This window comes from Ambystoma mexicanum, chromosome 1p (assembly GCF_040938575.1).
Source record: "Ambystoma mexicanum isolate Mex_15411 chromosome 1p, UKY_AmexF1_1, whole genome shotgun sequence".
NCBI classification, from domain to species: domain Eukaryota; kingdom Metazoa; phylum Chordata; class Amphibia; order Caudata; family Ambystomatidae; genus Ambystoma; species Ambystoma mexicanum.
In genome coordinates, this window is record NC_090921.1 from 632,555,559 (window position 1) to 632,699,737 (window position 144,179).

The 144,179-nt window shown below is 45.6% G+C and overlaps 1 protein-coding gene and 1 long non-coding RNA gene across 3 annotated transcripts; one reads left to right on the top strand and one right to left on the bottom strand.

Moving 5' to 3' along the window:
- Nucleotides 1–10,832: 10,832 nt before the first annotated feature.
- Nucleotides 10,833–104,071, bottom strand: LOC138577695 (zinc finger protein 180-like). 2 transcript variants are annotated; one of them, XM_069649649.1, is made up of 2 exons: nt 103,844–104,071; nt 10,833–13,189 (listed from the first exon to the last, which is right to left on the bottom strand). In XM_069649649.1, exon 2 carries the CDS (start codon nt 13,170–13,172, stop codon nt 12,159–12,161), a length of 1,014 nt encoding a protein of 337 aa, XP_069505750.1. In that variant the 5' UTR covers nt 13,173–13,189; nt 103,844–104,071; the 3' UTR covers nt 10,833–12,158. The 2 variants fall into 2 exon arrangements, with proteins under 2 accessions (XP_069505750.1, XP_069505751.1); XM_069649650.1 differs by lacking the exon at nt 103,844–104,071 and adding an exon at nt 96,493–96,510.
- On the top strand, nt 104,064–117,051 carry LOC138577748 (uncharacterized). The gene is made up of 2 exons (XR_011303979.1): nt 104,064–104,193; nt 116,326–117,051. It is a non-coding gene; the product is annotated as an uncharacterized lncRNA (long non-coding RNA).
- Nucleotides 117,052–144,179: the final 27,128 nt, after the last annotated feature.

Below are 144,179 nucleotides of genomic sequence, written 5' to 3' on the forward strand. Positions count from 1 at the left end.
GGCCGCTCCAGCAGTTTACCCGGGTTCTCGGACTTCCTCTTCCCCAAACCAGAGCGCTAGCTCATGGTTGAACGTGCCGGGGAAGTCGCGCCCTGCTTGGCAGCCGAAGAGCCCGATCTTTCGGCGCTCCCGGTGCCCACGGACTCGCGGTGCGTGGCCTTCTGTTGGGCCCCCGTCGCCGGGACGCCATCACAGGACTTAGAGGCCCGCTCAGACTTTTTCTTCGCCTTCTCACCTGCTGCGCCCTTCTCCAGCCAGGCGGCGAGGCGAGAAAGACGATCTTGATTGGTCCGTTCCGAAAGGTTCTTGCAGAACGCACAGTCCTTCTCCATGTGCGTCTTGTCCTCATGAAGGCACTAGAGACATCGCAAATGCTCGTCCTCCTTGAAAACGTTTTGTAATCCGCATCCAGGGCAGCACCTGAGCAGCTTGGATCCGGGCGTCGAGCTTCCCTTGTCCTGGGCCATGTCCGTTGAGGTAGGCCGCAGATCTTCCGGAATCCTCCAAGAAGCGTAAACTCAACGAAAACTTCACCCTTGAGGGGCGTAGAAGAATTCCGAGATGGGTCCCCGTTATCGGAAGTAGAAACGGTGGAGCTTGAGGCTCGATTAAACCCAAAAAATGAGAAAATCTCCTGAAAAAGCGTGAAAACGCAGCAAAAACCTGAGAGCTAAAGCACGAGGACTCCCAACACTTGAGCGTGCGGTAAAAATCTGAGGATGGCTGCCAGAGGCGGGGCTTAGGGAGAGGGCAGTCATTGGCTGGGGGCAGTATGACCCAGAGATCAGTGATTGGTTACTGATCAGAAACGAAACTGATACTGATTTTTTCTTTACCGAGGATTCCCAGCCTGACGACGGGGAATAATCATGAGCATGTGAATCCATGCCAGACCCTATGCTGGAGAAATAGTGTATAGATTGCGGGATGCACCAACATATACATATATGCATAAGTGAGTAAAGGATGGATGGTTCCTCTATGCGTTATAGCAGAGCTGGACTAAAAAAGAAAGGCCTCTTTTCCAGTGTGTTGCAGTAAGAAAACAAATGAATTAAAAGTGAAATCTCAGAAAGGCGAGGTTGGATGAGCCATGAAGCGAAGCCAAGCCAAGAAGCCAATGTCTGATCAGGCTGAGGTGAGCTAACATTGGATACATAATCGTGTGAAAGAACAAACCCCTGTTCAGAAGGCATGATCCAAACAAGGAAGACGTCGGAGGCTTATTAGAAAATAGTATTTCGAATATGCGAGAAGCTTGAAATCATGGTCTTCAGTCACGCGGAAGGATGAAGTTGGACGAACAGGACAATCACACCTACTCATGAGGGCAGAGCGTGCCTTCACTCCCCTGAATTCTCCAGAGCTAAGAACACTCAAAAGTACAAGTTCAAAGTCTTAATTGCCAGCAGACCACTGAGGTGATGATAGAAGGATATGCTAATTGGTGCTAAGCTCTGTTCAAGACGAGCTCACCAGCACATGGACGTCCAGTGTGCTTGCTGCTAGAGGTAGGTGGAAAAGTACTGACAAATGTTAGAGTGCCAACCAATTGTAGGGGACCGCGTAATTAAGGGTCCTATAGTTTGTGTAGCCAATGAGACGTTGTGTATTTAGTGATGTTCATAGTGGCCATTTTGAAGGGAGTGCTTCGTTGCCCCACCTGATGTTAAGGAACCAATTACTTTCACTCACTGTCCCATACTAGTATAGAATGTACACTTAGATATTCCCTTATAACCAATCACTTTCTTCAATAGGTTTTTGTAGTTTGCCACATATGATGATGTTAGTAATACGTAGGTTAATGTCACCAATGACAGTTTTTTGTTATAAAAGACTGCTTTTTTTTTGTAATGCATTGAGAGAATTTGCACTGAGACGTCCGTTGATGTCCTTTGCACTCCCTGTTTTAGATCATTGATATTAACCCCTTAAGGGCCAAGGACGAGATAGCTCGTCCATTTTGGCACGTTGTTTTGAGCTCAAAACAGTAATCCAACCCCAGTGCTATGTGAGGGTCCCCCCCTCACTGCCAGGGGGCTGGATTACCTTAAATGTCAGGTTGGCGTGCGTAATGCACGCCGGCGTGAAAGTGAAAGTAATTTTCACCGTGGCAGCCATTTCGGGCTGCCGCATTGAAAATGAAAAGGTGAGTCTCCACCTTTCTCCCCCTCGCTCTGGCTGTATTTCAAGCCGAAGAACAAGGGAGGTGTTGTTGGAAAGGGGAGATTCTCCCCTTTCCAACGACACCTTTTGTGAAAGCATTGCTGGGTGCGGATCAGGCACAGAGCGCTCGATCCGCGGCCGGCAATGCCCACTAGACACCAGGGAACCGTCTGAGAGGTGGGGAGAGGTGGGGGCTGCTTACAGTAAGCAGCCCTCTCCCCCAGCCACCAAAGCATGGGGGCACATATGTACAGAACCCTGGGGGCAAATTGAAGGAAAAAAAGAATAAAATGCAAAGGGGCTGGGGGGCACTAGGCACCAGGGATGTGTTTGCTCATGGAAGGGTGGTGTCCCTCCCCCTCCCACACCAAGTGGAAAGGGGGGCCACCCCTTGTAGCCCTCCCTAGGGGCAGATTGCTGCCCCCAGTCAGGAGTACATGAGGTGGCCCCCCATCCAATTGGAGGGGGGCACCAGGAATAAGTGTGCAGGCCCCCCAAAGGATGGGGCCTGTAGGTTAGGGCCCCCCTGGGGCAGATGGCTGATCATCTGCCCCCAAGGAAAGGGGCAAAATGAAAACAACAAAAAAACAAAAAAGGGATATTTGGGTGGGAGTGGGGGACCACCAGGGATTTATTTTACAGAAAAGGGGGGTGGCCCTCTCCCCATCACCCCAAGGGGAAATGGGCGCACCCCTTGTAGGCCTCCCTGGGAGCAGATATCTGCGCCTAGGAAGGGGCATCTCATTTGGTGTGGGGGGGAAGTCACCCCCCATTACATTAGAAAATTACCTGGCGGTTTAGGGTGCCGCTCAGCACCCCCTAAAGTGCGGCCTGCCATTTTCAATTTTTGTCTTTGTTTACCAAACTTGCCTTGGCACAGAGGGCACATTGGTGTGCCAATCTGGCCCCAGGGTGCCTAAACCTTACTGCCCCGACTGGAGGGCCTGTCCCACAATTTTTGGTCAACCTCTCCCCCGACCCCAAATGGAGGGGGGTGTACCTCACGCAGCCGTTTGTAGGAGGCCCAGGTAGGCCTGCATGAGATGCCCCAGCCACCCATTTGGGGTCACGAGGGAGAGGGTCACCAAAAATTGTAGGACAGGCCCCCCAGTGGGTGGGGCAGTAAGGTTCGGGAACCATGGGGCCAAATTGGCACACCAAGGTGCCCCTCTGCGCCAAGGGGAGTTGGGCTCCCAAAGGAAAAAAGTGAAAATGGTCAACTGCATTTTAGGGGGGTTGTGGGGCACCCCAAACTCATTGGGAATTTTCTAATGGGAAGGGGTGGTGACCCCCACAATGGAGTGGGGGCCATGTCATGCAGCCCTCCCGGGGGCCAGATATCTGCTCCTAGGAAGGGACACCTGAGCCCAGGAAGGAGTGCAGGACAGCCCCCCCTTATTTGCCCCCAGGGAGGGCTACATGAGATGGGCCGCCCCTCCAATTGGGGTGGGGGGGGGTGCACCCCGTTCACATTACAGAATTCCCCCGGCGGTGTAGGGTGCCCCTCAGTCCCCCCCCCCTAAAGTGCAGCCTGCCATTTTCAATTTGTTTACCAAACTTGCCTTGGCACAGAGGGGCACATTGGTGTGCCAATCTGGCCCCAGGGTGCCCAAACCTTACTGCCCCACCACTGGGGGGCCTGTCCCACAATTTCTGGTGGCCCTCTCCCCCCCATCCCAAATGGAGGGAGGGTGTACCTCACGCAGCCGTTTGTAGGAGGCCCAGGGAGGCCTGCATGAGGTGCCCCCACCACCCATTTGGGGTCAGGGGGGAGAGGACCACCAAAAATTGTGGGACAGGCCCCCCAGTGGGTGTGGCAGTAAGGTTTGGGCACCATGGGGCCAGATTGGCATACCAATGTTCCCCTCTGCGCCAAGGGGAATTGGGGTCCTGTCCGATGTTTTGGGGTAGGCTTCTCCCCCCACCCCAAATGGAGTGGGGGGGCACCTCATGCAGTCCTCACTGGGGGCAGATATCTGCCCGTAGGAAGCGGCAAATGGGTTTTCACTGGGGGGTGAGGTTCAGTAGACCATCAGGGATGGCTTGCAAGCGGGGGCATGCTTGGAAAGTATTGATTTGTTTTAACTGGTGTGACCGTAGGGGACATCACCTCCAACCGTCCTGGAGTTGCGGATGGGCTGCATTACAGCTTTTCCCTTCGGGAGGTATTGGCACACTGCCGGGAATCCCTGGTGGGGAGAATCTGTAACGCAGGCCAGCCAGAGCTCCAGCAAAGTCAGCGGTAATATCCCTGGCCTTGGGCACCCTTCTCCCATGTGGGTCTTTGACGGGACTTGTGGGTAATACATTCTGGGGAGATTTGCTCAAATCAGACCTCTGTGCATTCCCAACGGGTGTCCTCTTTTGGGAAATGCATGGGGATCCCCGTTTTCCTTGGTGGCTTGGACACCAGAGGCCCAAATCTGTATGGTGTGCCCGTCTGCAGAAATTGTGAAATTCAGCTGGCTTTCCCCTTGGCGCCCAGGTAGGTGCATCCACACCATTTTCATCAGGACACGTGTGGGAATGCGGGAAGGTATGACATTTGTTGTGTTTGTGTGGTTTTCATAACGTTTCGACCCCTTTGCTAGTGCCTTTTGTCACACAACCCTTTAATTTCCCATATGTGCCCTACATTAAGTCGCTGCTTTAGGCACCATACACTTTTGTAACTTACACAAGTCACCGACCCTTGAAAAGGTCTGCCTGTGCTCTTTAAAAAAATGTATGCTTGCTGTTCCTCACCACATTGGTTTTCCTGATTTACACATGCTAAGTACATCTGTTGAGGCCGAAAGCATAAAACCCCTGTGTACCATGGCTCAGTGTTTGGCTTGTGGTATTGCTTGTTTTGTGAAACACTACAAAAAATGTGTGCTTAACTGCAAGAGTCGGGGGAATGTAGCGGAGCATTGTTTTTCTCAAAATTCATAGAAGCGATTGCCGTACCAAGCCAACCATGTCCACCACATACATTTTTTTCGGTCATTTTCCCCAAATTATGGCATTTTCCCCTGCCTATTTGTTGCCCGACCTGCGCAAATCACCCCTTCTTAGACATGGACTTTTGTCTACTTTTCAGAAATGTATGTCTTTCTGTCCTCCAATTCAGCTTTCCTACCCTTTTCTTTCATTCCGTCCACGCATGTCCAATTGGCAAAAATGGCCAAAATCGCCTACCTCTCACAAAACGGTTGATAACCACATCAAAATAAAAAATAAAAATTCGTTTCCACTCAACTTGTTCTTGAAAGCCAGGAAATTGGGGAATTCTGCACAGCAAACCATTTGTTCCTAGCTCTTACAAGGAAAAAAAACACAGGCTTTTTTGTACATAATTTTATTGTCATTTTTTGAAAAAACAGCACATTTTCACCCTTTTTGGTTATTTTCGCTCACCCCCCTACAGCAACCTAGAATTCCTGGGTGGCGTTACGACCGCCTACATGTGGGAGAAAAAAAGGGGCCAAATTTGGCTGAGATATCTCATGTAACAAAAACGTTACAAGGCATTGAATGGCGACATACCAAAATTACCAAAAAATGCCTTGACACGGGGGGAAAAACCTATGGCACTTAAATGGTTAAAAGAGTTATCCTTTTAGCCAACTGCCAGAGTCCTTTCGATTATTGATGTATGAATAAAGTCTGAATCCCCATCCATCTCAAGGGTATTTCTACTCATCTTAAAGGGCTGGAGATCACCCAGTTCCCTCTCTTTGTGGAAGACGTATTGGCAGGCAGATAGATATGTCCAGAAGGTCCGGGTATCACGTCCTCCTGGCCCAATCCAGGGCAATTAGGATCATGGATTTCCCAAACTTTCTCAGCCTCCTGATCACGTGAGGAATGACAGGGTCTGGAGGAAACACGTACAGGAGTGGAAACTCCCAGTCCACCACAAACTTGTCTCCTAGAGCTCCTCTTGGGGGAAATTCCCTAAAGCACTACAGTTCGCACATCCTGTTGACACTGGTCATGAAAAGATCCACTTGAGGGGTTTCGCATAGGGTGAAAATCTCTTGGACTTCCTGAGCAAGTTCCCAGTTGTGGGAGACTGCTCTGCCTGCTCAGAGTGTCCGCTGCCGTGTTCTTTTCTCCGGCTAGGTGAACTTCCAACAGAAAGATTCCTTCTTGAAGTGCCCAGAACCAGAGCTGCATTGCCTCGCTTGTTGAGGTAGTACATGGCCATTGTGTTGTCTCTCATTAGCAGGACATTCTTTCCCCGAAAAGAGGGCAGAAAAGCCTTCAGCGCAGGTCTGATTGCCCTCATCTCCAAAAGATTGATGTGTAGTTTGGACTAAGATGGAGACCAACGACCGCCGATTGTCAGATCTTTGGCGTGGGCTCCCCACCCCGTGAGTGAGGCGTCCATCACTACTGTCATCTCCGGCCATGGTTGCCAAAAAGGTTCATCCTTCAGAATGTTGTCCTTGCAGGCCTACCACAGGAGATCCTGTGCGACCTTGCTTGGAACCTGAAGTATGTCTGACATGCTGCAGAGAAAGTATACCATTATGTCCCGAGAGCCTTATTGAAGGGATATTCTCAAGCGAGACTCGGCACCACAAAAATGCAGGATGCCGACAGAGCAACCTCAAAAAGTCAAAGGCCGGGAGATGCTGGACACTCTGAAACTTGGTGACCATCTGCAGAATGTCTTGAGCCCTCACCTCGGGTGGCAAGCTCTTTACCAAGGATGTACCCAGTACAGCCCCAATGAACTGGAGCTTTTGAGATGGACTTCTTATAATTGAGGGAGAAGCACAGTTTGTGGAGAGAGTGACAGGTGACGTTGAGATGATCCAGGAGTTGTTCGGGAGAACGCTCCCTGGTCAGCCAATTGTCCAGGTAGGGGTAGATGTGAATCCCCCCCTTTCCTGAGACTCGCTGCCACCACCGGCATCAGTCTGTTGAATAACCTTGGGGCAGAGGTCAGCCCGAAACGCAGGATTCAAAACTTAGAATGAGAACCACCAACGGCGAACCTCAGGTACTTTATATGCTTGAGATGGATTGGCACATGAAAATAAGCATCCTAAAGGTCCAATGACACCATCCAATCCTGGAATTGGAGTACCTGAAGGATCTGACAAAGTGTGAACATCTTGAACTGGTCCTTCCTGAGGAACTTGTTCAAGTATCTCAAGTCCAAAATGGGTCTCAGCCCTCTGTCCTTCTTGGAGATTAGGAAATAAGGAGAATACCATCCTTTGTTCCTATCTTATACAGGTACTGGCTCTATAGCTCACTGATGGATGGTTCTGCGGTCTATGAATGAAGGGGAGGCAGTAACCTTGGGCTATGGTTTGTAGTGTCCGAACATTTGAAGTAATGTTGACAGTCTGCCTCCCACTGGGGTGCTGTGATTCAAGACCTCAGAGAGGTTTTGAGGCGGCTGAAGCAGTGGCTTTTGGTAAAGATGCTGCTGCTTGAGTGGGCTTTGCACCGCTCCCTCATCCACCATGAGGAAATCTTCTTTGGCCTCCTTGACCAGCCATTCCTCTCTCTCTCTTCCAACTGAGGAGTAGTAGCGAAAGGATCTACCCCTCCAAGATGTTCCAATGGAGTGAAAAGGCTCAGGCTGCCCAATAGCAGCACCCAAGGACGTGGCTGCCGCCTTCGAGGTCTGCAGCTTCTCGAGGCTTTCGTCAGCCTTGCTGCCAAAAAGATGAGACCAGTCAAAAGACAAGTTAAGGAGTCTAGACTGCATGTCTGGTGCAAATCCAGATTTCTTTAACCACGCAAATCTGCAAATTATGGTGCTTGCTGCCATGGCTCTGCTGACGCGGTCAGCAGAATCCTGACCCGACTGAAGAGACTCGCACATGACCTCCTTGCCATCCTTCACAATGGCCAAGAAAAGGTCTCTTTCCTCCCCTTCGGGAACATGCTCAGCCGCCATAGAAATGCAGTCCCATAGAGTGTATGTGAACTTTGCCAAGGCACATGTGGAGTTGGCCGATTTAGGAGCCATGCTCCCAGCAGAAAGAATTTCTCTTGTACAAGCATCAGGCATCTACCCTTTTATCATCCCGATCCGGGGGGATGGTCAGATAAGCTGCCTGTTTAGAGGTGGTGGTTGCGCCCTGCGCCCGACTTTCTGGGGTAGGTTGTTTGGACAAGTAACTGGGGTAAATACTTGATGGATGGCATTTCCTTGTTGGCATCTTATTTATTGCCGGACATGACTCCAGTGCTTCCCAATTGTCACTTACTCTTTTCTGAAGAACAATATGAAAGAAAGCCTAAGATAGGATCCCTTTGAGGACCTTTACCCAATATATCTGTATGGTCATCCTGTTCGAAAGGGAGGGCAGGTCTGCCCCTTCCCAGGTAATCAACTACCTTGGTCATCAACATGCTCATCTGACTCAGGCTTTCCAAATTACAATTGCAGTGAATTGTCCACTCCACTGTCCAAATGTTCGTGCAGGTCTTTCAGTCTGGATTCCTCTGATATGAAACTATCAGGGACATTTGCTGTGCCATCCTGCAAACCAAAGGGTGCATCATTATCAGACGGTTCGTTGTCCTCATAAATAGAATTCAGATATTTAAAGAAATCCTTCCTTGGTAAAGGAGTGAAGGTTTTCTGTATCTCAGGTAAAGGCGTCGAAGGCTTTGAAAGTTTCGAGTCAGATGCCCGTGGAGCAGTCAATGTCTTCGATGAAGACGTTTGACATTGATGGAACCAGATGCTTCGATGGCGCTGACGACCTCTACTAGTCTTTCGACTTATGGCTCGAAGGATTCCTCAATGATTTTTCCTTGTGTCGAGGCCTAAACAGCTCTCGATGGGAAACTGGCCTTCGCCCCGGGCTCGAGGGCCTGCAGAATCTGGCTTAAGCCCTTTCCTTAATGGCGTCAGAAGGTGTGGTGGGAGCATGGCCTGCCTGCTTCGAGGGTTTCTGGCTCTCGAATATGATTAGCATTTCTTGCCTGAATGCTTCCCATTCCGCTGGAGTGGAGGCCTTAGTGGGACAGGATATCGTTCTCTCAGGGGAGGAGTCGGTCGAGGACATTGAAGTAGGCAATTTATGATGTTGCTTCTACGACTTCCTTGACGATGATGAGTAGTGGTGGGAGCCACTCCTTGACCCGGACCTTTTTTGCCTTCTTTCGTCAAGGAGAGTCACCTATCGCTTCATCAGAAAAAGGCTTTTTCGGCGGGGTAGTCCACAGGGATTCATTCCTTCGGGAATCTATCTACCGCCAATTTCCCCTTGTGCTCCTTCAGAGCTTTTCCAGGCGATTGACACTTTGAATAGGCTGAGATCTTGTGCTCCACACCGAGACACCACAAGCATACTCAATGCTGATCCATCAGCGACATATTGGCATTGCAGTCGTGACACTTTTTTCGGGGTATTCAATGTTGAAGATATTTTCTGATATTTCGAGGAAACTTTTGAAGCGCGACAAAGTTCTCGAAGTGTAAGCTTACTCAGAAAAACGGAAACGAAGCCAACGGACGCTGCTCATGCTATATATGCCTTCAATGCGTTCAATTTCAGTGAACGGTAAATAGAACTGGACATTGTTTTTGGATGTTTACAAAAAATGTTCTATTAAATGTTTATATCATTTGAAGAAATTATGGCAAATGTACTGTTCTCTACTGATAAGAGATGCACTTGGACAGTATGCAACAATTGTTCATATCGAATGATCGGCATGACCCACAGATACATCTTCTGCAGTAAACTCTCCACTTAGACTGCACGCCTCCAGGTCTCCAAATTCCTCTCTGATGCTCACTGCTCCAAACTCTCTTCTATACCCATCCTTTTGGTCATTTCTGCCGCTTTTGACACTATCGACCTCTCCTCCTCACTCTACAGGGCCTTGGGTTTTGCAAATCTGCGGTCACCGGGATTGCCTCCTACCTGAATGATGCTCCTTTAAACTCTCCAGGATCTCACAAATCTCTAACCCCACCCTCTCCCATAAGGCATCTCTCAAGGATCAGTCCTTGGAACTCTCTTCACCCTCTGTCCCTCTGCCCTATGAAGACTTATTTCACCCTTTACCTTTTTGCTGAAGACTCTCAAATCTTTTTCTCCTTTCCATCCATACCCACAGCCACCTCAGAACAGAATGCCAACAATCTCACTGCCATTGTCACTAGATGTCTCTCCGCTACCTTGTGCTGAACTAAGTACTCATTCTCCCAGCCATCCCTCCCTCCCTCCCTCCCTCCTAACTCCTATCTCAGCCCAGCCTGACCTTGCCCAAGGATCACAATGTTGAGGTCCTCTTTCATAGCAGCCTCTGACTGCAACAAATCATCACTACCAGTGACTCTGCTGCTTGTATTCAAGATCTTCCCTCTCCTCTGCCTATTGACAACATGCTGGTTGGCTCTAATTTTGTATATTTAGACAGTACTTCTTTTCAGTTTGAAGCACCTTCCCCCTACATTAATGTTACCATTGTAAGTCACCAGTTCCTTATAGAATGTCTTCTTTGTTTTGCCCCTGGTTTTTGTCATACTTTGTTCACATCCTCATAAAATAGCTCACCACTTGTTCTAATCTTTGTGCTATTGTACAGGCACCGTTCCAGGAATGCCTATGTCATCTGCAAATGTGTTTTTGAATGTCATTTATGACGGAAATTGATATCCTTTTTCTTCAAATAAATACAAATACATACTATGATGAGCATACGATACACGCATACATTTTTTGATTTATATTACAGCAAATAGTTGTGAGAACATACCTTGTCACATGTAAGCTTAAGGAAATGACTATCACAAAAATCAAAACTGGCCTACAATAATGATGAGCAAGAGCCCTGCAAGAACATACACTGTTTAGCATGTGCACACTATATAAGAACCTCAATTAACTTTGATCTTTAAACAAATGAAAAAACATAACTAATGAAAACCTAGGTGTCATAAATCAAGTCATAAAAAGAACACTAGACCTAATTGCTTTCCCCAAGCAAACTCTCTCACTGGATATGATCACGTTAAGGGAAAGGATAGAAGTCAATGGGACAGGGAAAGACAAATTGAAATATCACGGGGTAAGATGGGGAGGGAAGAGCAATAACACCCTCTTATTTTAGTCTACATGGAAGTTGCTTGTCAATATCTCTTACATCTTCATTGATAAAGGTAAACAAGAAGACAGCAATCAGTGTGGGATCACGGAACAAAGGAACAGTGTGAAAAAAACCAACAGTGCATCAGCTATAACATCTTTAATATCGAAGTTCCCCACAAACAGAAAGAACCAGCGATTGCAACTCCTCCACTCGTCCCTTGTATTGTCTTACCCTTATGTATGGGGTGATAGCCGAATTGGGACAGGAAACCACCATATAAAAGACAGGGAAGGGAATAGAAACACAGGGCCAAAATCTAGAAAATCACAATCGACCAGTGGATGGACGGATAGGCCCCAATGTCAGTAGCTGCCCTTTTACTCGCTGCAACTCCAGAGACTCTCTCCCTCTAAGATGCATCACTGAGTTTAAAACCACTTATTTCTTTTATTTTTATTTTAAGATTGTGGCCTTATAACCAAGCAACTGGATGCTACATGAAGGTGAACCATGAGATCAAGCCAGATAGGTAAACAAATTATAACAGTTCATTAGATGCCCACTCAGGAGCAAAAGCATGCGCTTATAACTCCCTGTGTCTATCCAAGTAACATGAATGTGTCATCAGCCACTCTAACTTCTACATGCAAAAAATACATGCAAAAAAAAAAAAAAAAAAAAAAAAAAAAAAAAACAGGTTCAGTATGGATTCATTGCACAAAAGTGTAGCTCCTTTGTCAAGGTCTATTCTATTTCAGTACTATTGATAAATAGGTTCCAACCTAATGATGGCCTTGCATATTGTGAATATACAATCGTAATCACTGGAAAACGGAGGAGGAAATGTTTTTAGTTGTTATCCTTGTCCATGGATTTTCTACTATAGCCAAAGACCAAAAAATGTATTGTACGGCTTGAATGATTCAGTGTTAGGCAGAATAGGAATGATGACAAATTGTCTGCTTGTGTATTGTTAAGAGATCCAGCTCTCTAAATCTCATTCCACATTCACTACAAGTATTCGGCTTCTCGGCTGCATGTTTTCTCTGGTGAACAATAACACTTGACTGCCGTAGGAAACTCCTCCCACATTCACATCTAAATGGTTTAGGTGTTTTGTGTTTCTTCCGGTGAGCAGACAGGTTTGATTCCCGATTAAATCTCCAACTGCATTCGCCACATGCATATGGTTTCTCTCCTGTATGTATAGTTTGGTGTCTTAGCATGTTTGCATAGCGGCTAAAACTCTTCGCACATTCACTGCAGTAATAGATTTTCACTCTTGTGTGTATGTTCTTGTGCGTAACAAGGTTTGCCAATTGACTAAATCTCTTCCCACATTCGTCACATGTGTACAGTTTTGTTCCTGTGTGTACCGGCCGGTGTTTTATTAAATGTGAGGATTGGCTGAATCTCTTCCCGCAATCATTACACACAAATGGCTTCTCACCTGTGTGTCTTCGTTGGTGAATGATCAGGCTTGAAGAATGGCTAAATCGCTTAAAACATGTAGAACACTCATATGGTTTCTCTCCAGTGTGTATTCTTTGATGAACGCCCAGGCTTGATATTTGTTTAAAACTTTGACCGCATTCAGTACAAACATAAGGTTTCTCATCCGTGTGACATCTTTGGTGGTTTATCATTCTTGATGCTCGGTTGAAGCTCTTTCCACATTCAGAACATATATAGGTTATTTCACTCCCTTGTCTTCTCTTTTCTGAAACAGAGTTAGTTGATGTGTTGACAACAGTGTAACATTGAGGTTTATCTTGTTTTTCACTTGCTCCATTTACTGACGTTTGGGGACTTTTCTCCCTTTTTCTATTTTTGATTTTCTCTGAATAGCGATTAACTTTTTCTTTTGCTTTTCTTAACAACTGTTCACGTAAATCTGTTTTTTCAGTAATTGTGCCTGAATTCCTCTTCTTACACCCCTTCATGATTTCATGTCCTATTACTTTGGAAAAAAAACATAGATGTTTATTCACTTCTAGCGAAACTAAACCGATCAAAGATTTGTCTAAAAGTTGAAGAATCCTTTTACCCAGGATTATCAGATGAAACCTATTAACAACTCACTGCCATCGTTATACTTATCAAATTCATTTTAAAAACCCATTACCCAATACTTTTACATTAACTTTATCTTTATTTAGTTGAAAAACAGATAAAAATAATCCAACATAATAATGCACTTCATTAACATTGAACCCAACATAGATAGTTGGAAACATCAGGCCTGGTTATTAATATTAAAACAATCATTCAACACATACAAAATATTTATTATAAAAAACTTTAAAACCATGGACATCAAACATTTGGCCACTTTAGTTCATGATTTATTGCTCACTCTTAGCTTAATCTTGGTGGCTTATATAAACATTTTCTTTTCCCTTTAAGCAAGCAAACGCATACAAAGTTATTACTAAATCTAATGCTTAACTTTGCTATTTTTTTGACCAATATTCTTTCCCAATGCTCTAGGAATCTCTCTCTCTGAAAAATTCGGATCAAAACATATTCATGATAATATCATATAAATCAGATCCATATAAAATAATGTGGGTTCTGCCACCCTGGTAGGAACATCTCTTGTGTTTTTCTATTTTACCTTTATTTCAGCTGCAAAACCATTTGTTCCTCACTATCTCACAGAATAGCCATAAAGATCTCCGCCACAGATACTTGCCACGGCCTACATGTCAAAGTCATATCAGAATTGCAACTGCAATAGATTTAAGAGATTCCACTTACACCCAAAACATACTTTATGTTGGCAAACTGGATACATTTTGGATCTTAAAATAATCACATCTTTAACTAATAGCATTAGTTATTGAATTATATTTTGATTTGTCAAAATTGCGCCATGCTCAATTTTAAACATGTAATGCATTAGGTCTGAGGAAGAACAAATGACTATTTTGGTTATCTGACATGCAACTGTTTCAGCCTCAACCCTACTGGGCTTTCATCAGTGAGCCTGATACGCGATTTACCTAGCCCCAATCCTGTGGCTTTTCAGAGATGGTCATAGTATGTAACCGATAGTGCTGCTTTCTGGATTGTCAAGAGTCAGTGGATGGACATGTAACAAGAGGTGCTCCAGCCTAACTCCTTTCAGAGCACCTCAGAGGTAGTTATTATTGTTTATGGCTTGGCTTTGCAGAAGGAATGTTGTGATGTCATGTGGAGTGTTTATGCAGGAGTGTTGCAATGCATGTGTGAATGTTCTAACCTGGTCAGCTGGTCAGCCAGAGCCTTGGATGATGGGCCTCAGTGTTACTTTATGTCCTAAATGTAACTTTTATGTAACCTATGAAGCTGGTAATAAACCTAGCGAATCAACCCAAGAAGGCTGGGAGCTGCTTCATTTCATTAGTTATGCTGTAATACCATAATTCAATACTTTATATAACAAGCAAAGACAAACATACTGAAATGGTTCACCCAGGCAGCTCAATACATTAAACACATGCTTTGCAGACACATTCCTGTAGTTTATAGAGACACTTTCGTTGGCAGCATTTTACTCTTCCACTTGCATCTAAGAGGCCATTTTACCCAACACATTCAGGTGTAACTCAACAAACACCAATAGTAGGTTTATTACTTTTGCAAGCAGTGCGACAGCTCACCAGCTTGGCATGTAAGTTACAATTTACACCTATTCGGAAACCTCCTGCTCCTTAATTTAGGGCTGGGTCCTTACTTTGCCTCTGGAAGTAATGTGCTCATCCAGACCTTTTTCTGTTAGAATAAACAGAAGCTAAAGACAGAGCCGGACAAAGTGCATGCTTCTGTGATTGACTGCTAGTCGCTAATCCTCCTTGATTATTCCTACATATAAGAGATGTGTATGATGGCCAAGTAACCTTTAACCTCCAGATGACCACAGAGTGGCTTTGAGGAGCGGAGCAAAGCAAAAGACTTTTCTTTCCTTTGGAGCATTCCAGGCACATATTACCTAGACCTTTCTCTCTCCCATTGTGAATCTCGACAGAGCCTTGGCGAAGGAGTACAGAATTTGGTTGAGGGTGTGGCGGACTGTTAGAAGCGCTTAATTGCACACACCAGATCATACAGAGGATGGTGGAGCATGGTTGAGGGTGTGCAGAGTGACTGTGTTTCAAAGAGTTCACTACTTACATTAAGAAACCATGGTAGGCTCCCATTACAGTCGGCCTCAAAAACGAGTTCGGCGGTAACCGTGCCGGAAATTCCAGCAGGTTACCCCCAGACTCGTATTACCATTCCGCCTCTGTGATTGACGGAATCACTGTGGCATTACAACCCCGGTGACCCGGTAATTCCGGAGGCGGAATTCTGTTAATCCCCATTACCATGGAGTCCCATAAGACTCCATGGGAATGTGGAAGTGGAAACACTGGCACCATGCTGTAATGGTGCCAGTGTTTCCATGTCCGCCTGCAGGCGGGTGGTGTTAAACCCTGGTGATGCCTCCTGCCTGCAGGACTCTTAATCATCAAAGAACGGTGGTGGCAGATTTACCACCACCGTTCTTTCCGGACCGGCTGACTCGCAATGAGGCCTAGTGTCATGGAGGGACATTAATGTTCATGCACTCTCCAACTAATGCATCTACCAGGAGCCCTGCTACTTCTGAGCATAAAGATGAGAATTCCTGTGACTGTTGAGGAGGTAACATTGAAAAACATTTATAGATATACATTATTCACCTGCCCATCAAGACACCATTCAACTAAACTGTAATTCCAAACTTTGATGAAAATAGAGGTTGCAGTGATTTTCCTATTAGAATTTACGCAACCGAGGGAAGGAACATGTAGCCATACAATAGTTTCCAGACCCAATAGCCAAGTCTGAATAAAATGGTCTATAGGACCTCAAACCCCTGCTCAAACAGAACTAAAAGTTATACATGGGCAATTGTGTCATTTTGGCAACCTCAGGTCTCTAAAGTGATGCTACTGACAGGCCCCAACTGTCATTCTGAAATGTATAGGTAGCTTATTAGGGAGGGTTGGGGGGGGGGGCAGAGAAATCAGTCCAATCATAGATAAAATACAACACAAATGTAGGAGTAACAGGATGGCTTCCCCATGATTCTAAATCCCTTGAGTCTCTACAGTGTTGCAGCCCTGGATCCCTTCCTTGTATTTGTCGGTCTTCCTAAGTCACTAACAGTGGGGTGGTGTTTTAAAGTGCCCCTGCACGTCTTTCTTGCCTCCTTGGCCAAAGAGTGAGGTCCTTTGCTTCTAGTCCTTGTCTCAGGAAAACACGCTATGTAGGTCTGCAGGACCTACATGCGCTTGCACACTAGGATTATGTGACTAATCTAGGGAATTCGTCCCCTCTCCCCGAGTGAGAGCCACCCCTTTGCGGATAGGGAGATGAGCCCAATAAAACACTGCCTAGGGGACATGGCAAGGAGGGATCCCACTGGTGTGACCATCCCCTTAGAGGACATGAAATCCCCAGAAAGGGATATAAATTATCCACCCTTATCACAAGATCCCAATATGTTTGTTGGCTACATGGAAGTTAAAATGTATGATAACTTGAAACTTCTTGTGCAAATGGCTGGCATGGTTTCTGACCCTCTGTACTCCCTATTCTCGCCTGGAACGATAGAACAGAAAAAGACCCAATCAGAACTAGAAAGGTGGAGAAGGGAAACCCATGGTGGTGGAGGAGTTGAGAGACCTCCTTTAGGGTGGCATGGTAGGAAAGAAGGAGCATACGCCAGGTGTGGTGGAGCCAGCCACGGCTGATCCTGCAGAATGCTCAAAGCTCCTGCCGAGCCAGGTATCGGAAACGCCTGACCCGAGAAGTGGACAACTGGCATACCAAAGATCTGGTGCCTAAATCCCACCGTAAGCCAGTGGGAAAAGAGGGCCAGCTCCACCGACACAAAACACCACAGTGAAACCAAAGAAGCTGTACTGTGCAAACCAAACTCACAGACTCTCCTGAGGAGCACCACCTGGAGACCAGAGGTAAGCAGTGGCTCCGGGAAACCGGAAGGCGGATGCAGAGGCCCAACAAGACCACAAGGCGGGGTGAGAGAAACCAGAGACCTAGATGGGGCGAGAGAAACCAGACAGCAAGGTGGGGTGAGAAACCAGATACCAAGGCGAGGTGAGAGAAGCAAAACCCTGAGGCGGGGAAAGACCCGGAAATGCCATGGTGGAGAGAACGCCAAGGGTTTCCTTGGTAAAGAACACAAGAATGATCAACAATGGGGACAGGAGGCAGGTGTCCCCAAGTGAGAAATAGGACAAGAGAAATGTTTTGTACTTGCTTGAACTGTGGTGAGGAGAGAATGATTGAAAAGACATTCAGTGTACTTGCATGGACTATTCCTCGGGGCGTGGAGCCCCTATTGATGCAGATACACCAGGGTGGGGGTCGGAAACAAGCTACCGTTATTTTGCTTTGGGCAGGGCTCCAAGTGTACCTAAGTGTTTGTATGCTTTTCTTTTGTAGTGGTAGGGACGGAACTCAGGTGAGCATAGGATTTTGGATAGAGGACTTTTCTTGTTTTGGAAGACATCCTGAGGAGAACTCTTCATGTTTTCCGTTATAGAGTAGGGCAGAGAAACTACGGTTTAGGGACACCTTAGGCCGCTTGATTTATAATAAAGACTCATTCAGAAAAAATTCCACCCTATCCATATCCTAACTCTGATCTACTAGAAGGGGTGTCAGAAGACCGATTCAAACAACTTGATACACGGTTGGGCTCCATGTTAGTGAAACGCCTTACCCCGGAATCTAGGCTCCCAGAAGGTGCTATGCCCCAGTCCATTGTGTTTGACCTATTTAGCCTAACCAAAGATGAAATCCCCAGCCAAGAAAGGAGACTCATCTCTACAGGCCTAATTTTCTTCTCAGCCCAAGGCAGCTACATTAGGCTAGCCACTAAGTCAGGGCTGGTGTAGGAACACTCCTTAGATCTGGCAGATGGTGCCATAGAGACAGACTATTGGGGAGAGGTTAAAGTGATACTACACAATGCTGGACCCCCTAACCATACAGTAAATATTGAGACCCCATATCCCAGGGAATCCTCAAGCAAGTCCCGACTCCACACTCGCCCGAAGCAGAAAATCTTTCAAATACACAAAGAGGTGAACTAGGCTTTGGGCAGGCTAATAAACTTGGCCTGCTTCCCCAGACTGATTGGGACAATAACACCACCCTACCAAATCTAGCCTTTGCCCGAAGAAACAATCAGAATCTGGCAGAAGTGTTTGAATGGACTATCTCTGAAGAAAAGGGCCAGGAGCAAAGCAGACCATTCTTTTTCACAAAAAGGGGCTTACTTTACCAGGGATATGTGGAGAGAAATGGAACCCGGAGGAGCCAACTGGCCATCCCTCAGAGTCACCATAAAATGGTCATGGAATTGGCCCATTCCAACCTAATAGTCGGGCATCGGCGAATAGGGAAAACCCAGCACCAAGACCATAGCAAATTTGTCTGTCGGTGTCTATGTCAATTCTCATGTTGTTACCTGTGAAATTTGTCAGAAGACCTCAACCACCCCGGTACCCAGAGGTGTATTTGATATGTTATGTTGAAAGAAATGTGGCTAGAGAGATGGGAGGCTCTGCTACCTACAGCTCAAGCCGCAGCTAAGTTAAAGTCCCATATTAAGGTGGTTAGAGAGATTGGTAACAGCTACCTCTTCAAAGCTCAAACACCATAAAGAAAACTTTAACCAACAGACAGTGGCTAGGTTCTTTACAGTGGGTTACCAGGTGTTAGTCATACTCCCCACTTCGGAGAATAAGATGATTTCAAAGTGGTATGGAATTTATACAATCTTTGAGCGCAAAGGTCCCCTTAATTATCTGGTCTCCCAACCCGATAGAAGACAAAAGACCCCAAACTATTATGTAAACTTGCTAAAACTCTGATAGAGCAAAGTACAGTAACTATGGCGACGCTCCTGGTTGGGGATGGAGACACGTCCAGCCTAATCCCTGATAACCTTAGCCAGAAACAACAGAGGGACCTCCAAGATTTGCTGCTGCAATTCCCTGGAGACTTCTCAAAAGAACAAGGGAGGGCTAGAAAATGTCTTCCATTAGATAAGAATACCTCATGGGCAATTGTTTACAAAGTCCTATTGAATCCCTGAGGTTCGACGTAAAATTAAATCAAAGGAAATGAAGAAAATGTTTAAACTATGGGTACTAGAACCATCTGAAAAGCTGTGGTCCTCCCATATCGTCCTTGGCACACAAACGGACAGTCTTGTAGATTCTGTTTAGACCTTCAAAGACTAAACTCCATCTCAGTCTTCCATAACTACCCTATGCCCAGAATTGACAAGTTAATGGGGAACGCTAAGTTCAATAACTTCTTGGGAGGAGCTACCTCTGGAAAACCAGGAACTAGTACATAGTGCGCAGCAAATCCAACTTTCCACCAGATGCAAACTCTAACTTTATGTCTATTTTATACTATCCAATATGCCCTCACTGTCCTTTAGGTGTCCTTGTTCTCCTTTTAGATACATTCCCAAACACACAGAATATCACATAGCTAGTTTAGTGTGTCACTACTTGCCACAGGAGTCAAAAGTAACTCCTGGTGGCTGCTAGTTTCAAGCTAGCCAGGCTCTGCTTGGCTATAACCAGGAGCTAAATAGCTCCCAGCTCCTGGCAATTTCAAACCCTGCCTTGGACTTCACGAAAGACTATTGCCAGGTCCCATTAAATCCAGCTGATAAAGAAAACAACACCTTAAGCACACTTCTGGGGCTGTATCAGTTTACAGTTCTTCCATTCGCCTACATGTAGCCACTACCACATTCCATAGACTCACGGATCAGCACTCGGAACCCTATTCAATCGCAGGCCCTATTTAGTGGACATAGTGATCCACGGTGTCAATTGCAAAGAAAATCTACACCATCTCTATGAGGTCACTATGACCGTAAGGAGGACAGGGCTCCAAGCCAACCCACAAAGTGTCACCTAGCCCAAAGTGCTGTGAAATACCTAGGGTATCTTGTGGGTAAAGGTATGATTCAACCCCAAAATGATTAACTGATGGCAGTGGCATTAACTACTGCATCAAAATCCAAGCGGGAGCTTCAAGCCTTCAAATGGACGGCCAGCTATTGCCTGAGGTTAATCCCATGTTTTTCCATCATTGATGTGTATTTAACAGTCAAGGTCAAGAACACGCAGCCCAACAAACTTGTCTAGACTCGGGAGGACCTAAATAGTTTGGATTCCCTGAAGACGGCTCATTGTGATGAGCCCATCCTTAAGATACCGGATTTTTAGCAAGGAGTTAATTCTGTAAAGTGGGCCAAGGAACTGCACTGTCCTCGTTGTTTAACACCCCCTAGAGAGTAGGGAAAGTGGGATGCCACTGGTAGTGAACCCCTCTCCCCTTAGAGGACAGAAAATCCCCAGAAAGCGATCCCTTATCTCAAGATCCTAATATCTTTGGCTATATGAAGTTAAACTTTATAACTTGAAACTTCCTGTGTGAATGGCTGGTATGGTTTCGGACCCTCTGTATTCACTGTGCTCACTTGGAACGAGATAATAGAAGAGGTTTATCAGGAAAAGAGGAAGTGCATGCCAGGTGTGGCAGACTCATCCATGTCCGAGCCCATGGAACCAGAAGCGCCTTGCCCAAAAGAGTATAGTGGAGCGAACAGTGCCCAAGAAGCAGACAAGTGGCGTACTGAGGAGCCGGTGTCGAAGTGAGGGGAAGCACTGCCTGAAGCACAACAATGTGGGGCAGCCAAAGGACTTGTGCCGTGTCGGCCAAATTCACTGATTCCCAAGAAGCATCGCCAGGGGGCTAGAGGTGCACAGTGGATCCAGGGAACCGGGAGGAGTGCGGCAAGGCCCAACAAGACTCCAAGGCAGAGTGAGTGAAGCGAGACACCAAGGTGAGGTGAGCAAAACAAGACCACAAGGCCGGGTGAGATTAATGAGATCCCAAGGCAGGGTGAGAGAAACCAAACCCCTAGACAGGTGTGATAAACCAGACCCCAAGGCTGGGTGAGAGAAACGAAACACCAAGGCGGGGTAAAGACCAGGAACTGCTTAGGTGGCGAGTTAACGCCAAGTGTTTTCTTGCTAGGGAGCACAAGAAGAACACTCAAGAGTGGGGACAGGAGCCAAAGGGACATGTCTTGTACTTGCTTGAACTGTGCCTCAGGGCAAATAGCCCCTATTGACAGAGCCACGAGGGTGGCATTTAGAAACCTTTGTTGAATTTAGGTTTTTCTTTTGTAGTCAAATGGACTCAGGTTAGCATAGTATTATAGACAGAGGGACTTTTCTTGTTTTATAAGACATTCTGACAAGCACCCTTTTAGGTTTTCCTTTATAGAGTAGGGCAGAGAAATGTAGGCTTAGGCACAGTTTATGTTATGTTATACAATTTGTAAAGGGCGTATTCGCCAAAGACATCTTGGCGCTGATAGTACAATCCAATTAGGTCATGCTAATGCAAGTAAAAATAAGAGGGTTTTCAAAGCACGCCTACACTTAAGATGAATTGCTATAATTCATCATCACCTGGCAACGTGTTACACTATCTGGCTGTGACCATTGAGAGAGAAGACAGCTTCACTCCCAAATGCCTGACAAACGTCACAGGAGAGGGAAAGGTTCCCAATGAGAGAGGCCAAAAGGAGGGGGTCCACAGGGAAGCCATAGACGGGGGCCAACCACAAGTACCTCTATCTTGTCCTCGTTATATTTAAGCCAGTTGGAACTCATCCACCGCCCGACGGCCTCCAGGCAACCCCTAAACTGAGATGACATCTCAGAATGCAGACAGTTGAGCTGGACTAAGATCTGTGTCATCTGCATATGAGCAACACCTGGGAGCGGATGAGACCAGCCCGAGATTGCATATAGATCTTAAAATAAGGGGCAGGGCGCAACACCACGAGAGGGAGAGGGAGAGCGAAAGGAGCAAGAGATGGGGTTTGCGCCCTTTCTGACAGGAAAGAGGAAAACCATGTCAGTACTGAGCAGTATCGCTGTTTGATTTATAATAAAGAAATATTCAGCCAAAATGGCACCCTGTCCATCGCTTGATCTACCACAACAGGCAGAAAAATGCCTTGGATTGAACAGCGATTCATGAAACCCCAGAGTGGCCACCAAAAAATAAGCAACCTTATCCTTTCCACAGGCTTGAGTGAGAGGTCCCATTTACAACCTCGGTTTAGGGATCCAGCTCTAGTTCTCCACACCCCATCCATGTCTACCTCCTTATTGTCCTCTACTCTCCACCGTCTCCCGCCTTCACATTCTCCTGTACAAACACCCAAATATGTGCTCATACTTCCACCCTTGCTCGGCGCTCTTCTTTCAGGCTTGGAGCATGCCTATTCACTCACCAGATCTCCTCCATCTTCCGCTCTGCTATGTTTCATCTTTTCTTCCTGTACCTCCATACTGTTCTTCTCCTTCCTCCGGTATCTCCAAACCACCTTCTCTACACTCTGCACCTCCTCTGTATGTCCTCATTCCTCTTCCTCCTCTCACCCCCTCTCTCCACACTATCTCCTGCTCTGCCTCAATCTCTTCCTGCCTTCACATCCAACAGTCTCCAAATCACCTTTCCTGCCTCCAAACAGCTAGACAAACTGGGACATTTGTGAATGTGATAGGAGCTATTGATGGGACACATGGCTGTTCCCCAAATGTACCACAATAGAAAGACGCATTACTCTATGAACGTTCAAGTAGTATGCACATTAGACCTCCTTATTAGACAGTGCGGTGCAAGCTTTCCTGGGTCGGCCAATGACTCCTACATACCAAAAAGTAGCAGAATACCTGCAACAATGGTGTTGCCCCCACAAGAACAGAACTAGCTACTCAATAAATGTAGTACTGTTTTTACAGCAGGAACACCATACTCCCAAATGCAAACATTTGTTTCAAGGTGACAGTGCTTGTCATGTGGTCAATTGGCTGCTCACACCCATGCTACACCCGAAATGCCCTGCTGAGAAAAGATACAATATTGTGCCCAACTGGACTAAAAATAACATTGAATGACTTAAATCTAGTCTAGTTTTAATCTAGATTTAGTTGTTTGCATTTGAGCGATGGGAATCGCCTGTGTTCCCAAAGACTGTCACAACAAACTTAACTGTCACATTTACCCCACCAGCAGGAGCTGAAAGTGGCAGGGCATTTACGCATAGGATACCCATTAGGGATCACTTACAAGGAAAGAAGTGCAGAACCTGTATTAATGGTTACAGGCAACATAGTTAACATGCAAAAGTCTACAAAGCGGTTACTGATTGTTTCTGTAATTTAAAGTACTACTGACAAACAGGATTCATGGGTTTACATGCCAGAATGTGATTGCAACAGCATGTTCAGTTTGGTTGATATTATTAATGATCGTATTACAGCAGTTTTCCGTTAGGATACAAACATTGCTATCAAGTGTAGCAATCCCTTTATTGCCTTTTTTGGCCCATATCACCCCACCTTTGTGACAGGAATAGTCGGGAAACAAGCTGAGAGTATGAAGGAAAGCTACAGATCTCTCAACTCAGTACTGTTGCAATATTGAGAGGGGGGGGTTTGTTGCATACCCACTAATAGGAATAAGTTGCCCATACTATACTTTAGCATTTGACAGGAGGCAATGGTTTATCATATCTTAATGAAATAACTGGTGGCTGGGAAGCCATTATTACCATTTCTTCTTTTTTACTAAAGGTGCTTTGAGGTTGTTAAGCTGACACAGCATAAGTCCACTTTCAGGGTTTCTGAGACTTTATAGTTCAATTTTTGATTTGAACCTATTTTACAAATTGGTGGAGCTATTGCTGCTTGTGAAGAGAGAATATAGAGACGATTCAGGATTACACAATACCAGTGTCCCTAAAATGTCCTCCAACGACAGTGGCACAAGGTGTTGGAACATTCGTTTCTGAAGCCTGTTCACCGCACATCCTCTCTAAACTACCAGTAGGCTCCATGACCGCCACCAAAACTCCCTCCCACATATTAGACCTGCCTAAGGCCTGAACTGACCCTCCGGAAACCCCCTACCTCTAGCTTACTAACCCGTTTCCAGCCCTCCACCTTTTTGATCAATTCGCTGATAAAGTTCCAATCCCTTTCCTCTATTGGTTTCTTTTTCCTCCTCAGCCACTCGTCAACACCTGACCCTTCTTCCTCACTGTCCTTGTCTAAAGACTCATCCCCAGTCTCATCCACAATGTCCTCTCTCACCTACCTCCTACAACGCCTGGTCCTTCACAGTCTCATTACTACCAATGTGGCCTGTTCCTTCCACAACTTCCTTCTCGCAAATGTGCTATCTTTTTCCACCTCTGGTCTGGCCACCTCCTCAACCACCTTCTCCCGTCTCCACCTTCCACTCCATACCCGGTTTTATTTCCTCCCTCTAATCTACATTTCATTTCCTCCCACCTTTCCTTTCTTACCTCCTTCAACTTCACTCCTTTCCTCTGATATACTGCCACTTTTGTAATCTTCTCACTCAACTCAACATTCTTCCCTTTAGATGTCACCTCTTCCTCTCTCCTGCTGCAACCTCTCCGGTTCAACACTCTACAGTCTTAAAGTCTCTTCATCATCTCTCCTCTCCAGCAGTCTCCCGTCTTCCTCAAACAGGAGTCTCCTGCTCCTGTCACCCACAACACCAGGCTGGGCTGACTGGCTTTTATAGGAAAATACCCCCCACCCCCTGTGTGGGGTCAGGGCCTGCGGCTGTGAGCCTAAAGAGTGTGAGGGTTGTGATTGGCAAGGCTGTCCCAATTTCTGATGGTCTGGAGGAGGCTGGCCTAAATCTATCAGAAGCCTATTGGCCATTTGGGTACATTTCTATGTGAACAGAGAGGTTGGGGAAGCCGCTTGTGTAGACAGTATACAGCTGTGCTGTTGTTGAGCAAATATGAGTAAGGGGGTGCTTTAGGGGTGTTAGATCACCCCCATAGTCTTCCTGTCCTTGAATATTTTATATAGGGATATATTTCATTTACCTTATCCATTACGGGTTTTCCCGTTAGGAGAGAAAGATATTGTGCAGGATGTAGTCCATCTGAGGTTGATTTGCCTGCACAGTTTTGGTGGCCAGGCCCTGGGCCATCTTGTCGAGTGTTCACTCTGGTTTAGGGGATCCGATTGATCTTTTACAGGATTTAGTCCCTCACAGATCCCAAATTCCCCTTCGTGGATCCAGTCTGGGTTTCACGTCTGAAAGGGAATTATGGGATATGCAGTTTTTTCCAAATGGCTTCTCGCAAGCTTGCAGTGATCTGTGGCATAGGAGGGATTTTAGAGTCCTGGTTTGGGAGGGGGATCTAGTGGGTTCTGTAAATTAAGTCCATGTTAAGGAAGGCTAGGAACGGTCCTGAACTGTGCGAGAGAGAGACCTCCCAAGCGGCGGAGACCATGCAAGCTCGATCAGGGAATAGTTACCATGCTGCCGCGGGTCCATCATCCAGTGACAATGCTGGGTGCCACGCCCTCTGAGTAGCCCAGCCTATGGTCACCAGAGCCAGATACCAGCTGTATCACAACAGATAATTATATGTTCATGGCTAAGAGAGCATAAGGCATGTCTTGTGCAAAGCCAGACTGGCAGCAGTGATTTTGGCAAATGCATCAGCCGAACAAGTATGGCTGTCAACTGCCTGTGACGTATGTGAAAATTGCTGGCTGTTCCTCCTGCTTTATGTTCCGTTATTTGCTGTTGGCTGAACACTGACAGGTTCAGAGATCTGACCCTGTTAAGAGGGGATGGGCGACCCTCTTAAACTCTTAAACTGGAGAAGTGAGCAACCCAACCTGGAGGGAGCCGGCAAGGAACTGAAAAATTGGGGCGACCTGTACATCAAACCGACAATCCAGATGCTCTGTTTAGTCTTGATACAAATTCTGGAGTTAACTACACCTTTAACGAGCCAACATTATCCAATGTCGGCAAACATACAAACTCTGAAACTGACTAAACTTTTAGTGGGCCACCATTACCAAATGCTGGTGGACCCGCATAAGAAAAGGTGGCATGGCTTAATAAAGCATGTTAGATATGTTTGTATTCCTGTAACCGAGAGCAAGGAAGAAGGAAGCTAGATGTTGGCCAGAGGAACTAGCGGAGGGAGTGAAGCAATGGAAGTGTAAGGCGGAGGATAAAAAGGGGCATGAAAATCAAGGCAGTGTGGATTGCTTGGGTGAGAACAAGAGAGGAGAAGCGGGACAAAACGACCAAGTAGAGGAAGAACGGTGCAGAGGAGCAGGAGGAGGATTGTTTAAAGTGTGTGTAATGTGAGGTATTAGTTGGAGAGAGAAAGGGGTCTTGGGGTGTGAGTGTGTGCACGGTCTGTGAGTGAGACTACCTGTAGGAGATGAAGAGATGAATGAGACTGAATGACAAGGTGACAGGAGAGTGAAAGGAGGGTGATTGAAGAGGATGTGGGTGGAGTGCAGTTTAGTGTGGAGGGGAGAGTTGTAGAGTGAAGAGGGGAGAGTAGTAGAGGTGAGAGGGGACGAGTAGTGGAGTAGAAAGGGTAGAGTAGAAGCAGAGAGCAAAGGAGGGTAGGAGTAGAAAGAAGAACATCAGAGGGGCAGCAAGAGGAAACTAGGGAAAGTAAAAGGAGAGTGGGAGGACGAGAGGGGAGAGAGTAAAGGGAAAGGAAAGATAGGAAAATCAGGGCAAGGAGTAAAGTGTGCAAGGAAAGGACAGAGCAAGACCTGGGGTGATTGGACAGCACATTTTCTTGACAACTATCTTATTGTGAGACCCAGGTTAGAATCCACCTAGATTGTTCCCAGAAAAAGTAAGGTAGAAAAGGTGTTGCCTTTAGGCCACCATGACCAGCTAGTCAGGTACGGATTACCGATTTCTGGTCACCTTAGGATTTTGGGATGCCTGGGCTAGGAAAGGAACTGTCATGGGGAGTTGAGCGAGAGGGAGACAGCCCTTAAGGAGCTCCCACACAATCAGTTCAATAAAAACCCTTGAACTGTTTAAGAGACACAACACAAAGTATGTGTGCGCACATGAAGTTCACCCACTAACGGCACTACTTGGTTCTGAAGACATTGTTACAGGATAATTCGTTTTGGGATCCTACATTATTGTTGAAGTATTCTGCAGATAGCCTGGCTCTACATATGCTACTGGTGCAAAGAATCCTCCCCTGGATAGCAGTCTGGAAAGTCTATTAACGAAGTCTCATTGTCCATAACAGGTAGACAGTATGGTTAGAAGGGGGACCATTATTGACGTCAACTCTTTCCAACCTGTGCACCTTGAGGTGTCACATTTTATACTTTTTCTGCTTTATATGCTGTGGTTGGCGTCACACTTTTGGCCACACCAATATGACCCTGTGGAAAATTATCTGTAAAAACTGTTATAACAAACACTAAAAACTAAGGTACTTTTTTAGTCAAAACACACCACTGCCACAAAAAACTGTGCTGTGACAGTAGAAATACTTACCTTTGATGGATTGCTGTGGTGCAACCTCTTCACTGTGGTTCCTCTGGTGCCATGCCCGTTGATCTCTATTCCTTCAGTGTCCTCCAAGTGCCCAAATCCATACTAGAAAGGACACGTTCTTAGATCTGTGTTAAACTATTATGGCAAGGTTACCCACCACCTATGCCAATGCTGTGTTCACAAAACTCTAGTACTTCTGTAAAGATTTTGCCATCTTGTGTTTTACATTGGTTATGTCACTTTTTGCAGCAGCCACCACCAGGTTGACCCCTTCCTATGTTTTTCCAAATTCCACTAGTCACCTGCATTGGTGTTCAGTGTGCCTTGGAACCAAACAAATGTGCCCCATGTTTCCTCATCTCACAACATGCATCTCTAGCTTATTTTCCCCCAGGCAACATCTTCTCAATTGACGATTAACGCTTCAGTATAGTTCTGGGCAACAACAGAAAGGCCTACAGGTGTGGGTGTCTTCTGGCACCTTACAACAGAATTCACTCTGCATGCTGTACACTTTTTCATGTTCTTGCTTTAAACGCTTTCTCTTGAATTCTGCGTCCTTAATTCCACTCCCTCTCTTCTCTGTTCCGTTCTTTATTAGCGCTTCCCCTGTAACCATGAAACATGTCTTCTTTGGCATCAATGGGTAGATATCTGCTCCGTGGCACGGGAGGAGCCGATCCCTGTAATAAAGACGTCAAATGCGGCCTATGCGCACAGACCAGTTTTCTACAGTCAAGGTCAAGAACACGCAGCCCAACAAACTTGTCTAGACTCGGGAGGACCTAAATAGTTTGGATTCCCTGAAGACGGCTCATTGTGATGAGCCCATCCTTAAGGTACCGGATTTTTAGCAAGGAGTTAATTCTGTAAAGTGAAACATCACGGCATGCATCTGTGTGTGAATCTGCCTAGCAAAACCACTGAAATATCACACCCTGTTCCCAAAGAGAGGTGGTCATTTTGGAGGTTCCATGGGCACCTCCTTTCTCGGTTCAAAATGGTGCCAGGGCAAAGAAATCCACTTTTCAAGTTACTAAAGGCCTAAGGGTCACTCTGCCCATTGCATAAACACCAGTTCTACACACGCAGATAACACTACATGTCTTACTGGTCAAGGGTAAATTATCACTCCCCTTGGCTAGTAGCCAGTGTAAACGTTGGGGCCCGGTGACATCCCAGGTGATGCAGATGCGGAGGTACACCCATGTCCTGAATATCATGCGCAATCCGAGACAATCAAAATCATGTGCACAAGCCATATGGATTCCCTCATCTCTGACTGTCTTTCTGCTATCCAGGAATGGTGTGCTACCAACGACCTCTGCCTTAATGCCAGTAAGACTGAGATTCTACTCATCGGCACACCCACTCCCTCCTTCCCTGCAGCTCTCTGGCCGGCCTCTCTTGGCCCTCTTCCTGCAAGGCAAAAAACCTTGGGGTCATCTTCGACTCCACACTCTCCTTCTCTCCTGACATCTCCGACGTCTCTAAGAAGTCACACTACCAGCTACACCGCCTCAGAGGTATCCTTCCTTTCCTCTCCTTCCCCCAGAAGCTCACTGTCTCTAGAGCCCTGGTTCTCTCGAAGCTGGACTACTGTAACAGCCTCTATCTAAATCTGCCCGCCTCTACTCTCTGCCCTTTGCAACTCCTCCAGAACAGGACTGTGAGACTTGTCCTTGGCCTCAAGCCCAGGGACCGTATCTCTCCAGGACTGAAATCACTACACTGGCTCCCAGTGACTGAGAGGATCAAGTCCAAAACCCTCTGCATTGTCCACAAGGCCGTCTGGGGCCTTGGGCCAAAATACCTTCAACTCTCTCTTCCTAAATATCTTCCTTCTCGAACTCTTCGCTCATCCGCCTCCAACTCCCTCAGGGTCAGCCGATTCTCCAAACAACAAGTTTCGGGCAGATCTCTCTCCGCTGCAGGGGCCTCCCTCTGGAACAGCCTTCCTGCCTCTCTGAAACTTGAGGAGAACCATCTCCGGTTCCGGAAGCACCTCAAAACTTTCCTCTTTGCCTCCGCCTTCTCTCCCCTGCTAATGTTTACTGAAACTACACTGAATCTGCAACTGGGCCACTCACCGTTCTCGGTCCTTGGCCCAGCCACTCTCCCCTGCACTGCCTCCCGGGCATCCCTTGCACTGCGGGACTGTGTCTGTATCCCTACAGCCCCCCTTCCCAGCACTTGACTTCACATACTGCGCACTGGCCACCAGCTGGCCCTTTTATTTATCCTGTATTAACCCTGTACTGCACTCTCCCTTTCTCCCTTTCCCCCTTGCACTTTTCCCTTTCCCCTCTACCCTTGCACTTGCCCGATCTGAATGACACCTGGCCTAGTAGGATCCTTAGTAGGATCCTTGTCTATCTGCCCTTGTCCCCCCCCCCGCCTCGTCGCGCCTTGAAACACTTGTGTATAGGCACGTTACAAATGCCATATCATATCATGGGGCAAGCTCCTCTGCTTATTTAGCAACTCCTTTCAACAGCATTTTGAATCCATATCTCCAGCAGGCGTATATAACTATAAAATAATTATCTTTAAGGTCAAAGAGATTAAATTGGATTAAAGGATTAGTACAGCTAAATCAAACTTGCGTGAGATATTTTCTATCTTACATGAACTGAAAGGTGCAGTAAATGACTCTAAAGTGGTTATTGACAATAATTGGTGTAAAAAAATACATGATGCTTCTCACAGAAAATAAATGTGCACAGACTACGTATTACAGATTGTAAAAATACGCTACCTAAACTAGATATGGGAATTATTAAACCCTGTCTAATGCAGATTCTTGAGGGTGACACATTTTCTTTTAAACACGTTTCAGACGCAGAGGTATTGAAGATTGTGCACAAAATTAAGCCTACTTCATGTAAAGGAGATGTTTGCCCGGCATCGTTTTTTAAAGAGTTTTTGCCATCTTTTGTTCCATGGGTTATCGATTTTATAACCCGCTCCGCCAGGAAGGCTTTGTCCCAGACGACTTTAAAGAGGCAAGAGAATTTTGTACCAGATGACCTTACTAGTTATAGACCTATTACGAACGTTCCTTTTTTTGCTGATGATTAGGCTTGTCTTCAGTATGAAGACTTTATTGAGCGGCAAGGTATCCTGGCCGTGGGACAATCAGGTTTTCAAATGAAGCATGGAACTGAGACAGCGCTACTTGATTTAAAATCCAATTTAGCCAATACCATAGATAATTGTAGCTTGAACACTGTTCATGCTACTCGATCTGTCTGCCGCTTTCGACCTGGTGAACTACGAGATGATGGCGGACAGATTGGTTGATATTGGTAAATGCTCAGATGCAGCAGCTAAATGGTTCATGTCCTTCTTTGGGCCAAGTTTGGCACGAGTGGCTATGGATGACTATCAATAACAGCAGGTGCTCCTTGATTGTGGTGTTCCGCAGGGCTCATGCTTGTCTCTGCTTCTATTTAATATTTACTCAAGACCATTATGCAATCTCCTGGACGACATCGATGTGCAGTTTGCAAATTATGTGGAGGACACCCAGACCGTCCTGGAATTGTCAGGGTCGTACGAAAAGGATCTGGCAAGGGTAAATGAGGTCTTTGGGGCCATAAATATATGGATTGCCAAGAACTCATTGGCTCTAAACGACAAAAAAAGGGAGATCTTGATTAATACCGTCATGATTGAGGGCAATAGGATTTTGGCCTCAGATTATTTAAAAACTTTAGGGGTCTTTTTGATCCCCAAATGACCTTTAAGAAGCATGTTTCACATTTAAGCTCCTCCTGTGCATACATGACACATTTACTTTGGCAGTTTCGCCTATAACTTTTGGAACAAATAGAGCCTTGATTGCAGCAGCAACGATTAATACAAAGCTAGACTATTGTAATAGCCTATTGATGGGGACCACTCAGAGCAATATTGGAAGGCTTAAAGTAATCCAGAATGGAGCAGTGCGGGCCGTTTGTGGTATGGATCGTAGGGCTCACATTTCTCAGGCCCGTAGGAAACTACATTGGCTACCTGTGCAATATAGAATACACGTTAAGGCATCTTCCTTGGTGTATAAATGCTTGGCTGGAGAAGCTCCAATTCACCTATCCTCCCAAATTAAAAGATCGCCTATTAGATGCACTTTGTGTTCGAATAAGGATTATTTACTGACCCAACCACGCTGTACACTGAAAAGGATTGGAGGTTCCAGTTTCAATGTATGGCCACCTGCCACATGGAACACCTTGCCAAGTTCACTTAGACTTACTCCATGTATGGCACAATCTAAAAAGAATTTGAAAACCTTCCTTTTTGATAAAGGGGTCGATTAAGATCTTGATACTCCGGTTTCTCTGGTTTGATGCTTTCATCTGACTTTCCCTTCTTTCATTGTTTCTTGTATGTTTTGTGAGCGCTCTGAGGCCTTAGGGCGTGTTAGCACAATCTAAAAATTCCATCGATAGATAGGTATATTTGTTATAACAAAAGGGAACGTGCAACTCCCTTTTGTAATATCAATGTGAGTTCAGTGGAGTGCATGAAATGTTCCATTTATGCAGGTTGTACACCTTCAACAATGTTTCAAATTCTTCTCCCAGTCTTTGTATGGACCGTAAGGGCCTAACAGCAAGAAAGGAAAAGATGCTATTGCAGTATGAACCAATTTGTGATTTAGACAGTGAAACCTAAATGGTATTCTCCCGTTTACTCCCCCTTTTTAAAAATCACCACACACAGTTCCTCCCATCTCAGCCAGGAAATATAAAGTATACAAACCTCCGAGAACTACATGTCCCGCAATGCCCAAGATACTGACAAAGAGAAGGGAATGGAGGGAATAGGAGGAAAGTACCCAGGCTTGAAACTCGAGAATCCCCTCCCTTTCACCTACTCAAGCCAGAACCCTCTCCTCTTTAGTCAGGGGCCACTTACCTTCATACCCCATATTCCCCCCTCCCCAATCACTGGGACGAAGAAGAGCAAGCAAAGAGGAAGGAAGATTTCCCATAGGGATCAACAGAGAACTGCTTCCTATCGAAAACGGCCATGTTATCACCTTAATGAAGTCATGCAAAGTCAGGCAATTCATTTCAATCATCCACACCTGACTTCAGTTAACCAATATGCAAAGCATTAAAGGTGTGGTTCTAAACAGCACAGTGAGCGAGCTGGGAACCTGTTTCACACTGAGGAGACCGCAAGGTGGACTACTGGACCAGAAGCGAAAGAGGCGCAGAGCATGCAAGATCGCAGACCCACTGAGCGAGAAAGGCTGCAGCACGGCAAGGGAGCAGTGCCTCCCGAGAGCTGGAACCAGGCAAAGAACTTGCTACGTACATTGTGTGAACAAGTGCTCGTTCCCCTGGGGTAAAGAGAACCCAAGCATCGGAGGGACCCTAAGAGTGAGCCCTGATCCCAAGGATGAAAGAAGAAAATTGTTACTGTGCCACGCGTCAGCCGGTGAGTGTCCAAAGCTCATAGGAGCCCGGTGCGCATGTGCGTGAGGTTTAAGAAAACACACCGAAAGAAACATTTTGGTACATATATGTGAAGTACATTGCCACCAAGGAAAGGGCATGTGAGAGCAAGATTGCTGAAAGCCAAGTAAGAGAAAGAACAGTATAAAAAGGGTACAAAGCAGTGCAATCTGGAACTGGAAATTTATAATATGTGAATATAAAAAGAAAGAGGCAAGAACAAAGCCTTATGGGACTTGTGGTCCGAAAATTAAAAGTGAAACTAAACATACCAGAGACACAAGCCACAGCCAGGATATCAGGTGGCTGGGGAAAAGATACAGTGCATTTTTTTAAAGGCCCTGATATTGGGAAGCAAGAAGGAAACAAGGGAACTTTCTTGAACTGTGAAATCAAATGGGTCCAAGCACGAATGAGGGAGACCCATTGTGAACATTGTACTAAAGGGGTCCGAGCCCGAACAAGGGAGACCCATTGGGAACATGGTGCTAAAGTGGTCTGAGCCCGAATGCGTTAGACCAATTGTAAATATTGTTTAAAAGGGGTCTGAGCCCAAAAGAGGGGGACCCGTGGTCCGAGCCCAGCAGAGGGAGACCAATTGAAGGTTTTGTGTTAAAGTGGGTCAGAGCACGGCGGAGGGGGAACCCGGGTTGAACATTAAATCACCCATGAGGTTGTACATGTGAAATCCTAAGAAGAAAGGAACTTTAATGTTTGTGTGTTGCATCAGGCCCTCTGAAATAAGGGACTTTGAATGAGAAAGAGACTGGCAAGGAAGGCCCCAATGTTGAGGTTTTGAACTGCATCCTCATGCTAGAGAAGCCAGAGAGTGTGCTAAGCTCCAGTGTGCTGCCTTGTCCCTTGCTGAACACGTTGGGAAGGGAAGGCAACGGCTTGAATATCCTGACATATAATTTCTTGAACACTTTTCTTTTGCATAACATTATTTCCCACACTATTTGTATTTAAAAGTAGGGTTGGCAATAGGTTTATTAGTATAGACTCTTATTTTGACAAGACACCACTAGGACTGCGTTATTATTATTGGATTGTCGTAGCTTGCTCCCATCTTTAGACTTCGGATTAGATAGGCGTTTTTCAAACCAATTGAAGTTCAATAACACCCTTGAACCGTGATCACTTGTGCCTGTCTTACTGTTTGATACTATGCCTTCCTTACAGAGCTGAATTGAACTCCATTAGGTGCCTGGGAACGTGCACATGCTTCTGCTACCCAGGTTTTACACCTGTACCAGCATTTTTGTGGGAGGACTAGATAACTGTTGTTGCCAAAGTCTTGTCTGCATGAGAAAGGCATTTATTGCAATCACACAATGAAGGAAAGATAGTAAGAGCAGAAATCCAAAATCAGGACTTTGCCGCACTGGCAACCTGAGATTCCAATAATCATTTGGAGTCCAATAGGATTCTAGATTTCAGACGAAATTTCTAGTGCATGTACACGTGGGCCAGAAAGGGAGCTTCATGCCACGTTCGGAAAGTTTTCAGCAACAACAAAAAAAGTGATGGCTGGAATGTTTTGAATAGATCATAACCTCTGAAAGTTTGATACATTGCTTTTTTCTTTTAACCAAAGAAAACATATTGACAAGTAACTTTTCTAACAACCATTGGAATAAGGAAGAATAAACGTGAAATGTAAAAAAGAAAAGGAGATAAGAGAGCTGGGTATTGAGTTGGGGTTCAGTTTAGAAGAAATGGGAAACACGAAGAAAAAAGGGGACCCAGGGACTGGGTTGAAGGGAAAACAATTATTAAATAAAAGAAGCCACTTTTTTTAATTTGTCAAAATAGCCGAGTCATCAAGATGTGAAACCCTTCCATGAATCTCCAGGGGACTGATAGATGCTTGTCAATCTCCGTTCTACTGCAATTAAATTTCAGAAAGTTCTGGGACATCCGGTGTCCATTAAGCGTAGCCATTTTAGATGCCTGGTCAGCTCTTAGCCGAAATAGGAGTGCAGCGTTAATTGCATACTTTTTAGAAATCTATTAGTGTGCTTTAATGCTGAAGTGATTATCCCTGCGTCATAGTCAAAGAGCCAGTGCTCTCTCCTAGTAAGGAAATTAAGTTTTTAAGCCCAAAATGTATTAGAAGATCAACGCATACTAACGTGAGTTCTATGTGGTAAATGGGAGTTGAACGTCTAATGTTTTGTAAAGACTAGTGAGCACTAATTATATGGTGGGAGTGCAGGATTGCATCTGTAGAGTTTAGCGCTATCAGAGAAGGAGTGGTTACTTTTGTTCTGAAATAAGTCACCTATGCAAGTGCATTCCTCAGCCTTGTGACCGTCAGCTTTGGTCATTCATTGTAATGTAAACTTAGGGGATGAGAAGCAAGATACAAGGACTCAACTCTGTGTAGTAGAGGGCTCACTAGCCGCTATTTTAATCAACCACTGCACGTGGACTAGGGAATAGGCACTTTCTGTTTAGCTGATGCAATTAGCTCATGCTCGGACGGGACAGCTAGGAAGAACAATTGAAAACATTTGTGGTGAGAAGTGAGTAGAAAATTGTTTACTAATGTAACTGGTTATGAATATCAGTGTATTACATGTACAATCACTCCTGCGAACTGGCATCAGTTCAAGGCATATTGCTATTCGTTATGTGCCGTGAATGAGACACCACCAATTAATTGCCAATGCAGTCCATGTAAGCCTGGACTGTAAACATGCTAAGTCCATTCTCAGACCTTCAAATTGTGTGCAATATGAAAAGATGATGGGAGCAGACAGTGCTTTAAGTGGACCAGGGCAGAGCCTTGGCAGTCTTCGAAAAATGTTTCCAAGATAGGGAGCTATCAAGGCTCCCTAAAGTCGCCTGGTAGACCCAGCTGATGAGGCTGCTCGAAGTCAAGGCTTTTTTCACTAAAGCATGAAGCTCATGTGGGACTGAAAAACAACATTGTGTAAGGGTTGGAGAAGCTATTGGAATAATTGCAGTAGAAGTCCCTTTACCTGACAAAATTTCCAACAACATGCATTACAGAAAAATGCTAAATATTGTGGGCTCGTGAGGATCAAATTCAGCCAGTTAAGTAGCTATTCCAATCATCCTAAACAGGAGTCCTTATTTGGCAAGTCAGGTTTATGTTGGATGTGGGTTACTGCATAGTAGCAATAATGATGACTCGGCAATCTTCAATGAGATGGCTCCAGAATTAGCAATATGGCACATTCGAGTTACTCTTATGTGGAGATTTCAATATGGCTCTTGATCCTCTGCAAGATGGTACATCCAGCTCACACAAGTGCATTAATCCACAATTGCCATTCCTTTCAAGCAATGCCCTCTTGAAACCTACTAGACTGGAGGTGACCCGACTGTGCCCGTCATGCTTATTCATTGCCACATCGGCAATATTATAGGAATGAATCGGCTAAATTAGTCCTTCAATAAGAGTTACTGCTCAATTTAATAATTTAGTGCTTATAATCTCCTTACAGATCTCAATTAAGGATTGCAAACGGATTACTACGTCTTCTAAAAGGAGTTTTGACCATAAGCTATTCTTGCAAGACATGTGTGATGACTGATCAGAGTATGAATTTGAAAATCGTTTTGATGTTAATAGGACACAACTACATCAATAGTGCGATATGTCACATTTAAGGCCAGTATTTGTGACCTGGTCACCTCATATTGGGTTTACATACATGCAGAAATAAAGCAGAAAAATTCAAATTGCCCACAAAACCACCTAAATTTAGAAAAAGAACATTCACAATGTATTCACACAGCGTAACCAGTGCTGAGACAAACATATTTAGCATTATCGATAATAAGAGCTGAAATTAGAGCCGGGTTAAAAGCAGATCTGAAAGCTATGCTTATGCCTAGGGGCGTAGGCAACTTGAACAGAGCAGTAGAATTGGGTAAATTATAGCATAAATGACTCGGAAAGGAGGCGGCTCCAGAATATTACCAATTAAACATTGAGACTGAATCATGCAGCTTGATGCTTTAAAAGTAATGTGCGTCTTTGTAAGAGTCTACAATAATGCAAATGGTGATAATGATGCACTACTGGGTGTCCTTTATCAATATCTAAGGAAGGACCAAAATTAGTATTGAACACTAGCTTTTAGCAGGTGATAATTCACCTTTGGGGAAATGATGTGCTTTTTGCATATAGAGAACAAAGATTCATACAGGAGATGACTGACTTATGCAGGGCTATTGTCTTTCACAATTTCTACACAGATCTAAGGTATATTACTCTCTCTTAACTTGAATTGTCTCAGAGTGAAATGGTCCAATATTGCAAACAAATAGAAACAAAAGCCAAGATTGTATACCAATTGAAGTTCATGAGAAATTTCACAGAATTTTGGTCCTACAATTTTGTAATAAGGATAAAGGCTGTGGAAGAGCTTAACAAAATCCCAGAATATTGGGAGTGTTCAAATCTTCTAGTTTTTCAAAAGATAAAATCCTCTGCCCGCCACACCTTTTCAGCTTATCTCATTGATCAATGTAGATAGTGAAATACACAGAAGAATCTTGGACTTCAGGTTGTCTACTAGAACTGAAAGGAATAAAGTAGGGAGCCAGCCTTTTCCTGCTATGGTCACATGGTCTCTTGAACAATTCCCCTTTGCAGATTACAATAGACTGGCCCTCTTCAACCTACACTTCAGGAAGGACCTTAAAACCTTCCTCTTCAAAGACTATCTCGCCAGTCACTGATCATTGCACTCAACCCTGCTCTCCACTCCAGTCCTCCACCCTACTTCTTCTCCTCTACTTATACCAGCTACCAGCGGACCCAACCATACCTTGGTGTTCCCCCAATGTACAGTACTTCCCAGCCAGTTTTGCTCATTGTATATATAAATGCAAATAAACTATTCTCTATAAATGCAAATTAAAATTATAACTCGTATGGGAATAGTTTCTTACCTGTAACTCCATTTCTCCAGCATTGATATCTTTCATGGATTCACATGCTTAGAATATTCCCCGTCGTCAGACTGGGACCCCTCGGTACACATATATAGCCTTTTCCTATAGGAAAACTTCTGACACTTTTGTGCCCTATCTACGTCCTTTTGGGACCCGCATACGCATGCCCCGTAGGACGACGCGGTATAAAAGCCCCGGCCCCGCGGCTCCCTTCAGATTTCGGCCCCTCCAAAGTAGGAAGGGTTAAACCTATCAAGCATATACATTGCATCCCGGGAAGGCTGGCGGGCGCATGTGAATCCATGAAAGATACCAATGCTGGAGAAATGGAGTTACAGGTAAGAAACTATTCCCTTCTCCAGCATTGGATCTTTCATGGATTCACATGCTTAGAATAGATTGTATAGCAGTAAACTGGAAGACGGCGGTGAGAATGCAATGCAACATACACCCACCAAAAAATACACAATGCATAGGTACACAAGAAATAAGTTTACCCATATATCTGTACCTCCATAAAGCATACGGTCACCAACAGGTAGAAAAAACTCTCCACAGTGTAGAGCTTACCTTATTGAAACAGATGGTGCAGGACTGCTCTTCCCATATGTACCTCGTCCGCATGCTGCCTCGCAAGGCAGTAGTGGCGGGTAAAGGTGTGGGGCACCGACCATGCCGCAGCCTGGCATATGTCCGTTAGCGGAATTCCTGCCCATAATGCTGCTGAAGAGGACGATGATCTTGTAGAATGGGCTCTAGGATGCCCTTGCAGCGGCCTTCCGGCCTTGGAGTGGCAAAACGCAATCGTCGACGAGACCCACCGAGCCAGTCCTTGCTTAGAAATTGCATTTCCTCTCGTCGACGGACCATACGCGATGAACAGTTGTCGAGTAGACCTGAGTTCTTGTGTACGATGTAGGTAAAATTTTAGGGCCCTCTAACGTCCAAGGTATGAAGAGCTTTTTCCGCTGCCGATGATGGGGTCGCAAAGAAAGTAGGGAGGACAATGGACGAGTGTTTGTGATACACTGTAGGAACGAAAGTAGGATTAGTTGCCAAAAACACCTTGTCTTTAAAGAATCTTAGGTATGGAGGGTCTATGACCAACGCTTGCAGTTCCGAGATTCTACTAGCTGACGGGATAGCAATTAAGAACGCCAACTTCCACAATATGAATTTCATGGCCGAAGTGGCCATAGGCTCAAAGGGTGGTTTCATTAAGCCTGCCAGCACTACGTTGAGACTCCATGTTGGTGGAAAACGTTTTACTGGGGGAAAAGTTCAAAATAAACCCCTCATGAAGTGTTTCACTAACCTGTCGCTGAATAAATGAGACTGTCTCTTCCTCGTGAACCTAGAGATGGCCGCCAGGTGCACCTTTATCGATGTGAAAGATAAACCCCCCTCTGCCAAGTGAAGCAGATAAGGCAGAACTTGCTCCGGAGTACGGGTATAGTCCTTGTTGTCCTCGACACCACTCACAGAATCTTCGCCACTTATAGGTCTAAGATTTGTTGGTAGAAGGGGCCCGATCCGCTTGCAGAATTTTCTGGCAATCCTCCGAAACGTCTAAGGTACCAAATTCCCGAAAAGTCAGGAGCCAGGCTAAGAGGTTGAGACTGTCCGGGTCGTGATGCCACACCATACCTTTGTCCCGGGACAGTAGGTTTGGGACCCTCAGAAACGCTGTTGGTTGTTCCAGCGACAAGTGAAGCAGGTCGGAAAACCATGGTTGCCTCGGCCAGTACGGTGCCACTAGAATTACCCGGCAACTGTACCTGCGTATCCACTGCACCGTCCTCCGTATGAGGGGGAACGGAGGAAAAGCGTAAAGGAACTTGTCCGTCCATGGGAAGGAGAACGCCTCCCCCATGGAACCCTCCTGAGGCCATCTGCTTGCGAATTGCTCGCATTTCTTGTTTTCCTTCGTTGCGAAGATGTCCAGTGGGGGGTGACCCCATTTCTCGAAAACTTGCGTCAGCTGAACTGTGTCCATTTCCCATTCGTGTATCTGGGCCATTCTTCTGCTGAGGGAATCCGCTTGCGAGTTCCTCACTCCCGGGAGATGGTGAGCCACGATGGATATCTCGTGCTTTAATGCCCAATGCCACACTTTCTGGGCCTCCAAGGAAAGGGTCCTGGATCGCGTCCCCCCTTGTTTTCTCAAATAAAACATGGCCGTCATATTGTCCGTCAGCACTCGTACTCTCGATCCCTTGATGTGTGGTAGGAACGCCTTCGAGGGCCATCGCACTGCTCTGAGCTCTAACACGTTGATGTGTAGGAGTGACTCCGTTTGAGACCAACGACCTTGCGTTTGAAGAGTGCCCATGTGAGCTCCCCAGCCGGTTAGAGACGCATCCGTGACTATGGTTAGCTGGAACTCCGGCTTCTGTAGGGGTACACCGTTGTTCAGGTTGTGGAAACTCTACCACCACTGAAGAGTCTGAAGCAGTTTGTCGTCGTCGATGATTATCTTGTCTGACCACGATCCTTAGGCCTGTGTCCACCGGTCCGCCAGGAACTCCGTGAACTTGCCCCATGAATAGGTGACGTCATGGCCCCTAGGACCGAAACGTATTTTCTCACTGAAAGCTTGGTGTTTCGCCGTAGTCGACCCGATTCTGTCGAGGGAAGGCTTCACTAGCCCAGACTGGGTTTCAAACTGTGCCCCCAGGAACACCAACATTCTCGATGGCATCAGCGAGGATTTTTTGAAGTTTATGGCAAATCCCAGCTGTTATAGAAGCTGCATGGTGGCTTGCAAACTTGTGTTGGTCGACGCTGGGGAGGATCCCCTTACCAGCCGGTCGTCGAGATATGGGTATACATGGTGGCCTTGCCTTCTTAGCCAGGCCGCTACTGGGGCCAGGCATTTCATGAACGTTCTGGGGGAGGTTTTGAGCCCAAAGGGAAGAACCGTGAACTGGGAGTGAGCCCGCCCTATCACAAACCTCAGGAACTTCCTGTGTTTCCAACACATTGGAATATGGAAGTACGCGTCCTGCAAATCCAGGGATGCCAGAAAATCCCCTTCTTGAACGGCTCGGGTCACTTCCTGGAGCGTGAGCATTTTGAATTTTAGGCTCTTTAAGGACTTGTTGAGATTGCATAAGTCTAGAATGGGACGCCATTTTCCGTTTGGATTTTTCACGATGAAGTATCTTGAGTAAACCACTTGACCTTTCTGTGATGCTGGAACTAATTCTATCACACCTTTTGCTAACATGAGTGTTACCTCCTGTTGCAGTACCCTCAGATGGGAATGAGCGACAAACGCAGGTGGAATGTGCGGAGGGCTGCGCTTGAATTGTAGTGAATGTCCGTTCCTTATTATGTCAAGCACCCATTGATCTGTCGTTATTCGTTCCCATTCGTCGACATAGGCTGATACTCTTCCCCCCAGAACGGTGTGTTGCTCGTCATTGCTGATCTTTGTTTTACTTCTCTCTCGACGACGACAGATAGGATGGTCTCTTCCTGGAGGTCTGGAAGTTCCGCCGTCGGTTTGCGGTTTGAGAAGCACGCCTGTATCCCTGGGAGGGGTACGCCGACCTACTGAAGGATCTGTCTCCTGACGCAGAGAATCTGGAATTACCTGAAGCCCCTCTAAAGGGACGAAAAGACTTGTAGCTTCGGCCACTCTGGAGGGCACACAATGAATGTGCCGTGTCAGAGTCCTCTTTCATTCCCTTTAGGGCCTCATCTACTTTCTCTCTGAATAGAAGGTCTCCCTCAAAGGGCATATCTAATACTTTGTATTGTACCTCCGGCCTGAAGTAGGTACACTTAAGCCATGACTGTCGTCGTAACACGACCCCATTATTGACTTGCTTGAAGCCCGATTCAGCGAGGTCCACCGCGGTTTATTGCGTGATTGGAGGCTTCCTCACCCTCTCGGACAAGTAACATCGCCGCCTTCCTATGCTGTTCCGGTAGATGATCCAGCAACGGAGCCAACCTGTGCCACATTTCTCTGTTGTATCTGGCTACAATAGCCAGAGAGTTTGCAGCCTTTACTGTAGTTGCTCCCACAGATAGCACTTTTTTGCCGAAGGCATCCTGACGTCTTGCCTCGTTTTCAGGCGGAGTCGTGCACTTGTGCTGGGCCTTCGCTTTCCTCGCCGCTGCCGCCGACACCACCGATTCAGGCGTTGGTTGGGAGGATAAGCACTTGGGGGTAGACTCTGGAGCCTTACATTTTTTCTCAAGGCGACCTTTTACCGCCGGTTCCGAAAAGGGGTGACGCATTGTCTGCAAACCCTCCTTCCACACATGATCTAGTATGGGTATTGAAAACACTGACCGCCTTCTCTTACCCATGTGGTCGAAAAGAAAACAGTCCTTTTTCTGTTCTTCCTGGGACAAACCGAATTCCTTACACGCCTTCTCCATCATAGACTGGAATGATGCAATATCATCCGGGTGGAGAGGGGACTCCTTGGGGTCTCTAACTCCACCTCTGACTCCCAGGCTGGATCCCAGGAGGGGGATGAGGAGATACCCGACATGGCTCCTCGGTCAGACTCCGAATCTGGCAGCTCACCTTCCACTTGGGGTGCCTGTGGTGCTGAGACTGGCGTGCGTAAGTGAGTCGGTGGACGGGACGGGCCCGGCTCGTCGACGGGTGACTGTGGCAGGTTTACCTGAGGTAGTCTCTGGTCCAACGACTGTACTAAAGACTGAAGCGTGGACAGAATCTCCAACGACAAAACAGATTGAGAAGAGGGGCAGATCCCCTCGCCGACGACTTGTCAACCACTCGTAGCCCGAGGTCTGCCGGGCCAGCTATTCCCCCGCACTCGTCCTCTCCCTAGGACAGCAACGCTGCCTGTTCCTGCAGTAAAGGATCCGGAGGGATTGGAAACTTCAGGCCTCCAGGCTTCCTGTATAACCTCCGTCGACGAGGCCACCGTCGCAGTCGTCGTCAGTGGGATGGTAGATACCACATGCGTCAGTGGTGGGGAGGAGGCCGATGACTGGACCGCCGTCGACGACGGTGGCTTAGCAGGTGGTTTAGGCGGTCCCGCCTTTTCTGCACTTGGCCTGCTTTTACCCGACTCTCGACTCGTGGTCGATCTATGGTGATCGCCCGAGGAGGATTTCGGCCTTTCCTTGTCATGCTTTTTTGACGAAGAGGACGATTTTCTCGTCGAAGATTCTTTAGCTGAATGACTCCGAGATGACTCTTTCTCCGCCGGTCGAGATTTCTTCGCCGGTGGTTCCGACGATACAGCGCGGTGCAATGTTTTTGCCGATTGTGTGGAGCCTACCTCCGAAGGGGGGTATGCCCCCGCTCCATCATTCAACCCTGCCACCAGCCGTCGATTTCGGTCTTTGAGGGTCTTTTGAGAAAACCCTTTGCATATGTCACAGTTATCAGCCGAATGATGAGGGTGGAGACAGTATATACAATCCATATGTCCATCCCCCTCGTAAACTTTTTTTCAAGCTGGACGTCGCGCACGGACGGAACAGCGCCTTTCCCGACATGAAGGAAAAATTCACCTAACTCAACTTCAAGTACACAACCTTGTACAAAATAGTAAGACAACGCGAGGAGATCCCACTACTTTGGAGACGGTTGAAATCTGAAGGGAGCCGCAGGGGGCAGGGCTTTTATACCGCGACGTCCTACGGGGCATGCGTATGCGGGCCCCAAAAGGACGTAGATAGGGCACAAAAGTGTCAGAGGTTTTCCTATAGGTAAAGGCTATATATGTGTACCGAGGGGTCCCAGTCTGACGACGGGGAATATTCCAAGCATGTGAATCCATGAAAGATCCAATGCTGGAGAATATACATGCACAAATACATACAAGCAGGCATTCCTGCCTAGTCCCCCTTTCAGTATTTATTTCTGGGGATTGGTCTTCACTTATCGGAAGCTTTGATCTGGGAGTACGATGCTCCTTTGACCAATCGGTCAATGATTTTTATGCTACATATTGTTTTCCATGAATAATTATAGCTTAACCTGCCCTATGCATTTTCCATAGGAGCCAGCTGAGATCCTGTAAATCCAGTTGTATCAACAGTGTTATGCAACAGAATGCTGTCTAGTAGTGAATGAGTAGTAGCATCCTGCACTGGCACAAATCCATTTTCATAATAAGAATTATATTTAATGCTTTATGTACTGCATAACACGGCCCAGTTCAGAGCACTTGGTACCTGTGCTACCCATTACCATCATTATTACCCACGTTTGTGGTGTTCAGTTTACAACCTTGGAAGGATGAAGGCATCATTCGTCCTGGGGGACTATTGTACACATATCTGAGCTGCAGCGCCTCTTCATTGTGGAGACCTGTGCATATGTAGAGCTGTCGGCTACCCCATACCAACATACAAATACCAGTAAATCTTGCTTCCAGTCTTGGGACATCAAGGTATTGGGTTTTGTGTTGGCCGCTAGAGATGGTGAGTTTCTCGACTAGGTAAAATTGGATTTTGGGGTGTATGCCCTACATTTATATTGCCCCTGCCTCCCCTCACTGTACTTTAGGCCCCACCCACCCCAGGATAAAAGATACCTTCCTTTTCTCCCCCTTGTATGCTCTCACAGCAATCTTGCCCTTCATTGTTCTGTACCGCATTCTGCATCTGATCAGCGCTGTAGTACACAGTTCTGCACCTCTATTTGCTCCAGGCATGGCACATTGAACTTTTCCGGCGCCAGCAAATGGGCAATTACCAGCTGGACCCAGTAATTGCCCATTTACGGGCACCGGAAACAAGATGCTCCCCATTCAGATTTGGCCCCATAGGGCTGAATGGGAATGGGGAGGTCGGATGCACCGGCACCGTTTATAACGTTTCTGCCCGCCAGGTCAGACCTGGCAGGCAGGAAGGCACCCACGAGCACAACTCGTAGTTTGCCGTCCGGGAATTATGGTACCGGGAAGCATGCTTACCGGTACCGTAGTTCCCGGACTGGCAAACTTATATTGAGGCCCAATAACGTCTCTTTATTTGGGTGTTTCTGCAAGAGCTCACTATATCGTTCTACTGAAATCTACATTTCAGTGGCATTTGCATTATACTTTTTTCACTGTACTTGCATTGCCTATGCTGTTGTTCTGCATACTGTTCTAGGCAAATGCACCGTATTGGACATACCATGTGCTGAACTTAGGCACTCCAGACAGAGCTTATTGCACCCTTTACACAGAGTTCGATTTCTTTGGGGGTTTACAGACATAACTCATTGCATTGCATTGTGTCACAAATTGTGTGACAAGGCCATTACCCAGTCCTTGTCAAGAGGGGGAGGAGGAGACCTACCACAACGCCATCCAAAGACACCCCAAGCCCTGAGGGGTAAAGCAACTGGGGGCGACCCAACCTTCACCCATTCCCCTTGTGCCAGTTTATTTCTTCGCAGTATCCCTTTGCCTCTTCCCATACTTCAAGATGCTCACCAGATCTCTTTTGTTTGTTACAAAGACTTCAATGCAGAGAACCATATGAGCGAGAGCGACTTTCCAACAAACTGCGTGCTAACCAAGAAACATACAGGCACGCAGGAACAGTGGATGGAGAGGGACGTGTTCCCTTGAAACAACTGCCAATGCGCAAACCCAGGTGTCAACCATGCATGTCGATCAAATAACAGATGTAGGGCCATACACAGCCACGCCAATGCACCATGCAACACATGCCAGCATCGTAACACTGAAGGGGGTGCTGCCCACAGAGCCCCTAGACCACCATAGTCTCTGGAAGGATGGAGGAGGCAGGGAGGAAAGCCCTTTTGGTTGGGCCCAAAAGAGGTAGAGAGATATAAGCTGGGGACAGGAAACAGGAAGTGTGGTGTGATGTGCAGTTAATAAATTGAGTCATGTCAGTTGCTGCGACCCGCAAGAGAGGATACATACTTTTTGCCTTTAAAAGTGGGGACTAAAAATACCTTGTACACAAGACTCTGTAAGCTAACGGGCTTTAATGCATGGTGCTGTCTCTATGCCTACAATATACACATTACAGATCAGTGAGCCACAGTGCCTGGTATAACAAAGACCTGTGTCTCCCTTGAAAAATGCCAACAGAGATGCAAAACCAGAATCCAGAACTCTGGACGACGAATTATCGGACACGTCAGGGATTAAAATGTTCACTCACCACTAGCCTATGACTAGTGACAATTGAGTCCTTGAGAGTACGAAATTATGCAGTGTGTATGTGTAGAATTTGTATCCTTGAGACAAATTCATGGCTATGATAGTGGAGGGCAAAGGCCAGACACTGATTTTCCCTCAATAGCAAAAGATGTCTCCTTATTAAGACTGAGGTACAAGACTTAAGTGGCAACCTGAGCACCGTTAATGTACGACTTGACGTTAAGTGGCAACCTGAGCACCGTTAAGTGCAAGTCATGCGGCTCAAAAATGTCGATCACGGACCCACACCGTGAGTGTTTGTGGTGCCTCGGAGAAGGCCATGACATGGAGGCCTGTTCGAAGTGTCAGGCCTTGCGAGAAAGAAGAGGAAAGCTACAGGTAGGTTGAAAAACCGATCGAAAAGCCCCTAGCGTCGAGTCAAGATCCCATGAGGAGAAATCTCCTCAACGCGAAAGGCATCGTTCGAGGTCCTGTAGCGATTCTGATCGTCTTCGTCAAAAAAAAAAAAACGAAGAAACGACGCCACAGGTCTCCCTCCACCTCATCATCAGACGAGTCTCCGAAAAGGATGAAATGCCCCACGAAACATTCGTCTTCCGAAGAGTGGGAAGCATTCAGGGTCAAAATGATGGAGGTGTTTGAGAAAGCAAAGCCTCGGTCCGCGCCTTCTTCGGAAGCCGGCTGGGAGCGTCATCGCTCCGACACTCGCCCGCCCTCGAGCCCGGTTGATCGAAAAAGGAAGGATAACGAACCTTCCAGGACGCCGAGTGAAAAACAGTCGAGTCGACCGTTCGAGGTCACCGACGCCGTCCGAGACCCATCACACCTCGAAGGGAAAAAACTTCGAAGACCGCCTCGACGCCCTCGAAGCAGACCCTGTCGACGCCTTTATCGACGTCGACGCCAAAACCCTAGGCGCCAAAGGCTCCAGCCAAGCCAAGGAAGCCAGAAAAAGAGAAGTTTACAAAACCTGTAATTTCCTTAGAGCCTGGTACTACACCTCTTCCTCCTCCTCTCCCAGAGAAGGTTTTCAAGCCTCTCCCTAAAAAGGAGTTTTTCAAATCCCAAATCCCTGACCTCAATTTCTGATGAACAGGAGAGATCTGATGAGGAAAATGTACCTTTTGGGCTAGAATATGGCATCCCAAATGTCCCAGAATGCTTGATCTCAGAGGAAAGCAGAATGAGGGATTGGGTGGAGTCTTTACACAATGCAAGTGGCATTGACACATCTCCTGAGAATGACTTTGGCAGACCAGATCCAGGAGAGCATGCCAGTCCATCATATCGTCAATTAATGACAAAGGTGGTAGATTACTTGGGATGGGCTAGACCACCAGCCCAATTTGTCCAAAATGATTTAACAGATATATTGGACCATGGTCCCACCGTAGACCCAGTACTACCCTTTCAAGTAGCCTTACAAAACAGGGTGGCCAAGAATTGGGAAACTCCGAATTCTATTCCTCCGGTAAATAAATTTCTCGCCTCAAAATACCGCCCGGCCAGTAGCGACCCCGGCTATCTGTCAAAACATCCAACTCCCGAGAGTCTGGTCGTACAGGCAGCCACAGCTTCCAACAAACTTGCATACCCTTCTATCCCTCCAGACAGGGACGATAAGCGTGTGGATGGCTGGGCACGGAAGGTATTTTCAACTGGGAGCATGGCATTAAAATCTGCCAACTCCACATGTGCCTTGGCAAAATTTTCGTACACACTGTGGGAGTGCATCACAATGGCGGCGGAGCACATACCAGAAGGGGAAGAAAGGGAAGGGTTCCTAGCCATCGTTAGAGATGGAAAGGAAGCCATGCAAGAATCCCTTCAATCTGGATTGGACACTGCGGATACTGTAAGCAGGTCCATGGGCACTAGCACGGTAATGCGCAAATTTGCGTGGTTACGGAAGTCAGGTTTTGCACCGGACGTACAGAACCGCCTTCTGAACATGCCTTTTGACGGGTCTCACCTTTTTGGCAACAAGGCTGACGAGAGCCTTGAGAGGTTGCAGGCCTCAAAAGCAGCTGCCAAATCTTTAGGAGCTGCTATTAGGCAACCTCAGCCTTTTTGTGCGCAAGGACAGTCATGGAGGGGACGATCCTATCGTTATTACACCTCATATGGAAAGACGAGAGGAATGGCCAGTCAAAGGGGCCAGAAAAAGGCCACTCGCGGTGGACGAGGAAAACGTGCTAAGCCAACTCCAGCTGCAGCCTCTCTGCCATCAGCGGCTGCAACATCTGCCACAAAACCACTTTGAGGACTTGCATCAAAAAACACATGTAGGAGGCAGGCTGTCACAGCATCTGCAAGAATGGCAAGCCATTACTTCAGATGTTTGGGCTCTAGAAATAATAGCCCAAGGCTACTACCTTGCCTTTCTAAAGCAACCTCAAAGCAATCCAACAGGGAGACACCGGTTGAAGTCTTCGAACCCGCTCCTACAGCAGGAAGTTCTAACCCTGCTGGAGAAAGGTGCTATAGAACCAGTACCTGTAGCGGAGAGTAACAAGGGATGGTACTCCCCGTATTTTTTGATCCCCAAAAAGGACGGAGGACTGAGACCCATCTTGGACTTAAGAAACTTGAACAAGTTCCTCAGGAAGGACAAGTTCAAGATGGTTAACCTTTCTCAGATCCTTTCCGAAGAGCAGCATAGCTGGATGGAATACATCTAAGATGAGGAATACGTAGGAGGACACAATCCACTCGAAGGGTGGATACTTAAATTATTTCTTGACATTGCCCCAGGGATGCTGGAGAAAAGACGCAGATTCTCAGAAGTTAAAACATAACTAACCCACAAAAGATACGTTATTCATGGTATTTCAGACTAGTATCCATTGGATTATGAATAGGAAATGAGCATGTCATCATAGGTGGTTAGTGAAATTCTTTGGGTAGAAAATGACATGAAATGGAGGATGACCAGAGGTGACGTCAAAGAAAGAGTGGACAACTGAAAGCTCATACCAAATATGCTTGCAAACAATAGAATGCCCAAAAAGAATCCTCTGGGGATGGCAGCATAAGAAGGAAACCTAACCAGCCAACGGGAAAAGAAGAAGAAGCACCAATTAATTGTTATACTCATTTACTCATGTTCAAGACATAGCACTTTATTGTTTCTTGGAACATTAATGGAATAAGGAATATGATTAAGAGAACTAAAATTCTATGTTCTCTGTCTAGAAACCAATCGGATGTGTCTTTCATACGAGAAACTAATCTGTTGAAAGTGGACTTCGAGAAATTGGCCAAATGATGGAAGCCACATATGTACTATAGGCCAGCGAAGGGGAATATTTTGCTCCGAGACATAGCCACCTCCAAGTGGAAAGATCAGTCAGGGACACAGAAGGTAGATAGGGGATGGTAGAGGGAAATACGGAGGAGAACCTATGTTTACTTATGTCAATAATATGGGCCAAACTTGGAAGATCCATCATTATTTTACTCAGTTCAAGCCCAACTCATAACACTCATGGACTGAAGAGTGGTGATGGGAGGAGATTGGAAGGCGGTACTAGAACCTAGACAAAACAGATTGAGGATACAGAGATGGCGTACTTCACCTTTTATCAAGGCTTTCCAAAATATTTTAGGGGATTACTTTTTTGTGGATGACTGGATGTCCTACATCCTACAGTACGAGACTACACATTCCAGTCCCCCGTCACCAGAATTGACATGATTCAAGAGCGCACTTGGGGGTGAAGATGCCGGCCAGGGCAATCTCTGATCATGCATAGGTTATGGTTAAAATGTAATGCCTTACAACCAACAGGGCAGAAACCACCTGGAAATATAATCCACATCTATATGACACTGAGGCAGACAAGGGGATGTTTACAAAGGCTTTCACAAAATATATTGCCATTAACGACAAAGACAAGACAAAACCAACACTCTGGGATCCAGCCATGATGACATTGATAGCTATTGTGATAGAGAAGGAATGAAGGGAGAAGAAGATAGGCCAAGAGAAGCAGGCAAAAAGTGAAGCAGAAATCACGAGTTAAAAAGGGAGTACAGGGTCAAACCGGAATGCGCAAGCAAATTCGGCACTCAGCAAACCCAAACGCGCACTTAATGAGATATAAACAGCAAAAGGACCAATTCTTGCAAAAAAGAAGAAAACTTTATGATCAAGGAACTAAAGCTGGGAAAATGTTGGCACATCCGAGTAAAAGAAAAAACGTTATAGGTACATTCCAGCTGTGAAAGTAGGAGCCAATCACATAGAAACAGACACAGTGAAAATGTGCGAGTCTTTTAGGTCCCATTAACTTTCTCTTTAGACATCAAAATGTAAGGAAAATGACATATTGCATGATACTTTCCTTCACACTGTCCGGGAAAGCTGCAAAAGACATGATTTGTCCTACCACTGAGGAAGAAAACCCAGAGTGCAAAAGCGTTCCCTTGCAATGGTAAACACCCAGGCCCAGACAGGTTTCCACCTGAATACTATAAAAGCTTTCAGAGAACTTTTGTACCCCACTGACAAAGCACTCAATTCCCTTGTTCATGAACAAAGCTAAGATTATACTAATACCGAAAATCTAGGGAAGGATCATGGGAGTAATCATTCAGTCTCCTTGCTGAGCACAGACCTGAAACTTCTTACCAAGATTTTAGCTGAGAGAGTACGACATATTAAAGAAATCATCCACAGAGACAAGTGGGGTTCATCACTCACAGACCTAGGAATTCAATTTGGCTGATCACTCACGAAGGAGATGGCACACGTATTAGGCATGGCAGACCCTCCATAGAGCAAACCTGCTTTCATGTCACTGGACGCCCACATTGGTCCGGGTCGAATGCCCTTTCCTTTCTTGAGTGCTGAAGGGATTCAGATTTTAAGAATCATTTATAGACTGGAAAAATACCTTATACTCAGCCCCAACAGCCACTGTTTCTTTGAGTCAGGTCAAGGTGCAAAATGTGCACTCCCTACTAGACATTAGCTAGTGATATTTGACTCTTGCAGAGTAGGAAATGGTGTACTGTGTGCATGTATAGAATTTAGGCAGCGAGTGACTTTATATGGATGGCCCGTAGCTTTCAACTTGAATTTCTGCCCTCTGAGGCAGGTGGTCCTGTCACCCTTTTTGCTGACTTGTGGCACTAGACCATTATCCTCATTGCTTTTCGCAATTGTACACGCGCAATTACCATGCCGGATCAGAGATTGTTCAAGAGATCAGGGGAAATCAACCTGCACATATTGCGTATTACCACCATTACAGATCTCCACAACATTGAGATACCTAGGAGTTAAACTGCACAAAAGCTTAAAATAATAAATGGTACAGATTAAATACTGAGAACTGTGGGAAGGCATAAAACATTTGTATTTTGTATTTATTTATTTGTAATGCGCACCTAACCCAGGGCTAGCCAGGCGCAAAGGCAGCAAGAGGGTTGCAAAGCTTAGTTACATACAGTGGTGTGAGGTCCAGCACAGGTTACACTGCCGGACGTATTACGCCAAATAGGAAGGGTGGAACATATACACTAAAGGCAATACTATAAACATATTTACATTCAATGAGGAGCCACATGGTAGTTGGGCATCTGGGCATCTGAATGCCGTTATGAGTCGAGAGATTTGAGCCAGTGGATAGTCCTGGCTCTGAACTGGTGGTAGGGTAGGTCCTCCCTGCAAGTAGGAGGAAGGGAGTTCCAGAATTGCGCTGCTTTTACTCGAAAGCTGTTGCCTCCAGATGTTGTACGTTTGAACCTGGGCACCAGAAGAGGGTTGGAATTGGCCGTTCGAGGGGCGGGAGAGGGTGGGTCTAGTAAATCTGGCGATGAGGTATTGAGGGGCTGCTTGGTGGAGGCATTTATGAATCAGAGACACCGATTTAAGGAATATCTTGTCCTTGGTGGATAGCCAATTGACAGATATTCTGGAATCTGAGATATGGGCTTTCTTCGGGATACTGAGGGCCGCTCTAAGGGCATTATTTTGGAGGATTTGGATTTTGTTTGAGATATATTTGTTACAGCCTACATATAAGGCGTTGCAATAGTCCAACTTAGACAGGATCAGCGCCCTGGCCAAGGTGGTACAGTTGGTGGGGGAGAGAAAGGGTTTGGCTGCCCTGATGAGTTTGCAAGTGTAGGAGGTGGCGGAGGCCATTGCATTCACTTGTTTGTTGAAGGTAAGGGTGGAATCTAGATAGAAGCCGAGGGTTTTAACCTCCTTAGCTACCTTGATTTTGTTATCGTCAATTATGAACGATGAGTATTTGTGGCCCAGTTTGTTGAGGTAGTGTGTAGAGCCTAGAATGAGGAGTTCCGTCTTGTCATCATTCAGGCATAGACCGTGTGAGGCCATCCATGCCTGGATGATGAGGTACACTTTATTAACGAAGGCCAAATCCTTGTCATAATCCCCCGACAACGGGATGAGGATCTGGGTATCATCGGCGTAATTAGTGTAGGTGATACCCAGATCGTCTAGATCATCAAAAAGGGGCTTTGTGAAGATGTTATTAAGTGTAGGGGAGACGCAAGATCCTTGAGGCACGCCGCAAGTGATAGGGGTAGGGTCGGCTGCTGCTGACAATGAGAAGACTCATCGTACGGTTATTAAGGAAGGATTGGATCCAGTTGGTTGCTTCTTGAGAGAAGTGGGCAGCTTTTTGTAGGTGGTTGCACAAGATCTCATGGTCGACCAGATCGAAGGCCGCAGAGAGATCAAGGAGTACCAATAGTGCCGTTTTACCCTGGTCTCTCAGCTCGTCTATCTGTGCCTTGAGATCTATGAGTGCAGTTTCGGTTCCGTGCTGTGGCCTGAAGCCCGATTGTCGGACGCCTAGGAGATGGAAGTGCTCAAGGTAATGTTGGATCTGTTGGTATGCTATTTTGTCCATGATTTTAAGAAGGAACGGTACTGTGGTAATAGGGCGGTAGTTAGTTGGGGTGGATGGGTCTAAATTCGGTTTTTTAAGCAGAGAGAGGACCCAGGGCTGTTTTAAATTATTAGGTACGGTGCCTGATGTGAAAGACGCATTTATTAGTTTGGTAATAAATGGTGCGAGATCACGGGCTGCATCCTTAATCAGTTGAGCGGGGCATAGGTCTCCGTGGCAATTTGAGGGTTGGAGGGTGAGAATGGTATTTTCTACCTCTTTGGTGGATACTTTGTGGAAATTAAAAGGAGGGGTTGTGCGCTGGGGGGGATGATTGAGTCAGGTGAACCTTTTTATGGGAGACGGTACTCGGCTTATTAGAGGAGAGCAGAGATTCTTTTTTAATGCTAGAGATTTTGTTCGCTAGGGCATTTTGTATGCCGGTGCACCAGTTTTTATCTTTGATACACGAGTCGGGCACTTGGATCGGGGATTCAACCTCTTTAAGTATTGTGAAAAGCTCTCTAGTGTTAGATTTAGCTTGTGAGATTTGCGTGCTATATGACGTTTGTTTGGCCAGTATAATTTCTTTTTTATATTGGGAGGCTAGACTACTCAAGTTTTTTTTGTTATTTTCTGAGGGGTAAGCTCGCCAGATTTTTTCACAGCGTCGCTTTTCCTGTCTGAGGGCTTTAAGATGAGGCGAAAATCAGGAGTTGATGTGTTTCCGGGGTTTGCTCTTTTTTAGCTTCAAAGGGGCTATGGCATCAAGGGATGAGAGCATGATTTTATTATAGATGTCCACCATCGTGAATGGATCTGTGTGATCCGGGATGGCATTGAAGGTTGGTGTGATTAGCGGGATCAAATTTTCGGGGGTGATTTTCTTTTATTTCGGGATTGGACAGCTGGAGCTATGCTGTTAGCTTGTGCTGGGGTTGCCTCTAGGGTGAACGAGATCAAGTAATGGTCTGTCCAGGGCTGCGGGAGTATGGCAGAGACCAGGACTGGGCAGTTGTGCACAGCTAGCCAGTCCAGAGTTCTCCCTTTGATATGGGTGGGCTCAGTGATCTTCTGGGTGAAGCCCAGTTCCTCTAGGGTGTTATTGATTGTACTGGCATTGGTGTCTGCGGGGTCGCTAAATCCAAGGTTAAAGTCTCCTAGTAAGATGCGTTGTGAGGAGTTTTTAAGATTGTTTGATAAGATGTCTGTGAGGTCTTCTTCGAATGACCCTAGAGGGCCGGGTGGTCGGCAGATAAGGTGAATGGAGATGGATTGAGTATTAGGTAGTGTTAACTTGGCTGTTAGAGATTCACAGGAGCTAACATTAGTGGGTGATTCAATTGTGATAGTGAATTTGGTTTTGGCTATGATGGCAAGACCTCCGCCTCTAGAGGTGGTACGATAAAGTCTTAATAGCGTGTAGTCATCTGTAGTCATTATTTTAAAGTTTGGTCAGGGCTCTGCTCTCATTAGCAGGAAGGGCCTCGCTTTTTAAAATGGACTTGCTGCAGAAAATGTTAACACATTCGATGCGATTCCAGTTACACTTCCTACAAAATATTTTAGGCGAATGTAGAGTCTTCTCTTAAAGTTCGTATGGTTAGGTCGAATGGCTAAAATGAAATTAGAACCGCTACACAAAGAGGGGAGCAAGTATGTCCTGAACATTCGATTATACTACTGGCCATCTAAACTTGTGCAACTGGCCAAAACAGGGATTAGAAGACTGGATAGTCCTTCATGTGCAAACAACAAATCTTTTATACTGAGGCCATTCAACACTATAGATAACATGCATCAACACCACTCGGTAGGCACACACAACACTGGCCTACTTAACTTTGGGTCAATATGGATAGCAATACGCAAAAAAGAAAAAAAGGAGGTTGAAATATAACTATGCATAACGGACACCTATTGATAGGCAATCCCTACTACTGGACAAGCTGTGGTACCAGAGGGATTCCATACATACACCAGTGCTATCGGGGAGTGGGTATACCCAAGTCCTTCACATCCATAGAGAAGGAATTTAACTTTACTAGAACAGAATTATGGCAGTATTTCCAACTTCAACACTGTCTAGAGAGGGTGTCTGTTATTGAGATTGAGAGAGGGCACAAAGAATCTACATAGGCTGAATGACTACATAATAAAGTGTGTCCGCGAAAAAAGCCATCCATTTGCATACTCCATGCTTCAAAGTGATACGAATAATTAAGTTCACTCAGTAGGGGCCTGATTCACAGAGCGCTCTCCTATGGGATTGTGCCATTATAAAATGCTTCTGTGAATCAGGCCCTACAGGCCACTTGGGAAAGACGTTGGTGAAAATATACATCATGATCTATAAATAGAAGCGTTGGATCAATGCAACACTGGCTATAGAGTCTACAACACACACCTGATATTGTTTAAGATTTTACAAAGGGCCAATTGGTCCCCACCTGGGCACAACAGATAAACAACTTATTCAGGGCTGTGCTGGAGGGCGTGTTGCAGCGATCAGCTCTCCTTAGCATGTGCTTCGATCCGCCAACCAGAAGGCTCTGAATAAATGACTTTAGGACAATAAACAATATTCTTGGAGTGGGTGTTACCAATTCCTCAACTAAGGCCATTATGATGGTATCACAGACTTCCTTGTCATTTCCAACAGGACAAATGGAGGCTCCTGGCCATACTTAATTTTCTTGAGGCAATGCAGGGGAATTCTCCCAACCTTTTTTCAAAGTGGCTGAATCTAATTTCACAGGCAGCAGCTTTTGAACGCTGCTTGCTTAAAAGGAACAAGACAGACCTAAGCACATTTTTGGAAAATTATTTTACTATTATGATTGGCATAGATTATACAGTCCAATGGATATGAAATTGTGATGGGGATGTGCACCAGTCCTCATTGTATCCAGATCCCTGTAGGAAATCCTAGGTCACAAAATATAAGCACTGCAATAGCTTTTGGAACTTTTATATTTTGTGTTGTAAATGTGGGGTGTCTTATTTGAAAATGAAGAAACAGATATTCTCAAAAAAGAATGTTGCATTGTGTTACACTGTTTTTTGCTTTAACCATCCTCGACATAACAGTACCTAATCTCTCCTTGTGAGGCAAACCTATGCTGTTGCCCAATAATGCCTTTGCATTGCTAGTTTGATGCACCTTACTGTGTTATAGTCTCATTAGATAAGTAGATACATTTTACTCTTCTGCATCCTGATAACACCATCTATTCATTTCTCTGCTGCCAGGAAAGCTAGTTTCATATACCTACCCCCATTTGCGGCCAGATATTTGCATTGCTATTATTTTATTTGCTATTATTTTAATTTGCTGTTTGCCATTTTAATACACATCCAGTTCATTGTATGTCTAGGCTAACCTATCTTGCTGCCAGATAACCAGATGCCTTTCTTTCAATGTCTAAGACCTAGGAATTCAATTGCACAGCTATATTGATTTATCCTACTGGCGAACACTCTCACTGCCTAATTTTCAAAGTTAGTTCTCTAAGAATTTACTCACAGCTCAGTCCCCATATAAAATACAAAAAGGTAAGAGTTAACCATCATTACCCCCTCTACTGGCTTCTACTCAAAATCCCACATCTCTCCTCAAAGACATGCCAAAACATGTCAATAAATGCAAAGACAGTAGAATCAGAGCAGCACAAAGGAGAAAGAACGCCGTAGAAGCGACTTTCGCAACTCACTCCAATCAGCCAATTAGAAACCCTGGAGGCAATCCACTGCCACACCTCCAGATACAACTAACAAAATATATATGCAAACATCTCATGGAGCACCCAACCTACATTGACCTGCCCTCCAAACTCCAGAGAGAAAGAAAAGCATGCATAGTGACAGGTTTGAACATAAACCAGCAACCACTGTCACAACTACGCCACCAACCAACCAATTTGCAACAAGTCCACAACCATAGGAGCCTCCATTTAGTAAACCTTTTGTCACAAGACGACTAGCAACAGCAGTAAGCAGTCCCAGAGGAAGATGAGCCTGATCCCAAGAAGACTCTACTGAGCCTTTTCGAAAACAAAAGCCTTAACCAGGGGGTCTGGGAATCCACCAAAAACAACAATGTACAGCCCACCCACTCTCCAGACACTGACAAGTCCCACAATTAAATGGCACAAGATGTCTTTTGATCAACGCTCGCTCAAATGCCAAAACCGCCTCTGACATTTTCAACCTCATCTCGGAGGGCCAAATACACCTACTTTTCAGGTCTCACAATGTGCACTCTGACAAGTGATAATTGATTCATGGGGAGTAAGAAATGGTGTGCTGTGTACATGTGCTTATGGAACGTTGTGGGGGCAAGGAGGGCTGACTTTGTATGCCTGGCTATTAGCTTGCAACTTATTATTTATACCCCTGCGCTCTTTATCACCGAGACCTGGGCTGTCTGATGACCAATCGTCAGTTATTCTCAAAAGCATCCTATCAGGCTATAAGATCAAATATGCAAATCGTGCCAATAAGAGGGAATGAGGGATAGCAATGGTCAAATAGGTTCATTCAAAATCTCATTGCTTTCCATCGACAACATCCCTGACTGTGAATCACTTGCCCTTATCTGCAAGACCTCATCTTTATGCTGCTTCCTCATCTACAGACCATCATCCCACAGCATGGCCTTGGCAAATGCGGTCGCTAATCTTCTGTGGATCGCCAATACCTCACATTACTCAGAGACTTCAACATCTGGCTTGATTGAGAACAATACTACTACAAGGACCCTCGCAGGTAATCTTGCCACATTATATGTCAAAGAAATGGTTAAGGCCTTTGCCTCCTTTTGTTTCTTCTTCCACTTCTCTTTCCTGTGGAGTTCCTCAGTGCTCTGCTCTGTCCCCATTGTTGTTCAACATCCATGTTCAGCATCTGATTGAGGTCATCCTTTCTCATGGCTTCAGGTGCTACACTTATGCGGACGACACACAGATTCTGGTTGGTTTAGATCTTGACCGAATTGAAGTGTCGTCCCGCTTGCGTGGCTGCCTTGGGGCTGTAAAAGAGTGGATGGGCCCCAATTGGCTTAAACTCAATGGGGACAAGACGGAGGTTCTGGTGGTGGGCGCTTCTTTTTTCTCTTTCTGAATCCTTCTCTGGTTCTGAATCCTGGTCTTCTTCGTTCTGGCCCTAGTCACTTGGTGAGTCTCCTATTCCAGTGACGGTTGTGAAAAATCTTGGGGTCTATTTGTCATGAACCCTTTTTATGGCCTCGCAGGTTAGCGCAGTGTGCAAATCTGGGCATCTTTTATTGAAGGTATTACGTAAGGTTTTGTCCTTTCTACCTACGCATTTGCATCCTGTTATTTCTTCCCTTGTGATTAGTCTGCATGACTTTCGCAACACGCTCTATCTGGCTTAGCCTGCGGGCCTGATTCATCGCCTTGAGCAGTTACAAAATCCGTCGGCTCAGGTGGCCACGGCCTCCCCTTATGGCTATCACATTAGCCCGGTCCTTAGAGCACTCCATTGGCTCCCAGTTGAAAAAATTATTATTTTTTTAAACGCTTTGCCTGGTTCACCACGCCTATTGTAAGGTTGGGGCCGTCTTTATCCAGGACATGTTTGTGCCTTATGTTCCTTCCAGGTAGGTCTCTTCGGTCTACGATTGCCTGGTTTTGGTCCCCAAGTTTCGTCTGAGCAGAGTGGGCAGCTGGGCTTTCTCTGTGGCGTCTTGCAAACTGGGGAATGCCCTCCGAGTGAGCTTACGACATACTTGCAATCACTTGCTATTTCCCCATCTTCTTACAATGTTTTTATTCTAGCTCTGGGTGGTTATCTCTTGCTAGTTGTATTCCTTGCGCCAAGATGCCCTGTGGCGAACGTGCATGTTAGCAATGACGTTAAAATGACATAACATTGCAAGGCCTCCCCCACCAGCACATTGCATGGTATTTTCTGTAATAAGATGAACACGGTTTGTCCACCAGTTCACCTCCCTTGAGCAGATTAACTATCCATCCTATTTACAAATCTTACTGAGGTGACCCCACTTACAGAACCACTACCCTGCTTAGACCATGGAAAGACATACGGCCTAATAGAGAATATTAAGGCAAACATTCCCCAGAGCTGCAGATGAGTTAAATTTGGAAAGAGGTCCCCCCCCACCCTCAGGCCTTTGTGCAATCCTCTGCCTGCTGTAGCAAGGCCCTAACAGGCCCACGCACTGCGTTTCTTCCCCCGGCATCACTGTTTTCCTCTCCTTGCCTCCACCCGCCTCCCAACCCGCCCACCATCCCTGAATTGAGTGTTAGACGGTCATAAGCAATCCTCCCAGGGCAGCCCTCTGCATGTGCAGCCCCCCCCCTGTGGCTAAGGGCCCCAAGGCAAAAGGTGGCTCCAACAGAGGCAGCTCCAGATAGTGTGTGCATGTGTCAGCAGGGGAGGCCAGTAGCCAGCCGTCAACCAGCAGCGACAAACAAGATAGGAGCGGCCAGGGTGAGGAGTAGAGTAATCACTCTACTCTGGAATCCCTTCCACATAACAAACTCACATACATTGGAACAGTACTGCGATTATCCGCTTGTGCCTTCCAGGATAGTACTGTGATTATTAGCTTGTGCCTTCTAGAATAATACTGCTACTATTAGCTTGTGCCTTCCTGGATAGTACTATGATTATTAGACTAGGCCGCAAACAGAGATTTCCACATACTGACTTGAATCACATCTGGGACAGTACTGCGATTATCAACTTGTGCCTTCTAAGACAGTATTGTGATTATTAGCTTGTGCCTTCTAAGATAGCACAGTGATTATTAGCTTGTGCCTTATAAGATAGAACTGTGATTATTAGCTTGTGATTATTAGACTGCGCTGCACCCTTACAAACTTCCACATACTGACTTGAAGCACATCTAGAAAGCACCACAACAGAATAGTACTGCAATTATTAGCTCGAGTCTTCTAGGATAATGCAGCGATTATTTGCTTGTGCGTTTCTGGGATGGTATTGTGATCATTGGATTCTGCCTTCTAGGATAGTACTGTGATTATCAGCTTTGCCTTCGAAGATAGCACTGGGATTGTTGGCTTGTGCCTTCTGGGATGGTACTGTGAATACTAGCTTGTGCCCCTCTGGGATGGTACTGTGATTATTGGCCTCTGCAGCACCCATGCAGATTTTTGGATGTTAATTTGATTCACATCGAGAAAACACCTCAATAAGAATAGTACTGAGATTACTAGCGTGTGCCTCTCGAGGATAGCACAGTGATCAACACCCTTTACCACACTGGGATAGTACCGTGACCATTTGCCTGTACCACTCTGGGATAGCTTTGTGAATATTGGCCTGCGTCGCACCATTAGAGAATCGTTCAGAAGGCCTTTAAACCACATCTAGAAAGTGCCACATTGGGATAGCACTGCAAAGTATTAGCCCTGCCATAACGAGATGGTACTGTGACCATTGGCCCTGAAATTCTGATACTGGTGCGGTGAAGAGTACCCTGCGCCACACCCCATTTGTTTCCTGGTGTAAGCCTCATCCAGGGAGAGCCACATTAGAGGCAGCCACTGAAATACCCTAGCGACATAAGCCTAGTAGACCTCGACAACAGGACAGCCAAAGTCTCGAGACAGCAACTGAATTACTCTAGCGATATAACCCGACTAGACCACCCCAATAGACAGAGCCCAAGCTTGTATCGGTCAACCCTCCCGTCCCCCACACACCCAGTCCAACACCACAAGACAGCTGGACTAAAGGCAAATAGACCAACTACAACAACGAACCAAACAAAACCAACCAGAAAAACGCGTGCAACCGTATGATCATACCAAACCAAGCCAAAATAAAGCACTGCTCGTGGGCTACCGCCCCAGCAATCGCAACCTCAACCCCAAGGAAACCCAAACCAAACACATTACCAAGATCACAAATGCCAAATAACTCAGAATGCCTCGACAACGTATTGGACCAAAGGAAAGACAAATAGCAGAAAGAACAAACCCAACTGAACACCACAGAAGACTGACAACTGCAGAACACACTCCCATTGAAAAGAACGACAACAGAACCAGCGCAGAGAGGAGAGAGAGAGAAATCCCTATACCTAACACCAAACCTCGCAAATAATCACTCACAGGAACAAATCCACCCAGCAGACAAATCAAGAACAACCAACAACCAAACAAAACCACGCAGAAGAAGAACAGACAAAGCTAGAGGCAATGAGAACATAATCAATGCCCTAACCCCTTACATCATCAAAGCAAGAGGACCCTCCCTTCAACAGCCACAAAATTTAGAAGAACAACATGATGAAAACAAATACCCAAGACTGAACCTAGAAGAGCTTTTCGCCGACGCAGACACAACTGTACCAACACCTCAACTAAAGATCGACTTGGATGGAAACCTAAACACCAGTCAAAAGACAACGCCGACAATAAATACAAACCAAACTATACCTTAAGAATCCACTGCAACTTAATAAAAGCAAGATCCATGTCAAAACACTCAGATCTTCAACCTCCTCTGCGACAACGGTATCGACAACCTATTCATCACAGAAACATGGCTGAACGACAACTAGAAAAATCATACTCCATAGCTGCCTCCACACCAACTTAAATGCCTTCAGTCAAACAGAAAAAATAAAAATGGAGGAGGCCTAGCAATAGCATTAAAGATCACCTGAAAGTAAAAACAGACGAACCTCTAAACATCATGAACTGCGAATCCATGGTCCTACACCTAGCAGCAAATCCAAAAACAAACAAATTCATACTGGTTTACAGACCACCGACATACGATGCAACCTTCGTCGACAACTTCATAGAAGCCATCACCAACATAGCCATCCAACAGGAGCATCTGATAATCCTGGGGGACTTCAACATTTGGTTCAAAGAAAAACACGCCAACTCTCAAAAGTCAATAATCGGGCAGCTAACAACCATGAAACTACAACAGTTGGTCGAAGGGGCAAGACACACGCTTGACGCAATCTTTGCCAAGACAAAAATTATCACCACTGCACCACCAATACACATACTTTGGGCGACAACCTCATCATCCCATTCGAGATCATCTACCAACCAAAGTCAGCATCCAACCCCTCAAGCTCCCAAACACCACAAGAAGAAACTGGAAAAGCCGTCAAAGGAAGCAACCTAACAGAACAACTGGAGATGAGCAAACCTGCAACAGCAGAACTGGATAAGGCATACCTAGATGGGGAAAGTGGAGCTACTCCACAAATGGATTACTGATACAATCGAAAATATCTCCCCAGAAAAACTATTTACCCCCTCAAGAAAAAGAGCAATGGCAAAATAGTTCACCCTACTACTAAGCACCATGAACAAGAACAAGAAGCTGGAATTAGAAGATTATGACCAAGATAAGAAAACCCAGTTCCAGAGGCAAATCCGATCGTATAAGAAGGAAATTCAAAAGGCAAAGAAAAGGCATTATGATGAAAGAATCACCAATGCCACCAACACGCACAAAAAAATGTTCAACATCATTAATGAAATTAGAAACCAGCCAGGCTGCAACAACACTCCAAAACGTCACAGAAACTATGCAACAACTTTGCAATCATTTCAAAAACAAAATCAACGACATCCAAAATCATACAAAATCATACAAAACAGACCAACCAACCCTAACACTCAACCAACCCAACCCGATGAGGAGCCACAGCACAAACTCCAAAACTTCCCGGAAATATCAGTAGAGACATTCATCAAGCTGGTAAAACACAGCAAGAAAGCAGGATCACCCATGGATCCCTGCCCCTCTGACTTCTACAAATCAATCCTTTCACAAGGAACATCAGAATATTACAGCAATCTCTTGAATTTGTCGCTCTCAACAGGTACTTCCCACGATCCTTCGAATCAGCATACATTAAACCAGTTCTAAAAAACACAAGTGGCAAAGTTGAAGACTTCTCCAACTACAGACCAATCTCAAACATTCCCTACCCAGCAAAACTCCTAAAAAAATACGCATACAAACTAACCCAAGAACGTGCAGAAAAACGCCAGTTGCTAGACCATGCACAAGTCGGCTTCAGACCCGCAAGAGCAACAGAATCTTCACTACTATCCATCCGGGACGACCTAAAAACAAACGCAGACTTCAACACATTCTGCTCGACCTCTCGGCCGCTTTCGACACAGTAAGCCATGACACCCTAATAAAAAGATTAGAAGATATTAGGTATAATGGACATGGCACTACTCTGGATTAAATCATTCCTAGCAGACAGAACTGAAACCGTATGGATAAAACCCTTCAAGTCTACTCCATGAGTTAACGACTGTGGAGTACGACAAGGATCCTCACTATCGCCACTATACTTCAACATCTACCAAACTCTGTTAATCAGGATTTTCAAAAAATACATTACATGCTACAGCTATGCAGACGATACTCAAACCAAAGATCCACAAGCCGATCACTCAACGCTAGTGCAATGTCTAAAAGAAATCTATGACTGGATGAAAGCCAACAACTTAAAAATCAACCCAGGAAAGACAGAAATCATGATTATATCCAAAGACCAAGAACAACACCTACATTCCCTGCCTGGCCGATGGAACTGGGAACTGCGCCCACACCATCTAAAATAGTAAAAAACCTGAGAGTCCTAATGGACAATGCTCTAACCTAAGAACCACAAGTGAACGCGATAATTAAGAAGGGTTTCTTCCTCCTTCACTGAACACAAAGAATCCTACCTTTCCTCTCCTTCACCCACAAAACACTGACAATCATCGCCCTCATCATGTCAAGAATCGACTACGCACACAGCCTCTACCACGACATTGGAGAACACCTCCTGAAGAAATTACCATTCAAAATGCAGCAGCTAGACTACTCCTCAAACTATCCATAAGAGACCACATCACTCCAGCGTTAAAAATACTACATTGGCTTCCAATCAAACATTGTATCATGTTCAAAACAATGTGCATAACACACAGGGCAATCAGCGGACAGGGAGCAGAATTCCTACAAAAGAAAATAATCTACAAGCCAACGAGACTCCTCAGATCAAGCAATGAAATCCGCCTGGAACCAAAACCATACGCCAGGAAAAAACTAAGGGACTCCTCTTTCTCCCAACTAGCCGCAAAAACCTGGAACATCCCGAAAGAAATAAGAAAAACAAAAGACCACCTTAAATTTAGAAAACGTGTAAAAACCTAGGAACCAAACTGAAACAATCAAAACAGGAAACAAAAAGAACAAACTGACAGAATACATGATGGCACAGACAACACCTAGGACCGACTAAAGGAAACTCCTACAGGAACAAGAGAGACAATGATAGGTTGAACAGAACGTGAGCGGCTTCCCCATGAGGACAGAACAATAGCAAACATGCCCAACACTACCAACAACATTACCCACTCAGAAAGGGCATAGGGTACGGGTGCTATTCAAAAGTAATTCGATCCAAAAGGACTAGATTGCAGCAACGTCAAACTAGAATAAAAGGGGTGGCCAATACAAAGGTGGAAACACAGAGAGTAGCTGACTCAACATAATGACGGAGAAATGAGACAGCCTTATCAGGATGAATCTTTATCACTGAAAGGAAGACAACCTTCTCTAGATCATGAAGGTGACAAAATAGGAGTGTGCATTTATCCTAACAACAAGGCTACTAACCAACCCCAAAAACTACTAAAACCTCACCACTCCTCACACACCTCTCAAACTCTAACCAAACACAACCTCATCTCTTATAACCGCAGCAACACGCAAGCACTACCACACCGCAACAACAAACACACCACACAGACCCTCCACACAACAGCACATGACAGCACACGACAGCACACGACAGAGTCAGAACCGAATACCACACCAATATGCTCGGTGAACAGTGTTAACCGAACCAAAGCTGCCAACAGTACTTCACAGCTCCTTTGCTCTTCTCCAACCGTATCCTATCACGCCTAACCTACCCCCCCTTTTTGTTTCAGATCCGCCAGAGTGCCAGGGGACCACTCTGGTGGTGATAGTGCGCGGTACAAATATCCTTTAACATTAACAAACAAATCCAACATTACAGTGGACCCAGTCATTATAACAGCAGATGAGAAACTCTGCAATCTACACAACTGGATAAACTCTGCCTAGGACTGAAAAGCACCAACAGTTTAAGAGCTCACAGAAGAAAAAACGTGCTCGATAGTTCAGTCCCAAATTAAACCAAAATTGAAAGCTGGAGAAAATCTGGAGGAAAAACGACTTGAGAGCACAGAAGTTTGCTTACAACCACAAACTATGTTTCTACAGGGCTGAAACCATCAAGGATAAAAAAAAGAGTGCTTTTCTGTACGTGTGCAATCGGCACAACAGAGGCAAATATGCAAAGGCCCACCCGCTTGTAACATAACTCCAACACAACCTCAAGAAATTCTGCAATCTTTTTGCTATGCATTTTCATTGAAAAGATCATACACATCCAAGATCACCTGAATAGTAAAGGGCCTTGCCACCCAGCTCAACCAGCACTTTCTGTTTCAGTCACCTATTCACCGTCATGGTTCTGCCTCTTCTCTATGAAGGACCATCTCTCTACTAACAATTTATACAACCCAGCGGGATCCCCAGAACATTGTTGCAGTCTTACCCTTTGCAAAACGATCACAAAAAAGCCAGAACTGATGCCAAACCTATCCGTCCTTACTACTGGGACTCTCCCACCTGCTTTGAAGTCAGTTTCTGTCAAGGTACTTCTCAGAAAAGCCACAGCTAACCTATGTGGCCCGGCAAGCTACTGCCCGATCTCAAACAGGTCTTTCTTTGAAACATATTGGAAAAAAATTATATTCCGTCAACTAGGGGTTACATTGAAACAACATCCATCATGAGCCACAGCATGGTTTTAGGCCAATGAGGAAAACAGAATCGCCACTTTGTGGCCTCTGCATTATTCTTTAGCATATCCCAGATTGAGCACTCATCCTACTGGACATCTCAGCAGCCCATGACACCATCATTCACAAGATACTTCTAAGGGGAGTGAAAGACACGAGATTAAAAAAAGAGCTGCATCGACATGCTGAAACCTCTAGGTTATCACTACTACAATGCCGCAAGCGAGGCTAACAAGCCCTGCTCGCGGCTGATCTCTGCCCCAGCTCCCATACCTAGCTCCTACCTCCCTTCACCCAACTATCCCTGTAACTTAAATAAAGACTACTCGCCTTTTATATACATAAGTCTCCAAAGTCATGTCTGCATACCTGATGAACCCAGATGCTTCAAGTGGCGACGAGGATGTTTTCAAAGGGGTCTGGTGATGACAGGAATGAGTGCAGTTAGTCCAGAGATGACATATGGGAGCCCAGTGGTGATGGCACCCAATGGAGAAGAAGAGATGAAGAATTGTGCCCAGCAGAACTAACCTGGTGAGGCCAGATGTGGTGAAGTGAGCAGTGCCCTAGATGCTACGTGGTATAAGTTCTGTTGGGGATGGGACATATTCTCCCTTGCAGACAGTCAGAAGAGTGGTGAGCTGAAAATGCCATTCTTCATAAAAAGAAAAAGGTACTGTATCATGGCTTTGAGATGTGGCTGTGAAGGGCTGTTTGTGAGAAGTGAAAATGCAGAGGAGTGACGTGAACATTTGGGCATCAAGCAGCATTTGGCATGACGATTGAGACTGTATTACACGAAGTACTGCCCGTGTACTCTGCATACTGGAGAGTGATGATGCTGGGTTGCTATCAGAGTGAAGCACAGTACAGTGGTGAGCGTTTCGTGTTGACAATTGGAAATGTTCCCAACGTGGAGCTCTGTGCAGCTCGTTACCTGCAGAGTAAATGGTGACGTAGATGGAATGTGCAGGAGTATCGGCGAAGCGGAGAATGCACCAATTCGATGCGTTCAGAAAGCGGTGTTGAGGGCAGCGCGATGTTGGCTCTCTCTGGGCGGGGAGATAAATGCATTAGAGGAAAGGCCCTGGAGCATGGGCCAGCGTGACGACACATGCGGAAGGACCACAGTTAAGGATCACGTGTCAAGGATCTTAAAGTAGTAGGAAGTCTTCAGTGGCCGTCTGTGAAGGGAACACTGATCTGCGTGGAGGTGTGCCAGCGGAAGAGAAAGAATGAATATAATATTTTCTTTTGGTAGAGGGTTTGAAGTACCGTTTTCCTTTGTGTGCCGGAAAGGGAAGGTAATGTGTGGCATCGGCTGCACGTTATGAATGCGAATATTGAGTCGGTTAAATGGAGCTGCAGAAATACCAGGGCAGCATTGGAAAAGCAGTTAAATGGAAAATGTGAATTGAACAGCAAATAAACATAAACCCATGGAACGCAAGAGTGCCTTGGGGAGTATTTTGAACAGCATTTCGGGAAGAGTGTGTCATCCAAGCAGGTACTGTTGAATTATGATGCAGCGCTGTGAAGGTAATGGATTTTTTTTATTTTACGAGTAAAATGTCTCTCACAGCAACAAGGTACCGTATATAAGCAAGCTGCATTCAACTGGAAGATGAATACAATGGATATGTTTGTTTCCTAATAAATGGAATGTTTAGTAGTTTGTGTCAAATTAAATGTCTGTGGTTATAACCAGTTTGTGTATTGAGAGGATCGACGAGCAATTTATGGACATTTGTGATGAAATTCTGTTGTAATGTTGAGATAAGGAGATTTATTGAGGTCATTTGATGTAATGCTCATAATTGATAAAGGCAACTGTGATTGTAACAAATATTCCTTGTGACTGGATATGAGTTAGTGAATGATGTGCCTGGCTGGGAAGGTACAGGTGTGTTTTCGGGAATGCATGGGAGGGTACAGGGGTATGCAGTTGGATGGAATGAGGTGTACAATAGTTTGAACTGCATGATTTGGAAAGTTGCAAATGGTAGCATTATAACATGTTATGTGTTCTTAATGATTTTTTTTTTTACATAGGTTTAACGTATTTGAGGATTTGCAGCGTAAAGGTGCAAGTCACATGTGGATATATGAAGATATATATATATATATACACACACACTTATAAGCAGTAGGTAGTCATGATATGCTTTGATGAAATGTAATGCAGTACGTAATGAAATAGTATTTCAAGGAGTTGCTATTGTATGAAATGATCGGGGCATTAAGTGGTATAATGAAGTGCATGCAGGTAGATATTTGATGTGGTGTGACACTGCATGTTCATACATAAGTGAAATGAAATGCGAGGGGTCATGTATTGGTGTAAGCCCTGATGAGAGTGATGAGGTTATGAAGTGAATGAGTATGACACATTGGATTTGTGTGTGAATATGAATATATTAGATGAAATAGTGAAATGTTTACATAAGTGTAGTAAAGTGAGGTAGCGCCTCCGGTTTGGGCATGTTGAAGTGCCAAAGTTCTGACAGCATAAGTTATGTTGACAGGGTGGTAGCGCGCTCGTTTGTCAACTCTCGTTTGTGAATGTGTATGAGTTGATGTTGAGTTTCTGATATGGCATGGTTCTATGAATTGTGATCAAAGGATATTAATTTTGTGCTTATATGTGACATAGATCTATGAATTGAGATGAAATGATATGAATTCTTGCGCATGTGTTTGTGAATTCATTCTAGTTGGAAGATACACGTGATGGGTTGTTTGGCCAACTTGCTGTCGTAGTGTCCCTTTCACGTGCTGTGCCTGTGCAGTTATGCTGTTTTATGAGATCTTTGTGTAGTTTGCATCTTTCTTTGCTATTCCCACTTTTATGTGTTTCTTGGGGTAGCTGAGTATGTGAGTGATGATGCAAGTGACAGGTTCTTTGTTGTGAAAATGAGAGGTGGTGTTGTATGTGGTTTTGATATGTAGTGCTGTGGTTACAGAATGTTAGTTTGTGTATTTGGTTGGATGCGTGCAAGTGCGCGTTAGTGCTGCGGGTGTGGCAGACCCGAGACCGTGTGTGGCAGACATGGTACAAGGTGTTTACGCTTGGATCGTGGTGGAGTGTAGTTTGGTTGAGGTTTGTGCTTAAAGGTGGCAGATGCAAGACTCGGAAGTGAGAGTTCTGAGTAAGTGGTTGTTTAGTGTTTTTCAGGTCGTTGGAGAATGTTAGTTACGCCGAGAGGGTTTTGGAATGTGGTTTGTTTGTCTGGTGGTTGTATGATGAGTGGATCTGAGAGCCTGGTTTGTGTTTTGGTTGTGTGTGTGTCTTTGTGAAAGAGAGATGTGTAGTATCTGGCTTGTGCCAAGTGCACTGATGCAGCCAGCAGAATATGGCGATGTAGCCTGGAACCTCATGGGGCATGAAGGTTCCAGGCCTGTCAGTTGGGACACAGGATGGGAGATCCGAATTAGAGAGGATGTGTTATACCTAGCTCCTACCTCCCTTCACCCAACTAGCCCTGTAACTTAAATAAAGACTACTTTCCTTTTATATACATAAGTCTCCTGAGTCAATTCTGTGTACCTGATGAACCCAGATGCTTCACTAGCGCAAAGCCTTAGCGACCATCTGACCACTGACACGGCCCACACACCCCTGCTTTCCAAAGTGGCCACCTCCAAGTATATAAGCACAAACAACATCCTATCTCGCAAGCTACCGCATGCGTTGCTAACACATGCCTCCCAGCTGCCGCTCCAGCTCTGCTTACCACTGACTGACTGTACAAGCAGCAGCAATGCGGTCCTTGCCCGTCGACTCACTCATGCACTGGCTAGTGTAAATATAAACTTTGCTCACATCACAGAAACCAAGACACAGCGAGGCACTAGAAACATAGCCTTTGTTCAGCGCTATAAACCCGATTGCACTAGAGGCAATGGTGCCCAACTGGCAACCACTACAGCAAGTCACTGCAAAGCTCACTCTAGCATGCCCTATCTCTCCCACTCGCCATCCACAGAGCTCAGAAACTCTTGCCTTGGAAAACGCACTGGCGCATTACTAAGTCATGAAGCTCAGCTAACCCCTAGACACACCAAAGGCACTCCCGCCCAACCTCCCCCAGGGAGAAAATGCACGCCCACCCCAACCCACAAACATTAGAAACAAGGATCTCACGCCTCGGCGAGACCTCTGGCAATAGATCCAGCCTCAGCTGCCGCATGCCTACTTAGACAGTCTCCTCTACCCAAGCTAGCCTCTCTAAGCCTGCAATCAAGTTTGAGTATTTATCTCATCATGGCAATAAACCCTGTGTCACTCCAAGTGCCAAGATCTGCCGCCCACCAAATAACCCACAGATCAGCCCAGCTAATGCTATTCCAAGCACCATTAAATGCAACATGCCCATGCCACCCCTGAACTGTGCTTTAGTCAATGCCAGGTCTATAACTGCACATGCGATAGACCTCAATTATCGTATCACTGTGCACAACCTCAATATCCTAGCGGTCACTGAAACATGGCTACATGCAGGCTCTGGCCCAGCCCTAGCAATAGCTATCCCCCCTGGCTGCTCAATCTTCCAGATTGATAGACCCAACGGCAAGGGTAGCGGAGTAGCGTTTATAGTGAAGGACTCCCTTACCTATCAGAGAACTCAGCACCGCCCTGGATGGCAACTGTGATATCCTATCTGTCAAACGGACCATCTCATACACACACATCATCACTATTGACGTTCTCCATCGCCCTCCAGGTGCTGTAGTTTTGTTAGAAGAGAACCTCTTAGACACTCTGGGTGCCCACACTAAGCCGACATCCAAAATAATCCTTCTAGCGGACTTCAACCTGGGTTATATCGACCCAGCCGACCTAACTGCCACCTCAGCAGCCAACTCGCTCCAATTGGATTGCTGACCTAAATTGCCAGATAGCTATCCGCTCCAAAGAGACCTGCCCTTGGTCCTACCACCATATTGTACATGTCACAATCGCCCCTGTTAGGCAAAGTTTGAATGCAGTACCCTGTGGAAACACTACAAGCAACTCTGACTACAGGTATAGGCAACCCAACCTTTGGTATAAGCTTGTACTACAAAGTTTTGGTAGTGTGTTGAGCAGCCAGGATTATCTCAAGAGGGGAAATGTGAGCAGTAGTGGAGTTACACAAAGATTCACAGTTACAGGTATTCAAATAAACTCTTATACTCAAGGTTTCTTGCATAAACAATTATAAATGTATGTATCAGTCAGTTTTAAAGCCTTCTTTAGAAGGGAGCAATATAATGGTAACACACAAATATACTTCAATACGGTTCCTAGCGATTGCCTCGACATCCAAAGCATCGAATGCAAAATTCTCGAAAATGCATCGAAAAAATGCATTTTATTTTTCTTTTTTTATGGGGGTCTCCCAACCCCTGTTTTTTTACCCCTTAAAACCCATTTTAATTTTTTTTTAAAACGTTACCTACAGAAAAAATTCATTTTTTCGATGCATTTTTTTCCAAGGCTTTTGCATTTGATGGTTTGTATTCGTGGGAATTACTGAATGCCCTTCAATACTGTAAAGTCAGTTTCTGAATCGGAAAAGACCCATTTGGGATGGCCCACAGACACAACCTACACCCACAGGTGACTTCAATAACAAGGGTGCTGGGGACATTAATATCTTACTGTTGGCATTCAGAAAACTCTAAAAGTTGGATATGGGCTGTCAGAACTACAGGCAGACAGAAACATGGAAAGGCAGGGCACAGGGGGTTGTGGGTGCTGTTGTGGGTACTGTTGTGGGGAAGTCAACTTTTCAGGGAAGCTTGCAACCATACAGAAGGCTGCTTTGCCCCATGTGCAGGAAACAGAAGCTCAAGACTGCATTACCCAGCAGCCGGCGTCTAAGGACTACAATCCCCAGCATGCCAAGGGCCAATTTGGGCCAATCAGGGACCAGGAAGGGCACGGCAGCCCCATCGCGCATGCGCAGAGCCCCAAGCACGGGGCTTGCGCTTGAGACTCCATGCCGAGAGGACGTGTGGACTGGAGCTCCAGGAGAATCATACGCGAGGGGCCCAGCCCCACCCGAGCAGCAGCCCGGCCCCTCGCCTACACGAGATAAGTACCTCTCCTTGCTAAGCGCCCGCAGCAGCCCGGCCCCTCGCCTACACGAGATAAGTACCTCTCCTTGCTAAGCGCCCAAGGGGATCGAGGGGGAAGTGCAGGGGGCGACCACAAGCCCATCCAGAGCCCCTGCACCGATGCAAAAAGCTAAGTGGGCATAACTTTGGCGCCCTACGCGCAGGCCGTACATTCTTTGGGGAATATTAACCCGTGCGGGGGCGTATTATCATAGGGGTGTTTCCGCCTCCTGGACACCACTGGAGGCCCGCGAGGCGAAAACACCGTACCGAAGAAATCTCGTTACGATCTTGGAAATACGATCGATCATGAGGGTCTGCAGGAAGACTGCTCGTGAAAAGTTACTACGGCAAAATTCGCAGGGGTCTGCAGGAAGACCGCTGTGCAGCATCTTGCATAGAACAATCTAGGCCCTAAGGGGCACTTTCATGTGTGTGTGTGTGAGTGTGTGTGTGTGTGTGTGTGCGGATGTCGCATGAGGTGAATGCTGACAAATTCAGAGGGCATGTTTTAATGCTTGTCATTTTCTTTTAGCCTGCATCTTGAAGACAACACTTCAGACGTGCTCAAGGACGCGACCGCCCTTCACGGACAGGACTCAGAAGACCAGAGCTAAGTTTGCATGCTAATTCTTGGTACTGGTCTGTTGACTTAGGGTAGTAAGGGCGTTCTTATGTGCAAATTGGTGCTTATGTAAGATTAGCAAAGTAAGGGCTGAGGACACCTGAACTAAAGTGCGCAGCATCAGTCTACCCTAAGAATTCCCCATTCCTACCCATAACCTCTACCTTACCCTCAATCCGGTTTACCTAACTTCCCCCTACCTATCCAACCATCGAGACCCTAACCCTCCTTCCCTGCTCTGGTCCAGGAAACCCGTGTAAGCTCTGACTTGCGGGCTCCGCGACCAAAGTGGGGGTGGTTGGTACTGCGTCGCTCCTGCGCCTCGGAATTTGGCCTTTGTGACAGAAGCACAAGCCCACGTATTATTCAGGCGCCTGAGCGGCGTAACCAGCCCCCATCGAAGCTATGGAAGAAATAGCCAAAGCTCTGCAGGACTTACAAGGCGAACTGGCAGCGTCTAGACAGGATTATGCCACCCTGTCTGCGCAGGTACGCAGTTTAGCAGCTCAAACAGCGCCCTTACCTGGTCAACCATCTACCCCGGTGCAGGTACATGTAAGTCCAGAGCCCATAGTTCCACTGGCGCCCCCAGAGCGATATGCTGGAGACCCACAAACGTTTGCCACCTTTATTTCTCAGTGCCGTCTCCATTTCCTGACCAAGACTGCAGCCTTTAGGTCCGTTCAGTCCCGAACGGCGTTTGTAATATCGTACCTCACAGGGGACGCCGCAGCATGGGCAAACCCGTTGGTCCAAAAGGACCATGCCATTCTCTATGACTGGGATGATTTCCTGGCTGAGTTTGAAAAAATATTTAACCGGCGAGCTGCCACCGTATGTAAGGATCGGAAATTGTTAAGCCTCAAGCAGGGGTCCAAAGAACTTGTGACTTACGTCACACATTTCAATCGGCTGGTAGCCGAAGCCGACTGGCCCTATGATGAGAGGATGTCCCTCTTTTACCAAGGCTTGAGGGATGACATTAAAGACCTTATAGCCCAGGTAGACCCACAACCAAGGGAGTGCTCGGAAATGATTGATCTGGCCTTACGGCTCGATCATCGTATGACGGAAAGGCGGGGCGATAGGCGAAGAGGAGATTCACGACCTGTACCTCGACTAGATCTGTATAAGAGATCCCGGGGGGTGGCGGCCAAATCTGAGGGGGACAAACCAATGCAGAAAGGTTCAATCCGAGGTCCCCTAACTAAAGAGGAGAAGGAACAAAGGAGGAAGGATGGCCTCTGCATGTACTGTGGTAAATCTGGTCATTTTGTCAGTTAATGCCCAAATAAGCCCAAAAACCAGGGAAACGTTTTGGCTCGTCGGTAGTGCGGGTCACCCGATCGAGCCTGTGGAGTAGCAGGGCCCCAATGGCTGGCTTTTCAAACTATGCCACGCATGTCACCTTGACAGGTTGTTTGGAGTTCTAAACACATACAAAACCGGTTACAATGTTTGTGGACTCAGGAGCGACGGGGAATTTTATTGATGCCCAGTACGTGGTTACCTTAGGTATCCCAGTACTGCAAAAAACAAGGCCGGAACCTGTACTTGCCGTGGACGGCTCTCCCCTCTGCTCTGGGCCTATAACACATAACACCCGTTTGGTGGTCTTACAATGCGGAGCTTGGCATAGAGAAAGTATTGCCTTTGATATCATTGCTGCCCCGCAATTCGGGCTGATTTTGGGATTACCATGGCTAAAGAAGCATAACCCCCAAATTCATTGGTCCACAGGATTAATCAGTTTGGACTCACCGCAATGTCAAGAACAATGCCGACAAGAAATTTCACCTTCTGTGTGCGCTATCAGCGTCTCGAATAAGCAAATGGAAGTTTGTCCCGAAAACCTACTCCAAGAATACGCAGATTTCGCAGACGTATTTAATAAACAAGCTGCAGAATCTTTACCCCCACATCGGCCCTTTGATTGCCAAATAGATCTGGAGCCGGGGGCTACTCTACCTTGTAGCCGTATTTATGCCCTGACGGAGGCTGAAAATAATCACCTCCAAGAGTAAATAGCCGTGAATTTAAAGAACGGTTTTACCCGACACTCAAATTCACTGTGTCGTCACCTTTGTTCTTCGTACCGGAGAAGTCTGGGGAGCTCCGGACTTGCATTGATTACCGCGGAGTGAACCGGATAACCATTAAGAACCGTTATCCGCTTCCCCTTATCCCAGTTCTTCTTGATCAAGTCAGGGACGCGGCCATCTATATCAAGTTGGTCCTTCGAGGCGCATACCATCTTGTGCAGGTGCGCGAGGGAGATGAATGGAAAACCGCCTTCCGAACCAAGTTCGGATTGTACGAATATCAGGTTATGTCATTCGGTCTTTGTAACGCCCCAGCAGCCTTCCAACACTTCCTGGATGAGGTCCTTAGGGAATATTTAGATGTATGTGCCGTAGTGTACATAGATGACATCCTCATATATTCTCGTAACCTCCAGGAACATGTCCAACATGTACGTGCGGTTTTGCAAAAGCTGCGAGAACACCACCTTTATGCAAAGCTGGAGAAGTGCGAATTCCACTGCACCACCGTGGAATTTTTAGGCTACTTCCTGACCCCGACTGGCGTACAAATGAACAAAAAAAAGGTGCAGGCAATCTTGGATTGGGCTCCCCCTACCAGTGTGAAGGAGATAGTCTTTCCTGGGGTTTGCGAATTTCTACAGATGCTTCGTAAAGAACTTTTCGGAATTGGTCACTCCAATCACGAAGCTTCTACGAAAGGGCTGCCCATTCGTGTGGGACACATCAGCCAACCAGGGGTTTCAACAGCTCAAAAAGGCCTTCACCGATGCGCCGGTACTGAAACATCCAGATTTGGCCAACCATTTGTGGTAGAGACAGACGCGTCAAGTTACGCTCTGGGTGCCATCCTGTCCCAGCGGGACCCTCACACAGGCCTACTACATCCAGTAGCTTACTTCTCAAGGAAATTACTCCCTGCTGAACAGAACTATATCATCGCCGATCGGGAATTGTTGGTGATAAAGGCGGCTCTTGGTGAGTGGCGACACTACCTAATGGGGGCACGTCATACCATCACGGTAATAACGGATCATCGTAACCTCCAGTTCATAAGAACCGCCAATACGCTAAGCCCGCGCCAGTTGCGATGGGCTCAATATTTTGCTGAGTTTGATTTTATCATAACATATAGGGCCGGAGCCAACAACCGAAAGGCGGATATATTATCACGATATCCTGAGTCGGCAGAGCGAGAGGCTAGTATCACACCTCAGCCTATTATTCCTTCGACCCGTATCATTGGGGCCACTTCTGACTTTTTTGAGGCCGTGTTGAAGGATCTCACCATGCATGAAATCCATCAATGGTGCAAGCAAGATCCTCAGAATTCACTTATTGAGGGGCTTCCCTATCATGGGTCAGCCTTGTACTTGCCTACTAAGCAACTACAGGAAAAGGCCATATCTTGGTGCCACGACTCGACATTAGCAGGACACCCGGGAAAGTCAAAAACCCAGGAGTTAGTAGTCAGACATTTTTGGTGGCCCAAGTGGCGTCAAGACATCCTTCAATATGTCTCGAATTGCGAGGTGTGTGCTCGAAACAAAGCTAGTTATCAAATACCCACTGGGCTCCTCCGTCCCTTACCAACTCCTACAGTACCATGGCATACGATCACCATGGATTTTATTGTGGATCTTCCCGAGGTTCAGGGATTCACTTCAGTACTAGTGATTGTAGACACCTTTTCGAAAATGGCCCACTTCATCCCTTGTAAGGGAGTCCCGACCGCTGGTGCAATCGCCGAACTAGTTCTGCAAAATGTAGTTCGCCTCCATGGCCTCCCCAATTGTGTGGTTACAGATAGAGGCCCGCAGTTCACCTCTCGTTTTTGGCGTGAGTTTTGTAGGATCCTAGGAATGGACACTAGTAGGGAGACAACCTGGGTTCAGCATACATGGTTGGCAGAGTTGGCATATAACAACGCCACACTTGCCTCTACCAAAAGGACTCCGTTCTTCTGTGTTTATGGGCGACACCCAGGGATACTCCCAATGGCTATTCCGGCTTTAGAATTAGAATTGCCTACGTTGGCCGGACAACGGATTGGCATAGAGCAGGTTTGGAAGGTGGTGCAGGGAAATCTCACAAAAGCCAAGGACACACATAAACGCTATGCGGACAAACATCGTCGACCTAGCCCACCGTATCGTGTGGGGGATAAAGTGTGGTTATCCACCCGCAACCTTCGCATAGATGGGCCCAGAAAATTACAACCCCGATATTTGGGTCAATTTCCAATAGCGAAAATTGTGAATCCAGTTGCAGTACAATTGACCTTACCTCCCCAAATGAAAATTCATCCCACTTTCCACACTTCCCTCCTGAAACCTGCCCCATATGGGACGATCACTAAGAAACCACCTCCCGTCTTAGTACAAGGGGAACCCGAATACGAAATTCAGGCAATATTGAATTCCAAGCGGGATAAAAAGGGGCAAGTGTTTTATCTCATTGACTGGGTGGGGTCCGGCCCGGAAGAACGCACATGGGAACCCTCTCAGCATATACATGCCCCCAGATTGCTGTGTGCTTTTCACAGGAATTACCCTAGCAAACCTGGGATAGCTACCTTCTGAGGGAGGGGGGAGTACTGTCAGGACTACAGGCAGACAGAAACATGGACAGGCAGGGCACAGGAGGGTTGTGGGTGCTGTTGTGGGTACTGTTGTGGGGAAGTCAACTTTTCAGGGAAGCTTGCAACCATACAGAAGGCTGCTTTGCCCCATGTGCAGCAAACAGAAGCTAAAAACTGCATTACCCAGCAGCCGGCGTCTAAGGACTACAATCCCCAGCATGCCAGGGCCAATCAGGGACCAGGAAGGGCACGGCAGCCCCATCGCGCATGCGCAGAGCCCCAAGCACGGGGCTTGCGCTTGAGACTCCATGCCGAGAGGACGTGTGGACCGGAGCTCCAGGAGAATCATACGCGAGGGGCCCAGCCCCACCCGAGCAGCAGCCCGGCCCCTCGCCTACACGAGATAAGTACCTCTCCTTGCTAAGGCATAACTTTGGCGCCCTACGCGCCAGTCGTACATTCTTTGGGGAATATTAACCCGTGCAGGGGCGCATTATCATAGAGGTGTTTCCGCCTCCTTGACACCACTGGAGGCCCGCGAGGCGAAAACACTGTACCGAAGAAATCTCGTTACGATCTTGGAAATACGATAGATCACGAGGGTCTGCAGGAAGACTGCTCGTGAAAAGTTACTACGGCAAAATTTGCAGGAAGACCGCTGTGCAGCATCTTGCATAGAACAATCTAGGCCCTAAGGAAGAGAGGGGGGGGAGAGAAAGAGAGAAAGAGAGAAAGAGAGAAAGAGAGTGTGTGTGTGTGAGAGAGAGAGAGAGAGAGAGAGAGAGAGAGAGAGAGAGAGAGAGAGTTTTCTTTTAGCCTGCATCTTGAAGACAAGACTTCAGACATGCTCAAGGGCGCGACCGCCCTTCGCGGACAGGACTCAGAAGACCAGAGCTAAGTTTGCATGCTAATTCTTGGTACTGGTCTGTTGACTTAGGGTAGTAAGGGCGTTCTTATGTGCAAATTGGTGCTTATGTAAGACTAGCAAAGTAAGGGCTGAGGACACCTGAACTAAAGTGCGCAGCATCAGTCTACCCTAAGAATTCCCCATTCCTACCCATAACCTCTACCTTACCCTCAATCCGGTTTACCCAACTTCCCCCTACCTACCATCAAGACCCTAACCCTCCTTCCCTGCTCCGGTCCAGGAAACCCGTGTAAGCTCTGACTTGCGGGGTCCGCAACCAAAGTGGGGGTGGTTGGTACTGCGTCGCTCCTGCGCCTTGGCATTTGGCCTTCGTGACATGGGCAAAGGTTATTAGAACACAAGAGATCACACATTTCTCATACAATTCAATAGGCTAAGCCAAAGCCATAGGCAAAAAGTCTTGGATATGATGAAGCACTTCTAGTAAGTAAATGGAAAAGTCTTTGCACAAGTTCTTAGGAGTCTTTGATAAAAAGAAGAATCAAATGTAGGGCCACAAGCTGATTAGACTTGTGAGTTGCAGAAGTTACAAGCACTTCTACAGTAAAAGGTAACAATTCTCTTAGATTTGTTTTACAGTACCTTAGAAATGAGGAAAAGATGCAGCTGATGACTTCTGTTCCTGTGCAGATCTCACTGTTCCTGGGCCTCAGTTGTGGGGACAAGAGGGAGGACGTCGGGGGGACTCCTGCACTGCACTTGGACGGTCAAAACTTGCAACTGGCATACTTCACTTTCAGTGGCTATTTTGCGTTTCAGCTTCTCGCGGCTACCGCAAATAACAACAATGTGATTCCTGGCTGTTGAGGTGGGCTTTCCTTGCTTCTTGGGTCCCGCACTCTGTTGAGGGGGCTCAGGATTGGTCAGTCCTGCTTCTTGGGAGTCCAGAGGATCTTCCAAAAGCTCTAGGCCAGCTAAAAAGCAACACATCCAATCTGGTGTTTTTCTCCCTGGCTATACGGTTTCCAGCAGCAACTCTGTGGAAATTCAACCAGCTCTGAGATGGATGTCCAGGTGGCTTACTTTTGAGTTGATTGGTCCCACCAACTCAAAGAGAGAAGTCGTCCTTGCAGGGGCTTCTCTGTCGATGCGAACTTGCCATTTTGGCACAGCAGCAGGGCTTCACCGGGCAAACCAACAGTCTAGGAGTTGCAGCAGGCGTACTCTTCAAGCTCTTCTTCAGTTCCTTTGTCCAGTGGTCGACTGCCTTCCAACCCAAAAGACTCGCCTTTTATTCAGTTCTCTCCCATTCATTGCAGCCTAGCTGTCACTCACCCAGCAAGGTGGCTGTCCTTGCCAGACAGTCAGCCAGCCAATCACCACAGAGTGCATTTGGGTCTCCTATGAGACTAAGCACAGGGAGGAGTTGAGCACCTCCCTCACTTCCTGCCTACCCTAGACACTCTGGAGCCAAAGGCAAAATGAATAATGAGACCAAACCTGGTTTGACGCACAGAGAAAATCTCTAGGAGGACCTTTCCACAAATACATGGCGATAAAAGAAGACCGGGGGCCATTTTGTCAAAGATGGCTCTCTGCCATTTTGAAAAAGATGGCTCCCGCGGTTGCTTGACCAGCAGAACAGGTTTGGCAGGCACTGGCTTCAAAGGGCCCTGCCTCCCCTGGGAACAGAATTACCTTTCCCAAGTGGACCAGCCCCTGGGCACATGAAGGTGCCCAAGGTGCAGGATGTGGTGACCTCATCAGACTTTCTGGCATCTCTCCAGCCAAAAACAATAGATATGGGGAACTGGCCTTGTCACATGCAAGTGTGAATTCCTGGTGACACCTCTCTTCAGCTGCATCTGCCAGAATGAAAGGTTGCTATGGTAGCCCTGCTGCCCAGAGCCGACACAGTGGGAGTAGGATGACTGGGGAAATTTTAAACATCGCCCTCCAATGACAGATGCCATCCATTTGATTTAAAGGACTTTTTGATATGAAAGTATTTATTTCAGTAATCTAAAGAAGAAGTAAGGTAATATTTTGACAGCTTGAATGTAATTTGTGCGCCATGAAAATATGACGTTGTGGATTATCCTAGCATTTGGGGGACGTGAACGGCATTAAAGTGTAATTTCTGGTGGAAGCGCACATGCTACAGTTATAAAACTTAAATGCAAATATGCCCGATGCTGTTAGGCTCATGTATATCGATTTGTAGGATGTTTAAGTCTTTTTCATAGAAATCACAAAAGAAAGCCAAGAAAACAAAGTCCTATCGCACGAACTTGGTGTTTGGACAGAAATGTTCCCTGCAAAATATGGAGTCTGCCTATCTGATTTTCCTGATGATGGCATTTTTAAATATAAGTGTATTGCGCCATAACTGATTTTGGCAAAAGTAACTGTGGTAGAACAAAGCACATTGTAAAAAACACGCACACTAAAATGAGTCACTGCCTTCAGTCCAATCTGCTGGCAGGGAGGTGGCGACATCCACAGGCTGACCTATCCGATTCTTGGAGGTGGGTCTAGCTTAGTTCTGCCCACATCGTAAAAATCCTCCGATGTCAACCGGCCTTTATAAGGAGGAAGTTTAGGGGGAGTCAAGACATTTAAAAATCCAAGATTGAAGAAAATCCAGCATTCATAAATCAACATCCAGGGATCCAGACAATCCACATTCACCCTGCAAGATTCCAGATTCCAGTGCCAGGCCAGTGGTAGCTGACAGCAGATCCAGGCTGAACCTCTTATCCAGAATTTAATCCTACAAAAATCCCAATAATTCAGGGAGAAAGGCTGTGGAACCCTTTTTGGGATTATCCGGCGACCAGACAGGCTTTTGCCCCGCTATCTGTTTTGCCCACCTGATGCACGTCACGGTCTCAGTGACCAGACTAGATCCAGCTGTCCCCTCCAGGAAAGCCTGCCACTGCGCAGTGACCAGATCTTGCCTCGTTGTCCAGAAACCTGGTTCGCTGTCCAAACTACCCCATTCAAGTGCTTGTTGTAAGCATCACCCTTCCCCAGTAACCAAACAGCTGCATCCTTTGCTCTGTTACCTTGCCATTTGTCAAACCCTACAAGAAACCCTATAAGAAATCCCATAAATACCTTCGTAAATTCTTAAATTGTCAGAATCCTCTGTGTATCCTGTCCTTAGGAAAATCTGTGTTAGCACCATTCTTTCCTAATCATTTCAGTCCGTTGTACAAGTCCCTAGTACTATTTTGAATAATTTAATTAATTCCCATACAGAGCTGAATGCGGTGTGGATAGGTTGCCATTGCAAGTAACCTCCTCACATACTGTGTCTTTCTTAAACAAATCTAGTCACTAAAATATAGTTTCAGTAAAAGAAATCACTTTACTAACAAAACTTGAGTTGTCCCGTGAAATGATTCCCGTTTAAAAAACTTGTTTCCTTTCCCTTTAAGAATTCCATACTGTGCATCCATCCAGAGTTATCCTTTCACTTTCACTTTCATATCATACCTGCGATGTGCCTTTGTCCCTTAGTAATAAAACCGCATTGCGATTTTGTCTGTTTAGCTCCATTTCCAAGCCGTTTTGCTATTTTAAACCTGTGTAACATAGCAATTGCAATCCTGCCAAGTGTGATTTTGCTGCACTGTTTTTCCTTCCCAAAGTCAATTTTTAAACTGTATGCCCATTGTTGAGCACATTGCCTTTTAGCTTGTCCGTTTTTGTGCTTCTTTAGTACAGTCCCACTCATTCTTGCCTTATTCATTCAACCGCACATGTAAAATCAACATTTAGTAATTCCGAGTGCCATTTTGCTCATTTTTCAAAGGAGCTTTGCCTCCCATTCAGGGGTGGTAGGTTGGATTTTCAATCCGATTTTTGCATAGTATACCGGATTACTCCTAGTAGTCATAGTATACTACTACTCTCCACCCACACAAAATCTGGTTAAGAGGGGTCTGAGAAGGGAATGCTTAACTGTGGTGCCATTTAAAAGCACTACCCCAAAAGCAATTTTGCTTTCTTTCAATTGTGCATTGTGTCTCCTGTGCTAGAAGGGTAAAAGTATATTCTATAATTTTCCTGTGTAATTATCACCACACTGGTGATTGCTGCCATATATTGAATGCGTTTGATTTGTATTCAAAATTAAAATGAATATTTCATTATTACACACCGGCCTGGTTCATGGTCCATTGTGACACGGGGTGTACGTTAAGTGGGGTGTGAGACAGGTTGGCTGCCTTCTCAAAGTTGAATCCAAATTCATAAATCTAAAAGCGTTTTTGATTGTGCGCTGCATCCAGGGCCAGTAATAAGGGTCCTGGTCTGGAGTGTGACGCCCCTTTAAAATCCTTTGTTGCCGGGATTGAGAAAAGTGTTTCCACCTGTGATAGCTTAACAGCAGGCTAACCGTAGAGGTAGTGATAATTTTGTGGTTAGAAAGCTGTGTTATACTGTAAAAGCACCTTTTCAAAACATAGACCCGAAGTATCAGGCCTGTGTGTAAAAATAAAAGTAAAATCTACCCTGAACTAGACAAAAAGCAACACAATACAGGTTACCCTTGTATAAATAATTTAATAAAGGAAGAACACTCTTCATAATGACCACAGTGGAGATAAATATGGCTAGGCAGCACCTTCTGCACAAACTATTTGTCCGAGGGGAATGGGCACAGCAAGATGAGGAGGCCTGGCTAGGAGAAATAATGCAATAGGTCACCACAATGAACGTGGATGTGTGCCAAGACAGTGGCCTATTACATCAAGCTTTGAGCGAGTTGTATACGACTCCGAAAAGTAAAGAGGAACAGAGTAAAATGGTCAGAATCACAGCTTACCTATATCTCCACATGGGAGTTATGGAGGAAAAACATGGAGCATAGAACCCTTGCACAAAACCGGTCTGGGCTCTTAAACCAAATCCAGACTGAATTAAAACAAGTAGAAGAGAAATTGAAAAAGAGCCAAGATTCTTGCATAGTATACCTGACTTCTTGCTACACCTCTCCACCCACCCAACACTTGGTTAACAGGGTCTTGAGGGGGTGTTGCAGGGGGAATGCTTAACTGTGGTGCCATTTAAAAGCACTACTGCAAAAAATGTTGCTTTCTTTCAATTGTGCATTGTTTCGACTGTGCTAGAAGGTGAAACTAAGTGTATTCTATCATTGTCCTCTGTAATCATCACCACACTGGTGATTGCTGCCCTATATTGAATGTGTTTGATTTGTATTCAAAATTTAAATAAATAAATATTTCATTATTACACACCGGCCTGGTTCATGGTCCATTGCGACACGGGGTGGGCGGGTGCGAGACAGGTTGGCTGCCTTCTCAAAGTTGAATCCAAATTCATAAATCTAAAAGCGTTTTGATTGTGCGCTGCATCCCGGGCCAGTATCAAGGGTCCTCGTCTGGAGTGTGATGCCCCTGTAAAATCCTTAACATGACATTCTTACAGGCCAAGAACAATAAGGATGGGTGATTAACATATTAGTTTGTTAGTGTTGGTAACAGAGGGACAGACCTCTTAGTTTCAGACTTCCTGACAACATCATTAGTTTCCTTTGAGCCTTAGGGCTAGAGAGGCATTTTCCAGCCATTTAGTATTAATAAATGTCTATATCTAAAATCATGCTACCATTGTGTCCGAGTCTTACTTCTGCACCCATATCCAGGGTCTCAATGTCTTTATGGACTATGGACTTCAAGCTCTAGCATGCCACATTTTTTGTTGCATTCAGTTTGGTTAATGACTCTTGAAACTTTGGATATCATGAGGCAGCAGCTCTCCTTGTTACATAATGTTGTTCACACAATCTATTGCCCCCTTTTCCTAACCAGTGCATTTCCTTCAGTCCCTTTCCTGGTCATAGGGCCTCTCCATCGGTTATCTCTCCCCAGCTTGTTTGGTGTCTGCCACCTTCTATTCCTCTCTGTGTCTCAGCTAGCCTTAGTTACACCTGGTTCTCTCACAGGGATTTATTTATTATTATTGGACATTTGTACAGCGCCTATACACAGGTGTTTACAGGCACCACAAGACAAGATTGGGGTAGGCTGGGAAATAGGAATCAAAAAGTAAAACAAAAATAGTTTATATTGGCCTTCTGAAAATCCTACCGTGCAACTGCATGAAAAGGTGGTAAGTGGAAGGGGGCGAGGTGTGGGAGAAGTGCAGGAGTGGGGTGCCCCCAAGGGGTGGGGTGCCGGGCAAGTTAAGGTGGCAAGTGCCAGGGGAGAGGGGGAAGGGGAGGAAGAGTGCTGTGGTTAAGGAGGACCAGTTGGGCTAGTCCGATAAAGGGGGCCTGAGTGCAAGTGCCGAGAAGGGATGCTGGAGGGACTGGTAGGGGGTGGTCTGGCCCCTGTTTGACTCTGAAAGGACCAGGCCCCAGTTGCAGTGGCAGATGGAGAGTTAGAACAGGACGGGGTGAGGAAAGGGAGAGGAGAATTAAGAGGTTTTCAGAAATTTAGAAGACCCGGCTCAAGTCTTAGGTGGGAGGGAGGCGTTCCAGAGGGAGGAGCCGCCTGAGGAAAGGGATCTACCTCTGCTCAGAGAATCGTTTGATCTGCAGAGAGTTGGAGCCAAAAGACAGAAGGACTCTGGCCAGGAGGTATTTAGAAGAGAAAGCTGGATGTAAAGAGGTCCCACGCTCCAGACAGCCTTGTGGATGATGCAAAGGGTCTTGAATTTGATCCTTGCGGTCACCGGGAGCCAGTGGAGAGATTATAGGGCTGGAGAGATGCGGTCCCTTGGCTTGAGTCCAAGGATAAGTCTTACAGTCCTATTCTGTATTAGTTGAATGGGGCGAAGGGAGGAAAGAGGCAAGTTCAGGAAGAGGCTGTTGCAGTAGCCGAGTCTACAGAGAACCAGGGCTCTGGAGATGTTGAGCTTCTATGAGGAAAGGTAGAATGCCCGTGAGGAGATGCAACTGGAAATTGGACTTCTTGGAAAGGTCCATGATGCGAGGAGAAAGAGAGAGAGGAGTCAAAGATGATCCCAATGTTTTTTGCCTTACAAGTGGGTGAGGGGAGAGGACTCGGGGAAGACGGGCCAGAGAAGGGGGGGGTAACAAGGAACAGGTGTCCCGATGAGAAGGATCTCCGTCTTACTGGCATTCAGGCAGAGATCACTGGCAGAGCACCGTGCCTGAATAGCAGTCAATAGAGGGAGGAGGAGGAGGTAGGGGAAGGCAACTTGAAAGAGAGCTGCGTGTTGTCTGCGTAACACTGGAAATGAGGGGAGGAAGTGGAGATTAGGTGGGCCAGAAAGGCCAGGTAGATGTTGAAGAGCCATGTTGAAAGGTAGAGCCCTTAGGAATGCCACAGGTACAGAGTGAGGTGGAGGAGAGAAAAGGACCCATTTGCACTTGGAAAGGTCTGTTTGAGAGGAAGGAGGTCAGCCACACCAGTGCCTGTTCCGTGATGCTTAGGGTATCATGAAGACGGTTTATGAGGATGGATTGGTTGACACGGTCAAAAGCAGAAGAAAGATAGAGGAGCATCAGGACATAGGGAGTATTAGAATCCAGGTTCGAGAGTAGGTCTTCACATAGGTTTTACCACTGCTCTAGCTTGAGCAGTCTTCAGGTGGTTCCTATAGGGCTACAGTGTCCAACACATTTTCTCTCTTCCTTGTGTTTTGCACTTCTCTGAAGCTTTTCTCACTACTACTATGGGTTCTATGTCAGACATCCAACATCTGTCCTTGTTACTGCAAGCATGGGTCATCGCTTCTCCACTTACATAGAGTCTTGTAGGATAATAAATGTGCTCACTCTTCAGATACTTTTTCTTCAAGTGCCTCGGCTCTTTGCACACACCCCTCTCACTTTCTGTAGTCCTCTTCCTTTCCTGTTTGACCACAAGTGTGATTGAGGTCAATTCCACACATAATGGTAGCATCTGCTGAATATAGCACAATCTAAAGAAAGCACTGTTCATCACCTCTCCAATTTGAGCAATAAAACGTAGATCAGTCATCAAAATTAACTCAAGCTTTTTTGAAAATGAGACCTTCCCAAATATAGAGCTTACATGGTGCTGGTTTAGTCTTTGATTCTTTAATCAGATGGCATGGGCACAAGGAATAATACCCTTGTATTAGCTCTTCTTAGCGTTAACCCCATAGGTTGCACTAAAATCCCAACTTCGACAAGCCTAGAAGGCATCAGGAAAAGTACGGATGGTGGTCCACTCACACGCAGATAAGACTGTGTCACAGCATATGACTGCAGTAGTACAGTCACCAAACAGTTTCATTAGGTGGCGAACATAAATATCCCACACTCAATTCCTCAAAGTCTCTTTTCTTCTGAATATCCTTTTAGAAAGGAATAGTGTGATTCTAACATAACTGTCTCAATTGTTTGTCAAACTTTTCTTTTTCATGTCTGTTCAGTTACCTTGCTCTCATGCAAGTTTCTTTCACATTTCTTCCAACTCCGACATGTCTGCTTTTTTATTTCTGTTGGTCCTTCTACATAATTTTGTTATTTTCTCTTATGCATTTCTTAGAGTGATGAGGCTTTATTATTTTATTATCTGACATAATCTTTCTTCTAATAATAAAGAATGATCTAGATTTCATCAACTAATTTCATAGCACAGGCTTATCCAATCTAAATGTGTTTCTCCCGTTACATCAAGTTTTAGGCTTATGTTACATTTTTTTCGTCAAGTGGACTAATTCATTGTTACACTGGAAATAGTTTACTTTAGATGGTGGTTTACATTTCTCATGAATAACAGGTATAGGTACAATATTTCAGGTTCCTTGTTGCCCACTCATCCAATAACTGAGGAGCTTCTGTTACATTTCTAACAGTGTGTCTAAAACGTTTCAATATGTTCTGCCATCTTTTGAGATTACATTCCTTCATCTCTATTAATGGACAACAGAAGATTGAATTCACCTGCCACAATGTGTGAAGAGGCATGTTGTAATCAATCATTTCCATGAGAAACCTTGCCACACTGTATTTGTAATTAGGGTCATAAACTGAAGCTACATTAATCTCCACATCTGACCCATTTCCCTTTGCTATATACCACTGAAAGGTTGTGTTTTCAGTTGGATGCTCAAAAGCATGGTGTATGTTTCAATAAAGAAGACAAAATGAAAATAAATTATTCAAAGAACTCTATAAAGACTTTGTGAGTTGTCGCTTTGGAGGACATCCTATGTGGGACCTTTAAATGGTAACATTTTGTACATTGATAAAACCTGGAAAGTTTCTGATGACTGACTAATTATGGGTGGACAGGCTTTTATAAAAACTAGAGCACTTTTCCAGGATGAAACAGTTTTCGTCAAATAGGGAAGTAAAGATTAGAACTATATGTTTTAAGTAGATTGGATTTAATGCTGGGGGGTGCACTGCCAAGATAATCTTACTCAACAATTCTATTGTCAAACAAAGAAAGAGGCGTAGTAGCTCAAGAATGTGCTGAGTGGATCAACAGAGTGCTTGTGGTGACGGCAAAGCAAATTCTAAGGGTATGGAAGTCAAGGAAAAAACAGAAGTGGAAGGATGGCTGTTGGACTTGCGAATTTTGTCTGGTTATGAGAAAGTCATGCTTAAAAAACAGAAGCAATAGGAATATTACTCTAAGATTTGGGGACTGTTCAAGGAGCTGTATGGATAATATTGGCATTATCAAGCGTATAGATGGATGTGACATGATAGGAGGAAGGTTTGCCAAGAAATTCTGTTATGTTGTTTGTTGGCCTTTGTCAGCGATGTGCCGTCTGGTGGTGTTATACAGTTGGATTGTTGCTGTAAAATAAAGGACTTGTACAGTAGAAAAAGATAAGTATTGCAAATACATTAATATCATAAATTGATACTGTATATATTGCGTAATCCGAATGTTAACCTCTGATGTTATGAATATTGTTTTCTTGTCTGATTTGTGTTTAAAATAAATAAAGTGTTTAAAAAAGAAAAGAAGATTAGAGCATGGATATTCTGGGTGATAAGTCAAAAGATTTTCTGTGGGATAGTACAATTCCTCTTCCTGCTCCTTTAAAGCTTTTGTTGTATGCTCTTGCTATCGAACTGTTGGCCCAAACACTAAGGGAAGACACCCACTGGTCGGGCATACACAGAGGCGATGCGGGGCACTGGGTTTCGCTTTAAGCAGACAAAACTTTTATTGCAACTCTGTCATTATTCTAGCTCTCTTCCACACATCCAGGTTTTACTACAGGAGTATGGTCCCATAGCCGGTGATAGTGTTAATTGGGATTAGTCAGAAGTCATGCCCATGCATGCAGATATTCCGTGGGATCCTGGGGGCGTGTGTTGCACCAGTCAAATTCCACAATCAATATATTAAATATCTGGGGATTCTTATATTAAATTGGACATAGCCAAATGGAACTCTCTACCCCTATCAATCGCTGGTAGAATAAATGCTTCTAAAAAGGAACCCCATGCTCCAACCCACGTATTTAGCCTCTATGATTCCTACATCTCCTTCAACACTAATGTTTACTGACTTCTATAGACAATTAACAAGATTCCAAAGGCGAAAAAAAAGGCTTGCCTTGATAAATCTATTCTACAAGCGAGGTAAACCGACGAGGCCCTTGCACTCCCTAAATGGAGGCTCTATTACCGGTCTGCTCAAGTATGCTGGGCTAAACACTGGCTAAACACGGAGGACACCTCAAGTTGGCGGTCCTTTGAGCTGAACATACTACAACTATACACTCTGCAAGAGATCCTGGCCTTTCCACCATCTAATCTGGGTTGTTAGGAAGAATACAATCATAGGGCCCACCCTCGTCCAATGGCATAGGATGCATTCGCTGACGCGAGACGATGTGCGCCTCACAGCACCATGGATTAGTATTAGAGCGCTACTATCATATGGCCTGGAATATACACCACATAGACAAACTATGGAATGGCAGACAAACTATGGAATGGCAACACATATAGATCATGGATCTGTTGAAAGACTCTGAACCCCTGGTGTTTCGCTGACGCTAAACACCTTTTACGATTTGTGTGCGTGAATTGGCTGAAATACGTGGCCTTACAATCAACCATTTGCACACACACCCTACAGCCAAGTCCGTGAGTATGAACCGTCGGCCTGCGAAGCAGAATTAGTCTGCCATCTTAAGCCATACCCTCAAATCAAAATATTTTATGAACTACGATTTCCGAATAATTTCAACAGAAACACAACATTAGCAAACTGCTGGGCTGATGACCGAAATATTGTACTTGATGCGGAAGACATGTATGGTTGCTTCTCGGGATTAAGGAGGTGTTGCTCAATATACGTAATAGGGAGATACCGTACAAGCTTTTGCAACAGGAATATTTTACTCCATCATGTTTGCACATAATGAAGTTGCCACCTTCCACCTCCTGCTGACGGAAATTCAGCCGTCCCGGCACGATGGGCCACATGTTCTTGACGTGCCCTGAATTGACCTCGTTCTGGTCCACTATCCACAGGAGCATTCGCTGTTTTTTGGGCACTTCGATTTCGCAGTCACTGATGTCTATGCTATTTGGCGCTGACGCAGAGTGGCATGAAGACACAATGGCCAGAAAACGTGTCCATCTCATGCTATTTGCAGCTACGAAGATCATCTGTTTGGGGTGGGAGTACTTGAAACCTCCTACAAAACATCAATGGGCAACCTTTTTATCAAAATGATGCACACTAGAAAGGAGCAGTTTTCAACAGCGAACCACTGCCCCACAAGCAAGCAAATATGGGATCTGTTCGATCATTATATTTAGTTTAATGCATAGCATGTAACATATGTATAACACACGAGCAGACTCATTCAAGACTGTTTTATCACACATGCTTATGTCCCATGTATTTCTGACTTTTTCGCTTTCTATTTTTTTGAGTTTGTAGCGCGCACTGAAAGAGGAGAGGTATTGTTGGGGGGAGTGGGCACAGATCAGACGTTGACTTATTACTGTCTGTATTTTATATGACTACATATTGGACGGTATGTGGTTCTTGAATATTGTGACCTGTTATGTTTCATTTAAATCAGTAACGATTAAGTCTAAAAAAAATTGTTACAGTTAATCTCACAAAAACATACATTCTACAAGAGTGGGAATAACAGTTACAACGTGACCATTTTGCTATCACAGTTTGCACGTTTGGTTTGCTGGCAACTCCTTGGGACCGCCAATCGAACTAAGCACACCAAACATGGGCCTTTTGGGCCTGCGCTAGGGGCCATGAGAGATTGCATGAAGGGGGGCACTGCAACAACTCTGCAAAGTACTGCTTCAGCGGTTTGCAAACATTGATGTTTGCTGGGCCTGGCTTCAGTACAACAATGTGTTTGTATGTGCCATTCAAGAGCATGGGCTGTGGTCACAAGAGAAGAAGTCTGTCAGTCCCAAGCACTGCTCTTGCAAGAGGAGAGCCATGTGCGATTGGTTCTTGGTGGTTAATGAGCAAGAAGCTACACAATGTATTCCTCAGGCACCAGTTCAACAGAGATTTCTGATGAAGATTGTGGACCAGGGGGTCAGAGCAGCCTTATTAGCACTTTTTTGCTAAACCCCTATGCAAGGCAATCAGGTTATGTTTGGGAGTAGTTTAGGACTCCAAAGATAAAGCAGCAGAGGACGTTATGGAATGTTTTTACAGGCCGCTATCTCTGAGATTCTGGATCATATTAGGGGCAACCAAGATTCTACTGGCACACCAAGTCCATCTGATCAAAGAGATTTGTGATCAATATAGAATATGATGGTTACAATTCAGCCAATTCAGAAGGGATGAAGGGACCTTGAGAAGCCTTCTCCAAAATCATGTGTAAACCAATAACAACGGTTTTATTCAGTTCTGGAGTCAAACTCTATTCCGTTGTATGTGGCTTCTATTTTGGCTTCAGAAGAGATCCGCCGGTCAGATCGAGTGAACCAAAAGGAGTACAAAGATCTCATGCTCCCATAAATGTTAACAAAAGAAAAAGGTGCTTAGACTGCTTCACTGTCCAGTCCTCATTAAAAGATTATGAAGCACCACAATTAACATCAGCCGTTATATTCATGGAGAAACATACAATGGCCTTTGACAATGAAAACACGTCTCTCATAGCCTTCAAGAGATGTGTAATTCTTTGGTGAATACATCATAATGTTCGAGGGGGAAGGTGCTCTTACCCCATGATCGCATTAACAAGATCATTCCCTGTGTGGTTCACCTGCTAACAAAACTATGGCAAACAGCCAGGGAATGTTTATGCATCCAGAGGTTAATGGGGATCACCTCTGCAGTCCTTTCTTAAGCACATTCCATTTTGAAGCCGATGGCACAGAGCCTTTTTTGGTAAACTTGTATGCAAACACTGGGTGGAGCAACTCCAAGATTTAAGTTGGACACTTTACATGTGCTGTCGTACCAGGGGGTCATACGCTAGCAACTATCATCCTTTTGATTGCCTAATTTTGTTGAGGGGTGGCTTCCTTCCAGATCTCTCAGATTCAACCTTGAGAGCTAATGGCCGCAACCTGGGAATATCAGGAGTCACGTGCAGTGGTATTGTGGCATTAGCTGGTAGGTAATTGTAGGGAATTAAAAAACAGGCAGACCGTAGGGCACTCTCCTTTGTCCAGTTGGGACGTACGGTTGTCATCAGAATACTCCTTTAAGCCACTTAATGAGGTTCCTCTAGCATTATTGTCAACCAAGGTATTGTTATTTGGCCAAGACTAACACTCGTGGGTTGACAAGAGCCGCTACTTAAAAAAGGTACAAAGTTTTCAGTGGAAATGCGAAGAAAATTTGCGACTATCTATTTCTACAAAATGCAAGGTGATCCATGTTCCAGGTAGGTCAACCCGCTGAATGACAGGGGGCGGCCATGTTTGAAATATTTCTATGCAGTCAATCTGCATTTTTGGGGAGAGCACCTTTTGATTCAGTTTCCAACTGATTGACTTTTATTTAAATACATGCAACGTGTGTGCAGCAAGCTCTCGTCTGTATATTGAATAGTAAATGGAGTGTTTTGTCCACATTGATATAAGCCCTATTAAGTGTGCATAACAGGTTTATTTGTTTCTTGGCACTAATTGTGGAGGGTAAACAGGTGTCAGTGTAGGAGTTAATGCCATCCTGAGTTTCTGTGAATGCCCAATGCCCTCTTTGCTCGCCGACCCCTCTCTGCTCCACAGCCCCTTACCATTGTGGTGCTCATTCGTCAAGTGGCTTAAAATATTTTTTACACTCAAAAGTGCTTCTTATTTTCATGGTGGACAGGGTCCAATTTATAAACAAACAAATGTTAATGTCTCTAACACTTATATGTACACACTCAGGAAAGAAGGAAACTCTCAGGCAGGAACTATACTACACAAAGTCTTTATCGCTTCAAGCCTTGATTTGATCACAAAGTACTAACACTCCACCTGTTTATTACATGTTGCTATGCCTCCATCTTTCCAGTCATACTTTCCAACATGCGTTTAAGGTAGATTCGTTTTCCATTATGAGATGTACCATCAGGTCAGGAAAAGAAAACAGCCACAACCAAACTGTGAATGAGAACTGGTGCAAACAACATGGTGCTAGGATGCGGGCACATTCAGATTGCTGAGGGTGATCTATAACAGACTGGCTTTGGGAACACACACGGGATATAATGTACCTCTCGTACCTCTTTGACCCTTTATTCTTTCTCTTGTTTCTAGGTAGCCTGATTTACCAAGTGAGAAGCCTAGTAGGACGAGTGCAGTCATAAGTATACTGGATCTCCTATGTGCCAATGTCCCTTCAGAGGCCTTGCAAGGAAAAACCTAGAACTGCCTCTCTCCCTGGTGGCTCTCCACCAAGGGCAGATTTTTGCTTGCATGTAAGCATTCTGAAGCATGGGTAGACAGACCTTCGCCGCCTTAGTGCAGAACTGCGCACCAATGTATTTCAGTTATTGTGATGGGATCATTTTTGACTTGGGGATGTTTATCACCAACCCCAATTGACGAGTGCTTTGCAGACTTTGTGCTAGTGTTACAGGACCTTCTTCCTATCTCTGACCCTGACTAGCCAATCATCCAGGTAAAGAGTAGACTTGTATTCCATCCTGATGCACGGATGTCACTAGGAGAGCCAGCAGTTTGGTAATAGCCCTGGGGGCTGACAAACATGAGGACTCTGAATTGGTAGTGGAGCGAGTCTACCACGTTGGACCGGAGGATGGGGATGTGATAGTAGGCATCCTGTAGGTCGGTCGACACCAGCTAGCCTCCTTTCAGGATCCCCGGGATGAGCTTCTGCAATTTCTCCAGGTTTAATCCGGTTTAGGGTAATTTGATCGAAAACATTTGGTTGAAGGAGAATTCATTGGACTTCTTTTTTGACAGCAGCCATGTAGTTATGATTAAGTTGCTCATCTCATAGGAAAAGCACTTTTTGGGCGGCTTATAACTTTGCTCCCCCTGGACGAATCCTCACCAAACTTTGCAAAAAAGTATGCGGTTCTGCACTAAGGCAGCGAAGGTCTGTCTACCACTAGACGAAGCTTAACAGACTGAGGCTGTTGCCCTACATTCTCAACGAAGACAAGGTGACGGCAAAGGATCTCTCGACTCAGTGTATGCATTGTCCCTTGGGCAAGAGTGCAAGAGTGCATCTGGCATTACTGAAAACATTAGGTTTCCTTCTGGCACCTGGAATAGGATGATGCCTTGATCCCAATCACAGACTCGCTTAGGAAAACCCTTCCTTGGTGAAACTCTCTCGCACCTTAGGAACAGGATGAACCTGTGACCAGTCTCCAGGAACATACTTACCACAGATGCCAGCAACCTGGCAGCGGGGCAACTCTTCTGGGGCAGAATCACCAAGAACAGTGGTCCCGGGAGAAAAGGAAACACTTCTCCATCTGGAAGAAGCTGGAAGCCACTGGGAAAGCATTGGTGGTCTTCCAACAACAATTGTACAGTAGTAATGAGAACGGACAGTACCGTGGCTATGTGCTACATAAATCATTAGGGTGGTACGAGATCCCGGACGCTGGAGAATCTTGCATTGACAATTGTCCACTGAGTGGAAGCACTTCTACACTCAGCCAAACTCAGAAGCAGGTGTCCCCTTGACAGTCAGTGTTAAAGGAAATCTGCAGGCGATTGGGGTACCTTGGATAGACCGGTTTGCTTACCCTTGCATTGTCCAGGTTCTGTTCCCGGTTTCCATCTCTGGGACTGTGGGGGTGCATTCCCTCTTGATGGAATGGACTAAGTCCCTGGTATATGCGTTCCCTCCTGTTCTTATACTACCACAGGTGATCGGGAAGATAAGGGCGAGCCGTGTCACTGCTATATTGGTGGTTCGCTTCTGGCCACGGAGGGGCTGGTCCCAGGGCTGATCGAACTACAGTTGGAACCACCATGAGTAATACCCAGGTATCCCTCCCCCTGCAGTAGGTGGCGGGTCACTTATAAGACCATCCACTATGATAGGTATATGACAACTGAGAGGAGGGGTTGCAGAAGCTAGGACTTTAGGTACAGGTGGCAGAAGTGTTCCAGAACGCCTGGAGGTCCTCCAAACCTAGGGCAAATGACCATCATTAGGCTAATTTTGTGACGTGGTGTGGCAAGAATAATCTGCCAGCCCTTGAGTTTGGGATCCCTTTCAACCTTGAAGGGTCCAGCAGTGCCTTCCTTGAAAGCACAGTGGGCTGCCATTCTGGCATTTAGAGAACAGTGGTTTTCCCCTCCGGAAAGTCTAGGATTAGTGGCAAGAGCGTTCAGGAGCTCCTACTGGTGATCCCCCTTGGGACCTGCCCTTAGTTTAAGCATGTTGGAGAAACCCCTTTTTGAATCACTGGGTGCCATTGAGCTGATAATTCTGACTCTGAAGACCACGTTCTTGGTGGTCATCACGTCTGCTAGGCGATTGGGGGCGATTTGAAGACCTTTCGTATACACCCCCACCCCCTTTTTTGAAGATCTGCAAGGAAGCTCCTGTCCTGTGGGCAGATCCGGCCGTTGTCCCTAAAGTCCCTTTCAAGTTTCATTGGTCTCAGGAAATAGTGCTGCCAGCCTTCTTTCCAGACCCTAACTCTCCTGAGGAAGACACATTTGCAGTGTCTTGAGGTTAAAAGATCAGTCTTAGAATATCTTGACCGCACCAGATCCATTCAGATGAATAACTTGGTAGGGACCTTTGGGACAGGGAGATGCGGGCAGAAGGCTTCCACAGCTATGATTAGTAGGTGGATAAGGACTGGCCTACAAGCCGAGCAGTGTCCAAGGGGTACCATCCACGGGAGATCCACCAGAGGGGTGGCCACTTCTTGGGCTAATGCACAGGGTGCATCAATGCAAGATATCTGTAGGGTAGCCACCTGAGATACTCCCAATACATTTGTCGCTACCAGTTGAACATGGAGGGTCGCCGGATAACTTTCTTTGTGGCGGGAATATTGCAATTTGAGACTTGTTGAAGGGGATTTACACTTGGTTATGTCTGCACAATAAATGGGTGATGGGTGACTGAGCAACCTATTTGTGTCTAGAGTGGTTCTTGTGATTATTGGCCCTTTGCCCATGGCCTTGGTATATCTCAAAGGCAAGTACTTGGATGAGGAAGAGGGACGTGGAGGTAATGTTTGGGTTACTTACTACAATCTTCATTACTCCTAGTTCTACTCTTCCTTGTCCCAGTACGAACGTCCCTTCTCTGCCTCCCTAGATGGGGAAGGGCCCCAGGACAATGTTTGATATTAACCAAGGCCTCATGGAAAAGGAGGAGGTTGTACCTCCAGAGGAGGGGTGGAGCCAACAAAGAAAACGCTTGAGATGGGTTCCAGAGGGAGGCATCTCAAAGTTAAGTACTGAGACGAGAAAGAGTAGGACTAGGAGTAATTTAGAATACCTGTAATGAATCCAAACATTAACAGTATGTTCTTTCTAGAAGAAGAAAAAAAAAAAAACACACGTTCTGGTACACTTGACGTTATAAGGAATCCCAAAAATAAATTCAAGTATGTTCTTCGTTATTTACTTCCAAACTATTTAAAGTAGCCCTACACAAGTTCACTGTGGTAATATGGAATTAATACAGATTTTGAACAAAATGTCCACATATTTTAACAGAACGAGCGCAACGAACTGTCAAGCATAGCTGGCGAGCAAAACATTTAGAGGGACAGTACTAGCACTTTAACGGCCAACTTCCACGTATTAGAACACAAGATACTGGCTTTTGTCCAAATAAATTGGGCTTTGTGAAACAAAACCGCTGTTTGCTTCCCTTTGGCAGCCGATCATCACATACCTGCTTAGGAAATCCCACTTAACTATTTCCCAGCGGAGATAAAATTGAAATAACAATGTAAAGCTAGTAGAATGGTGTTGTTTTGTCGCGCAGAGCTTTGAGATATGAAAGAATTGTAGGGTCGCAGCTCCCTTCTCCCTTAGCAGCAGATAGGACAACAGAAAATAAGACTGTGTTGTAGCGAGAGGCTCGTGGGTAAAGACGTGGCTTCCTGTTCCAGTGTCATGTAATATTTGGTATCCCATACCGTTGCGGTATCCCCTGTCTTTGTAGATCGCAGACCAAAGTAGGAGAGTTCTGAGCCTGCTCTAGTAAACTCTATTTAGAAACCGGCTCTGTTGCGTTAATATAAAAGCTTGTATATACATGCATTGGCAGGCTCAAATTGTAAAAATTACTTTGAGCACCGACTTCCTTCCAAATGAGCCTCCCAATGCGTGTATATACAAGCTTTCATATTAATGCAATCGAGCCTTATGAAGCATTTCTCACTGCAGTGTGTTTACAAGACTTCATCAAACAAGAGACACATTTTATAAACACGCTGCAGTGTGGAATGCTGTGGCAGGCTCATATATTTGTTTGTGAAATACTTCATAAATCTCGTATTTGCCTTTTTTACCATACCAAATATAAGGCATGCAAAAGGGGTGTTTTGTTAAAGGGAAGCCCTCAAAATCAATGGGATACCAAATATTACATCAGTATATTAGCTGTTATAGTTGGTATCCCCAACAAAAATGGATGGGAGGACTCCAAGGACAATATAACAAAGACACATACTCTACTCGCCTTCTTAATTCAGTGTCAATTCAAGTCATATATATTACAAAATAGGCCTCAAAATCAAGGGGATACCAAATATTACAACACTAAACCAGCTATTATATTTGGTATCCCCAGAAAAAAAGGATGGGATGGCTTCCAGGAGGAGTCACAGTGTAGACCTATGATGCACTCCCGTCCCCAATACTAGGAATAGTCCAAGCAGTGTTTTGTTAAATGTTAACCACCAAAATCAAGGGGATACCAAATATTACAACATTAAACCAGCTATTATATTTGGTATCCCCAGGAAAAAAGGATGGGGTAATTTACAGAAGTAGTCATAGTGTAGACAAATAATGTACTCATCACCCAGATACCAGGGATAGCTCAAGCAGGGCTTTGTTAAATGCTACCCCTCAAAATCAAGGAGATACCAAACATTAGAACACTATATCAACTACTACATTTGGTATCCCCAGAAAAAAGTATGGGGGAACTTACAGAAGGAGTCATAATGCAGACAAATGATGTACTCACTGCCCCAATACAAGGGATAGTTCGCAGTATTTTGTTAAATGCTAACCCTCAAAAATTTAAGGGGATGCCAAATATTACAACACTAAATCAGCTATATTTGGTATCCCCAGAAAAAAAGGATATGATTACTTAAAGGAGGAGTCATAGTATACACAAATAATGTTCTCACTGCCTCGATACAAGGGATAGTTCAAGCAGTGCTTTGCTTAATGTTAACCATTGAAATCAAGGGGATACCAAATATTACAACGCTATATCAGCAGTTATAATTGGTATCCCCCTGAAAGAAAAGGATGGAATGACTTCCAGAAGGAGTCAGTGTAGACCTATGATGTACTCCAATCCCCAATACAAGCGATAGTTCAAATTGTGTTTTGTAAAATGTTAACCCCCAAAACCAAAGGGATACTAAATAGTACAACACTATATCAACTACTATATTTGGTATCCCCAGAAAAAGGGATGGCAGAGCTTACAGAAGGAGTCACAGTGCAGACAAATGATGTACTCACTGTCCCAATACAAGGGATAGTTCAAGCAGTGTTTTGTTAAAGGTCAACCCTCAAAATCAAGGGGATACCATATATTACAACGCTATATATATTTTATATTTGGTATTTATTTTATTTTATTTTATTTAAACATGTACATAAGCGCGTAAAGCCCCTGGGCATCTAAGCGCTTGTTACATGGATGCGACAGTTGCAGAAAACCGGGGGAATAGGTGAAAAGGGGGCACATTAATTGAATAGGTGGGCTTCAAGCTTTTTTCTGAAGATGTTGTAGGATGGCTTGTTATGTAACAGGGGTGGGAGTTCGCTCCAGAAGACGGCAGCCCAGACAGGGAAGCTGGCACCCCTGGCCCTTTCACGCTTGAATATCAGAGTGAGGAGTTGGTGCTTGTGGGCCATTCTTATGGGCCTTGCTGGGGAGTGTTTCTTGATTTTCTGAGTGAGGTAGGCTGGGGCCTCATTCGAAAGGCATCAGTGGGCGATGGACAGGATCTTGAACGTGATTCGGTCCTTAACCGGGAGCCAAGTGGACAGATTTCCTGGCTTCCGAGATGTGGTCAAATTTCCCCACGCCGAGAGCAGCCCGGAGGCCGTTGTTTTGTATTACTTGTAACTTATACACATTTTTTTCAGATGTGCCAAAGAGTAGAGAGTTACAGTAGTCAGGTTTTGATCCAATAACAGCACAGGCTACCTCAAACCGATTCTTGGTTGACAAGAAGGGCTTGCTAGCGTTAATAAGCTTGGTAGCGTAGCCAGAAGTCAAAGCAATGTGATTGACCCTTTCGTGACATACTTAAAGAGGAGTCTAGGTACACGGCCAAAGTTTTTTTTACAGAAGTAGCGACTGGGATGGTGTGGCCGTCGATGGTACAGTCTTTGTAGGTATGGCTGAGTTTAGACAGGCGGGAAGGTGGGCCAACGATGAGCAGCTCTGTTTTTTCATCGTTGAGTCAGAGGCTGTGTGAAGCCAGCCAGGTTTGGATAGTTTTGTAGATTGTGTTCACTTTGTGAGTGTCCTGGAGGTGGTCCCTGGAAAGTGGGATGAGAATTAGTGGGTCGTCAGCATAATTGGTGTACAAAATGCCTAGTTAGTCGAGATGGTCAAACAGCTGCTTGGTGTAAACATTGTACAGTGTGGGGGAGATGCAAGAACCTTGGAATACACAGCAGTATATTGGCGCGAGATGAGCAGCAGCATCCCCTGTGAATACGCGTGACATTCTATTCACCAGAAAAAAGGCTACCCATTTAGCAGCGTTAGGCGAGAAGTAGGCCGAAGATGTCAGATAGTGGCAGAGTGTTGGGTGGTTGACGAGGTCGAAGGCCGCAGAGAGGTCGAGCAGCAGGAGGAGGGAGAGATTGCCCTGATCAATAGCATTGTCCAGCTGATTCTTGAGGTCTAGAAGCGTTGTTTCGGTCCCATGTTTGGGGAGGAAGCCTGACTGACGCGTGCCCTGGATATGGTGGGATTCAAGGAATTTGGGGATTTGGAGGTAAGCTACCCTATCAATGTTTTTCAAAGAGGAAGGGTACAGTGGTTATCGGTCAGCAGTTAGTCAAGATGGCATGGTCGAGGGAAGGCTTTTTCAGGAGTGGGGAAATCCAAGATTCCTTGAGGGAGGATGGGACGGTGCAGGTGGCATTGATGATGGAAGAGATGAGTGGGAGAAGTGGTTCAACACATTCTTTTACCACAGAGGCGGGGCAGATGTCCCCTTGACAGCGTGAGGGTTCGAGGCCTTTGATGGTGTCAGCGAGGGTGGAAACGCAGGTGAGTTGTAACTGAAAGAGGGGGATGTCGCTCGGTTATTCGCATGTTGGAAAGAGAGGGGTGGCAGCTGGTGTGTGTGACAGTTTAGCTTGAATCTTGGCTTGCAGCTGAGAGATTTTGCCTGTGAAGGTGTCTTGGACAATGTTGCACCATGCATTGCCTTTTAGGACGGTCTTGTGGGGGCAATGGGAGTCTCTAGCTCACGGAGGATGGTAAACAGTTCCTGTGAGCTAGAGGACGCCTTGGTGATGGTCGTCGTAAGCAGCTGCTTTGGTTGAATGAATAGTGTGTTTGTAATGGAGAGAGATCTTGAGTGAAGGGCTTTGTTGGCTGAGGCTGGGTCTTTATGCCCTGCAGCTTCAGCAACTGTTTTTTTGGTTCGGATGTCTCAGGCATTTTTTGTTTTCCGGGCTTTGTGAGGTCCCAGGAGGTCTATAACATTGCTTATCATGGTATTACAGTGGTCAACCAGGGCATCCGGGTTGGGGGGTTGGCTGATAAGAGGGAGGGCTGCAGGGGGTTTCCCCCCACATATATACGTGGCAAAATCAACCTGTCAGAAAAAGACCAATGTTTTCGATCAAATCACCCTAAACCGGATTAAACCTGGAGAAATTGCAGACGCTTATCCCGGGGATCCTGGAATTAGACTGGCTGGTGGCGACCGACCTACAAGATGCCTACTATCAGATCCCCATCCCTGTGTCCAACCAGTGTTTCCTGAGGTTTGCGGTAGACTCACTCCACTACCAGTTCTAGGTCCTCACAGTTCAGGGTCCTCACGTTTGTCTAAAATCAGCCCCAGGGTTATTACCAATCTGCTGGGTCCCCTATTGACATCCCTACATCAGGATTGAATACAAGTCTACTTTTCCTTGGATGATTGGCTAGTCAGGGCCAGAGATAGGAAGAAGGTCCTGTAACACCAGCACAAAGTCTGCAAAGCACTCGTCAATTGGGGGTTGCCGATAACCATCCCCAAGTCCCAAATGATCCCGTCACAATAACTGAAATTCATTGGTGCGTAGTTCTGCACTAAGAAGGGGAAGGTCTGTCTACCTCTAGACAAAGCTTAGAGACTGAGGCTGTTGTTGCTCAACATTCTCAACAAAGACTGCATGGGTTCTCTTGACTCTAAGGAGACACATTACCACGTGTGAATGTATGGTCCTGTGGGCAAGACTGCATTTGACAACATTACTGCAACATCAGGTTTCTTTCTGGCACCCAGAATGAGAGGAATACGATGTCTTGATCTTGATCACAGATTCGCTTAGGAAAACCTGTCCTTGATGAAACTGTCTCACCCTCAGGAACAGGATGAACCTGTGCCCAGACTCCAGGAACATACTTACCACAGATGCCAGCAATCCGGTCTACGGTACAACGCTCCTGGGGCAGGATCACCAGGAACAGTGGTCCTGGGAGAAAAGGAAACACTCCTCCAACTGGAAGGAGCAGGCAGCCATTGGGAAAGCATGTGGTCTTCCAACAACTACTGCACAATTGTACAGAAGTAATGAGAAAGGACAGTACCTCAGCTATTTGCTATATAAATCATTAGGGCGGTACGGGATCCCGGACACTGGGGAATCTTGCATTGACAATTGTCCACTGGGTGGAAGCCCTTCTACACTCAGACAAACTCAGCAGGAGTTGTTCCCTTGACAGTCAGTGTTAAAGAAAATCTGCAGGCGATTGGGGGTACCTTGGATAGACCAGCTTGCTTCCCCTTGCATTGCCCAGGTTCTGTTCCCGGTTCCCATCTCAGGGACCTTGGAGGGTGGATGCCCTCTTGATGGAATGGCCCAAGTCCCTGGTATATGCCTTCCCTCCTGCTCTTGTACAACCACAGGTGGTCAGGAAGATAAAGGCGAGCCTGGTCACTGCTATATTGGTGGATCCCTTCTGGCCACGGAGGGACTGGTCCCAAGGGTTGACCGAACTACAGTCGAAACCGCCATGGGTAATACCCAGGCATCCTCCCCCCTGCAGTAGGTGGTGGGGCAGTTCTCAGACCATCCACTATGATAGGGGTATGAAAATTGAGAGGAGGGGATTGCAGAAGCTAAGGCTATTGGTACACGTGGCAGAAGCGCTCCAGAACACCCGGAGGTCCGCCAACTTGTGACGTGGTGGGGCAAGAATAATCTGCCAGCCCTTGAGTTTGGGATCCCTGTCGACCTTGAAGGGTCTAGCAGTGCCTTCCTAGAGAGCACAGTGAGCTGCCATTCTGCATTTAGAGAGCAGTGGTTCCCCCCTCCTGGAAGTGAAGGATTGGTGGCAAGAGCATCGAGGTGTCTCAGTCTATGGCTCCTACTGGTGATCCCCCTTGGGACCTGCCCTTAGTTCTAGCATGTTGGAGAAACCCCCATTTGAATCATTGGGTGCCAATGAGCTGAAATATCTGACTCTGAAGACCACGTTCTTGGTGGTCTTCACGTCTGCTAGGCGATTGAAGCTCTTTCGTATTCGTATTTTTTGAAGATCTGCGAGGAAGGTCCTGTCCTGTGGGGTGATCTGGCCGTTGTCCCTAAAGTCCCTTCCAAGTTTCATTGGTCTCAAGAATAGTGCTGCCAGCCTTCTTTCCAGAGCCTAACTCTCCCGGGGAAGAGATATTTGCATTATTTTGATGTTAAAAGATCCGTCTTAGAATAGCTTGACCGCACCAGATCGATTCAGAAGAATAACTTGCGAGGGACTTTTGGGACAGGGGGATGCGGGCAGAAGGCTTCCACAGCAATGATAAGTAGGTGGATAAGGACTGGCCGACGAACACACAGCAGTGTCTAAGCAGTCCCATCCAAGGGTGCATTACTGAAAGATATCTGTAGGGTAGCCACCTGGGATACTCCTAATACATTTGTCTCTACCAGTTGAACGTGGAGGGTCACCGGATAACTTTCTTTGGGTTGGGAATATTGCAATTTGGGACTTGTTGAAGGGGATTTATACTTGGTTACGTCTACACAATAAATGGGTGAATGAGCAAACTACTTGTGTCTAGAGTGGATCTTGTGGTCATTGGCCCCTTCCCCGGCCTTGGTATATCTCAAGGTTAAGTACTGGGATGAGGAAGAGGGACGTGAAGGTAATATTTGGGTTACTTAGCGTAATCTTCATTACTCCTAGTTCTACGCTTCCTTGCCCCAGTACGAACGTCCCTTCTCTGCCTCCCTGGATGGGGAAGGGCCCCATGACAAGGCTTGATATTAACCAAGGCCTCATGGGAAAGGAGGAGATTGTACCTCCAGGGGTGGGGCGGAACCAACAAAGAAAAAGCTTGAGATGGGTTCCAGAGGGAGGCGTCTCAAAGTTAAGTACTGAGACGAGAAAGAGTAGGACTAGGAGTAATTTAGAATACCTGTAATTAATCCAAACATTAAAGGGGTGTGCCGTTTACAAGAAAAAAAACACTTTCTCGTACACATAAGCGATCCCAGAATACATTCAAATACGTGCTTGGTTATTTTCTTCCAAACTATTCAAAGCAGTCCCATACAAGTTTAGTGTGGTGATATGCAATTAACAGTATACAACATCCCAGATTCTGAACAAAATGTCCACATATTTTAACAGGACAATTGTAACGAACTGTCAAGCATAGCTAACAAGCAAAGCATTTAGAGGGACAGTACTAGCACTTTAACGGCCAACTTCTACGTATTGGAACGCAAAGTACTGGCTTTTGTCCAAATACATTGGATTTTGTGAAACAGCACTGCTGTTTGCTTCCCTTTGGCAGCCGATCATCACATACCTGCTTAGGAAATCCCACTATTTCCCAACGGAGATTACATTCAATTAAACAATGTAAAACTGGTAGAATGGTGCAGTTTTGTCGCGCGGATCTTAGAGATACGAAAGAATTGTAGGGGCACAGCTCCTTTCTCCTTTGGCAGCAGCTGGAACAACAGAAAATAAGACTGTGTTGTAGCGAGAGATCCGTGAGAAAACACGCGACTTCCTGTTCCGGGTTACTATAGGCAGCCAGTCACTGAGAGTCAGCATCTCTGCACCCGTCTGCAGATGCATCGTCGGGAATTTGTGCACCGTTCCAAAGAAGCTTCCAGGTTTATAAGAAATGTCCTTGAAAGTCTTCTTCCCACTGTAAGATCATGGCTGAATACTCTTTCGTGAGAGATCATTTTTCGGCTCGTGAAGGAGACAACGTCTCTCTGCTTCTGGGAGATGTGGGGGCGCTATGGCTTTTGTTGCGTTAGTCTGAGGTTATATTGAGACGGTACAAATAACAAAGAAAATATTGGTGGTAAAAGGTAACATTCTTTTTGGGATGTAGGTGAAAACATTAATACTAGGGGGTGCACATCATGAAGTTGATGGAAAGCTCTCCAACGTTTCTTTAGTTAATTTTATTTTTGGGATATTGAAAGTAACAACGATTGTCAGTGCAGATGTCGTGGAGTAATAATAAACAAGCAGTGGCGATGCCAATAGTTTGGGCGTTTAATAATAATAATAATAATAAGAAAGAACTGCTGTTCTTTGCATTTGTAGGTGCAAGGAGGGAGAGTGCAGTTTCATAGGAGGATAAGGGGTGCAGGTGTGTAATAGAATAAAGGATGCCATTGATATACGGAAATATGAGCGAAAAAGGGTGAGAGCAAGGGTAAGAAATAAAGCAAAGAAGGCTGAGAGGGGATAGAGAGAGGGGAAGATGGGTGGGTGAATAGAGGGGGCTGGGTTTGGGACTGGAAATAAACGGTGTAGGGTGGGTAGGGTTGACTAGAGAAAGGGGGCAAGGTGGGTGGCAGAAGAGAGGGGGGTGGGTGGGTGGGTATAAAGAGCGGGTAGGGCGGGTGGATGGGATAGAGAGGGTGGGGGTGTGAGGTCACTGAGGGGTGATTGGGTGGGGTGGAGGGAGTGAGGCTTGTGTGGGTGGGGGGAGAGCATGTGAGGGTATGGTCAGTGGGTGTAGAGACAGTTGGAAGGGTGGGGATGGAGAGTTGGGGTGGGTGGAGGTAGAGAGAGGGGGTTTCGGTAGAGTGGGTGAGGGTAGAGAGTGAGGATTGGTTAGAGAGAGAGGGGGTGCATGGGTGGATTGGGGTAATAGGTACAGAGAGTGGTGGTAAGGTGGGTGAGGGGATTGGGTGGCTTAGTGTGGGTAGGTTGTGTGGCTGGCGGATGGGCCTTTAAGAAGAGTGCACATTTGTACGTAAAGTAAGTTTATTGTACAATTGGCCGGGAGGGGCTAGATGATTCTACAGTCAATTTAATCCGAATCTCCCTGAACCACACAAGTTGACAGATTATATACATTTTTGCAAAAGTTAAAACACTCCCATATATATTACAAACCGCCCCCACACATAATTTGTCAAAACCTAAAACTATACAAAAGAAATCCAATCTTTTCTAATTCCCCCATTCTCATTGGTCACAGTTATCTTAACTACCATCTTCAGCTCATGCGCACAACCCACCCTTTTCGGATTTGTCTGTGGTAGGTCATGACATCATCACACAGTTACACATTCACATATAACCATAATTCATTACAAGTCCCAGCTAACCTGAGACCTCCTTACCCCAGACATAATTGCACCTGGTTTACCAGAGTACTTTAACAATATTGGGAGGGGAAGAATAAACATGTTCCCTTTGAACTGGTGATAACCATCTAACCAACCCCAGATTGCTGACATTCTCAGAACACTTTAATCTAAACGACTACCAATTCAACACGTATGCCTCCGGTCACATCCTGAGAAAACAATCGAAAACCCATGAAGTATCGATCACCTCTGGCCTCAAGCATCCCTTCACCACAATTGTATAGCTGTTCAAAAGCAAATGTCAGAATTCCCCTATGCAGTAAATAACAAGCTCCCATGCACTTAAAAGATTGCATCTTCTTTCCGCGATACTGCCAAGCAATAAAAACCCTGGACTGGCCTGATGGCTGACAATCTCCTTAATGTCGCAGCTATTCATTATCTTTCCAAGGCCTCCATACCCTGCAAAACCAGTTTTCCCCAGTCACTCAGCATTCTCCTCACAAACCCTGAATGCAGAATTCAACCAATTTATGAAATGAGCACAATGCATATAGAATTGTAAATCCCCCATGCATGTATATCAGTGCATGCATGTTTAATAACTATTGTGTCTTATTCACAGGCGGTCCTGCGTGACAAATCCCCTTCCTCTTATGTGCATTATGAAGCTCCTCGTTGCCTTGCTTCTAGGTGCTTTGTGCCACCCCATAACCAGATTGTATTAATATTTCATTGGTGATTTTGACATTGATCTTTCTGTGCTCTTGCAAATCTTAAATGTATCAACTTAAACACAAGTAGGACTTAAAGTAACACATATCCCATTATCATTAACTATGCTGGATACATATAGAAAGCCAACTTTGCTCCAACTTCGCTGCTCCCCCAGTCACAAATATGGCATGCACAATGCAAACCACTCTTTCTCATTGGGACCTTTCCTGATCACCCCAACATCCCCGTTTAGTTAATACTTTAACTAATAAAACCAAATTCATGTTATTTAAAACCATCTTCTCAGGGAAAAACCCCACAATCTTCTCTCACATTGGTCCTAATATGGGCATACTCCTATGCTGAAGAACCCAACTCGTCCCCCCACCATTATTTCCGCAATATACCCGCTGCTCCACACAATCATCCCAAATTGGTGGAGGACACAAGATGACTTTGGTGTGAGTACCCATGTGATCTGAAATGGTAGTGGTTCTAGCTATGGACAGGGTCACAGTCATCATGGCAGCTGCTTTCAGTATAACAGCATCGTAGGAACATTTTGCAAGAACAAAAGATAACACAGAAAAAGACAAAAATAGGCATTCGCATTTTGACGGCTATGCTCATCCAAGACGACACCCAAGAAAAAAGAGAGTCCATCCAAGGGTCATTTGTTATTCCTGCGTCGTTCTCCATGGCCACCCTAAACTTGTGCAAAGCGGTAATAGTCAGAGTTAGGGTCCCATTCTCCCAATTATTAAGAGGCTAAAAAAAGCAGCAAGTGCTCCCTATGTTCTGACAGACCCTTCTCACCATAGCTGTTAGGAGGTCGAGGTTATACCTATTCTGCATGGATGTGAGCCTCAGGGCCTGCAGTTCTTCCTTGATGGCATTGAAAGTTGATTCAGAGGAATTCACAAATAACAGGCGGTTGTATCGGGTCACATGGAGCCACTTTGCGTTTGCTGCAGCTTGGACGCCCAGAGGGAAGAAAAGAATATATCTGTACAACTAAACAAACAATACTGTTCCCGGGATGTCCATCAAAGCTTTTGAAAATGCCGCTGAAAGGTAGTAGACCGATTCGCCTGTCTCAATAATCCCTCATTTCCATGATCTGACAAAGTCATTATGTGTGATGATATAGGGGATAAAGGGGGCACGGATGTGGCTTTGAGTATTGGGCAGGCGAGGATTAAATGTTCCTCAGGGATAACAAGAACAGGCACATGTTTCTTTTATTTATAGAGCATGCCTGACCCGGAGGCATCTGGGTGCTTAATTCTGATCGTAAGACTTTGGTTACAAAGAATACAACTACAACAGTTGACTTTTGTTACAAATCAAGTCAACAAATTAGGCGATAATGTTATGTGAAACTGCTCACACTTCGCCAGGCTGGAGGTAACTGTCTTTTGGCAAACTGTCCACAAGTCCATAAAATGTTGCTAAGCGCAACTGTACCTCCAGCCAGATCAGTGATGAGAAGCGTGCAGCTGCAGTTCCCATTTGTGCCAACAGGTACCATGCCTTTGGCCTTAAAACACAGAGAAAAATAGGTAAGTGTATGTATCTTAACAAGTTTTTCTGGCTCCTTGAGCCATGTCAGATACTTTAAATATTTCTGCCACACCATTCTTGGTTTGCACGTGCCACCCCTCCTTCTGAGAATCCCTTCATCCCTCCAGCTATGCAACTCTTCACCCCTTGCTCCCATCAGTTATTGATGATAATAGCCCATTTTAAACTCAACTGGACTCTTCGTTAACAGGTAAAATAGATGCTGTCACTGATTGCCCTTGGACCATGCACATACTAGGTGCACTAGACGCAGTGCCTCTGCTAGCTCTATTTTATCCTGGATAAACACCCTAAGGATACCAGAGGCATGGGGGATGAGGGAGCGTATGTAGCACAATCCTACAGATCTCTCTCCCAACTCTCCTCAAATGGCTTCACCATACAATGCTGCAAAACCATGGGCATCTACTATCTGGTCTAAGTTTACATTGTCTTCACTGCCCAGGAAATCAGCCAACATTCCTTTGTTCCCTCAAAAATATGTCATCAAATTCTGTGATACTAGACACATTTAAACCATTCTCACCCATACTGTTTGCCATCTTTGAACATGATGACAAGAGAAACGAGAGAGACATATAAACAATCATTGTAGTATCCATTGTAAATCCAAAGTTTTCTTATTCTTGAAAACTAACAATTTCTGGTCTTCATTCAGCCCCCCCATTTCCACTGGAATGAAATGCAAATCCCTAGGGCATACTTACCTTTGAGCCTGCTCATGTGCAGGTAGAGGGGCACCGATATCCCTTCCTAAGTCACTGTTCATACGGCTCTTGCTGCCTTCCACCTCGTGAGGCTGGAGTCATGAAAATCACACAGTGCAGCCTATGGAAACACTGCTCATTCCAATGTTGCACAATGGAACGGATGAAAATCAGGTCCCCGGGGAACAATGGTTGCTTTTGCAGATCGTCAGATTCTTTGCCGCTTCCTCCTGGAGCCTGTTGGTAAAAAGACACAACCTATGAATATAACCAGGCTTTACTTAAATCACTACACATTTTGAACAACTGGACCTTAAGATCTCCATTTAACCACTCCATGAGCTTGCTGGCCTGTGGGTGGTTGTGAGGGGTCAGAAATGTGAGGTGCACCACGTTGTTACGTTTTCTCAACAAATGCCATTTTATTGTTTTATAAGGTTGGATGAAGGCCTCACTATCCCTAACCTGATGAGGAGTTCCGTGCCTATCAAAATAAACTGAAGGTAAACAATCTAACAAAAGGAATCTGTCCCTCACACTTCTACATACATCAAACTCATAAACGGAATATATTACAAATATAACAAATAACAATTATGTTCAACATAAACCTAATAACTGCATAACCTTGGTCGGCTCCCCTTCCCGAAATTCAAAAATTCAAAGCAGGATTTTCAATCAAAAGTTCAAATAAGCAAGTTCCGTTTTATAGCCAAGTTCTGATCATAAAGTTCTTCTTGCTCCGAAAGTCTTTTACTTGGACTTGAACCAACAATTCAACCAGATGACAAGTCTTTACCTCTCCACATATAGCAAAGAGTTCAACACAACTTCTTCTTAAGAAACAAAACAATTTCACAATTCTTCTGTTTCAACAACAATGTTTTGTCATGATGATACCACAGCAATTCATGAAACACTTTAGTGGCTTTGTCACTTCTTCTTCTCCACAGCCTTTAACCACAATGCTGTGCTTCATTGATTACTTCCTGATCCACTATCCTTCCAGGGCTACCACTAAAGGTCCCTATCCTGGTATACACACCTGCCAGGACAAAAGCTCCTAACACTACTACAAGCACTCTGTGGTGAGGTCTACTTCAAACCTTTAGAAAAGTCTTTCAACAACATCGAAATTCACAACTTATTTTGGGAAGAGATAATACACATTGGTGCTGTTTTTTCAACTCTTGTGTTTTCCATGGGCAATGCAAGTAATGCTTCTCTTCTCGTTGATACTTTATACCAGGAGGGCCTCCCTCCTGCCACTTCTGTTTTCCCACTTTCACATCAATTAACTGCTGACAGTATTTCTTTATTTCACGTGCCCCACTTTGATTTAGGCAATGCTTCTTGTTGTCTTGCTGAACTATTGCCTCTTCCTCAATCTGGCAGCAATGGTCACAATCTTCCTGCAACAATGTTCTCTTGTTATTTAGCCAACATGGATTATATGCTCTGTGAAGTATTGCCCTTTCTTTACTGTGGCAATGGTGGTTATGGCTTGCTTGCTTCAGTATTAACACCTCTTTACTTTGGCAATGGTAGTTATAATTAGCCTGCTTCAGTATTGCCTCCTGTTTACGTTGGCAATGGTGTTGGCTTTTATAGCAATGATTGTAATCTTTCTCTTCTGCGCAACCTCCGCAATGAATGTCCTCAATTTTGGAGACCCTCTCAGGACCGACGTCCGCATCAAAGATATCAGCGGCTCTGGCGTCTCCTTTCTTCTTCCACTGCAACTGCGACTGGTGGTCTCTGCAACTCCATCTTCTTGTACTATTGACCTGCATGTGAGGGTGCCTTAAATAGCGTGTCTCCTAAGGGACTCCTCCTGTTCCTCTGGGGGCCTTCTCCTGCCAAGTGATCCACCTGGCAAATACCACCCAAGGGTTATGATCAGGTAGCGGCTTCCTTCCCCTGCCCACCTGTATTGACGCCTTTTACTTTGATTAGCTTGCTTCAGTATTGCCTCCTCTTTATTTTGGCAATGGTGTTGGCTTTTATAGCAATGATTGTAATCTTTCTCTTCTTGCCACTTCTTATTTCGCCAAGGTAACTTCTTTAAATTAGTTCGGTATTCAAAAATGCTGTCAATAGTCAGCAGTAACTTGCAGAGCATACCGGGATTATCTGACAATGGTAAACTCACCACGTTCTGCACATGCTTCTGTGCGATCCGCTGCCACTGCTAGCTCTGCCTCTTCTGCTGCATCCTGTACGGCAGACTGCTTCGGTTTTCCCTCAGTCCGTGCCAATCAGGAAAGGAGCTTCTCTCGCTTCCATTGTACACTTGTGCACGCCAGCCACTGGGACACCGCACGCAGTCAGGAGAGCCTCTCTCAGGAGAGCTTTCTACAACACTGCTTCCCGCTGTGCAACCACTGCAATTAATGCCATCAATCTTGGAGACCCAATTGGGACCAGCATCCGCTTCAATGAGAGCAGTGGCTCTGGTGTCTCCTTTCTTCTTCCGCTGGAACTGCGATTGGTGGTCTCTGCAAATCCACCTTCTTGTTCTATTGGCCTGCATGTGAGGGTGCCTTAAATAACATCTCTCCTAAGGAACTCCTCCTGTTCCTCTGGGAGCCTTCTCCTGCCAGGTGATCCACCTGGCTAATACCATCCCAGCAGCTTCCTTCCCCTACCTAGAGAAAACCGTAGGCAGGGATTCTGTGAGGATTCCGCAGGATTCATCACAGCTTCCTTAATTCCCTACAGTAACAGCTTCACTGACATGAAAACAAGCCTAATTTAAGACAGCTTTCCACATCTCATGCAGGCCTGCAGTCATTGATAGCCAAAGAATGAGTGTCAATCATACATCACACGTTTTACACTTGCAAGTTCCAGGAAGTTGTGCTTTCCTGTTCTGGCAGATGAGCAAACCACAAACGCTAGCAGCCTGTATTAACTGCACACCAGTAGGTGCGGGCATTGACTTCACACCAGTAAGTGTTATAGCTGATAAGGATTCAAAAACAGGAAATTGGCAGGCACAAACAGAAGCGTTGAGCACGTCCTCAAGGCTAAGAAGTAACAAGTGACAGAAATGTCTCTTCACAAAGCCAAGGGCCTTGGAATACAGTGGAAGCATTCACTGAAAGGGTACAAAGCTCTCATTGAGATGTGGTAAAATCCACCTAATGGAGTTGTACATAGGAGCCCTAAACTCAGCGAACACAGTGACACGCTCAGCTGTAGGCTGTACTCTTCCAGATAGCGGATATGACGCACGCACACAGGCAGGAAAACCATGTTCCTTCATAGATATAAGGCCCAAGAAAAAAGAGAAGGCGAAAAGCAGCAGGACTTGCCTGTGCATCGAGGCCGGAGGGGCTTGGGAGGAGCGCAGAGCAGAGGAGTCCTGTGCAGAGCAGCAGCAGGAAAGAGACAGCCGGACCCAGCTAAGCAGAACTCGTAAACCCCAGAAGGAGCTGTTTCATGTGAAGCACATTCTGCTCTAAGCATGAGTGAAGGGTGGGGACTTGCTGAAGGCGTTTAGACTGAAGGCGTGTAGTATAGTGTAGCATAGCTTCCTGAGACATAAAGGTTACACATGCTGTTAAACTAAAACCACCACCTGTTCTATTATTTATCTATTCAAACATGCTCTTTGCCCACATGGCAATCTTGTTCGTAGGTGTGATGTTATGCTATATTATATCTGCTTTTGCTTTAGCTTGTTTAATGAAAATAAGAGCCTTTAAGATAAGGGGTCATATTAAATACCTAAACATAACTCCTGTGTTAAGTGTATAATTCAGAGTAATGTGTCAGAGTGGTATCCCTTTGAGTGCAAGAACTTTATAATTCCTGGCTGTATATGTTTAATCATGTTGGTAAGCACGCAAACCTAGGCAGGCCTGTCTTTTAGCGCTGAGACACAGCCTAGGTTGAATGTCGACATGAAATGACTGATGATCCCGGGTCTATTTTCACGGCCTCAAACGAGGCGGAGACAAGAGACTCATGGTCACACCTAACTCATAGGCAATCAAGTCAGGTGGCACTCCAGATGGGACGTCTTAGAGACGACCGTAGTATTACTAATAATAAAATAACCTCATGCCTCAGTCACGATAAACGGACCAGGTAAAAATATTTTTTCTAAAAGCTTTTTAATCAAAAGAGGTAGAGGCTTGTCTGCAGATTGTCTTGAGAAGCATGCCAGGATACGCCCACCTAACACACTTGGGCAATTGCAGGCGATTTTAGGGCTTTTGAATTTTGGCAGATCTTATGTGTCTAATTTCACCGAGCTAGTGAAACCATTGTATGCTTTAATAAAACCAAATTTCAAAGCGGCCCACTGGTTGCCAGAGCAGACTCAGATTCTGCACCATCTGTGCTCATTAATGACTTAAATTGGTCATTTGCAAGACAGAAATACAGAAAAAGACTTAGAAATAAACCTGTTGCTGGTAGATAATGCTTTCACATACACAGTTTGCAATCTAGGTGAGACTAAACCAATTGCATATAAATCACATGTACATTCCACACCTGAATTAAGATTTACACCTGAGGAAAAAATTCTGTCTTCAGTTCAGATCATCATTCAGAATTGTATTGTATTGTATTGTATTGTATTGTATTGTATTTTGCATTTATATAGCGCCTTATATACCATTGGTATGGTCTGAAGGCGCTGGTAGGTTGAACGCCCTTGGGAACCGAGAATGAATGGCCGTTGGTGGCAAATATAACTATACACATAAATACGCCTTTAGCTCAATTTGAGGCTGCCACGAAAGCTAGCATGCCCAATGCAAAGTCATTACATACTGGATGGATTCAATGGTCAGCATCTCAAAATGCTCCAGATGTAAAGTATAATTTGTAAAGCAGAATTGCAAAGAATGAGTGGATTGACTTAACCAATGGGTACAGAGCCAGACACCTCACTGCCTGACATACCAATGTTTGATTTTTTCCAAATAATTTACTGTGACTGCTCTGCCATACCAGCTGTTGGAGCACGTTCCAAATATGCTGCTGCATATACAGCAGTGGTAGGACATTTTACACCCGAAGAAGCATTTATGCATACTGATATTACAACAAAGCATCTGGGAGACATGTCTGCCCAGATTGCTGAATTGCATGGTTTGATATGATATGATACGATATGGCATTTATAACATGCCTATACACAAGTGTATCAAGGCGCGATGAGGCAAGGGAGGGGGAACAGAGGGAAGACAGAAAAACGATCTTACTAGGCCAGGTAACATTGAGATCGCGCAAGTGCAGGGGAGGGGGGAAGGGGAAAAGTGCGGAGGGAAATGGGGCAAGTGCAGTGCAGTACATAGGATAACAGTAAAAATAAATAATAAAGACAATAAATAAAAAGTGAGGCCAGCTGGTGGCAAGTGCAAGGGTAAGGGCAGACATCAAGGTATCAGGTGCTGGTAGGGGGCTGTACGGATACAGAAACAGTGCCCGAGTGCAAGGGTTGCCAGGGGGCAGTGCAGGTGTGCAACTGGCGGGAAGGGGTCCTGGGCCCAAGATCAGAGGGTAGCCAGGTAACCAGTGCAGTTTCAGCCAGGAGATCAGCAGGGGAGAGGAGGAGAGAAAGCAGAAGCAAAGAGGAAGGTCTTGAGGTGCTTCCGGAACCGGAGATGGTTCTCCTCAAGTTTCAGAGAGGCAGGCAGACTGTTCCAAAGGGAGGCCCCATCAGAAGAAAGAGGTCTACCACCAACTAGTTGCTTGGAGAAGCGACTAACCTTGAGGAATTTGGAGGCGGATGAGCGAAGATCTCGAGAAGGAAGATATTTAGGAAGAGAGAGTTGAAAGTATTGAGGCCCCATGCCCCAGAAGGCCTTGTGGGCAATGCAGAGGGTTTTGAACATAATCCTCGATGCCACTGGGAGCCAGTGCAGAGATTTCAGTCCTGGAGAGTTACGATCCCTGGGCTTGAGACCAAGGTTAAGTCTTGCAGTCCTGTTTTGGATGAGTTGCAGAGAGCGGAGAGTAGAGGCAGGCAGATTTAGAAAGAGGCTGTTGCAGTAGTCCAGCCTAGAGAGAACCAGAGCTCTGGAGACAGTGAGCTTCTTGGGGAAGGAGAGGAAAGGAAGAATACCTATGAGGAGGTACAGCTGGTAGTGTGACTTCTTAGAGACGTCAGAGATGTAAGGAGAGTGTGGAGTCTAAGATGACACAAGGTTTTTAGCCTCACAGGTCGAAGAAGGTAGAGGGCCAAGATAGGCCGTCCAGAGAGTGACAGGAAAGGGTGGGACCAGGTGTGCCAATGAGGAGAATCTCAGTCTTAGTGGCATTAAGGCACAGATCATTGGAGGCACACCCCTCCTGGATAGCAGACAGACAGTCGGAGATGAGAGAAGGAGAAGAGGTGGTGGAAGGGAGCTTGAAAATGAGTTGAGTGTCATCTGCATAGCACTGAAAGTTAGGGCAAAGAACGGCAATGCAGTGGGCGAGAAGTTTGTTTGTTTGTTTGTTTGTTTGTTTATTTATTTATATAGCGCTCTTGACCCGGGGGTATATATGCGCTTTGAACATCAGGTTACAGGTAAAAGACAATAGTACAGTATTGATAGGGCATAGATAAAAGTGCTAGGTATTGGTTGAACAGTTGGGGAGAGAGGTTAGACCCCTGGGGAACGCCACAGGTCGAGATGGAGATAGAGGTGAGGATTGCTGTTTGCATCGCGCCAAACCAACTCATGGAAGTCCACAATAGTAGTCTCAGATTCAGCAGATTCAGATTACATTGTCAGGGCATATAACACTTGATTTGCATTGGTGGATTCAAAATGACTTGTGCATTAGCCGATCAATATGCCAAAGAGCACACAGTGAGAAAAACGATAGCAGCCATAACACGCTCCGCAACTGCAATGGATGAGGAAATAAAAGAAGCTTGCTTAGGTATTATACCTAGGCCGAAAGATTTCACAAGTAATTACTTTTATGACATTGAGAATAATAAAGCAGTAGTTACAATTCCTATGAAAAAAGGGGATCCTATTCAAAGATGAATCCCTAATAGAGCAGGCAGGGAAAAGCTAATTGCAGCCACACATGCTGGACTTGCATTTACCCATTTTGAGGTTACTGCAACTGCACAGCTACTGCTTGATCAGTATTGGTGGCCAAGATTAAGGCAACAGGTTAAAGTATACATAGCGAACTGTGACACATGCCTGAAGACAACTGTGGAGCACAGCCATAAACCTTAAGAGGCTCCTTTAAGAAAGGCAACCTCGCCTTTTGAGATTGAATATCTGGATCATATAGGCCCACTACCAGCAATAAAGAAGTACAAATAGATTCTAGTAAGAGTGGATTCTTGCACTAGGTTCACCTGGATGATTCCTCAAAAGAGAGCAGACTGCAAATCAGTCATACAGGCACTCCGGGGTGTAGTAGCCATGACAGCAACTCAAACGTTCCATGCTGACAATGGTCCAGCTTTTGCAGGGCGGACCCTGAGAAAGGCATTAGAGGCGTGGGGAACTGCACTATTCACATCCTTTTCGTCCGGAGACAAACCGGATTATCAAACAGGCCTATTATTCCATAAAAGTGTGTCTGACTAAATGCATCCTTTCAATGGGGGGGTAACTGGAGCACATGCCTCTAGTGATTAGAAATTCAAATAATTTACCACGCCAGTCTCTATGCAACGGTAGGACTCTATTTGAACTCTTGTTTGGGAGAAAAATGTTAATGCCTGATCTGCACACTCTCCCCAGATCCCTCTCTATGCAGGAGCAACTGCTGGCGACAACACTGCTGAGGGAATCCATCCAGGTGGAAGCTGCTTAGGCCATTCCTGAGACCACTCTCAAAGCAGAAGATTGGGTCTTGTTGAAGATCCATGATAAGACTATTTTTTGGCCTGTCCTACAGACCAGAAGTGCAAGTAATCAGAGTGAAAGGTTCCAGAACTGCTGTTGTGCTCACAATACCAGCCAAGAGAGGTACCAGGAAAGTTTCTGTGTATCACCTGAAACCTGCTCCAGATGGCTACTGCGATATTTCTATTCAATCCTCCTCTTCCAGTTGAGGAGCCTGCAGAAGAAGAGATAGAAATCGGACAAATGATGATGATTGGCGTTCAAGATGAGGAAGAATATGCCACTCTTGACTACAACTCCACAATTTAGGGAAGTACTACAGGTCAGCCATTTTGCAAACAGAAAGCCTTTCTAGTTGCTAAAGTAATGAAAGAGTTCTTTTGGACAGACTTTCTGAAACGGTGTTACATAATGCTGGCAGTATATTTCCTTCTACTGTGGCTGAGCTTCACTGTGTTTCTCATCTCACTGACTTTGGGGCATTTTCTGAGCAAGGTTTCAACTCCACCTGCAAGCAAAGAAGTTGTTCTAAAGCCTTTAAGTTCTTCATACATGTTAGAGAAAAGAGAGCTCCAAGAGCTAGGAGCTCCAGCCCCAAAATAAATGTTTCCTCTAACCATGGGATATGTGTGGATGCCATCATTTAAGACATTTAATGGCCCAGCCAAGCAGCTGCAAGTTCACCCTTTTTCTGTGATTGATGAATCCAGACTGTTTGCACTCAGTAATCCTGTGTCCAGAACATATAGAGAACTGTTAAGAACTAGGCTCCAGACATTTGTTCAAAATGTGTTATTTTATGTTTTTGATGATGTTGAGGATCTGCATGAGATGGGGTCCCATGTATGTTATGTGCGATATTACAATGCCTTTCCACTTGTCAAGCATGAATCGTAACAATGGACCTGGTGTTACGACCAAAATTAAATCCGTACCCGCCATGTCTGATCTTTAATTGTCGGGACCCAACTCAGTAAAACCATTACCCCATAAAGAAACAGTCAAATGTACAGGTACCCACAGTGCTCCAGATAGGATTTTGGAGTATTTTACTCCCCATTTTTTGAATTAAAGAGTAAATGCAATTTCAAGAGAGTAAACATTTGTTTCCTCCTTCGCTAGAGAGTAAAAAGTGTCTGACAACTATCCAATTTGTGCGTAAAATTAAAACTTTGTTCGAAAACATTAGTGACAAAACAGCTATTTTTCAAAGTGTTTCTAAATTATGTATTGCCCCTGTGGAAAACATTTTCCCCACACAAGACCCTTGTAGCTGCATACTACCCAGCTTCAACCTCACGATATTTGGGCACAAACTCTGTTAAGAGCTACTTCAGATGCCAGCTAGTTGCATCGGGTGATTTGTAAATCAAGTCCCTCAAACTACCAGCATCACTTCTCTGCCTCTCAGGCCTACTGTTGCTGCCTGGTACTACCTGTTTGACAGCCACTTCATGCTTTTGGTTTATCTCCCCTTTGCTGCTGTTTCCCCTGTCTTTCACTTTCTGATGCTCTGCCTTTCACCCTTAAGTGTTGCGCTTCCACGTTTTGCGGTCTCTTTTTCTGTCACTCTCCCTCTCCAATCTCTGCATTCTATTGTTGCTGTTGCCCTCCTATATCTCGCTGTATCAGTTGATATATCTGTTTTTTCATTTACTCGGTTGTGGTTGCTACTTCTTTTCTGTTTTACACTCTCTTATGTTATTGTCCTGTCCTTCTCTAGTGTTACTTTTCTATTTCCATCTCTCCCCACCTGCTGTTGATCTGTGTTTTTATTTTAGTGCCTCTAAACTTCTCTTTTGCTCTGCTTCTATCCCTAACTCCTAGTGTGTTTTTCCTATTATTAACTGTTTCCCTTCTAGTATTATTAACTGTTTCCCTTCTCACTTTCTTTGTTGCCCTATCATGTAGCTCATTGCTCTCGCTTCCTGTTGCTTGAATTCCTGTTTTGGATTATCTAGTATGTCCTCTCTCGCTTCACACCCCGCCTCTCCCACTCCTTTGTTCACCTGTATTGCTTAGGTTCAGAGAGTTGCTCTTCCTCTGCTATTTTTCTATTTGTCTTTAACATAGCACCAATAAATACCCAAAAAGCAGATTTTTCCATTTAAAACCTAGTGCAGCTTTACCAATGGGTGCTCCTTTTTAGATGTCTGTTTTGAGCCATCACAGGCATAGCGGCCCTGATGCGTTGTGTGTTCTGAGCCAATACAAGTAGAGCAACCCAGATGAAATGTGTGTGTTCTGAATCACTGAACATTAAGTAGTCCTTTTGATAAGTTCAAAGTAAGTCAACTCTGTTATAATTGAATGTTACCTGCATCTTAAATGCATTTCTCTGATGCAAACTCATTAACTTGCTTATCAACAGGATTTGAACTAACAGGTTACACAATCTCTGCAGCAGGGTTATTGACCCACTGAGCTGCCTTTCCCAACAGGCTGTTGACACTGAAAGGCACATAGGTTTAGGGCACTGGCAGTTCCATGTGAGGCTTGCTTGACATAAATGGCTTGTCAAAAGTTCTAAGCCCATTTGGTCTATCCTACATTAGTCTAGAGATTTAGAATGAGGCTTTGAAATGTGTCCTATTTTCGGCAGTGGGACTCAGTAATCGGACATGGCAGAGCAGACGTTTTGAAAAGCGCAAGATGAGTAGAAGGGATTGAAGTATATGATGGCCATGCCATCTTCTCCCACTGTCGGAGGTTGGTGGGAAAAGGTCAGACACTGTTCCTTGCTCAGTACTTTAGCTCGCTGCAGAAAATGCCAACACATGTTCATGCTTTAATAGCAGCTCTGTTAAGAAATTCAGGTACTGCCCCAAAATGTAGCAGTTCTGCTAAGAAATGTGGGCATGATGCATTCAGCCCTGCTGTAAATATTTGGCATTGTGTCATGACATGCGTATAGCAGCTCTGTTGATAAATTGGGCTACTTTGCATGAATATATAGCAGTCCTGTTGAGAGGTACCGGTACAATCTGTGCCACTCAAAATATATACAGCACTGCTTCTACCTGTATCCATTATACCAGCTTGCAGTGGGTAGTCAGAAAGGGAGTTAAAGTTCAGGCCACATGCCTAGCTATTTGTTGCTCTCTAACATAAGATAAGAAGCGTATTTGTAAAGCGCACGTTCACCCCCCAAAGGGGCATCATGGCGCTAATAACAGATGTTTATTGTTACCCAACTTAATGGTACTCATTTTATCGACCTCTGAAGGATGAGGGGCTGAGTGGATCTGCTGGGATTCGAACCTGTGACCATGAGGTCAAGCACAGGCCCCTGTAGTAGATGCATTGGTCCACTGAGCCACAGACCCGGTCTAAGAAAACAAACTATGTATATATGTATGCACACAAACGCATGCAAGCTTCAGACTAAAAAAGCACAACTTCATATAGAACACTAAAAATGTATTTGCTTCTCACAAAAACCAAACAACTGCTTGCCATTGAATGCAATTGATGTGCTTCTGTGATGAAAAGAAAACAAAGTTTGAAATGCCCCTGCTGCTATAACTGTGCTGCCTCAATTAAAACAGATTAAGACCGAGGAAAATGAAGCAGAAATGCAGCCCTTCTTTAAGACAATTTTCATTTTACACAATAGTACCTGTGTCCTAAAGTAAAGTGAAAAGTATTTTCATGATTCAAGATGCTTTAATAATACTGTAACCTACAATATGCACAAAACACACATTTCCTTTTACATTACTCAGAAAGTATTATCTTGATAGAAACATTAACAGATGAGAGTGTTTAAAAAAATTAAACGGACCAAGACTCATCTGCTTCTTTCAAGGAACTATGTGGATTGCCAAAGTAAAGAGTAGATTTGCAAACTGCTGCTGGCTAGGCTGTCACCAGTAAACTCCATGATTTATGGGGGTGCTGCCATAAATAGAATGTTTAAGTGGCACGGAAGGAAGAATTAAAAGGGCTGTATTGACAAGATTTCTGTGCGTAAAAAGGACTGAAACGCACCTTATCTAGAGGGCTGGGTAGCCCCGTTATCACACTGTCACTACAGTATGCATGCAAACCCACTGCTTCTCTTACTGGATACAAACGAGGAGTCGAGCATAATATAATTTCCTCTGTGAAAGCAATCAACATGTGGAGCCAACTGAGGAGATCTCTGCCCAATGGTTTGCTGGGGTATCTGTGCAATAGAACAAAGGAGCAGATACATTTTGCGTTACAACCTCAATATGTAGATCTTAAGTGTAAGGAACCAACAGGATAGCCCCAGAGAATCCATGTGTGTCCATCATTTTGCCTGACAAGGGGAACTCGCCTTCCTAGATGCAAGACTTTGCAGCCCCTGTATCGAACATGAATGAAAACATTTGGGCACCTACCTGCACACTTATATGGGGTTCCTCTTCTGAATCGGTGGTAACGGACAGGTCCGGACACATCAGAGATCCATGTGGGCTGTCCTAATCTTGGTACATTTTAGCACCAGGGAGCGAGAAAGGATTCCCTCTAAGCACTTGCTCCAGGGTAATGATTGACCATTCTTTGGGATAAAGGATTTTTCCCCGATGTCTGTACTGGTGCCTGTGCTGGCATAGTTGGTTGAATCACATATGTATGTGCAGCCCCTGTCACTGGGTTCTGTTCGGAAACCCTAATTTGCCTTGGACAGCGTACCCATCCATCCAAGCTTGTGTCAGACCCAATTCACTATGTCCCTGTTGTCCCAATTGCCCTTGCTGTCCCTCTGTGGAGCAGGTATCACTGCTCCTGCCAAACAGATTTTCACTAGTTTTTTTCTAAACAAGCTTGACCTCTGCCTTTTGTGCCTGTTCTATACTCTCCTTTTTCTTCTCTAGCCTCCTTTTACATAAAATGCACAGTATGTGCCTGGATTTCCAGCCAACTCTTGGCTTCCACCCCTACTACTTTATCTAGATCATGCTGGACTTCCTTAGCAGTCCCTTCTTTAGCATGTTGTAAGAAATCGCCACGTTGCCATTTGACAGTGAGAAAACATATTTTATAACAGTAGGAGTAACGCACACAGGAAGGGCTACATATACATTGCACAGTGAACTCAGATCCTACCATTGATTTACTGCATCTAGAAATACATTTAAGAATGAGGAGCATGCACGCATTTATTGACACAATGTAACAAACAAATGACATGAAGACACTTATTGCACAGTGATTTTATTGTTTACCCACCAATTGCCGCATCTTAAATTGAAATGAAATTCAATTACCTGGTAATGCTTCAAAAGGGCACTTGGACTGTGGGAATTATGGAACGCGTTTATTAATTCAAATTCAACAGCATCATGACTGGGGCATACATATATATCGCACAGTTAACTCATTTCCTATCATTGATTTGCTGCATTTAGAAATGCATCTAAGAAAAAAGAGGTTGTAAGCATTTAGTGACACATTGCAACATCCTAATGAGACAGGAATACCTATATAACGCACTGTGATTTCATTGTTTACCTTCCATTTGCCGCATCACAAAGTGAAAATGTAAGCCAAGGATCTTGCAATGCTTTAAAAGGGCACTTGGAACTTTAAAGCGAGATTCGCAACCGGCATTCGTTGTAAATTGAGGAGAATGCACATTTCTAACACATAAGGTGAGAGTTAGTGGTAGTTCACGGGACAAGGCGTCCACGATGAACGTGCTACAGTTCTTTACTAGACGCAGATGAGAAATGTCACTATTTGGTTAATTAAGCGATAAGAAATCTTTAGCAGGGGTGCTAATTCAACTATAGTTTTAATCAGGACCTATGACACTAATTCAATAACATGGTATTCTACATACAGACAAACCGGGAATTAACCCATGACTAATTTTGATGAGACGTGATTATGAAAAAGTGGATCAATGCTAATAAAGCCATTTGGGTGAGTTGAAATTACACACATAACTTGCCACTAAGGATTTGATGTGAAGCAGACATGTAATCACACAATGTGATCACGATGTATCATCAGCTCTGGCCTCAGGTGCCCCTTCACCCTAGGTTAATTACTGCTCAAAAGCAAATGGCTGAATCCCGCTTGACAATAAATAACAAGCTCCAATGCACTTAAAAGATTGCTGCATCTTTCTGCGATACTGGCAAGCCATAAAAAGCCTGGGCCGGCCTATTGGCAGGCCATCTGCTTAATGTCGCGGCTATTCATTGCCTTTCCTTCGAACCCTCCCAAACCCGTTTTTCACAGTAACTCAGAATTCACCTCACAAACCCTGACTGCAGAGTTTAACAAATTTATGAAAAGAGCATGCTGCATTTGTAAGTTCCCCATTTATGTATATCAGTGCATGCATGTTTAATAACTACTGTGTCTTCTTCACAGTGGGTTCTTCGGGCGAAATCCCCTTTCTCACATACACATTATGAAGCTCCTCGTTGCCCAGCGTCTAGGTGCTTCGTGGCACCCCATAGCCAGATTGTATTTATATTTCATTGGTGATTTTAACATTGATCTTGCTGTGCGCTTGCAAATCTTAAATATATAAACTTAAACACAAGTAAAGTAACACATATCCCATTAACTATGCTGGATACATATAAAAGGCAACACTGCGCCAACTTCTCAGCTCCCCCAGTCACAAATATGGCATGCGCAACGTGAACCCCTTTGTCATTGGGACCGGTCCTGACCACCCCAACAGTAGGGGTAGAGAGAGTGGTGGTAGGGTGGGTGAGTGGGAGTAGGGTGGGTAGGGTTGGAGAGAGTGGGGGTAGTTTGGGTAGGGTTACAGAGAGTTGGGGTAGGTTGGGTGGGGTAGAGAGAGTGGGTATAAAGAATGGGGGTAGCTTGTTTAGGGGTAAGGAGAGTGGGGTTATTGTGTAGAAAGTGGTGGTAGGTTGAGGTGGGGTCGAATGAGTGGGGGTAGGTTGGGCGGGTAGGAGTAGAGAGAGTGGGGGTAGGGTGGGTGACGGTAAAGAGAGTGGAGGTAGGGTGGGTGGGGGTAAGTCGGTTTCTTTCCACAGGTAACAAGAAGACAGCAATCGACCCCACGGGACACCAGTGGAGACCCAGAAGAGATCCAATGGAGGGTTCAAGACCCCAGCAGCCCCAGGAGCAAAAGAAACAGAGCAGGATTCAGGCCCCAGTGTTATCCGATAGCGAAATGCAGTAGAAGGGGACCTGCAGAACCCACATACCACATGGGCCCCCTTAGAGGGAGGATCTGTAATAACCCACCAACCCAGGGTCCAGAGGTAAGTACTTACAGTGGTTGCCTCCAAAAAACAAAGCTGCTGATTGGAAGTAATGTTGTTAGGGATCTCCTCTTTGGGGCGTATAGCAGCAGAGTTTGGAAAAAGAAATGTTGGTGAAATGTTAGTGAGTTGGCCATTTCTTGCTGTTGCATTGCTGGTTGCTATGCCAACCAGATTTGTTCTATTTGGAACCCCAATTGGGGTTTCAACATTTTTGTGGCTTGCTCCACCAAAATTCCCTGAAACCAATTATGAAGCGTCCCTCCATTACCTGCACGTCTCTTTCCGGTACTTGCGAGATGCCCCATCTCTCCAGGAAGTGTTTTCTATTTCTTTTACCCCTATGCCCCGCCCCTGTCTGGAGGCTATAACCCTCCTCCAACCCAACAGTGCTCCATTAAAAATTGTCCTGCCCCAGGCATGGACTTACCTTTCATGGAATGTAATCCTCAGCAAGCGGTGCTAGAAGGGGCAACGTTTCAGAGCCTGGCGGTGGACCTACTTGCATAGCTACATGAGGTCCTCCAGAGGCTAGGCTCTTAGGTCTCGTGCAAAGATATGGGATCCCAGTTGAGCCATTGCGACATACTGGGTCCTAGTGCTGAACAATATGAACCAAAAGTCATATCTCGATATTTTTGCACTGAATGGTTATATACGATAAGTATCTCGATATTGTTTATTTGCGTTAAATGCCAGCTATGGGTTCAATGCCAAAAATGGGGTTCATGCCTAGAAACACTTGTGTACAGGCATGTTATAAATGCCACCTCATAACTATATGTGAGATGCCAACAGTACTAATACTGAACAGTAAATGCAAAACAAAACTCTAACATTAATTGTCAGTTAAGCTCATCCTAAAATTGCAATTGATTCAATAGGGCATCATCTCAACAATAATGGCAATACTAACAAAAAAAGCAAGTATTATATACATCCGAGGATGCACTGAAGTAGGCATTAAGTGACATTTTGTCATATTGATTTGTGTAACAATTAGGTACTCACGAATGTCCGGAAACAGCAGAGGTGTAGAATTGGCTCAGAAGTATATAGGTAATTCCCCCAAAGTGTTCAGAGGCCAGAAAACTGGACTCAGTGCACCCCGGGGGCAGTACCCTTGGGAAACCCTCGTGGGGAAGAAAACCCAATTTTGTCTTGTAGAGGATGGTGTCTCCCAATTAGTTGTGGAAGAATGGTAAGTACTGCAGGCTGAGGGAGGAACGGTTCCAGGAATCCGCTCGGTGAGAAGGAGTCGAGCAGCAACGTAATGGAAGCCCGAGTACAGCAGGCTGAGGAAGGAACGGTTCCAGGAATCCGCTCGGTGAGAAGGAGTCGAGCAGCAACGTGGAAGGAAGACCGGTCGTGCTCAATGCTGTAGATAAGGAGTAAAGGTAAGGAAGGAAACGAGGAAAGAAGTAGCGTAGAAAAGAAACTGCACACGAGTGCACGGGGAAGGAAAGCAAGAAGAGTAACAGGGAAAACGGAAGGTAAGGAAAAGGTAGAATAAGTTGAGACGGAGCTCAGATAGAGTGCGCAGAGCGCAGAATAGAGGAGAAGAGGCTTAGAAAAGCCTCAACGGAAGTACTGCAGTACGTTTAGAAATGCACCAGCGCAACAGCGAGGTGAAGCGAACAGAAGCGACGCGTCTTGCCCGACCATAGAGAGGAAGATATAGAATGGGCAGACGCGGTCGCCATGTTGGAAACAACTAGAATGGTAATCGTCACATGGCAATAGAGCTGATAAACCGCCATCTTGAGTTCCATTGTTGGTATCTTGAATGACTCATTCTCCATTTCCGCCAAGCGTGTCGAGCTGAATTCCTGACAATTTGTCAATCCTATATTGCTCTTGAAAATGTATCGATCTCCAAAACGCAACATATTGGCCAACCCTACTGTGTCCCTTCTGAGCTTCGGGCTTGGTGTGTCAGCGCGTATGCATCTGCTTCTGGTGTGCCTCCTGGAGCGTCTAGGGTGGCCAACTTTACAAAATGGTTTGCAGGACACTTTAAACACAGAAGCGTACCCGTATCTGAGCCAGGAGGGCTCTGAACAGCTGATGTAGGTCCTGTAGTTGGCATTGACACAAAGTTGGGCCTTTTCATTGTCTGACACATCCCTTTAAATCTGGACAGTATACAGGATATTTGGACCCGCTTGGAGCACCCTGCTTGGCAGGTCCACACAGTTGACACAGAGAAGCCCCTGATAATGTCCAGATGTTGGTAAGGAGTTGGGGGTGGGAGCAAGGGAGGCAGGCCACGACTGGCTGGTCACTTGGATGCCATGAATACGACACTTGGGGTATGCGCAGGGACGGTTGCTGCGCTTTTCCATATATGTAATGGCTCGGAATAGTACAGTTGTGTGTTTTGGGCCTATAACATTGTTGGTCTTAGGGATGCAAACAGAGAAGAGGAAACATGTTGGTACTTCCTCCTCTACCAGCTTCAGCTCACCAGAGAGACACAGGAAGAAAAGGACTCAGTGGTCTGAGAAGGGGCTTTTACAGAGATTTAACAAAGTCATACTGGAAGAGATTTCGAGAGGTAGAAGGAAGCACACACCTTACTCACTTCTCCAGGCCCCTCTTCTGGTTCCCAAAGGATGGAGATCAGAATGGAATTATTTAGATTAAGAATTTGTGGATTCGGTGCTCATCTAAGTCGCCAACTATCTGGACTTTGCAACACCAGATCCCTACCCTTCAAACATGCCGACCAGGATTCTCCAACCACAGTTCAAAAAGACCCTGAAAACTCCTTCTAACTGAGATAAAAGAAGGGCTCTTGGATGTAATCCAACCACGCCTATGATTTACTTCTTACCAAGTTCACAAATCGTATAACACACTCCCAGATGTCAGGCCAATTGTAAGTCGGGTAGTTCGGATAACAGAGTACATGTCAAAATATATAGATTTAGCAATCAGATCTGAAGTATTTGAACTGAAATCCTATGTTAGGGACTTAATGGACATGCTGCAAATTCTGGAGACACTTACTTGGCAAGACCATTACATGCAAATCTTTCTTGATGTGAAGGCATTCGATACATCAATAAGACATGCCCTAGCCATGGAATCAATGGACTACATATATATTGACATCTCCACAACATACTGCATGCCTCTGCAAATGATCAAGGAATTGTTAGAATTCCCATTAAATAATACCTTCCTATTCGATGGAGCACTATAAACAGACAAAGGGTGTACTGAAAGGGACCAACTATCTCTCATCCATGGCAGACGTATTCATGGACACATTTGAGACACTACACACATTAGGGAACAATACCTTTGTCCACAATGTTGTAGACTCGTATAGGTACATTAATGTTTTTATAATATGGAAAGGCACAGAGCTGGAACTACAAGCTTATGTTAGATTGGTCAATGAAAACAACTAAGAAATTGAACTGAGAAGTACACATAATAGGACAGGGATTAATTCTCATGATCTTCGCATGTTTGTACATAATATTAAACTGGAATGCAGAACCAACTGAAGTTAATTCAATGTTTCACGCACGTAGTTGCCATCGCAGAAGCATCATTAAAAATATCCCTACTGGATAATTAATAAGAGCCAAGAGAAATTGCAGTCAACTAAACGATTTGTAATGAGGAATGTTAGATGACAACACAGAGATTTAAAGAGAGAGGTTATACACACAATACTATTGAAATGAGTAAAAATAAGATGCATGGAAGAAATAGGAAAGACCTTCTAGTAACAAAATGGAGCCGCAGCAATACAGGGGAAGTGAGAATGATATACAAATACACTCTTGAGGATACTAAGGAACCATTGGCATTGTCTCGTGATTGACCAGGAACTAAGACCCTACATTGGCCCCAAAACCAAACTGATATACAGTGGTTCCCCCACACTACAAAGCACATTGTGCCACTCATTTACGAAAAAAGCCAGGTACAACAAAAAGAGTATACAACTTGCTTGACACCACACTTGGTAGGTTTTTACAAATGTGGGAAATGCTCAATATGTGACTATGCTTTGACTAATACTGAACAATTTTGAACCAAAAATAATCAAACAATTGACATCAAGCATTTTATCAATTGTAAAATGAACTATGTGGTGTATGCAACCATTTCTAAATGTGAAAATGTATACATCAGAAGCACAATCGGGGAATTACGAACACGAATCCAGGAACAACTCAATATGATTGGCAGTCAGGACCACAAATTACCTTTTGGAAGTTAATGGCAAAAAAGTCATCAATAGGAAACAAATAAGGTGTGTCGATCTACACAGCGAAAATGAACACGCAACAGGTGATAACAGAGAACTCAAGTTGAGACGCATAGAATTCAAATCGATCTGTAAACTACGTATCTCATATATACGGGACTGAGTAACGTTTTTCTATTAAATCTATGCAGTTTGATATAGAGTACCTTCATCAAATCCTTTGATACTGCTATGATACATTTTTTAAGACTGTATTATGTACTCCTACAGATGATTATGAGAGAATGTTTGGATACAATGTAATTGATGCTACTATCCTGGTGTGAATATGTATAATGATGGAATCCCTAACAAAGATGTGGGATAATGCTTAACAATCTGGTCATCACAATTAGACATATGCAGCATTTAAACCTAGAATGGATATACCTAGAATTTAGTTCCTCAACAGATTATTTACATTATTCATACAAATATAATTAAAGCTAAAATACTAATCATTATCTACCACTTATGAAATCATCACAACAGAAGATACATTGTTTTTCATTACAGTTATTGCAACTAATGTGCAATTATACACTACATACCATATACAGTATAATGTTATGATAATCCATACAATAATGGAATAATCAAAATCTCTTGTTTGAAAGATTCAAAATAAAATATTTGCATGGTGACATACGGCAACTGCTGTTTTGATATTAGTAAATAACAGACGTCAAAGTCACACCATTGTATATAAAGACAAAACAAAATGGTGACTGTGGGATTCACACAAGGTACTCCTAGAACTGAACAAAAAGAGGAAAGAGCACTATCAAACCTAAGCAAGGTAATAACTCTGTATTTTTTAGAATTATACTCTCCTAGCCATGCTTTACAATATACCTGTAAATATATAGCGTGATGGATACATCATGCCACATGTTTCACTCAATCTTGCAGTGAGAATATAATTTGAACACTGCAGGAACTAGGAACAACGAAGATTTATAAAAGCCATCAAGAGATACTGAATGTATATTATGGGTAAGCTAACATGTTTGGTCACCATTATAAAAATATATGCTTGCAGTCAATTACTGATATACATTTATTGATTCTTTATAGCAACCAATCTAAATAGAAAGAAAAGCGTGTTCTAGAATTAGGATGCATGCACAACATACTGGGAAATTGGTAAGCCTTTGACAGTGATTTATGAGTTGATACATTAAATATTTCACATTAAAGCCTCACAAAATGTCAGAATATCTAAATTATTGCATCTGGCCATGTGGGACTTACTAGAAAAGAGGGCTGTCCGACTAGTCCTCTGCAGCAAAAGGGGGTCAAGGGGCATATTCAATCGTATTTCTGGCTAAACCAGGAGGGAAGTTCGCCTGGTAATTGACCTTAAAGCCCTGAATCGCTCCATTGTGACCCGACAAGATGGAATGTCTTCAGAAAGTGATCCCAATGTGCAGAATGGTCCTCCCTAAATCCTTGGGATGTGTATTTTCATGTCCCTGTTTGAAAACACCATCAGTGGTTCCTGGAGTTTTCAGTGGGGGTAAATCTCCCCCGCCCCCATTTGCTTTAAAGTCGTCTCCTAGGATATTTAGGAAGATCATTGGACATGTGGTGGAAATCTTGCATCTCCAGGGTGTTAAGGTATTTCCTTACCTGGATGACTGGCTGGTTCTATGTTCTTACAGCGGCAGGTATTTTTTTGCTGATTTTCTTTCTGCTGAAAATCTTCATCCAAAACATCTCATTGAACTTTAAAAAATATATATTTGGGGTGGGGGGATTCCTCCCCAACCCCCCATCGCTATTATCTATTACTTATTCCGTACCCCTTATATCCCCTTACTCCCCCCACCCATATTTTTGCCAAGTTTTTTCAGCCGAAAAATGTTTGCCAAAAATCTCCATGAAAAAATACCTGGCGATGTAACAACGTTGTCTGCCTGGCTATGCAAGGCATTGTCATAGTCTGTATTACAACAACAGATTCAACTGACGTGCAGGACTTTGCAGTAGATGGGGTTTCTTGTCAGCTGGAACAAATCACATATCACCCATCTAGAGTATCTCCAGTTAGTAGGAGTCTATTTTTGGACTGCACAGGACAGAGTTCTCCTTAAGGGCCGACAACCTACTGGTGACACTCAGGACTCATTTGTCATCATCAAGTGCATGAGCAAGAACTTTTCTCAGGACACTGGGACATATGACCTCCTGCATGTTGCTAGTCCTGTGGGCTCGGCTCCACCTATGGCCACTGATGTACCACCTGCATCAATACTGAAAGGAAGCAGATCAGGACTTTGAAAAATGGACCCCAGTCACTCCATTCCTATGGAAGAAACGTCAGAGCAGCCCGTCGTTCTACTGAAGGGTTTTCCCTTATCCCAGCCCTGGCCGATCCTTCTTGCAACCAATGCTAGCAACAAGGGTTGGGTAGATCAGTCCCACAAGGAGAGTTGCAGATCTCAGAAGCTTCCCAGTCTTCCAACTGGATGGAGATGGTGGCCCTCTGAGGGGGTGAGCAGCCCTTCTGCTAACGGACAATACCACAGCTGTGTCCTATCTCAACAGGTATGAAGGTTCTTGATTGATGCCCCTAGGCATTCTAACAAGAAGCATGGGGAGTTGGGTGGAAAGGAACCAATTGTCACTCAGGGCGCTTCATATCTGTGGTCTGGAAAACATCTTGGCAGACAGACCAGGCAGGGTTTTCCCCTCAAGGGATGGGAGCTACAGGAAGAGGTTTTCCTTGCTATTTGCAAGAAGTTTGGAACTCTGTGACTGCATCTATCTGCCACTCCCCAGACAACCAAGATCTCCCGGTTCTATTCACAATTTCCATAAGAGGGTGCCTGGGAGACAGATGCCATGGCTGGGAGATGTTTCAGACTTGGAGTGTCAGAAATGACTGGCTAGGAACCCAATGCCCGACCCTGGATGTGCTACTGTACTTACTGGATGGTTTCGATCTGGGTCTAGCTGCCTCCACATTGAGGGCCCAGTGGGAAGCAATCTGAGCATTTCAGTGGACAGCAGACTGCTCCTTGGTGGTCAGGTTACAAAAGGGGGTTTCCTTACTTGGGCCTATGGTTGTTTCAGGTTTGCCTCCTTGGGATCTGTCCCTTGATCTAAAAGCCCTTCAGGCACTTCCTTTTGAACCTCTAGAAAAGCTTCCCTTGCATGTCTTGACCACCAAGACAGCCTTCCTGGTAGCCATCGCGTCAGCCACAAGGCTACGGGAAATCTGCGCACTGTTGTGTAGACCTCCATATTTGGTAGTGCAGGAGGTAGTGCTATTAATTCATTGGGATCCTGGCTTTCCGCCTTAAGTATTGTGAAAAACCAGAAGGTGTTTCACTGCCCAAGCCCCGGGAATCCTTTACTCAGGTGGCCAGGGCATTGCCAACGCCTTTGGATCAAAACCCTGGGGGTGGGCAAGTGCAGGAGGATCACCTGAGTGGGAGGTCCTCGGGAAGTGGGGCAGAGACACCTGATGGCGAGACACGGTATCCCCCTTGTTCTAGTTATTCACAATTGCACACCCCCTCTCCGTTTTAGGACATTTCCAAACGCATAACATCTCGCCTTCCCATTTTCACATAATACTGGGAAGAAGTGACAACTGGGAGTAGTAAAGATTACCTGTATAAAACACCTTCCGGCACAGAGGAAAGACTACCACCAACTACCCTCATTTTGTCCCGTTAACAAGATCAGGCAGGGTCAGGCACTTAATTGTAATCGTACACTCCTGACCCCTATTACAACTCCCCACATGGATAAAAGGAGGAACATTGAGACACACTGGAAGCAAGGAGGTGTACAGGAAGGAGCAGCTCTTCCATAGAGGTGGCGAGCCAGGTAAAGGAGAGCAACAGACCAGAGGACTAAGCGAAAGAAGCTAAAGCCCAGAAATCCCTTCTGCCAGTAATCGTTGAATCCTGAAAGCTTTGAGGGCTGCACCAGCCAGCACAGCCTGGATGAAAGAGCAATTGTATCCAGTGCAAGAAGGTTAATAGCTGTCCTTCCAGGGGGAACGGCAGAGTTGGGGAGGCACCAGAACTGCGAGGTTAACGGCCTACACTTCACATTAAAAGACACAACAAGCAGGCAAGCACCTCAACGCAACCGGTGAGTCAATTGTCCGGTCTGTGAGTCGGGGTGCCTGCAACTGTTGCTAAGGGAAAATGAAGGTTACACATGATTAGATATGCTGCGAGAGAAAGTGGGCCTATGGTTCACTGACTCACAAGTACATAATAGCAGAGTAGTCCAGCGAAAAGGAAGTAGCCCATTCGAAAGCCTCTGTTAAAGCTTGTGAAGTGACAAAGATGGAAAGAAGTGAAATAAGTGAACTCATAAAAGCGGATACATTTGAAAGGCATAAACCAGCCAGTTTGATCCCGGCAGAGGGAAACTGGAAGTGTAAAGGGAACTTTAGTGAAACTAAGAAATACAAGTACCAAGATGCATTGCAAGGGAAAAGGAATGATTTTGAGAATCCTATGGTAAAAAGTCAAAGTGGTCATGTCGTGGTAAAGCAAAAGTCCTCAAAGTTGCGAAAGTCTTTGACAAGTGGTAAAATACTTGAGCCCGAAGGAAGGAAGTCTTAAAGATATATTATTATTAAAAGGATAGTCCAAAACTGTCAGACACCTAAATCTTGGAAGTGTGCGATCATCGTACCTATCTTTAAAAAGGGCGATAGATCCAATCCGAAAAACTACCGGCCTGTCGCTTTGTTGGACGTGTTAGGTAAAATCTATGCCACAATGTTACAGAATAAATTAGTAGCCTGGTCGATAACATCGTCCCATGTGGATAAACGCCAGTCAGGTTTTGTAAAACAGGTGGGTTGTTCGCTGAACCTATTATTGCTAAATATAATCAAAATGGAGGCCATTAAATCAAATACAAAGGTGTATTTAGCATTCATAGATTTTTCGTATGCATTTGACACCATCGACAGAATGCTCTTGTGGGCTAAACTGAGGAAGTGGGGGTGTCCGCCGGATTTAGCTGCGGCCATTAGAGAACTCCACACAAAGACCTCTATTCGAGTTCGCTTGGATCAATCTGGCCTTCTATCCGCCCTCATCGACACTTTCAAAGGAGTAAAACAGGGCTGTCCCTTGGCCGCTGCTACATTCAGCCTCTTTATTTCTGATATAGGCGATTCAATCAATGAAGTCAAGTCCTTCCCGCCAAAAGTCACCAATACACACTTAAGCTGGCTGCTTTACGCAGATGACCTGATCGTCATGGATGTGACGCCTATCGGGTTGCAAAGAAAATTAAACGCGGTGCAACGATACGTCACATCCAACAAGCTAGCGATTAACACTAAGAAATGTGAAATATTGGTCCTGCAGAATCTGAATGGCGGTGGTGTGTCCAATACAAAAAACATAAAATGGTCCCTAGGACGAGAAACGCTTCAAATCTCTCAAACTGTCAAATATCTTGGGATGACAATAAGCTCTGCTATAAACGATGGGCCCTGGCTTGCGGAAACCAAAAGGAAATGTAATCAACTAGCAAGCCAGGCATTAATAATCCACAAGAAGTTTGGTAAATTTTCATTATGACCTGTCTTGTCTTTTTATCAACAAAAGGTCATCCCGGTTGTGACTTATGGTGCAGAAAACGCCCTTGGTTGTCCATACAAGACCTGGGCCTCCTTAGAAAATTGCTTTTAGACCAAGGTACTAACCCTTCCTAGGGGTGTGAAGACATCATGTATAAGATACGAGCTTGCATTAATATTGATACAGGCAAGAATATGTTGGAGTCTGTTGAATCTTTATAGAAAGACCTGCACTTGTGCGCAGATTCCACAATTCGAGATCTTTCATGACGTTTTACCTGTTAACTCCAAAATTGTCAACATGTGGTCAAACAGATGCGAGGCAATTTTAAAAAAATATGACATCAAAATCGACATGCTTCATGAGAATCCGGATGCAGCCAAGCTCAAAATATGGCGTACAGATTGGGATGAAACCTGTGTGGAGAGATCGGCCGCCAGTCGAATGAGTGACGTTCCATTAGAGGCACGTGAGTTTAACACTCTTCAGAACTATGTGGCATTATTTCCTGATCCGCAGGCACGTCGACTTTTCATGTTGTTCAGACTGAACATGTTTAAAACCATTGATCGGCTTCGCCTATGGAAGGGTTATGATCATTTGAGACCTGAATATAGGTTGTGTTCTAGTAAAAATGAATCACTCAAACACTTAGTGCTATTTTGTACCAAACTAAGATCTGAGAGGACAATTCATCTGGGTCCCTGGAGTCTAAACCATCCATCCTTGTGTGCAGACGAATGGTGGAAGCTGATGTTTCAAGGAACTGATGCGAAACTAATACTCCCGTTGACACGGCTGTTGAAAATAATTGAAACACGCTTGACACCAACAGAAGGAATTCTCCTCGTAAACAGTAACGTTGGTTGAAATAACATATGTTGATGTTAGACGTGCGAGGCATGGGAATGGATGGTTTATTGGAGTTTTGTTGGAGTTTGTGAGATGACACATATTAGTATGTAGGTGTCCACGTTGTACATATTTTAAAGGTTTGTAAAAAACAATAAAATAAAAAAAAAATAATAAAACAAAATAAAGATATTATGAAAATATGGGGAAGGGAACCCCGGAAAGCAAATAAGTAAGAAAATCTTGAGCCCTATTTGAGGGGAGCTTAAATGTGACTATAACCAGATTGAGAGACATTTTGTTGATCTCTAGCCAGATTGAAAGACACTTGTTGAGCTGTGCAGAAAAGAAGGGGGATAACCTGGACTTGGGGAGATGGGGAAACCTGCAAGGTTGAACCCTCCAATTTTTGTGACTGACAATTCGAGAACCTCAGAAGGTGCTGGGAAACAGAGCAGACTGCCAAGGTGTCCGCAAGCCAGAGTTTGCCGAGTGCAAAGTGTTGCTACTAAAACCGCGTGCCATATAACGTGGGGAAGAGGAGCTATAGTGTGACATATTTCTGACATTCTGACATTTGTTTACATGTGATGATGTCCCTGCAAAAAGGCTGGGTGGCAAAAAGGTCACTGCAAAAAGGCTGTGGTTTGCGGCAACATTATCACTGTGAACCTGCGGAGGACACCCCCGCAGCCCCTGTTTTAAATATTATTTTTTTCCCCAAGATGAGCAGGGGACCACCTCGCTCCCCTCACAAATGGTTACCATACATAATGTCGCCACAGCCTTTTCCCGGCAACTATATGTATGGCGAACATTTGTGTGATATCATATGATATGACATTTTATTTGTATCCCGCTCGTACACAAGTGTTTCAGAGCGCGACTAGGCAAGGGAGGGGAAACGGGGGAGAACACAAAACAACAATGATCTTACTAGGCCCAGTGACATTGAGAACGCGCAAGTGCATGGGAAAGGGAAAAGGTGCATGGAAGGGGGGATAGTGGAAAGTGCAGACTAGAGGAGAGCAGATAAATAAATAATAAATAAAAATAAATAAAAAATGGAGGCAATAAACAATAATATTAGTATGGGGGTAATATTACCGGATACCTGTATTTTTGCTTCACACTGATTTTTCCTTTGAGAATACATTTCCCTGTACACATATGTGTTTCTTCCAGCCATCTTTCCCAACCCTGTCTCCCCTAAGAGAGTGGAGCCATTTGGATGTGTGATGGGGAGTGCTAATGTATTTGGAGCGTTCAGAAGTGTTCCTGAAGGCAGATAATCATTATGGAGGCCATATCCTTGGCTTATCAGTCCTCTGGTGCTCCTTTACCATTGAGCATACAAGGCAGATTCACAAGGGCCATGGCTGCTTCCTAGGTAAAGGCCAGAGATATCTATGTTGATGAAATGTGTAGTGCTGCCACTTGGGCTAACCTGAACAACTGTGTCCAGCACTATCGGCTGAATTTGCACAGGGTGGGCACAGGTGCCTTTGGTTTTAAGGGCACTGGGAGTTGGTGCCCCCTGAGTCAGAGTGGTTCTTTCTTTTGAGAATTGCAAATAAAGTGGCGCTGGGTGCTCGCATGACTTGATGTTTGTGGGTATGGTTATTTGCCCATTCAGCACGCTTCTTTTGGTAGACCTCACAAGTAAGTACTGGAAAGTGGAAAAGGGACATGGAGGTTATGTTGGGATTACTTACTTGTCATCTTCATTTCTCCTCGTCCAACTCTTCCTCTTTACAGTACTTTTGTCCTGTCTCGCCCCCTTGACATAGCTGAATGGGACTGTGACTTCATTATGGTAACTGGCGGCTGTCTGGTTGGAAGGGGGTGATAGCCTTCAGGGAGGGGTGAAACATAGGGGTAAACGAAATAGAAAAGGATTTGTGGGGCGCTGGGACACCACACAAGTAAGTACTGTGATGAGGACGAGTTGGACTCTGAGTAATGAAGATTACTGGTAAGTAATCCCTACAGTTTGCTTGTCTACTGACATTTGTGGAGCATATTGTCAGAGCCTGATTCCCAGTTTGCTTGTCTGCAGTATAATAAAGACCCTATCAGCAAGAGAAAGGAAGTCATAAGCAGAAGCAAGCAGACGTTTTTGGCCAGAAGGAGTCACAGCGGACATGACTACACGAGAGCAGCATCCTGTTTCACTGTATATAATTTTGTTCATGCTGCTTCTAATTTTAAGGTCAGGGACTGCCCTCATCAATTTGAGCAGTTGTTCAGTCTATTTACCAATAATCCTCATGACAGGCAGCGTCTCTTCCATTAGGGGGGGACCAGGTGGAACGCAAAGCGTTTCCCCCGGGGAGGTTTTTGGCGCTGCACACGGTTGGCGAGTGGCCGTGGGGGGCGGAGCGCCTTCCTAGGGTATTTAAGGGCCAGGGAAGGTTCGGGAGGCAGGCGACGGTTGGACTTGGTGATTGTTCAGTCCTGTCGCCTGCTCCCGAGCCTTCCCTGAGGTAGCTGGGCCTAGTGTGTGAGGTTAGAGCAGGTGAGGCAGGGTTGTTGTTGTAGTTAAGGGGCGGTTAGGTGTTTAGTTAGGCATTTCAATTGTTCGTAGAGAAATGTATTTAATAATAGTTTTAAAAAAAGAAAACGTTTTCAAATAGTCGGGGGTACCTTACATAAGGTACCCCCCTTACCGGTGCCGCCGCCGCTTGAGCTGTCTCTTTTTAGGTGGGTTTTTTGGCGTTTGGTCAGCTCTTCCAACCCAGCCCGTGGTTACTGGGGGGTGGGTAGCTGCGAGGAATCCAGGTTTCCCTCACGTCTCTCCTGGTGGGCCCTTTTTTGTGGGGTGCAGGAAGCGGGGGCTCGTGGGCTCAGGGTGCAGTGGGCGGTTGGTAATCTGCAGCGGGCCCATTGTTTTACCCGTATCTTCCTGGAGGCTTTGGGGATTAAAATTGTGCACGTAGCGGCGGATCCGTAGCAGGAGCTGCCAGCTCAATCCCCCGACACTCAGGGCTGCAGTAGATCCGCCCGGGTCCCCTTTTGTTTCTGGCAGGCTGGCTTGTGGTGCGTGTGAGAGCCCGGGTGGCTGCTTAGAGCTACGCATCCGGGTGTACGGTAGCGGCCTCTTAGCAGAGGGGGCAGTGCGGTCGCCTTACAGGGGCCGCACTATTTTTGTGACATCAGTGGGAGTGCGGTTCTCCTAGCGAGCCACCAGGGGGCAGCGTGATTGTAATTTTTCTCCATTTAAGGGTTTTAGGTTGGTTTAGGTACGTGCTGCTGGGCACATTAAATCCTGGTTTTTGGGGGGGTCGCCAGAGGTAAGGGCAGGAACAGGGGGGTTTTATATTTTAAAAAAAAAGTATTCTTTCATGTATGATAACATTTATTATTGTACATGCTAAATAGGTTATATAGTGTTTTGGTGACTCTTTAAAGGGAGATTAGGTTTTAGTTCAATTTACTCCTTGTAAATGGTTTCCCATTTCCCAGATTATTTGCCCACGGGTAGGTGCTGGCTCAGGGGTTTAGTTAGCAAAGGGCTACAAGGGGCATATTTCGGTGCACAGTTGGATTTTTGGTGCACGATGGTGGGCCAGGGAGCCAATAAGAAGGGGCTAGTGTATGCGAGAGTGCTGAGGGAGGCCTTGGAGATCATTAGCCGGGCATCTAAGGCCCAATTGGAAGGGGCGGTAGGGGAAGTTACGGGAGGTAGGTGGGGGCAGGCCGCAGCATAGAGCTGCGGCAGATGGGGCTCCCGCGGCAGTGGTGGCTTGCACCCCTGCGGCGGGGAGAGGGGAGGTTTGGGAATCCAGGGGCAGGAAGATGAGGAGGGAGATAGACAGGAGGGCGTCCGGGGGAGAAATGATTGCGGGTGGGGGGCCAGTGAGGGAGGGAGTGAATGATAGCCCTAGGGAAGCTAGGAGTGCTCAAAAAGGGGTGGGTCGAGGGAACCACAGTGGGGGCGGTGATGGGGCGCAGAAGGGGGGACAGGGCAGAGGGGAAGAGGGGGTAAATACCTGCAGAAGAGTGCAGGCGGGAGAAGGAGGGCGAGGTCCCCATCAATAGAGGAGGTTGGAGTGGGGTGCAGAACGGCCCCCCTGGGTAGGAGGAGTGAGGGCGGAGGGCGCTGCGCAGCCCCCGCTGGTCAGGTGGAGGGAGAGGGTTTTTGATACGGCCCCTCCTCGGTCAGTGCAAGGAGAGGGAGCACGGCCCCTAGCGATGAGGATTCCAGGGTGGAGGACGGCACGCCTCGCCCAAGAGAAGAGGACCAGGCAGGGGTTTCTGCGACCCCGCCGAGAAGACGTCAAAGGAGTGGCGGGGCGGACGCCCCAGGCTCGCACGAAGATCATCAACTCAACTGGGGCATGAGCTTGCATCCACAATGGTATTTAACGGGGGATGAAGTTGGATTGGAGGATAATGTGGGAGGTAGAGGGTTATAGGGCTGTGAGGGAAAGGGGGGAGGAGAGTAGAACTTTGAGGTGGGATAGCGAAAGGCAGGTGCAGGGTGGTCAGGGGCAAGAGGTCGAGGGAACTATTGGCTGGGTGAGTCTGCTGACATGTTTTATCCCTGCAGTAGGAGCCCTCTAAGAAAGGAGATGAGGAGCATCGGTGTGGACGCCAGACCGCAGACGGCCTGTGTGGAAAGAGGTGAGCGGGAAAGGGAATGGTCATCTGCATGGCAGAGAGGGGTCACGAGAAGGGGGACGGGAAATGAAGGGTCTGGACTGCAAGGGGTGAGGAAAGAAGCTGGTGTACAGGGCATTGGAGCCTTGGGGGATGAGAAGGGCATTTGCTCAGTGGAAGTTCAAACGGACAAGGTGGTGGAGCCATTGGTGCTCGAGGTGCCAGTTGAAAAGGAAAAGGAGGTCGAAGCGAAAGGCAAGGAGAAAAAACTGCCATACATGGGTATAACAAAACCGTTGGGAGCGCACTTGATGGCAGCGACCAGGGAGAAGATTCAGGCGGGGGAATTTGTAGATGTTTTTAAGTTGCTCCATAGGGAAGTGAGAGCAAAGGAGGGGTCTAAAGAAGAAGAGAGGGAACTGGCTTCGCGCCCAAGGGTCTCGGTGACTATTGAGAATTGGACGTCAGCATTTATCATTTATGCCAGTGTATATTGTGAAAAATTCCCGGAGCGTTGCGTGGCCCTGCTTAAATAGATGGACGTAATTAGGAAGGCTTTCACGAGTTTTAGGGGTTTTGCCTGGGTACGCTATGATGAGGAATTCAGAGCGAGAATGGTGGCGGACAGTCAGGCGGTCTGGGGGGAGATAGACATGGATCTTTGGCTGCAATGGATGGCTCCAACGAGGCCTGCCCCGACATTGCACACAGCAAGTGGGCTGCCTGTGCCTTACCGGCCCTTTCTTGGTCGCCCTGCCCATGAGGGGGCGGGAGGAGGAGGCAGAGGACAGCCCTCGACAGCATGTTGGGCGTTCAATAAAGAAGGCTGCAAGAGGTGGATGTGCAAATTTAAACACGAGTGCAGCAGGTGTGCGGGTCGGCATCAGGTTACAGATTGTTTTCAGGCAGGGGCCAGTGGGTCAGGGCGAGGAGTGGGGCAAGGAGGTGGGAGGAAGGACCGCATGCCAGGTAAATTGGGATGTGCTGGTAGGTCGGGCTCAGTTTATCGTAAAAGGAGGGGGGGCACAAGGTTGATGAAAGGTTTTTGGGGGGAATTTAAAGGGGGTAGGAGAAGGGTGAGGAGGAAGACGTGTAGGTAGGGGAGGGCTGCAGCGGGGATGTAACTGTGGAAATTGTTAAGGGGTGGGGGTCGTAGTTTGGAGGGCATGGGCGACGGTGGCGAAGCCCTCACGCTTGCCGCACGACAAGGTGAGTAAGCTTCAGGCTGCATGGACGGAGGTGCGGGAGCGCCTCTGGTGCAGCAAGGGGAAGTGATGAGATGGGTCTGCATGGACGGGGGTGCACTAGGGCCCCTGGTGCAGCTGGGGGAAAAAAGTGGAGCAACGAAGCAAGGTGCTGGAAGAGGAATTTATGTGGAATGGACTGCATGGACGGGGGTGCAGGTTTGGCCCCTGGTGCAGCGGTGGAGAGGTGTAAGGCAGAAAAGGGGCCTGCATGGACGGGGTGCACTAGGGCCCCTGGTGGAGGTGGGAAACAGGTGGTAATGGACGCAAGGAACTTGAAGTTTAGTTGTAAGGAAGGGACTGCATGGACGGGGGTGCAGGTTTGGCCCCTGGTGCAGTGGCGAGAGGAGTAATAAAGTAAAGGGCCTGCATGGACGGGGGTGCACATTGGCCCCCGTTGCAGGGGGGGGAAACGCAGGGCCAAATTACTAAGGTGATGGAAGGTGGGGGGGCAAGGGTGAGCAGGAGGGTAATAGTTTAGAGGAAAAAGGGGGGCTAAGTGGTTTTAGGTGTATTGTTTAAAGGTTAGGTGAAAGGGGCGAAATATAGGGGGACAGGTAGGAGAGGCCTGGGGTGTTTCCGGAGAGGGTTAAGGAGATGGCCAGAAAGGATAGGGTACTGAGGAGGTGTTACTAGTGGTGTGGGAAAGGTTAGGAGGTTTGAAGTCATTCATTTAGGAGGCGTGCAGCATCTGAAGGTAGCAGGCTGGGCTATTAAGAGGAGTAGGTGAAAAGGTTGGGACGCTGGGAGTAAGGGAGATACAAAGGGTATGTCAGGGAATGGGGCAAACGGAATGTCTTTATAGAATTTTTTCAGTAGGTAGCAGGAGTGTTGCATTTATTAGGATGTTGTTGATTTGTAAGTGATTTTGTAATTTCTTTTTCAGATGCTGCTAGGAGGTCCGGTCAGATGTCAAAAATCTGTTTTTTGGGACATTCTAGGTGTAACGCTCACCTGATTCCCGCGGAGGCGCCGGTCTTGACTGGGTGAATGCCGTATCTTCAAAGGTGATGTGTAACACACGGTTGGCTCTTTGGGCTGGACCTCTGTGCACTGTATGTCTGACTCGAAGAGTAAGATGTCTGCAGATAGAAAATATGGGATTAATGAACTGGGGTTATTGGGTGCCTCTCTCCTCGCCTGGAAGCACGTAAGTAAGCGCTTGTAGCCTGCTTCACGATGCGCACTAACTGTCCCTTTTATCTTGCAGGTACAAGTTCGGAGCTTTAGAGAAGCTGAAGGGTGCTGGAATACCCACTGGATTCGGCGTGGGAAGGAGTAATGGCACGTGAGTAATAAAGTTGCCCAATGTCTTTAAACGCACCTTCTTTTGTCTTTCAGATGCGGGATGCAGCGCCGAAGGCCTCCGGAGCGTGCGAAGAGCTGGTAAGCTTTTGTCTTTCAGATGCCGGAATGCAGTGCGAAGACCTCCGGAGCATGCGAAGAGTAGGTAAGCCTTTGTCTTTCAGATGCCGGAATGCAGCGCGAGGCGTTGGTGACAGCCGATGGACCAGGTAAGAGATGCGCTGCCACTGAAGACCCGTAGTGCTAACCTGTTCTTTCTTTGTCTTTACAGGTGCTGCTGAAGACTGGATTACAGGATGGTAAGCCTTTGTTCCCTTAGGCCCAGGATCAGAAGCAGAAGACACGATGAGCGTTCTGCTGCAGAGAATGCAGAATAACGCAAAGCAAGATTCATCCATCGGGTGTGGTTTAAATAGCCTCCTGTAGTGCTTAGGTGTCTCCTTACACAGCCACGCCTAGGTAAGAAAAGAGTTCCTGCTTTCCAGAAGAGTTCCAGTGTTCTGAACCTAGGGAGTGGCTCCTGCCCCACCCAACAGGAAAAGTAGTCCCAAACAGAAGAGGATCAGGGGTTCAACTGGCAGGTAAGTAAGCAGCATGGTCTGCTGCAGGTAAGTCCACCCAAGCATTATGAGCCCGGCGCTTCCAGCGCTGGGACTGGGCATCTTTATGAGCCTGGTGCCACTGGCGCCAGGACAGGGTCCAAAAGGTCCCAATTGGGACTGGCTGGCACTCGGAACCGGGGTTATGGGTCTGCTTCCAAGGGAGTCGGGCAAGTCCTGATCTTTTGGAAGCAGAGATCATGACAGCACCCCCCCTCAAGGCCCCTCCCAAACCGGGCTTCTCCGGGGGTTTGGGCTTGTTAGGAAATGTTCGATGAAATCTTTTGATTAGACGAGGCGCGTGGACATATTCTGCAGGTTCCCAGGATCTTTCTTGGGGACCGTAGCCTTTCCAGTCAATCAGGTAAAATTGTTTAGATTTGGAGATCTTGGAATCCAGGATGCTTTTGACTTCAAACTCGAGTTCTCCATCAACTAGAATAGGTTTTGGAGATGTAGTTAGTCGGGTTTGAGGTTGCACGGGTTTTAATAGAGAGACGTGGAAGACCGGATGTATCTTCATGTGAGGGGGCAAGTCCAACTTGACCGCTACTGGATTTACTATGGTAGTGATGGAATAGGGACCAAGGTATCTTGGGTTGAATGTGCGTGGTCCTTTTTAGAGGTAGATATTTGGTGGATAACCAGACTTGATCTCCTACTTGATATTGGGGGGCTTCCTTCCGATGTTTGTCTGCTCCTTTCTTGTATTGTTCTTTAGCCCTTTGAAGGTGAGAAACGGCTTCCTTAAAGGCTTGGGTGATTGTAGAATGCAGGTGGTCTACTGCTGGTGTTCCAAGATCTTGGAGTGGATCCAACTCCGAGGTTCGAGGGTGACTACCGTATAAAAGAAAAAACGGGGTCTTCCCAGTTCCCGAGTGGACAGAGTTATTGTAGGCATATTCGGCTATCCAAAGGATATCTTTCCAAGTTTTTTCAGTTTGTTGTAGCATGCAGCGCAAATATTGTTCCAGAGTTTGATTGGTCCTCTCGGTTTGTCCGTCGGTTTGAGGGTGGTGGCTGGTCGAAAGTCTCACATCAATTTGAGCCAACCGACAGCAACTTCGCCAAAAATGAGAAATAAATTGACTACCTCGATCCGAAATTAGAACTGAAGGAAAACCGTGCAGTCGGACGATGTTTTCGAGAAATTCTCGGGCCAGAGTTGCTGCTGTCGGTAAGCCTTTGAGTGGAATGAAATGCGCCATCTTGGAGAATAGGTCCACGATTACTAGGATCGTATTGTATCCGGAGCATGGAGGTAGATCGGTGATGAAGTCCATAGAAAGCGTATGCCAAGGGCGAGGCGGGATGTCAATAGGGCGTAAGAGGCCGGCTGGTTTTTCCTTTTGACTCTTGTTTTGGGCGCATACTCCACAGGACATTATAAAGTCTCTGATATCTTTTTTCCAAGACGGCCACCAGAAGTAGCGCTTGATCTTTTCCGAGGTCTTGGTCATACCGGGATGTCCTTCCATTAAAGAATCGTGATAACAAGAGATTACCTTTTTCTGTAAATCTGTGCTGGGCAGGTATAACCGTTCTTGGAAATTTAATAGGTTGTCCTTCACCGTAAAGTCCTTTCGCTGCAGATGCCAATTCTGTATGTCTGCTGGAGTTACCAGTAGCCTGGCTTTATCCTTAACTTCCTCTATGGATTGTGTGGCGATTACACCTAGAATTCTTTGTTCGGGAATGATAGGTACAGGTTTAGGATTGATCAAATGTTCTTCCACTCCCATCCGAGAAAGGGCATCAGCTTTACCGTTTTTTGTACCAGGTCGATAGGTAATTATGAAGTCAAACTCGGCAAAGAATAGTGCCCAACGGAGTTGCCTAGAGGATTGAGCTTTTGCGGTTTTCAAATATTGCAGGTTTCGGTGATCTGTAATCACAGTAACGGTGTGTCGGGCCCCCAGAAGATAATGCCGCCAAGCCTTAAAGGCGGACTTGATAGCTAGAAGTTCCTTATCAGTAATAGTGTAATTGATTTCAGGAGGCGAGAATTTGCGGGACCAAAATGCCACGGGATGCAACTGATTGGTTACTGGGTCCTTTTGTGATAGAACTGCCCCCATGGCAAGGCT

Coding starts and splice junctions, on each gene's coding strand:
- LOC138577695 (XM_069649649.1), bottom strand. CDS start 13,172: ATGAAGGGGTGTAAGAAGAGGAATTCAGGCACAATTACTGAAAAAACA.